Genomic DNA, 128,618 nt, shown 5'->3' on the forward strand with positions numbered 1-128,618 from the left:
TCGCTATACGAAATACGCTCATTCGATCAGGCTGAGTTCATATAGGAGTATACTATGTGAACTCCGCCTGATCGAATGAGCGTATTTCGTATAGCGATTTCAGCCTTAAGGACCTGCTGCTTGGATGGAATAGGCCTACCATATGTGGATAATACAAGAAAGAAATCGAGTGCTGTAAAATTTCCTCCCAAATCCGCCCTTTTTTGTAAATATATAAATTTCTAAAGAAGAAATTTTTAGGATTTTTTAGAGAGGTGATGATTGTTGATCATTTCTATTTTATTATTTTATGTATTTTCCTGTCATTTCCTGCAAACCTAATAAAGATATTCTGATAATTGAAAACATTCTTTATCATAAATAATAGAGGCTGAAAGTGGCAACAAGCAGCAAATATTATAATTTGCCATGGAACTTCGGTCATATTTTATCCGAAATCTGACAAGATGACAGGGTCTGCATGCATGATGTGCATGGCATGATGACATGCACACACTGACCTATCCCTAAAAGCAGTTAGCTGCAATTTGTGTATCACACCCATCCCGGGTTCAAACCCCATTGTGGTATTTTATTGTAAAGGAGCTAAATAGGATGATTCATCATTTACTTTGAATGAGCGGTCTTACACATATTTTGTTTGAGGATAGCTTGATCGACCTCCTCTTTATTACATCTTCTCTGGTTTAATCCACCCAATTGGGCACCTGTTTGGTCCATGCGGGAAACCAAATGGCCGACCAAATCCTGACCATGACTTGGCTCGTTGGATTCGTCTATAGATGAGTTGAATTCTGACTTCAAGAGGGCGCAACACTAAATCACTCCGCATTTTATGTAAGAACGAAATTCGGCTAATATAGTCAGTGAATATGAGATTGTAGTGACCATATCTACCGACATGTTCACTTAAAATCACTCAATATCGGCTCATATGAAGTCGACAAGTGTTTTTAATGATAACATGCCGAAAAAAACTGGACAATTGATCTCAAAAGCAATTCTCTGTGGCGGATTAAGAGAAAACCCGATTTTGAAATGTGAGCTCTTTTTTTTTTTGCACCGCAAAATAGCGAAAAAAGTCAATGGTCATCGATATATGCCGACAAAAGTTTTGGAATCTAGAGAAACAGAGCTTTAATTTGATACCAAATTTATTTTGCCAAGTATTGCCGAGTAGGCGCCTGCAAAGTCTAGAATTGCGTCCAAAAATCCTCAAAAAGGCTCAAAAATGGATTTTAAGGTTAATAGACATTGTTAATCTGCATGAAGCCATTTTGCTGAATTTTCAGTAGGCCTACGCAAAAAGATCGTTAAGTGGGACTTACATCTGAGCCCAATCCAAGATGGGTATGGTCCTCTGAATACTGTCCTAAAGAGTATGTCAAGACGTTTATTTGTGCCTTTGTCTTGGATGACCACAAGTTGGCCATTTCTGCCTGGACTATTCCCAACACACAGTAGCTATTGGCTTCGTCATACGTCATGGTTTCACTGAAAAACTTCGCACATCGGAATGGACTAGCGTTCTTGGTGTCCAGGGCGCTCCATCCTTCTTCGCATAGGTCACTAGTATCGCCTCTTTGTGCTGCTGCCAAAGAAATGCACGCAACGAGGAAGATAATCACGATTTTTGATGACATGTTCTTGATGTGTCAGTTGGACCTAGAAATAAATATACAAACAGAAACAGTAAACTATTTTGAAACAATGTTTTGTGTAGGAGTAATGTGGGAGGAGTGCCCCCGGGGTATAGTTTCAATTAAAATGATGCGTAGGTTTCACCCGGGAGTGTCACACTATGATGCCAATTATGAATTAGTATCTATTAGTCTAATTTAGCTCCTCTCACGTAAACTATATTATAGAAATGGTCAGAAATTTGATATAAAATCGGATTGATTGAGCCCATATTTATTGGTCGAGTCATAGCGAGACCAATAAATATTGGGCGTAAACGTCATAAGTGATATTAGAATGGTGCGTACACGCTGTAGCGTGTACGCCCAAAATCACCTCGATTAGTCGCACTGAAAGTTTCATAGAACACGTAGAAATGAGAAAACTTTCCAATTCTCATAGTTTTGTCCAATTCTCATCGCTTTTGAAAGAATTCTCATTTAAATTATGAGGGGATGCGGCAGTAAGGTGCGGGGCGGGCTTTGTTCGACGAACCCAGCTATAATATGCATGCATAAGAAAAATTTACAAAGGGACAGCAGAAGTCCATTTTTCCACCATGGTGGCCGGGATAATTCTGAATTGACACTTAATTTGGGTGTACTTTGTCTTGGGTCCAATCTCTATCATGGAAAGTTTGCTATATCTTTCTAAATATATGATTGTTTGTTCTAGATTTGGGTTTTAGCGTTTCATATTTGAAAGAACTAATGTTTAATTGCAACATTTCGAAACCACAAACCAAAACTGGGTACTATGATGCATTTTACCAAGTTAGCAATAGGTAATTGCTTCATTTTGCATATGCATGACTTTCTTTATTATACTCAAAATCGGATTTTATTATACATGTTATAAGAAAATTGTTTACGTGCATTAGGCTCCTTCACAGCCGGTTTCTGTCGTGTATGTTTGCGAGTGAGCCACAAGCAGACTGGGTTGCCAGGGACTACAGAACAAAATACCTGTTTCTGACTATAACTATTAGCAAGGTCTGGATTAGCTTTGCTCCAAAGCCAACCTATTTTCCATCCAATTGAAAGAAAAAATGAAAAAACCATGCCATATGCCCTCTGACACTATAGTAAAGACCGGCTGTGTCAGTGGACTTTAGCGGTTGGTGTGTGGGGTAGACCAATATCTCAGGTAGACAGTGATCTTTACTGCATAGTGGTCCTACTTTACTTGTTGGTGACTTGCCTATAGTGAAGCTTGCCTTCGGCAAGCTCTGTACAAATACATGTATACTAACTGCCCAGTTGCTCTACCAAAATGTATAAAACCAAAGCAACTATCTACCCCAATTACTGGTATTTAACCCCCTCCCCCCCCCCCCACTAGTGTCACTCCCAACATCAATTAGTGATGGTATAAACTAACCCTAGTTAACAGTGCACCTTATACCCAGCTTGGTTCCTGTCTGGTCAGATAATTGCTCATTATAATTGTTGAATTAGTGGTCACTTGTTGACAGCTTATCAGTAGCCTAGATCAGCAGGGGTGCATTTATATCATTTTTCATAGAGTAATTGTTCAAAATATTTAATGTCAAATGGTTCCTTAAAACCTTATTTGTGAATGGATTTTTATCGTTGAAAAAACAAAATGTATGTTTAATATATCAATTATTCCATTAACAGCAATTTCCTAAGTTTCCATCCATACATAATGACAGAGTATCATCTGTTTACAAAATAAGTGTTTATTTTCAGATTTCCAATCAACCATTATCAGTATAGCTGCCAAATCCAGACCTAGCTCTTAATCAGAGCCCTCGCAGTACCTTAGAAGATCCAGAGATCCCCAAGTAAAATAAACCCAAGCAAGTGACTAGTATTAGTAAAGAAAATGTATATAGGCCAATCCATTCTGTAAAAAATTAATACCACTCCCATGCATCACCCAGCAGTATAGTAACAATTATAATCAACACATTCAGAAAATAAAGATTGAATTGAGCCAGGGAACCCCTGGGATTGAGTAATCAGTCTTTTTGATTATAATTGTTAAAGGTCATCTGAGCCTGAGGTGGAACTGAGACCGTCTCAGGGTGGAATAAGTATATATTGTTGGATTGTCAGAATGTTCAAAGTCATGTCATAAAACGTAATCACAAAGTCGTCTGAATATAGATTGTTGGATTGATGCGAAACTCGGTGGATGTGATTTCCATTGATCCCTTTGTTTGTACAAGTATAAATTAAGTATAAATTAAATGTAGACCTATTTAACACACATTTTTCAATTTAGCTTACTATGTCATTGGTGGTATTCGTGGTAACAACATTTCCAACCCGGTTAGTTGTGCATGTGCTACACACAAAAAATTACTATAGCATTCCAAGTACTTGTCAATGTAAATTGTAAAATTATGAAACATGAATTTCATCCATGGTGTTGTCTTTTTAAAGACATTTTTTGTTAGAGTTACTACGAGCGTATATATTTATAAGCCACATATCACAAGGGAAATTGTCCAAAGTTGGCAAAATTGTCCAAAAACGCCTGACATTTCGCAACATTTTATAATGTTGCGTAAAGTTCCCCAAAGCTGCGCAACATTGTCTTGACTGCATTGAGCTGCATTGGAAATTTTTTGAAAATTTCGTGAATGATCCGCTGCGCGGCCACCTTACGCAGCTTGTGTGCAGAGTGAAGCAATTTTTTGAAAACTTTTGAGTGTCTTTTCAATAACTGTACTATATACGCAATTGTTAAGCAATTTTGTGAAACTTTGAATAACTGTACGCGATTTTGAGAAACTTTAAAGCAAGTTTGTGAAACTTGCCGTGATTTCGAGAAAGTTTTAAGCAAGTTTTTGAAACTTTGAGTAACTTTATACAATATTTTGACCACTTTGGGCAATTTCCCCTGTGACATTGGGCCTTATAAATTGTCCTTGTGGGTGGATTTTGGCACCAACCCACACAGCCCCCCGAACAAAATCCCAGCTATGCCCCTGAAAACAATTTTCTGTAGCCTTAAGGGACGGGGTATGAACGTTTGGACAGTATTTATTGTGGGACATTAGAGCACATCAGACATATCGAATCGCATTCTGAATACGAAGAATGGCCTTCTGATATCAAATAATTTTGATTTTTTGAAATTCACAATGTAATACACATTTTATGGCAAATCATTAAAAATTTATATTTTTGATATTTAACAGTACTCGAAGTAAACTTTATAAATCTGATGATTTATACTTAACGTGTATGTAGGTGGGATGAAATGCCGACGATCAATTGAAAATTTTGACATTTCGTATTGAAGATATGGATTTTTTTCCAAAAACAAAAAAAATAGGTCTTTTGGGGAAAAAATCCATATCTTCAATATGAAAGGTCAAAATTTTCAATTGATCGTCGGCTTTTCCTCCCAGCTACATACACTTTAAGAATATATCATTAGATTTATAAAATTTACTTCGAGGACTGTTATATATCAAAAATTTGAAAAAATGTAAAATTTTTATAATTTGTCATAAAATTTGTATTATATCGTGATTTTCAAAAATGAAAATTATTTGATATCAGAAAGACATTCTTCGTATTCAGAATGCAATTCGATACGTCTGTGGTGCTCTCATGTCCCATAAAAAATACTGTCGAAACGCTCTAAACGCTCATTTCAGATCCCTTAAATATCAAAATATCAATTTTTAATGATTTGCCATAAAATGTGTATTACATTGCGAATTTCAAAAATCAAAATTATTTGATATCAGAAGGACATTCTTCGTATTCAGAATGCAATTCGATAGGTCTGATGTGCTCTCATGTCGCACAATAAATACTGTCCAAACGTTCATACCCCTTCCCTTAAGTCCGTGTTACAAAATAATATGACTCAGTAGTTCTATGGTTAAGGGCGCACACCACCAATTCAGCGTCCCATTGAAACATACGTGAAAACGCGCCTTTTCTTTGCGCGATTTTAGACCTTTTCGGCAACATATTGACTATAAAAATACTACCAATAGATTGCATGAAAATAAATAGATGAAAATTTTATATATGTTGCAATGTACGGGTAGTCTTAATTAAATTTCGAAATATGTACATTTCAGCACCATCAGCAAATTAAACTATATTTTCACTTTAAAAGTGCTTTAAAATCATTACGTAACTTCTTAAGTTTTAATTCAGACCGTCAAATCAGAATCTTACACATTATCTATCCTGTTTTTGACCTGATATCTATGACAGGCCTAATTCGGGCCAATGTGCTTTATAAGGGCGCACACCACCAATTCAGCGCCCGATTCATCCAGGTGTGAAGAAGACAATCAGCCAGTCACTACAAAAGTTTCAAAACTGCCTCTACCTCCGTAGAGGGTGCCCCAAAAAAGGTATATTCAGTGAGGGCACTTGGGCCCAATAAACAGTGACGCAATATAAAAATAAAATAGGAATCTAAATGTAGGAACATTTTGAAAATAATTAGTCATCTTAGAGAAAAATCGGTCATTCGGTGAAAGCTTAGTATTTAAAAAGGGATTCATTGGGTGAGAAAAAGTCGAAAAATTGGGTGGGGTCAACGTGGTCACACCTCCCCGTCACCCATTTTCAGTGAGTATCACCCCTCCCGAGACTAATATAGGCTACTGGCCGAGATTTAGATTTTCGCTTTCATTTGTTCCTCTTTCCTTTCTTTTAGGTCTTAAGTGAACAACGTCAAAACTAATTTCGTTTTTTCACTCTAGTCTTTGACCTTGACAGCCAACATTTGGTTTTTATCCCGCAGACTTTCCATTTGGAGAAAATCATGCTGCGTTTTGACATGTTACGCCAAAGGAGAAAGTATTCTCGCTTTATAAACTTGCGTTGCGTGCTTGATGGCTTGAGTCTAGGTTTTGAGATATTTTCTCAAACTATCAAAAGCTGTCTCAAGAACCAACGAACCAATACTGGACTTGTTTGTACTCATTTTAATGCATTTTTCATGCTGATTCCAAATATGTATGCCTATACCTGCTGAAATTATTGTTGAATTAAAAAATAATTGAACTTGTCGTCCGCATTCGACATCCGTGTGTGGAGGGTTAATGGAACTAAATAAAACAACGAGTAAGCAAAATAGGCAGAAACGTTGAAGCCCTGGTGTTAAGAACGAGTGAAACAATGATCCAGATTTGGTAGCACAAAATTCTTAGGTATTCGCTTTGAACTTTTCTCAAGTTTGAGAAACGTTCTGGCATGAGGATAGGCTATGGGGTACGGGTGCGGGGTGCCTCTGAGAATTTTTAAAAAGCGGACCCATCAATAGGCTATACCAAGAAATTTGGACCAATCGATATACCAACTTTTCCCCAAATATTTTGGTAGGCCCTATATTAAGATACAATTTATTGGGCTATTTTCCGAAAATATTGAGAGAATTTGAAAAAGGACACATTCATATTATATCAAATACGTTGGCCTATATAATTTAGAAATGGGGGTCATTGATATACAAAAAAGTCGAAAATGCTACCGAAAATCGGCACGTCCGATTTTAGTCATGTACAATGATGTATGTGACCCCCCTCTCTCTCTCTCTCCTCGGCATGGGGGACAAACGAAACATTGCTTCTTCTTTTTTGCTGACTTTCATACCAAAAGGCCTGAATCTAATATTAAAATCATCATGATTATTTCTAGTATAGGTCTCCATCGATAAAATATTACATTAATACCATACGCATTATTTAGTTAGACCTATAACTTTTGTAAGACGAATATTTTTTGCAGTTGCGGTAGGCCTATTGAATAGGCCTAATCATTACGCATACTTCAAAGACGTTGGGCAATCAGGCACGTAGGCCTACACTGTTATAACACATCTGTTAAAAATTTTAACCAATACTGATTAGCAGGAGAAAGTTCTACGCAAATGTCGTTTAAAAAGTTAGCCAACAAGTTCACACGCGACGCCGGGAACACACGTTAACGTGTTGGTTAAAATGTTCACCAACAATTGCTTGCATGGTTCACCTGTTAATCCGTGTTAGTTGCATTTTTAAACGGCATGGTATCCAGGGGTGCAGTGAGTGCTATGTACCCCTCCCCTAATCGACAAAAACATTTTCACTGGGGTAACATTTTAAAGATAGGCCTATGCCCCAAAAAGGTCCCGAACAAGTTCTAAATTAGAAAGACAAACTCGGCCACTCTTTCATTTTCAACTTTTCAATAATCTCCAAAGCCCCGCGGGCAAGGAGTTAAGTCCAAATGTTTGCATGTCAGCGAATTTCTTTTTCAAAAAGTCCACCTTTTTAAAATTCCGCATCCCCGTGTAAAACCAATCCTGGCTATGCACAGGTCACGGGTGCGCTAATGAGATAAAGTTATTTGGGCGAAAATTCTATAATTAATGATAATTTCATCTTCTTTCTATAAGATTAGTAACGATTATAACTCAACTTTTTCTGTATAAACTACAATTTAGTACAAATATGTATCAATGCCGACAATGGCATTGTTTTCGTAAATAGCCCGTCGGTAAGCATATTTTGTTAATTTTAAACAAAACAGATTTATTCAAACTTTCAAAAATACAATGTCTTACCAAGTTGGAAATCGACCAAAATGTTGTCGTCACTAGCAAAACTAGATAAAATCCTCTATTCCAGATAGCTACCCCAAATCAACTCCAATGCCGAATCCTCACGCTTCCACCTTTCTATTTATACCAAAATAATTGGTCCGAATGTTGTCTGGCAAAATGTCCATTTCAAACAATTAAAAAGAAATAATATGGGTTTGTCTTAAAAGAGCGTCAAATATAAGAATGGCGCTCGGGTATTTGCGATCGTTTGGATGCTGGCTGTGCGGTTTTTGTTAGAACGCCTAGGGCGTCGCCTGCGGAGTTCTAAAGTGGTCTCTCAGGGGAGCTCATTTTTGCCAGTTTAGTTGCGCATATTTTGCAAAATTCCACGCAACAAATGTCAAGTTTAAAACTTTAATTCGACCTGGCGACTTCAACATGCTCATCTACCAACACATAGTTTCTTATTTGTTTGTACATTCACAAAATAACCTTTGAAACAGTTGGGTACAAAAACTCATGCTCACCAACTTGAGGTCTAAATTGTTAAATAAAGGTTACCATTATAACTGAACTGTGCCATTGGAATTGATGCTATTTTGGCTCATTATGTGCTTTGTAAACTTGATAACTTGTCCAAGTGTTATAATTAGGCGTGGTGTATACACGTGTAAAACCCAACATAATATTTCTCCAAAAGCTTCCAAATCAGTTTATCCCCTTCTTTGAAAATGTGAACAAACTAAAGGATAGGCTATATGAAATCAAGTTCTAAATTCTAAATACCTATAAACCCGGCCGTAAACATGCATAGTAAAGCATTATTTGAGTTAAAGTTTGCCAAGCCTCTTTGTACATGTTGCAAAGGTTTCAAACCGATTCTTTTATTTTCCTCTCGTGCATTATAGAACCCTTGATACCGGCTTTCTCGTCTTGATGGTTCTTAAAAAGAACCATAAAAGGATCTTGGGTCACTCTATATGGAACCTTTTTTAAAGAGGCTGCAGAACCTGGATGTAATGGTTCTCTAAAGTCGGAGTCTTGAATTGAATTTTCAGGAACCTTTTTGATGGTTAGGCCCGGGGTTAGGCCTCCCATATAGGAAGCTGCACGAAGACATTAGAAATAGAACACCTATTTCTAAGAGTTATAGGGGTTTTAGGTCTATAAAGTGATGCGGAAACTGTTCTCTTTCGCAATTTAGAGACCCAATTTAAGTCACAAACTGGAGGGGCACTCACAAAGATTGGCACGTGTCATGTGCCTGTCAATAGACCCCCTTTTTCATCATATACCCAATGACCCCCTTGTTTTTATAAATTTACACAAAATCTAAATAATTTTAAACTACTTAAACATTTTTGTAGCAATTTTAATAGCTTCAAAATGACAAATTTTTGCACATTTTGCCCAACATGCCCAAGAAAGTTATTTTTCATGATCAATGATACCCAATTTCAGCGTTACCACACATCATCCCACATATTCTTGGAGCCGCCCCAAGTGCCGGTCTTCGATACAGGTAAGATACTTCCATATTCAAGTGACACCCAACCCCCCGACCCAAACATCAACATGGATTCTTTGTCAGATCCGAGAATTAAACACAAGGGTTTTGATCACCCGGTTTGATCATCTGAGAGTCTAAAAACTAACCCCTAAAATAACCAATTTTCCGAAAAGAGATCGAGACACAAAATATACGATTGGTCTGTTCAAAATGGACTTTGCAAATCATTTGGACAAAATTACAGCAACTTTAATACTATGGAGAAATGTCATATATACTCTATTCAACTCTATGACCCAGATTATACTTTCCTCGCTCATCAATAATTATACCTGTTTCGAAACTGCCTGCACGTTATGGCACCGCCAACGATTTTTAAATTTAAAAAAACCGTCCCTTCGAAGGACGAGCGATGGGGGTACCCTCATGGTTCACTTGCCCGTGACTTCATCAGAGGAAAGTGCACCTTAACCATACACCGCAAGCTACTGTCAAACCTCATTCTCATGAGCTCTCATGGACTTGTGCCAATCATGGGACATTATTTCCGTAAATGAAACCACACTGATCCTAAAGATGAAACTTATACCACAACCCTCGACTCTTAATGATATGCTTTCCTAATTAGCACCTATAGCGTCAACGGGGATCTGACATCGAACCACGTAGGAAATACCAAATCCAAATATAAAGTCATAATAGTACAGCTATTAAAGGAAGGTGAACTGATATATTTGGAAAATCAAATTCTTTAAAACGGTATAACATAGAATGTTGTCCCTTTCAAGCATTCATGCAAAAAGATCATATAAATGTTCCTTGTATTGTAAATGCGACTAATTCTTTTATTTATGGAATTACTGACATTTAATACAGCGGACAAATATTCTGCGCCAATAAAGTATCCTTACACTTGGAAAAATAACCACAATTTCCAAATTGAACAATACTGGGGTAAATTTACTTTACTTCTTGAGGTCACATTGGATTCAATGTGGTGTCATGATGTGCAGAATTAGATAGTGCATCTATTAAAAAAAAAATTTACCCCAATATTGTTCAGTTTTGAAATTGTGATTATTTTACCAAGTGTAAGGATACTTTCTTGGCGCAGTATAGTAGTCTACAGTGTTTTTATTAATGATAATCATCATGATCATGTAATAAATTGATATCAAATGAAAGATCCTATTTTCCTCATTAACATACTGAAATTAGGAGTTCCAAATCGGTGTATTTTTGAAGATATCATCAAAAAACTGCTGAATTAGACTAATTCGACAGTTTTTTTGACGATTTCTTCATAAATATACTGATTTGGAACGCCTAATTTAAATATGTTAATGAGAAAACTATGAGCTTTCATCTGATACCAAAATCTGCATTTTGATAGGGTAAAGTTGGGGATGAGGCTGACAATCAGGTTACCCACCTTTAAGCTCCCAAACTGGGAGCCACTGTGCACTTTATATTAGAAGCATGAGTTTCCACACTTGAGTTACCCCCTTTGGAAGCTAACTCAATAAAGATAGGTCGTATGTAGATACTAGTATCACAAACTATGCTTTTTTAAATCTTTGTGATCAGATTTTTAAACAAAATCGAAGTATGTTCAATTTTTACCCCTGTATGACCTTTTGTGACCTTAAGAGGTCACCAGGGGTAATATTCAAAATGATCCACATCTTGAATTCTTAGTCAGTGGGAGTGGTCTAGTTCGTAAACACATTTTTGATTGGACAATCGCAAGATTTCGGGTGCCGTTTATCAGGCCGTAGACGACCCCACGTCATCATGCGTCTTGATAATGCCTTACACGCTTGTAGAGGTGCGCGTATGTATTGCGCTGTAATGCGTAGACTAGTGCGGAATACACGACGCGCTAGCAGTACGCGCAGCAGAATACGTGAAGTTGTAAACAAGTTTCGTTCATTTTATGAGGGGAGTTTTTATGACGGTAACTTAGTTTTTGCTTTAAAAAAATTGTTTACAGTTATTAAAATAATATTTAACTGACTAAGAATGAGAATAAACGATAGGAATTTTTATTTTGCCTATCCTCTACCTATGATAGACGACAGGCAGGCAAAATAAAAATTCCTATCGTTTATTCTCTAAATCAACACTGGACCTTGTGCTGCAAGTGTGGAAACTCTCATGCTTCTAACATAAAATGCACAGTGCTTCAGGACAGGTCAGGTTTAGCGGCTGTACGAACGTTTCAAAACCACTTTCGGTGGGTTTTTTTAGGGGGAGGTGCTATTTTTTTTAACCAGATTTTTTTTGGTTTATTTATATAAATAATTTCACATGTTCGAAAGTTACATAGGTTAGGCCTACACCTAATTTGAAATGCTATTGTAGCAAATCCTGCATAAGCTTCCTGGTTAACCGGTTAATAAACGGTCAAGATAATATAGTACAGCTGCTAGCTGGAAAGCTCGCTTCCAAACTTCATTGTGCACTTTCTAATAGAAGCATGAGCGTTTCAACATTTTGAAGTACAATATCCAATTCTGGTATATGATATGTATATGCCACTGAACATTGTCGGCCAATTGTACATAGTGCAAATTTGCATCTTTGCATGTCAGAGCAGTCAGAATCTCTGGTAACATCAGAAATGGTATTTCCAGGAGAGGGGGCATGGGGAAGTGAGTTTCTGGAATGGGCAAGAATTTGCCATTTTGGGCCCTAAAAGCAGAAATTTCCCACATTATGTACTTTGAATGAGGGAAAGCCCCGGCAAGCCAAAACTAATCTCCCATTCCCCTCCCCTGGTGCTGTCACTGCTGCACTGCAACAAGTAGGTACCTGATTCCAGTGGTGTAGCTAGGGGAAAAGAAAGGCCACCATCTTAGGGGGCGCTAAACCGTCAACTTCAGTGCCACTTAGATTCTGCGCCCTCTAGCAAAAATTTCAACATAATAGTCATTTGAAAGACCAATAATAATATTTGTGTACATTTTTGTGTGCAATTGTTTCAGGAATGGGGGGGGGGGTGGGCACCATTCTGCATCCTTTCCCACAGGGGTCACAATCTCTATGCCACTGTGATTTTCATTATGACAAAATATGTCATGTTTGATTAAATAATTTTCTCTACAACTCTGGATCACATTTACAAGTACCAAATATATATTTTAATATCCTATTGGTAAAATGGGTAAGCTTTTAATGGTAACTCACACATTACATTGGTCGGAGCTGACTGGTTTTGATGAATTAATTGTACATCTATCTTGGAACATAAGGCTGATTTGTTCTAGTCTCTTACTTCTGATATATTTATATTGGGTTAATTGCATTTCCAACTATGGTGGCAGTAGTGAAAAGGAAACCTTGTAATTACTGTATCAGTCCAACCCAAAGAGTTTAGACAAGGAGAGCCCAGACTCGACCATGTTTGCAGGTCACCCCTGAAAGGGAACATAGTGAACCCCAAGATTGTTTCCTCCATGTGCTCCAACAAACCTAAATTCTTAGTATTTAAGCTTATTTTTTATGTCATCGTTGGGCAGGAAAAACCTTCCATGTACTTGTGGCCCTTGAATATATTTAAAACAAAACTGCCAAGATGCTCATAGGAGGTTTTGCTTTAAACGTGTTCAGGGGCCAATGATACATAGGAGATTTTTCATGCCCAACAATGATGTGTAATATGTGACCTGCCACCAGAAACTGAGCTTGAAGTCACAATTGGTAGCTTTGAGTTCTCTCTGTCTAACCCTTTTTGGTTTGACCAGCAAGTGATATTATATTGACACTACATTTCTGAAATTGTAAAGCATGCTGTGAACATGTATTGTATCAATATCGTTCTTGATGGCATTGGCAGTATGTATCAGGACCCCGCAGGGACATGAATCTTGGTCCCCTATCCAGTTACTAACCACACAGAATAAAGCAATTCTATCGTGGTAACTGGACAGTTGTCCAAGATTCTGCTTTCTGCCAGGAACCCCTTTATATGAATGCCCCTGAATTTTTGTCATACCCAAGTCAGTAAAACAATCACGAAAATAGGGTTGCCCAACTCATGTCTTACAACTTACAGAAACTTTTTGTCATAAAAGAAACTTCTGCCAAAAATGGCACATTTAGGATTTTAAGCAAGTGGTGTACTGACCCGAGGGGTGGGGCAAGTTGCAGCCTATGCAATCATGCACAAATATGTTGGGACACTTCTTGCATTTTATGCATTCCTGCTTCCCGTTAACAATGTTAGTGCCGAATGCAGTGGTAGATGATTATCTATCACAATATTCGGCTATAAAGTCATTCTAAGGGTGGGTTGACTTGGCAATCCCCCGAAATTATGTCCTATAAGTCTCATCAGTCCCTTGTTTAACCTTGTTTTGACCAATTTTGTGTCTGGTAATTTTTATTTCAATAAATAAAAAATGTAAAACTATAAGCCTACATTTACCAATTAACCCCAACCGTAAACCGAACCCAACCCTGAATGGGATATTCCACTTGAAATCCACAATCCCCGTTTGAATTTAGGCAAAATCTTCCACAAAGGGAGTATACATTTCAAACAGAACAGGCAATTGGGTAACTTCCATTTGAAATACTCACTCCGGCTGTAGAAGATATTGGTAAAGCCATATACCAAGAGGAGTATGGGTTTCAAAATAATCAACCCGAGGCAGTTCTATTTGAAAAACATATTCCATCTGTGAAAGACTTTTCTTGCATCTTTCACATTGGTATGACTAATTTCAAACGGCATATCCCATGACCCTAAAAAATATCTCAAACAAATAAGAAATTGGACAAAACAAGGCTCTATACCCATCAGAGCCTTTATTTGCCCACAGCAGTCAAAACGCGATATCATCGATGTCATTTTACAAGAAGATACTGCAAGTTTACTTTGGCTGTTGCAAAAGCTTGTCCTAACATTACTGGTATACAAATACCAATGCAAAGTTCACATTTCATTTAGTATTTATATAAAAAACATGCTCTGTGTATGAAATAGTGAACTTTACATTCTGTAAACAGGGTAGTTACACTACACTTTAAATACTTTGGTTCTATTCATCATTATATACATAATCTTCACATCATTGTGATATGCATTATACAATGTATAATATACATTCATTAGTGGTAGTATCATTTTCATATAACATAATTACAGATACATTAATTTCTACTTCATAACATTAAAATCAAGATCTCATACCTATACTTCAAGTTCACATGGTGTACATGTTTACTCTACTTGGTGAATGCTGACTTCTGGGGTACAACACATATTAAAGGCGGTGTTTAGGTGTGCTACCGATATGATAGTATACATAATACTATTTAGAGGTTAATGGGTTGATCCATTTTTCCTCAGGTATTAGCCAATACCAAGGGGAACAATTTCCCCAATTATAATTATGTAGTGCATGTGTTTTATTACATCCCACTGGACTTTGGCTATGAGGATGAAGTTGTAGGGTCAAAACTACCACATGGGGAAAAGTCCTTGTCACCTGTGATTGACCAATAAACAGGCATGATTAGGTCATGAATATTTATGAGGAGTAATAACACAATCTACTCTAACTGCAGGCAGTTAATTGGCAGCCTCATCCCCCTTGCTTTTGACTGAAATAAAAACATTGGTCAGGGTTGCCAAACCTGTCATTTGTTAGCCCATTTGGGAGACTTTTGATGATTTCCCTTAAGTTTTTACTATTTGCCATCTCATAGAAATCCTTAAGAAAAAAATGGAGGACTTTTCAACATTGGCTCCCGTGACTTTCCTGTCCCACAGAAACCAATGATTAAGACAAAAATTGGGCGACTTTTTGATTACTTGACCCACGTTTTGGGTGGCAGCCCTGACTTTGGTATTATCAAAGTGGAAATTCTGGCACGATTAATGTTTGCACTTTACTAATTTTCAATAAATTGTTTTTAAATTTGAAATTCTAAGCTTCCTTGCAGTAACCTATACATAAGAGGAATCTATTTGCGCCTTATTTTTTCCAAGACAGCTGCTTGAAACGCGAAAAGTGCAACAAGAATTTCCACATTAACAGTATCACTGGCAGCAAAAACATACATGTGTGTTTCTCTATTTCAAACATGTGAAATATTAGGACATTAAGAAGACCTATACCAAATTACTGTTAACCTTTGACTAGTGCGTACTACTGTGATGTTGTAGTTAACAACGCGTACTGCTCAAAGTTCATTCATAAATTTCCACTCACCAACAGCAGAACGCCTCAGCATTTAATCAGAGATAAGTGCATTTCAACGCAGTAAATATGAGATGTACGCTTAAATACGCTGTCATCAAATGTTTACAGAAAAAAATTATATGGACCAATTGATTCCTCGCCTATATTGTGCTACACAAACTCAGTGTTAGAAATGGGCCATTAAGGCCCTTAGATCTGAAAATCTACAGGCCATCAACAATATGATCCAACTCAAATTTTAACAGTTCACATACAGAATTTAGTGTATCTTATGGTCACTAACAGGCAGTGTTGAAAAAATATTTCAAGGGTCATTTGGGCCCTTTTGTCTGAATATACAAGGGCTCACCTTATTTCTAGTAGTGTACATGATACAAAGCCACATACAATGCACATATTAGGCTCAGCTAAAACTTGCTATTTGGCTACAATTTAAAAAAACCTGTTCTACGGGTGGATGGGCTTGCCTAGTAGGGTCGGTGGGTCTAGATTCTTCTAAAACAAGAGGCTATAAATGACCCTAAAAAATCACCAAAAGCTTGAAAAATCTGGAAATGTTTTGCAAACATGGTTTGATTTGAACACTTTCTGATATTTATTTTTCAAAATCAATTAATTGGGTCGGCCGGCCCGTAAAACAGGGTTTTTTTCTGTCGCCTTAGTAAAATGTGATGTGTGCAGAACTTTTGATGTGCAACCAAACAAAATATTTTCTGATAAAAAAAACAGCCCAAAAAAATGAATTAGCTTACATTTTACAATGCCCTTTGATTTATAGTTTACACTTGAAGATTTCAGATGCAAAATGTGATATATTCAAAGCCTGTCTTCTGTATTTCTGTATTAATTTATTGTCATTTCATGAGATACTTTGCAATTGATACGGAGGCGGGGCACTCATTAGTATGAAGCTTGTGATCATTATTAAAAAAGAAATGAAACACCAAAGTCCCATTATCATTATCAATATTAATTTAAATATTTTTCCAAGGCAGCAACTGTGTATAACACAATTTGCACCCGAATTCTTCATTTCCCCTTAGAAACTTAAAGCACCAATATTGATTATAAATGTAAATGACCCTTCATAACCAGCAGTTGTAGCTGAAAACATTATAAATAGACAGTTGCATTTCACATTTTGGTTCCCTTCAAGTTCGGTAGCGACGACAATGGTTTTTCGCAGGTTGCGCTGCAAGCATTTCGACTACTGAATCATGAGTGTACATGATTAACTTTACGCACATGATTCTGAACTGCAACCAGTGAAATACGCAGTACGTACATACATAACTACTGCAATTTGTGGTGAACCAAAGAAGACCAATCTGATTCTGTAAAAGTGGAAATTTTCACGAAACATTAATTTTCATGCCTTTTTCGCTCAATGCCGCTACTGCGAAAATAAAAACACACAAATATATATACTTATCATTCAGTAGACATGAATAACGACATTTCATTGGTTAATAGCCAAATAATATAATTTCGTATTGTTCAGCGTTCATAAATTACCGTACAATATATAGCCGTATTATTCAGCTCTTAATCAGTACCGGCAATTAACGGGCCGCATACTCGCGTTGTATTGTACACTGTGCTGATCGCGTATGCGGTAGAGACGGCAATTACGCGCTACATCGCGTCGCGTGCTAAGTTGCGTCACGCGTTGGCAATGGCGCGCTGTATTACATGGCCTGGCGGTAGTTGCATGACAGAAAACCGTAAGCAATAAAAGCATGCATGGAAGAGTTTGGAGTAGGCCTATAACTTGATTATTTTATGATTGTGGTATTTATTTATTTATTTATTTATTTATTTATTTATTTATTTATTTGTTTGTTTGTTTGTTTGTTTGTTTGTTTGTTTGTTTGTTTGTGTTAAATTCATGTCTACTGAATGATAAATTAGTTACCCCTGTCTGTTCATATAATCTGAAAAATATCACTGAGGTTTTGAGGAAACAGTATCACACTCGGCCTGCGGCCTCGTGTGATACTGACCTCAAAACCAGTGATATTTTTCGTATTGCATATGAACAGACAGGGGATAACTAATAATATTCTATGCATAGGACTATGTACGAAACCTCAAAATTCCTGATTGGCAGAGCGTGAAAAAATTACACCCACAAAAATTACCACATTTACAGTATCTGTTTGGCTAAGATTAGCACTCTATCCAATAAAGAAAAATCTAGAAATTATAGCTACAATCAATTCAACTTAAATTAAAAGTCAGTACACAAATACTGAAGTATAACATTCTTACTAAGTAATAAGAATTAATTTTGCACAAAAACCTCAATCAAACAAAATCAAGTTCTACATAAAATCCTTGCACCATTTTGGCAGAGCATCCAGTCAGAATACCAAACACCTAACCTGATCAGAAAATTGAAATTATTCCTCTCAATTCACCTGTGTAACCTTTTCAACACCAATACCAATATTACATGTTTTCAATCCTAAAACTCTTCCAGTAACACCAAGTCACTGAAAAATCACTCAAAATATTTCAGATTTCATGGTGGGGTTATTTTGACAGTTTTCAGACAGACATAGGGGAATGATTGGATGCCCCGCCATAGGTGCAGTTCTTAATAAACATGTTTTTCTTTACTTTGTTATGATTTTGTTAGGCTGCGATCACATAGAAGTATACTGTATACGGTATTCGCTCAGGCTGAGTTCACATAGTATACTCCTATGTGAACTCGGCCTGATCGAATGAGCGTATATCATATAGCGAATACCGCATACTTCTATGTGATCACAGCCTTATGAAGTAAATGGTTTTACTATTAGTATTCTTTTAAATCACTTAATTTACTTAAATGTTATTTCCCTAAAATTCATGATACTGATTTCTGTCCATGGATGATACACCCAGCCCTACCTGTATTTGCTTGTAAGCGGAGACCATGTACTGGAATATGCAATACTCAATATCAATACCGGAAGTATCCGGTACTCAAGGTCATTTGCATCACAACCCAGCTGAAGACTGAAGGTTTCAGTCGCAACATTGGTTCGTCTGTCAAAATCAGTTATGTCTGGTTGACCAGATTTAAAATAAATCTTAATTGCAAACAATGTTTTTTCTGATTTTGTTGACCCATTTTACACAATACACAATTTTTTTTTAACCTATCAACCAGGGACTGATTTTATATCAAAAATATAGAGGACGCACTCTCAAATGCATTTTTAGGGTGTTTCCAGTCAATTGCACTATCTCAGCTAAACGGGGACCATCCATGGTTGCAGTAACACGCACAGTTGGAATATAAAGTTTCACATTACCATCCATCTTTGCCGGCAAACACATACATCCCACGGCACCCCACAAAGTTGTTAGTATAAAGTTGTGTATGTATGATCCATGTATCAGTATCATCATGAATTTTGGGGAAATCACTTTATTATATTTCCTAAACAAAATAAGTAAATTTGATGATTTAAAAAGGGTTCCATAAACTCCATACATCAGAATATCACTTAAATGGGCATGTTCCCATTTTTCATGTTCCATTTTCTATCTTAAATTGAAGATTATCATTGAAACAATATGTTTCCAAATAATTTGGAGTTGTATTGCTCAGCAGTTTTGATACAGGAAGAAAAAACATGTATCACAATGTGGTAACCGCAACTTCCAGTTGTGGTTACCACATTTCACCACATTTTTGTTCACACCATCTAAACAAAACATTATCACAGGTGTTAAATTTTATTGGGGTAATGAGAAAAATATGAGCTTTCTTTTGATTACCAAATCTCAGTTTTGATCAAGAAAAATGGGGAATGAGGCTGTCGATCGGGTCACACCCTTTAACCCCATGAGAACTACCTGACGATTGGCTAAAATGAATACTGTGTCCAAATTTGAACCAATCATGGAGGGTACTAATAAGATCATCTGCATTTATGCAAGTTTGACCATAAAAAGATTAAAGCCTAGTCATAATTGGCAATTGAAATGAGCATTTCAAGTTATCAACCAATCAGAAATGCTGTTAGATGCAGTATATTTCTCATGGGTTTTATCTGTTCGCTAGAAACTGAGCAGTTCAATATTACGGATACACATGTTTAAAACTGGACCCAACTGTTACCGCCGGAGTTGCCGCCAGATCTGGAACAAACAATTCAGAAAACGAAAAATGGTCATTGTTGTTGTTGTCATAACATAATTATGCCACATAAGGACACCAAAATGCAAGATTCCTTTTCAGAAATGTGGGTACAACTAAACATCAAGCTTTATTTTCAAAATGACCCTAAAAAATCACCTAAAGCTTAGTAAATCTAAAAAACTTTAATTTTCACAATTTTTGTCAAATCCCAATCCGCTTTGGTCAATAAACGGTTGTTTTTTTTTTTTTTCTGATAAAAAAATCTCCAAAATGCAATATCCGAGTTTATCGACCCATAGAACAGGTTTTTTCTCCTCACTTAGCCCTCTCCACGTGGGTGTCGACTGCAATTGATAAATTTCTAAATTTAATATTTGTATGTCCATACTTGGAATCAGCATGAAAAATGCATTAAAATGAGTACAAACAAGCCTAGCATTGGTTCAGTGGTTCTTGAGATAGCTCTTGATATTTTGAGAAAATATCTGAAAACTTTTAGATGTTGAAGCCTATGGCTAGCACGCAGAACATTAATTTCTAACTTACTGCGCACTAGTGAAATCTCCCCAATCTGTCCCTGTTTGTTGCTGAGCTGCTGGTTGTGATGCTGATGATGGCATTCCAAAACCTCCCAATAAATCTGCTGTTTGACCTTGTGATGATGCTTGTTGCTGTGGTGGTGGAGCACTAAATCCTCCTGAAAAAGCAATAAGAATTAAAGTACTATTAAAGTACAGATGATAACTGTGCACTGTGCAGATCAAGGATAAATACACAATATACATTTTTTTTACAATATCTTAAAAACATTTTTGTGTTTACTGGGTATAGTCTGTATACCTTCCTCGAGTCAGCAAGGTAAAATTAAATTTTGAGATTTTCAAAAACTATTAATTTTTGCAGGAATCTGTTATGCTAGTTGGATTTCTTGCATCATATCCTTTCTGAAAATGTATACTTCTCATCATTTTAGTGATACAATAATAAACAATATCTAAATTATTGACTTGAGAAAGGTATTCAGACTATAGTTAGTTCTCCCTGCCAGGCCTATTACGCAATATGCCAGTCTCATTCATAAGACCCATCTGCTAGTCACAGACATTATGAGGTGGAAGTCTGCCTCCCCAAAAATATAAGACTAGTATTAATGACACTCTACCCTACCAATTATTTCTTACCAAATAAGTCCACATTACTTGTCTGTTGTGGTTGACTCGGTGCTGCTGCTGCTGATGATGATGCAAACCCACCAAATTGATTATTTATCTGTTGCTCTTGTGGTGGAATGGCAGAATGACTTTGGTTTGGAGATGGTATTGTTGGTATTTTGTTTCCAGGGGGAGGAGGTAGTAAGCCTGGAACACCCCCTGTTGCTGCTGTACCCCTTGGTTTGGATCCACTTTTTTTAGTCTATCAGAAAGGGAAAAAAAAGTAATTGGTTAATATAAGTGGCAATAAATAATGAAGAAAATACTGGCTACACACATGCCTAGTTAGGATCACCGATGAATTACTACCAATATTAAAGGTAGGCGACTTCACCCCATCAAAATGCAAATAAGATCTTTCATTTGATACCAAGTTATTACATGATTATCATTTCATAATTAATCTGTAGACTACCAGTATCATGCTTTAAAAATGTCAGTAATTCCATAAGGAATTAGTTACATCTACATGTTCTTTTTGCATGAATGCTTAAAACGGATGATACATAATTACGTAAATTTTAAAGAATTTCATTTTTTAAATATATTGGACCACCTTCCTTTAAGTCCGTCTCTCTTTGAATCAGACTGCAACAATTCTTTAGCTTGACCGATTGGACAGGCGAGTAGAAAATAGCTTGCCCGAAAATTACTATTATTCCCAGCCCAATTAGCACGTGCAAGACTATGCCTGACTGCCTGTCAATTATCGCTATATACATTTTTACCAAGTAATGAAAAGATTTACATAATTTCAGAAGAGGAACCTCCCAAATTTACTAGCTGGGGCATTAAATTAATGCAAAAAGCTATGAGTCCCTAAAAAAATCCTAAAAATGCATGCCAAATACGGCGTATCACACAGTAAGCAAAAATCACTAGTTAGTGAAAATAACTGTCACACACTTTCGATCATCGAATCTTTGCTTGCAAATCAAGTAACAGATCAGGATTAAGAATGCTCTCTGTGCTTTAGTTCTTGGATTATTTATTTGTGACAGTTTTGCTGAAGTGAAAGTAAGTTTGTCAGTTGCATGACGAATCAATTGTAATTTTTTTATAATGAAACTTTTACCATTAAGCTGAAAGGACTTGCCTGAAACAGGCAGTTATCCAAAATTTAAATTGCCTGAAAAATAAATCACTTGCCCCAGGCAATTTATCATGGCCTGCTTTTAATCTCTAGTCCAGCTTTGGATTAGGGATATAATTCAAGACCAAATTAAAGATTAGTTTGCATCTGATGTCAGAGCAAAAGCGTGGCGTGATTGTTTGCTGAGTGATCTGAACAGTAGAGCATTTTGGTCTGGCTGACAGGACGTCATACGCAAACTAGTCTTTTGAATTTGGTCTTAAATCATAGGGGGACTTACTCCAATATTTAATGTAATAGTTTGTCCTTCTTTGAATCCCAAATCCAGCTTTGGTCCTGTGTCTACTTTTCCTGATTTGGTTTCCTCCTCTATCTCTTTGGATTGCTTCACCCATCTGAAACAGACACAACGGGCCATTACATTTGAAATCCATACACCCCCTATGAAAGATTTTACCAGAATCTTCCACACAGGGAGTGTGAATTCCAAATTGGGTTATCTGAATGAGTGACTCCATTTGAAATCTACACCCCCTGTGTGGGAGGTTAAGGTCATGTCTTCCATGGGGGTGTATGGATTTCAACTGCAATACCCCAATATCAAAACCAATGGACAAAATGGTTAATAGACCATGAGGTTGCACGATTAATCAGTTTATATAGTAAAGCATAATTCTCAAAAAGCAATATTTTCAAGTGCAGTTCTATCAAGACTCACCTGTATTTTGTTTGCCATAAGAAGCAGAGTTAAAGTTTTGAGGAAATTGAAACTCACACCTGCATTTTTGTTATTGCCAAACAATCATATTGAAAATCTGCTATACCATTTTTCACCCTGATGTGGCAGTGATGTCAGTGTGCATTTCAAAGGGCGCAACTTCAAATCGCTAGTGTTAGCTCTAAGCGCTGGTGTACACATGCACACGCTTAAAAACGCTGCATAGATACGATGACGTGATGACGTCATTGCCACATTATGGTGAAAAATAGTTTAGGCCAGCGGATTTCCATGTAGAATCATGAGTAGGGCAAGTTGCAGATAACATCCCTTTAAAGTATTATAAGAAATGTCCCATACATAACAGGTTACGGCAGCTTTTAGCACAAGAATTTCAGCTAAGAAATAATAGAGAGCTTGCGATTTCCAAACTTATCATACGCTGTCATGCATCTATTCAAAATCCTGTCATATGAGATTGATTGTGAATGGATGCTCAGGCGTATGATATGTACGTTTGGAAATCACAAGCTCTCTAATATGCTCTTATATGAAATGTCCCATACATAACAGGAACCTGCAGCTTTCTGCATAAGAACTTCAGCTAAGAAATAATAGAGAGCTTTCTAATATGCTCTTATTGTTAATAAAGGAAATGGTTTTTATAATTATTTTCAAAAAAAGGTTCCTGCAAGATATGACAGTAAACAATGATTTATACTGTTTGTCAGACTCATTTCTGGAATATATTTATTTATTCTTTCTTTATCCAGGGTAACCTCTTCAGTATCTTGTACTGATCTCCAAGAAGGCCCTGCACTTAATTACAAAATATACAATACTTAATAAATAACATAATTATGATAATCAAAACAAAGCTTAAACTTTCTTATACATAAATAATGGAAACAAGGAAAACATTTAAGAAAACCATGTTAAATAGAACATTGAGTAAATACATTTTTAAACATATGAAGGTTCATTGAATCATAATCACTTCGTACATCAGGTGCAAGTTGGATCAGCATAAAGCAGCATGAATTACAAACAGTATTAACATTTTGCAAATTTTGCAAAACAATAGAAATTCAAATATGAAAAAAAAAGGAATTGCAACCCAAGATTTTCCAATTTTTGGTCAAAAGTGCTGAATCCTGGTTCACTTACTTAAAATGGTCCTGTAGTGCAACATTAAAATCAAATGAGTCGCCTCTGTCTGTGAAGCCAAGACCTATGAATGCATGCCGACCTACAGGAGTAAAATGGGTAAAACAAAATACATTAGAAAATACATTCTTTAATTAAAAGGGACATGTAGACATTTTCTGTAAAAACAATTATTTGTCTTACCGATCTATAAATTTAATTAAGCATAATTTGTCAATTTGGTCATAATAGCTACATGCTTGGGCCTTGAAAAAAAAATGTGCATTTTCCCTGGAAGATTAAATAGCCAGATTTTAAAAAATATAATACATTTCCCACAATTTTTATGTATTTCTCTGTGAGGGAATTCACCAAAATTTCCCTTAAATACCAATATTTTCCAGGAATCCCTGGATGGAGCTTCCTGCTTTTTTTTTAACGTACCATATGACTTCAAAATCACCTGTTTGAAAGTTAAACACTCTAACAGAATATCGGGCTAAATGTTCTCTGATATGTTTCAAATTTGAGATTCCGGTAGAAAGGTTATTTGGACCCAACTGCACAGAATCAGTTCCCCAGACTCTGGTGGGCAAATCCTATACAAAATTTCATGTATTCGTTTGGAGAATAAATGCGCCGGCATCCACTACTCAAAATATTGGACCTGCCTGTCATCTATCACACGGTAGAGGATAGTAAAGACAAAAATCGTTTATTCTCATTCTTAGTTAGTTAAATATCATTTAATATCTGTAAACTATTTTTTAAGCAAAAACTTAGTTACCGTCATAAAAATTCCCCTTATTATAAAATGAACAAAACTTGTTATAAGTTCACATATTCTGTTGAGAGTACTGCTAGCGTGTGTGTATTCCGCACTAGTCTACGCATACAACGCGATACATACACGCACCTCTACAAGCGTGTTACGTGTTATCAACACTCATGATGACGTAGACAACTCCCATTGACTAAGAATTTTCCCCTGCCCAATTTTGTGCCTATTTTTGCATTTTTCTCAAAAATTATAGCGCATTGGTGACAAGTAAGATATCTATATTATAGGGGCAAGGACTAAAACTACTGCACTGGAAATTTTATTTCAACACAGACAACAGTTGTGGAGTTAGAGTCAAAAATGAGGGAAAACCAATATTTGATCAATAAATCAATAACTACTTGCCTTGAGTTGCTGAATTTTCAGTGCAGTAGTTGTAGTCCTTGCCCCTATAATATAGATATCTTACTTGTCACCAATGCGCTATAATTGTTTATATTTATTCAAAAATAAGCACAAATTTGGCCTGGGGTGTAGTACACCCTTAACATTTTTATAACCAACTGAGTGCATCAGTCTAGTGACTTACCACTTTCATTTTGTATCCTGATGCAGAAATACCTACTGGAATCAATTACTGCTTCTACTGCAATGCCTGGGTAGGAGTCAACTGGTGCCTGTGCAAAAAGTTCGCCTATGTGAAAACAAAGACTCTGATATATCAATTATTGCTCTGAATTTATAATGCTTGGATTACATAGTCTACCTATGTGTAGTGATAAACAAAGAATCTGATGATCAAGAATTGCTTTGAATTGCCTTGGTAGGAGTCTACGAGTGCTTGGACAAATAGTTCAGCAATTTAAGTGAAAAACAGAGAATCTGATAAATCAAGTATTGCTTCAATCATAAAACCTGGGTATGAAACTCAAGGTGCTTAGGCAAATAGTTCACCAAAGTGAAGTGACAAACACATAATCTGACCATCAATAATTACTTTGAATGCCTGGGTAGGAGTCTACTGGTGCTTGGACAAAATAAATCGTTCAAAAAGGCACCCCTAAAATTACAAGATATTTGCATTGATGTTCTTAAGAGCCAAGGAATATGTAATGAGCATTTTCAATCCTCTTCCTCCCTGCCAAACCTACAATCAAGGAAAAAAGTCTTGGAACGCTTGCGTGTGAATAACGGAAAACTGTCACCCCTCTCCCCCGTGCAATGTTGAGAAATGCCAATGTCTTCAGCGGTTCCCCAATGTGTTCCAACATTGCTTGATGGGGAGAGGGAAGGTAAATCATTGTTGTAGATGTCATGTTTCTTCCCAAACACAATATAGGTAATTTCCATGAACATAAGAAATTCTGCACGGAATTTCGACAGAGTGTGCCAGCGTTCCAAGGACTTTTTTCCTTGATTGTCTCTACCGAATGCAAAATATTTCATCTAAATTTCGTTTTTGTCTCATAACTCAAAAACGGAATGTCGTATGAGCTTCAAATTTCACACGATTTGAGAGTGGATTATATACTTTGCAATCGTAATAAAATTGTTGATAACGAATTTGGTTTATTTAGGATGTGGTCACCCAAAACACCCCATATGCTAAATTACACACGTTTCATAATTATGGCTCTAAACTGCTCTAAAATGTCGTTTTTGTCCATAACTCAAAAACAGAATGTTGTATGAGCTTCATATTGCACACGATTTGAGAGGGGATTATATGCTTTGCAATCATAATAAAATTGTTGATAAAGAATTTGGTTTATTTAGAGAGTGGTCACTGAAAACACCCCATATGCTAAATTACACACTTTTCATAATTATGGCTCTAAACTGCTCTAAAATGTCGATTTTGTCCATAACTCAAAAACAGAATGTTGTATGAGCTTCATATTGCACACGATTAGAGAGTAGATAATATCCTTTTGAATCATAATAAAATTGTTGATAAAAATGTTGATTTATTTAGGGAGTGGTCACTGACAACACCTCCTATGCTAAATGACACAAGTTTTGTAATTATGGCCCTCTTCTGTATGATACTGAGTCAATTTTCGTTTTTGTCTCATAACTCAAAGACACTACAAATGCATTTTTCGTACAATATCATAATGTTTTGCAGCATGTTTTCCAAAATCTTTTTTTGAATGTTATTAAAACGTTATGTACCCTTAACCTGTAAAATGTATGTTTTCTCTCAAACTTGTGTTTGCTGAGTATAGGCACATCCGAGCGAATCAGAAAGATTATTATGATGTAACAATTTGAAACAACTCATTTCTGAATATTATTTATAACAAAATATGCTTTTGCGATGAGAAAAAAGAAAGAAAAAAGAAGCAACAATTTAATACACTTAAAAAAAAATATAGACCACCATTGGGACTCGAACCATGCACATCAGTCAATAGCCAAAAGATTAACAGTCGGAGGACTAATCCGCTCGCCACGCTGCCATTGCAAAGCGAAGTAACAAGTTTTGTTCTTTTATAGTAGTCAGGTATCAGGGAAAGTGTAAACTTGTATAGTAGAAATGGCAAAGTGTATCAGTTTACCATAATGACAAAATGGTCCAAAATCGACATTTTATGTTTTTGAGGCAAATCTCATGAAAGCGTCACGTTCGTTTACATTTGCTATACCAATTGAGAATGTTTTAAAACATAAAATATCGAATGACCACTTTGTCATTATGGAAATTTGTTAACACTTTACCATTTTATTGAAATAAATACAACTTTACACTTTCTTTCGATACCTGACTACTATAAAAGAACACCACTTGTTACTCGATTTATAAATGGCAGCGTATGAGCGGATTAGTCCTCAGACTGATAACCTTTTGACTATTGACCGATGTGGTTCGAGTCTCATTGGTGGTCTTTTTTAAAAGTATATTCAATTGTTGTTTTTTTTTTTCTTTTCTTTTTTTTCTCATCGTAAAAGCGTATTTTAATATAAATAATATTCAGAAATGAGTTGTTTAGGCGTCTTTATTTCAATTTAAATTGGTAATATACTTCACTGTTAACAAATTTAATATATGAAACAAATGTTTTATTCCTTTTGCAATAAAACATTTTCAATTGGTATAGCAAATGTAAACGAACGTGACGCTTCGTGAGATGCGGCCTAAAAACATAAAATGTCGATTTTGCACCATTTTGTCATTATGGTAAACTGATACATTTTGAGGTTTCTACTATAGGGTGCTTGCATGGAAGATCACAAAGTTCAAACCATCCTAAAGACACGCTCCAGAGGACATGCAAATGCACGGAGTACAATACCAATCACCTGTTTAACTGGTTTTGATCAAAGTAATTCTTTGTACTCCATGCATTAGCATATCTTATGGAGCGTGTCTGGAGGATGATTTGAACTCATGACCTTTCGTGCAAGTACTCTATACAACTTTACACTTTCCCGATACCTGACTACTATAAAAGAACAAAACTTGTTACTTCGATTGCGAAATGGCAGCGTGGCGTAGCGGATTAGTCCTCAGACTGATAACCTTTTGACTATTGACCGATGTGAATGGTTCGAGTCCCAGTGGTGGTCTTTTTTTTAAATGTATATTCAATTGTGGTTTTTTTTCGTGTTTTTTCTCATCGCAAAAGCGTGTCTTAATAGAAATAATATTCAGGAATGAGTTGTTTCAAATTGTTACATCATCTTTGTGATTCGCTCGGATATGCCTATACTCAGCATACACAAGTTTTCCAGAAAACATTTATATATGCCTATACTCAGCAAACACAAGTTTTAGACAAAACATTTACATGTTGGGTTATATCATAAAGGGTACAAAATGTTTGAAGTTTTAATAACATTGAAAATATTTTGGAAACATGCTGCAAAACATTGTGATATTGTAAAAAAATGTATTTGTAGTGTTTTTGAGTTACGAGACAAAAACGAAATTTGACTACAGTTGAGGGCATTATTACGAAACTTGTGTAATTTAGCATATGAGGTGTTTTCAGTGACCACTCCCTGAATAACCCAACATTTTTATCAACAATTTTATTATGATTCAAAAGGATATTATCTACTCTCAAATCTGGTGCAATATGAAACCAATACAACATTCTGTTTTTGAGTTATGGACAAAAACGACATTTTAGAGCATTTTAGAGCCATGATTATTAACGTGAGTAATTTAGCATAGGGGGGTGTTTCCAATGACCACTCCCTAAATAAACCAAATTCTTTAGCAACAATTTTATTATGATTACAAAGCATATAATCCACTCTCAAATCGTGTGCAATTTGAAGCTCATACGACATTCCGTTTGTGAGTTATGAAACAAAAACGTAATTTAGATGAAATATTTTGCATTCGGTAGAGACAATCAAGGAAAAAAGTCTTGGGAACGCTATGCGTGTGAATAACGGAAAACTGTCACCCCTCTCCCCGTGCAATGTTGAGAAATGCCAATGTCTTCAGCGGTTCCCCAATGTGTTCCAACATTGCTTGATGGGGAGAGGGAAGGTAAATCATTGTTGTAGATGTCATGTTTCTTCCCAAACACAATATAGGTAATTTCCATGAACATAAGAAATTCTGCACGGAATTTCGACAGAGTGTGCCAAGCGTTCCAAGGACTTTTTTCCTTGATTGTCTCTACCGAATGCAAAATATTTCATCTAAATTTCGTTTTTGTCTCATAACTCAAAAACGGAATGTCGTATGAGCTTCAAATTTCACACGATTTGAGAGTGGATTATATACTTTGCAATCATAATAAAATTGTTGATAACGAATTTGGTTTATTTAGGATGTGGTCACCCAAAACACCCCATATGCTAAATTACACACGTTTCATAATTATGGCTCTAAACTGCTCTAAAATGTCGTTTTTGTCCATAACTCAAAAACAGAATGTTGTATGAGCTTCATATTGCACACGATTTGAGAGGGGATTATATGCTTTGCAATCATAATAAAATTGTTGATAAAGAATTTGGTTTATTTAGAGAGTGGTCACTGAAAACACCCCATATGCTAAATTACACACTTTTCATAATTATGGCTCTAAACTGCTCTAAAATGTCGATTTTGTCCATAACTCAAAAACAGAATATTGTATGAGCTTCATATTGCACACGATTAGAGAGTAGATAATATCCTTTTGAATCATAATAAAATTGTTGATAAAAATGTTGATTTATTTAGGGAGTGGTCACTGACAACACCTCCTATGCTAAATGACACAAGTTTTGTAATTATGGCCCTCTTCTGTATGATACTGAGTCAATTTTCGTTTTTGTCTCATAACTCAAAGACACTACAAATGCATTTTTCGTACAATATCATAATGTTTTGCAGCATGTTTTCCAAAATCTTTTTTTGAATGTTATTAAAACGTTATGTACCCTTAACCTGTAAAATGTATGTTTTCTCTCAAACTTGTGTTTGCTGAGTATAGGCACATCCGAGCGAATCAGAAAGATTATTATGATGTAACAATTTGAAACAACTCATTTCTGAATATTATTTATAACAAAATACGCTTTTGCGATGAGAAAAAAAAGAAAAAAAAGCAACAATTTAATACACTTAAAGAAAAATATAGACCACCATTGGGACTCGAACCATGCACATCAGTCAATAGCCAAAAGATTAACAGTCGGAGGACTAATCCGCTACGCCACGCTGCCATTGCAAAACGAAGTAACAAGTTTTGTTCTTTTATAGTTATAAAGGTATCATCTCTTATAAATTTGTTAAACTTGAATTATATAGTATTTCTTTCAATTCAAAATGGTAAAGTGGCATATATGAAATCATGTTTCATTCCATTTTGCATTCCAAAAACATTCTCAATTGGTATAGCAAATGTAAACGAACGTGACGTTCGTGAGATGCGGCCTCAAAAACATAAAATATCGATTTTGGACCATTTTGTCATTATGGTAAACTGATACACTTTGCCATTTCTACTATACAACTTTACACTTTCCCGATACCTGACTATTATAAAAGAACACCACTTGTTACTTCGATTATGTAAATGGCAGCGTGGCGTAGCGGATTAGTCCTCAGACTGATAACCTTTGACTATTGACCGATGTGGTTCGAGTCTCATTGGTGGTCTTTTTTAAAAGTATATTCAATTGTTGTTTTCTTTTTTCTTTTTTTTCTCATCGCAAAAGCGTATTTTAATATAAATAATATTCAGAAATGAGTTGTTTATGCGTATTTATTTCAATTCAAATTGGTAAACTTCACTGTTAACAAATTTAATATATGAAACAAATGTTTTATTCCTTTTGCAATAAAACATTTTCAATTGGTATAGCAAATGTAAACGAACGTGACGCTTCGTGAGATGCGGCCTAAAAACATAAAATGTCGATTTTGCACCATTTTGTCATTATGGTAAACTGATACATTTTGAGGTTTCTACTATAGGGTGCTTGCATGGAAGATCACAAAGTTCAAACCATCCTAAAGACACGCTCCAGAGGACATGCAAATGCACGGAGTACAATACCAATCACCTGTTTAACTGGTTTTGATCAAAGTAATTCTTTGTACTCCATGCATTAGCATATCTTATGGAGCGTGTCTGGAGGATGATTTGAACTCATGACCTTTCGTGCAAGTACTCTATACTAACTTTACACTTTCCCGATACCTGACTACTATAAAAGAACAAAACTTGTTACTTCGATTGCGAAATGGCAGCGTGGCGTAGCGGATTAGTCCTCAGACTGATAACCTTTTGACTATTGACCGATGTGAATGGTTCGAGTCCCAGTGGTGGTCTTTTTTTAAATGTATATTCAATTGTGGTTTTTTTTCGTGTTTTTCTCATCGCAAAAGCGTGTCTTAATAGAAATAATATTCAGGAATGAGTTGTTTCAAATTGTTACATCATCTTTGTGATTCGCTCGGATATGCCTATACTCAGCATACACAAGTTTTCCAGAAAACATTTATATATGCCTATACTCAGCAAACACAAGTTTTAGACAAAACATTTACATGTTGGGTTATATCATAAAGGGTACAAAATGTTTGAAGTTTTAATAACATTGAAAATATTTTGGAAACATGCTGCAAAACACTGTGATATTGTAAAAAAATGTATTAGTAGTGTTTTTTAGTTACGAGACAAAAACGAAATTTGACTACAGTTGAGGGCATTATTATTAGAAACTTGTGTAATTTAGCATATGAGGTGTTTTCAGTGACCACTCCCTGAATAACCCAACATTTTATCAACAATTTTATTATGATTCAAAAGGATATTATCTACTCTCAAATCTGGTGCAATATGAAACCAATACAACATTCTGTTTTTGAGTTATGGACAAAAACGACATTTTAGAGCATTTTAGAGCCATGATTATTAGCGTGAGTAATTTAGCATAGGGGTGTTTCAATGACCACTCCTAAATAAACCAAATTCTTTAGCAACAATTTTATTATGATTACAAAGCATATAATCCACTCTCAAATCGTGTGCAATTTGAAGCTCATACGACATTCCGTTTGTGAGTTATGAGACAAAAACGCAATTTAGATGAAATATTTTGCATTCGGTAGAGACAATCAAGGAAAAAGTCTTGGGAACGCTTGCGTGTGAATAACGGAAAACTGTCACCCCTCTCCCCGTGCAATGTTGAGAAATGCCAATGTCTTCAGCGGTTCCCCAATGTGTTCCAACATTGCTTGATGGGGAGAGGGAAGGGTAAATCATTGTTGTAGATGTCATGTTTCTTCCCAAACACAATATAGGTAATTTCCATGAACATAAGAAATTCTGCACGGAATTTCGACAGAGTGTGCCTAAGCGTTCCAAGGACTTTTTTTCCTTGATTGTCTCTACCGAATGCAAAATATTTCATCTAAATTTCGTTTTGTCTCATAACTCAAAAACGGAATGTCGTATGAGCTTCAAATTTCACACGATTTGAGAGTGGATTATATACTTTGCAATCATAATAAAATTGTTGATAACGAATTTGGTTTATTTAGGATGTGGTCACCCAAAACACCCCATATGCTAAATTACACACGTTTCATAATTATGGCTCTAAACTGCTCTAAAATGTCGTTTTTGTCCATAACTCAAAAACAGAATGTTGTATGAGCTTCATATTGCACACGATTTGAGAGGGGATTATATGCTTTGCAATCATAATAAAATTGTTGATAAAGAATTTGGTTTATTTAGAGAGTGGTCACTGAAAACACCCCATATGCTAAATTACACACTTTTCATAATTATGGCTCTAAACTGCTCTAAAATGTCGATTTTGTCCATAACTCAAAAACAGAATGTTGTATGAGCTTCATATTGCACACGATTAGAGAGTAGATAATATCCTTTTGAATCATAATAAAATTGTTGATAAAAATGTTGATTTATTTAGGGAGAGGTCACTGACAACACCTCCTATGCTAAATGACACAAGTTTTGTAATTATGGCCCTCTTCTGTATGATACTGAGTCAATTTTCGTTTTTGTCTCATAACTCAAAGACACTACAAATGCATTTTTCGTACAATATCATAATGTTTTGCAGCATGTTTTCCAAAATCTTTTTTGAATGTTATTAAAACGTTATGTACCCTTAACCTGTAAAATGTATGTTTTCTCTCAAACTTGTGTTTGCTGAGTATAGGCACATCCGAGCGAATCAGAAAGATTATTATGATGTAACAATTTGAAACAACTCATTTCTGAAAATTATTTATAACAAAATACGCTTTTGCGATGAGAAAAAAAGAAGAAAAAAGAAGCAACAATTTAATACACTTAAAGAAAAAATATAGACCACCATTGGGACTCGAACCATGCACATCAGTCAATAGCCAAAAGATTAACAGTCGGAGGACTAATCCGCTTCATACGCTGCCATTGCACAAACGAAATAACAAGTTTTGTTCTTTTATATAGTCAGGTATGGGAAAGTGTTAAAAATTGTATATAGAAATGGCAAATGTATCATTTACCATAATGACAAAATGGTCCAAAATCGACATTTCAATTTATAGCGCATGTCATTAAAGCGAACGTTTACGCTTACCAGCGTGAGATGCCTCAAAACATAAAATATCGATTTTGACCATTTTGTCATTATGGTAAACTGATACACTTTGAATTTCTACTATACAACTTTACACTTTCCCGATACCTGACTACTATAAAAGAACACCACTTGTTCCTTCGATTGCGAAATGGCAGCGTGGCGTAGCGGATTAGTCCTCAGACTGATAACCTTTTGACTATTGACCGATGTGGTTCGAGTCTCATTGGTGGTCTTTTTTAAAAGTATATTCAATTGTTGTTTTTTTTCTTTTTTTTTTTCTCATCGCAAAAGCGTATTTTAATATAAATAATATTCAGAAATGAGTTGTTTATGCGTATTTATTTCAATTCAAATTGGTAAACTTCACTGTTAACAAATTTAATATATGAAACAAATGTTTTATTCCTTTTGCAATAAAACATTTTCAATTGGTATAGCAAATGTAAACGAACGTGACGCTTCGTGAGATGCGGCCTAAAAACATAAAATGTCGATTTTGCACCATTTTGTCATTATGGTAAACTGATACATTTTGAGGTTTCTACTATAGGGTGCTTGCATGGAAGATCACAAAGTTCAAACCATCCTAAAGACACGCTCCAGAGGACATGCAAATGCACGGAGTACAATACCAATCACCTGTTTAACTGGTTTTGATCAAAGTAATTCTTTGTACTCCATGCATTAGCATATCTTATGGAGCGTGTCTGGAGGATGATTTGAACTCATGACCTTCGTGCAAGTACTCTATACAACTTTACACTTTCCCGATACCTGACTACTATAAAAGAACAAAACTTGTTACTTCGATTGCGAAATGGCAGCGTGGCGTAGCGGATTAGTCCTCAGACTGATAACCTTTTGACTATTGACCGATGTGAATGGTTCGAGTCCCAGTGGTGGTCTTTTTTTAAATGTATATTCAATTGTGGTTTTTTTTCGTGTTTTTCTCATCGCAAAAGCGTGTCTTAATAGAAATAATATTCAGGAATGAGTTGTTTCAAATTGTTACATCATCTTTGTGATTCGCTCGGATATGCCTATACTCAGCATACACAAGTTTTCCAGAAAACATTTATATATGCCTATACTCAGCAAACACAAGTTTTAGACAAAACATTTACATGTTGGGTTATATCATAAAGGGTACAAAATGTTTGAAGTTTTAATAACATTGAAAATATTTTGGAAACATGCTGCAAAACATTGTGATATTATACAAGAATGTATTTGTAGTGGTTTTGAGTTAAGAGACAAAAACGAAATTTGACTACAGTTGAGGGCATTATTACGAAACTTGTGTAATTTAGCATATGAGGTGTTTTCAGTGACCACTCCCTGAATAACCCAACATTTTTATCAACAATTTTATTATGATTCAAAAGGATATTATCTACTCTCAAATCTGGTGCAATATGAAACCAATACAACATTCTGTTTTTGAGTTATGGACAAAACGACATTTTAGAAACATTTTAGAGCCATGATTATTAACGTGAGTAATTTAGCATAGGGGTGTTTCCAATGACCACTCCTAAATAAACCAAATTCTTTAGCAACAATTTTATTATGATTACAAAGCATATAATCCACTCTCAAATCGTGTGCAATTTGAAGCTCATACGACATTCCGTTTGTGAGTTATGAGACAAAAACGCAATTTAGATGAAATATTTTGCATTCGGTAGAGACAATCAAGGAAAAAAGTCTTGGAACGCTTGCGTGTGAATAACGGAAAACTGTCACCCCTCTCCCCGTGCAATGTTGAGAAATGCCAATGTCTTCAGCGGTTCCCCAATGTGTTCCAACATTGCTTGATGGGGAGAGGGAAGGGTAAATCATTGTTGTAGATGTCATGTTTCTTCCCAAACACAATATAGGTAATTTCCATGAACATAAGAAATTCTGCACGGAATTTCGACAGAGTGTGTAAGCGTTCCAAGGACTTTTTTTTCCTTGATTGTCTCTACCGAATGCAAAATATTTCATCTAAATTTCGTTTTTGTCTCATAACTCAAAAACGGAATGTCGTATGAGCTTCAAATTTCACACGATTTGAGAGTGGATTATATACTTTGCAATCATAATAAAATTGTTGATAACGAATTTGGTTTATTTAGGATGTGGTCACCCAAAACACCCCATATGCTAAATTACACACGTTTCATAATTATGGCTCTAAACTGCTCTAAAATGTCGTTTTGTCCATAACTCAAAAACAGAATGTTGTATGAGCTTCATATTGCACACGATTTGAGAGGGGATTATATGCTTTGCAATCATAATAAAATTGTTGATAAAGAATTTGGTTTATTTAGAGAGTGGTCACTGAAAACACCCCATATGCTAAATTACACACTTTTCATAATTATGGCTCTAAACTGCTCTAAAATGTCGATTTTGTCCATAACTCAAAAACAGAATGTTGTATGAGCTTCATATTGCACACGATTAGAGAGTAGATAATATCCTTTTGAATCATAATAAAATTGTTGATAAAAATGTTGAGTTATTTAGGGAGTGGTCACTGACAACACATCCTATGCTAAATGACACAAGTTTTGTAATTATGGCCCTCTTCTGTATGATACTGAGTCAATTTTCGTTTTTGTCTCATAACTCAAAGACACTACAAATGCATTTTTCGTACAATATCATAATGTTTTGCAGCATGTTTTCCAAAATCTTTTTTTGAATGTTATTAAAACGTTATGTACCCTTAACCTGTAAAATGTATGTTTTCTCTCAAACTTGTGTTTGCTGAGTATAGAGCACATCCGAGCGAATCAGAAAGATTATTATGATGTAACAATTTGAAACAACTCATTTCTGAATATTATTTATAACAAAATACGCTTTTGCGATGAAAAAAAAGAAAAAAAAAAGAAGCAACAATTTAATACACTTAAAGAAAAAATATAGACCACCATTGGGACTCGAACCATGCACATCAGTCAATAGCCAAAAGATTAACAGTCGGAGGACTAATCCGCTACGCCACGCTGCCATTGCACAAGCGAAGTAACAAGTTTTGTTCTTTTATAGTAGTCAGGTATCAGGAAAGTGTAAACTTGTATAGTAGAAATGGCAAAGTGTATCAGTTTACCATAATGACAAAATGGTCCAAAATCGACATTTTATGTTTTTGAGGCCGCATCTCATGAAGCGTCACGTTCGTTTACATTTGCTATACCAATTGAGAATGTTTTAATGCAAAAGGAATGACACTTTGATCTCTTATATGAAATTTGTTAACACTTTACCATTTTGAATTGAAATAAATATATATGCGTATTTCTTTCAATTCAAAATGGTAAAGTGTTAACAAATTCCATATATGAAATCAATGTTTCATTCCTTTTGCATTAAAACATTCTCAATTGGTATAGCAAATGTAAACGAACGTGACGCTTCGTGAGATGCGACCTCAAAAACATAAAATATCGATATTGGACCATTTTGTCATTATGGTAAACTGATACACTTTGCCATTTCTACTATACAAGTTTACACTTTCCCCGATACCTGACTCCTATACAAGAACACCACTTGTTACTTCGATTGCGAAATGGCAGCGTGGCGTAGCGGATTAGTCCTCAGACTGATAACCTTTTGACTATTGACCGATGTGGTTCGAGTCTCATTGGTGGTCTTTTTTAAAAGTATATTCAATTGTTGTTTTCTTTTTTCTTTTCTTTTTTTTTCTCATCGCAAAAGCGTATTTTAATATAAATAATATTCAGAAATGAGTTGTTTATGCGTATTTATTTCAATTCAAATTGGTAAACTTCACTGTTAACAAATTTAATATATGAAACAAATGTTTTATTCCTTTTGCAATAAAACATTTTCAATTGGTATAGCAAATGTAAACGAACGTGACGCTTCGTGAGATGCGGCCTAAAAACATAAAATGTCGATTTTGCACCATTTTGTCATTATGGTAAACTGATACATTTTGAGGTTTCTACTATAGGGTGCTTGCATGGAAGATCACAAAGTTCAAACCATCCTAAAGACACGCTCCAGAGGACATGCAAATGCACGGAGTACAATACCAATCACCTGTTTAACTGGTTTTGATCAAAGTAATTCTTTGTACTCCATGCATTAGCATATCTTATGGAGCGTGTCTGGAGGATGATTTGAACTCATGACCTTTCGTGCAAGTACTCTATCTAACTTACACTTTCCCGATACCTGACTACTATAAAAGAACAAAACTTGTTACTTCGATTGCGAAATGGCAGCGTGGCGTAGCGGATTAGTCCTCAGACTGATAACCTTTTGACTATTGACCGATGTGAATGGTTCGAGTCCCAGTGGTGGTCTTTTTTTTAAATGTATATTCAATTGTGGTTTTTTTTTCGTGTTTTTTCTCATCGCAAAAGCGTGTCTTAATAGAAATAATATTCAGGAATGAGTTGTTTCAAATTGTTACATCATCTTTGTGATTCGCTCGGATATGCCTATACTCAGCATACACAAGTTTTCCAGAAAACATTTATATATGCCTATACTCAGCAAACACAAGTTTTAGACAAAACATTTACATGTTGGGTTATATCATAAAGGGTACAAAATGTTTGAAGTTTTAATAACATTGAAAATATTTTGGAAACATGCTGCAAAACATTGTGATATTGTAAAAAAATGTATTTGTAGTGTTTTTGAGTTACGAGACAAAAACGAAATTTGACTACAGTTGAGGGCATTATTACGAAACTTGTGTAATCTAGCATCTGCGGTGTTTTCAGTGACCCCTCCCTGAATAACCCAACATTTTTATCAACAATTTTATTATGATTCAAAAGGATATTATCTACTCTCAAATCTGGTGCAATATGAAACCAATACAACATTCTGTTTTTGAGTTATGGACAAAAACGACATTTTAGAGCATTTTAGAGCCATGATTATTAACGTGAGTAATTTAGCATAGGGGTGTTTCCAATGACCACTCCTAAATAAACCAAATTCTTTAGCAACAATTTTATTATGATTACAAAGCATATAATCCACTCTCAAATCGTGTGCAATTTGAAGCTCATACGACATTCCGTTTGTGAGTTATGAGACAAAACGCAATTTAGATGAAATATTTTGCATTCGGTAGAGACAATCAAGGAAAAAAAAGTCTTGGAACGCTTGCGTGTGAATAACGGAAAACTGTCACCCCTCTCCCCGTGCAATGTTGAGAAATGCCAATGTCTTCAGCGGTTCCCCAATGTGTTCCAACATTGCTTGATGGGGAGAGGGAAGGTAAATCATTGTTGTAGATGTCATGTTTCTTCCCAAACACAATATAGGTAATTTCCATGAACATAAGAAATTCTGCACGGAATTTCGACAGAGTGTGCCAAGCGTTCCAAGGACTTTTTCCTTGATTGTCTCTACCGAATGCAAAATATTTCATCTAAATTTCGTTTTTGTCTCATAACTCAAAAACGGAATGTCGTATGAGCTTCAAATTTCACACGATTTGAGAGTGGATTATATACTTTGCAATCATAATAAAATTGTTGATAACGAATTTGGTTTATTTAGGATGTGGTCACCCAAAACACCCCATATGCTAAATTACACACGTTTCATAATTATGGCTCTAAACTGCTCTAAAATGTCGTTTTTGTCCATAACTCAAAAACAGAATGTTGTATGAGCTTCATATTGCACACGATTTGAGAGGGGATTATATGCTTTGCAATCATAATAAAATTGTTGATAAAGAATTTGGTTTATTTAGAGAGTGGTCACTGAAAACACCCCATATGCTAAATTACACACTTTTCATAATTATGGCTCTAAACTGCTCTAAAATGTCGATTTTGTCCATAACTCAAAAACAGAATGTTGTATGAGCTTCATATTGCACACGATTAGAGAGTAGATAATATCCTTTTGAATCATAATAAAATTGTTGATAAAAATGTTGAGTTATTTAGGGAGTGGTCACTGACAACACCTCCTATGCTAAATGACACAAGTTTTGTAATTATGGCCCTCTTCTGTATGATACTGAGTCAATTTTCGTTTTTGTCTCATAACTCAAAGACACTACAAATGCATTTTTCGTACAATATCATAATGTTTTGCAGCATGTTTTCCAAAATCTTTTTTTGAATGTTATTAAAACGTTATGTACCCTTAACCTGTAAAATGTATGTTTTCTCTCAAACTTGTGTTTGCTGAGTATAGGCACATCCGAGCGAATCAGAAAGATTATTATGATGTAACAATTTGAAACAACTCATTTCTGAATATTATTTATAACAAAATACGCTTTTGCGATGAAAAAAAAAGAAAAAAAAGAAGCAACAATTTAATACACTTAAAGAAAAATATAGACCACCATTGGGACTTGAACCATGCACATCAGTCAATAGCCAAAAGATTAACAGTCGGAGGACTAATCCGCTACAGTTTTGTTCTTTATACGCTGCCATTGCACAAACAGTTTAAGTAAAAATCAAAAATCGAAGTTTTGTTCTTTTATAGTAGTCAGGTTTCAATGAAAGGAATAACTTTGATCTTTATATGAAATTTGTTAAACCATTTGAATTGAAATAAATATAGTATTTCTTTCAATTCAAAATGGTAAAGTGTTAACAAATTCCATATATGAAATCAATGTTTCATTCCTTTTGCATTAAAACATTCTCAATTGGTATAGCAAATGTAAACTAACGTGAAGCTTCTTGAGATGCGGCCTCAAAAACATAAAATATCGATTTTGGACCATTTTGTCATTATGGTAAACTGATACACTTTGCCATTTCTACTATACAACTTTACACTTTCCCCGATACCTGACTACTATAAAAGAACACCACTTGTTACTTCGATTGCGAAATGGCAGCGTGGCGTAGCGGATTAGTCCTCAGACTGATAACCTTTTGACTATTGACCGATGTGGTTCGAGTCTCATTGGTGGTCTTTTTAAAAGTATATTCAATTGTTGTTTTCTTTTTTCTTTTCTTTTTTTTTCTCATCGCAAAAGCGTATTTTAATATAAATAATATTCAGAAATGAGTTGTTTATGCGTATTTATTTCAATTCAAATTGGTAAACTTCACTGTTAACAAATTTAATATATGAAACAAATGTTTTATTCCTTTTGCAATAAAACATTTTCAATTGGTATAGCAAATGTAAACGAACGTGACGCTTCGTGAGATGCGGCCTAAAAACATAAAATGTCGATTTTGCACCATTTTGTCATTATGGTAAACTGATACATTTTGAGGTTTCTACTATAGGGTGCTTGCATGGAAGATCACAAAGTTCAAACCATCCTAAAGACACGCTCCAGAGGACATGCAAATGCACGGAGTACAATACCAATCACCTGTTTAACTGGTTTTGATCAAAGTAATTCTTTGTACTCCATGCATTAGCATATCTTATGGAGCGTGTCTGGAGGATGATTTGAACTCATGACCTTCGTGCAAGTACTCTCTCTAACTTTACACTTTCCCGATACCTGACTACTATAAAAGAACAAAACTTGTTACTTGATTGCGAAATGGCAGCGTGGCGTAGCGGATTAGTCCTCAGACTGATAACCTTTTGACTATTGACCGATGTGAATGGTTCGAGTCCCAGTGGTGGTCTTTTTTTAAAATGTATATTCAATTGTGGTTTTTTTTTCGTGTTTTTTCTCATCGCAAAGCGTGTCTTAATAGAAATAATATTCAGGAATGAGTTGTTTCAAATTGTTACATCATCTTTGTGATTCGCTCGGATATGCCTATACTCAGCATACATAAGTTTTCCAGAAAACATTTATATATGCCTATACTCAGCAAACACAAGTTTTAGACAAAACATTTACATGTTGGGTTATATCATAAAGGGTACAAAATGTTTGAAGTTTTAATAACATTGAAAATATTTTGGAAACATGCTGCAAAACATTGTGATATTGTAAAAAATGTATTTGTAGTGTTTTTGAGTTACTGAGACAAAAACGAAATTTGACTACAGTTGAGGGCATTATTGAAACTTGTGTAATTTAGCATATGAGGTGTTTTCAGTGACCACTCCTGAATAACCCAACATTTTTATCAACAATTTTATTATGATTCAAAAGGATATTATCTACTCTCAAATCTGGTGCAATATGAAACCAATACAACATTCTGTTTTTGAGTTATGGACAAAAACGACATTTTAGAGCATTTTAGAGCCATGATTATTAACGTGAGTAATTTAGCATAGGGGTGTTTCCAATGACCACTCCTAAATAAACCAAATTCTTTAGCAACAATTTTATTATGATTACAAAGCATATAATCCACTCTCAAATCGTGTGCAATTTGAAGCTCATACGACATTCCGTTTGTGAGTTATGAGACAAAAACGCAATTTAGATGAAATATTTTGCATTCGGTAGAGACAATCAAGGAAAAAAGTCTTGGAACGCTTGCGTGTGAATAACGGAAAACTGTCACCCCTCTCCCCGTGCAATGTTGAGAAATGCCAATGTCTTCAGCGGTTCCCCAATGTGTTCCAACATTGCTTGATGGGGAGAGGGAAGGGTAAATCATTGTTGTAGATGTCATGTTTCTTCCCAAACACAATATAGGTAATTTCCATGAACATAAGAAATTCTGCACGGAATTTCGACAGAGTGTGCCAAGCGTTCCAAGGACTTTTTTCCTTGATTGTCTCTACCGAATGCAAAATATTTCATCTAAATTTCGTTTTTGTCTCATAACTCAAAAACGGAATGTCGTATGAGCTTCAAATTTCACACGATTTGAGAGTGGATTATATACTTTGCAATCATAATAAAATTGTTGATAACGAATTTGGTTTATTTAGGATGTGGTCACCCAAAACACCCCATATGCTAAATTACACACGTTTCATAATTATGGCTCTAAACTGCTCTAAAATGTCGTTTTTGTCCATAACTCAAAAACAGAATGTTGTATGAGCTTCATATTGCACACGATTTGAGAGGGGATTATATGCTTTGCAATCATAATAAAATTGTTGATAAAGAATTTGGTTTATTTAGAGAGTGGTCACTGAAAACACCCCATATGCTAAATTACACACTTTTCATAATTATGGCTCTAAACTGCTCTAAAATGTCGATTTTGTCCATAACTCAAAAACAGAATGTTGTATGAGCTTCATATTGCACACGATTAGAGAGTAGATAATATCCTTTTGAATCATAATAAAATTGTTGATAAAAATGTTGAGTTATTTAGGAGTGGTCACTGACAACACCTCCTATGCTAAATGACACAAGTTTTGTAATTATGGCCCTCTTCTGTATGATACTGAGTCAATTTTCGTTTTTGTCTCATAACTCAAAGACACTACAAATGCATTTTTCGTACAATATCATAATGTTTTGCAGCATGTTTTCCAAAATCTTTTTTTGAATGTTATTAAAACGCTATGTACCCTTAACCTGTAAAATGTATGTTTTCTCTCAAACTTGTGTTTGCTGAGTATAGGCACATCCGAGCGAATCAGAAAGATTATTATGATGTAACAATTTGAAACAACTCATTTCTGAATATTATTTATAACAAAATACGCTTTTGCGATGAGAAAAAAAGAAGAAAAAAGAAGCAACAATTTAATACACTTAAAGAAAAAATATAGACCACCATTGGGACTTGAACCATGCACATCAGTCAATAGCCAAAAGATTAACAGTCGGAGGACTAATCCGCTACGCCACGCTGCCATTGCACAAGCGGAGTAACAGGTTTTGGTCTTTTATAGTAGGCAGGTTTCGGGGTAAGTGTAAACTTGTATAGTAGAAATGGCAAAGTGTATCAGTTTACCATAATGACAAAATGGTCAAAATCGACATTTTATGTTTTGAGGCCGCATCTCATGAAGCGTCACGTTCGTTTAATTTGCTATACCAATTGAAATGTTTTAATGCAAAAGGAATGACACTTTGATCTCTTATATGAAATTTGTTAACACTTTACCATTTTGAATTGAAATAAATATATATGCGTATTTCTTTCAATTCAAAATGGTAAAGTGTTAACAAATTCCATATATGAAATCAATGTTTCATTCCTTTTGCATTAAAACATTCTCAATTGGTATAGCAAATGTAAACGAACGTGACGCTTCGTGAGATGCGGCCTCAAAAACATAAAATATCGATTTTGGACCATTTTGTCATTATGGTAAACTGATACACTTTGCCATTTCTACTATACAACTTTACACTTTCCCCGATACCTGACTACTATAAAAGAACACCACTTGTTACTTCGATTGCGAAATGGCAGCGTGGCGTAGCGGATTAGTCCTCAGACTGATAACCTTTTGACTATTGACCGATGTGGTTCGAGTCTCATTAGTGGTCTTTTTAAAAGTATATTCAATTGTTGTTTTTTTTTCTTTTCTTTTTTTTTTCTCATCGCATAAAAGCGTATTTTAATATAAATAATATTCAGAAATGAGTTGTTTATGCGTATTTATTTCAATTCAAATTGGTAAACTTCACTGTTAACAAATTTAATATATGAAACAAATGTTTTATTCCTTTTGCAATAAAACATTTTCAATTGGTATAGCAAATGTAAACGAACGTGACGCTTCGTGAGATGCGGCCTAAAAACATAAAATGTCGATTTTGCACCATTTTGTCATTATGGTAAACTGATACATTTTGAGGTTTCTACTATAGGGTGCTTGCATGGAAGATCACAAAGTTCAAACCATCCTAAAGACACGCTCCAGAGGACATGCAAATGCACGGAGTACAATACCAATCACCTGTTTAACTGGTTTTGATCAAAGTAATTCTTTGTACTCCATGCATTAGCATATCTTATGGAGCGTGTCTGGAGGATGATTTGAACTCATGACCTTCGTGCAAGTACTCTATACAACTTACACTTTCCCGATACCTGACTACTATAAAAGAACAAAACTTGTTACTTCGATTGCGAAATGGCAGCGTGGCGTAGCGGATTAGTCCTCAGACTGATAACCTTTTGACTATTGACCGATGTGAATGGTTCGAGTCCCAGTGGTGGTCTTTTTTTAAAATGTATATTCAATTGTGGTTTTTTTTTCGTGTTTTTTCTCATCGCAAAAGCGTGTCTTAATAGAAATAATATTCAGGAATGAGTTGTTTCAAATTGTTACATCATCTTTGTGATTCGCTCGGATATGCCTATACTCAGCATACACAAGTTTTCCAGAAAACATTTATATATGCCTATACTCAGCAAACACAAGTTTTAGACAAAACATTTACATGTTGGGTTATATCATAAAGGGTACAAAATGTTTGAAGTTTTAATAACATTGAAAATATTTTGGAAACATGCTGCAAAACATTGTGATATTGTAAAAAATGTATTTGTAGTGTTTTTGAGTTACTGAGACAAAAACGAAATTTGACTACAGTTGAGGGCATTATTACGAAACTTGTGTAATTTAGCATATGAGGTGTTTTCAGTGACCACTCCCTGAATAACCCAACATTTTTATCAACAATTTTATTATGATTCAAAAGGATATTATCTACTCTCAAATCTGGTGCAATATGAAACCAATACAACATTCTGTTTTTGAGTTATGGACAAAAACGACATTTTAGAGCATTTAGAGCCATGATTATTAACGTGAGTAATTTAGCATAGGGGTGTTTCCAATGACCACTCCCTAAATAAACCAAATTCTTTAGCAACAATTTTATTATGATTACAAAGCATATAATCCACTCTCAAATCGTGTGCAATTTGAAGCTCATACGACATTCCGTTTGTGAGTTATGAGACAAAAAGCATAATTTAGATGAAATATTTTGCATTCGGTAGAGACAATCAAGGAAAAAGTCTTGGGCGCTATGCGTGTGAATAACGGAAAACTGTCACCCCTCTCCCCGTGCAATGTTGAGAAATGCCAATGTCTTCAGCGGTTCCCCAATGTGTTCCAACATTGCTTGATGGGGAGAGGGAAGGGTAAATCATTGTTGTAGATGTCATGTTTCTTCCCAAACACAATATAGGTAATTTCCATGAACATAAGAAATTCTGCACGGAATTTCGACAGAGTGTGCCAAGCGTTCCAAGGACTTTTTTCCTTGATTGTAGCTTTATTCACAGGACATCATCAATCTTTTGGTTTGATCCCTTAGCTTATTCTAAAGGTAATTTAAGGGTAGACGAAGTGTTGTTGGTCGAAGCAATAAAAAAAAATCGATTTTCATTCTCTAGATCAATAAATTATTGACAAATAACACCTTGATGTTTTGCAAAAGTTCATTCTACAAATTATATAATTTGAAAACTTGCTTAATTTATTGTTGTTAATGAGTTATGTACATTTTACAAAAGTGTTGTTGTTTCAGCCCTCTTTACAAGCGTAACTCAAGAACCACAGGACCTACAAAATTATTTCTGTGATATTTGAATTCTTCTACACGCTCGCAAGGAAATGAGCAATGCAATTTTTGCCAAAGCTCATTACCATTCGCAAGATGTTGTGAACTACCAAATCGCAACACTTTAAAATAGTGTATTACCTTAAGCAATTAAATTTGTTGTTGGGCAGGAAAAATCTCCTATGTGTCATTGGCCCCTAAACATGTTCAAAGCAAAACCTCCTTTGTAACCTGTTGGCAGTTTTGTTTTAAACATTTTCAGGGGCCACAAGCACATACATGTTGGAGGTTTTTCCTGTCCAACAACGAAATATTAAAACCAAAGGAGAAAATAATATTGTGTCCCCGGATTGTGTCATTTAAAAGCAAAATGTTACAAGTTTATGATTTTCTCCCAAGATTACCTTTATTATCCTCTAATTTGACAAAACATTCGTTTCCCTTGGCAACAACCTTCAACCTTCCAGTCCAATCTGGCTGATCTAACTTCCAGTCTGCCGCTCTGGAAAACAAATTAAATTTGGGAAAAAATGGAAGTGGCAACCATATCATTTAGGCGAGGTTAAATTGAAAACAAAAATGACATTATAACAACATGGGCATGTGCACTACTACCCTTCTTACACTGTATACCGATAATAGGTGTGTTTAGATGGTAAGCCTACTTAAGTACGGTACTTGCTTTCGAACCAGCAATTAAATTACACTACTTGTAAGCATGTGTTAACACTAACTTGTAAGTAGGGCTCTCAACTAACAGGTAATTGTGTACTCGTGGACCCGATTGAATTTTCGGGCAGGAATCCAGGTACTCGAAAATAAAAAAAAATAAACAGTTATAATATAGGCCCTAAATTACTTGTTTGTTATTCAAGGCGGGAAACCAGAGAAATATACTTCTACAAAAAAATTGCTTTTTTTTTTTCAAAGTTGGATAAAGTTGTACATTTTAATTACTTTTGTTTCTATTGAATAGGCAGGGACACATTGACTTAGTATGCATTGCTAGCTGTTCAATAGAATTAGAAGCAAAAGTAATGTACTCTGGTACAATGTAACTTTATCCAACTTTGAAAAAAAAAATTGGTAATTTTTTTGAAGCAGCAGTATTTTCTGTTTTCCAACCTTGAATAACAAGTAATTTCTAAGGCCTATAACTTTTTTTCTTTCAAATTTCAGGTATTTTGACCCGTGAATTTTGACCCGGGTAGGCCAAGGACGGGTAGGACTGAAAGTACCTTGTTACACGCATGATATTTTATATGTCACATTAAAAGTCACTTACATATGTTTTGAACATGTAGAGTGCCAGTACTCATTTAGTCATGAAAACTGGTCTTGGAAAAAAAACACTGAAAACCATGGGTTTTATTTTACATTTTCTGTGAATTTGATTCAAAAATAGGCTGAAAAACTCTGAAAACAATAGCAAAAATGCAGAAATCAATTAAAACGCTTAAAACAGAGATGCCACTTGCTTGATGTGAAAAAAATCAGGAATTCTTGGCTAAAAATTGCAAAAATCAGGAATTCCTGATAAATCAGGAAAAGTGGCATCTCTGTTAAAATTTTATACCTGTCATTACATTGTGTCATGTGACTAGTATCGTAATTTGGGTTACACCCATCGAATGTGTGTCATCGGTCCGATCATCGACCCTCATCGGTGACTGTAGGAACCCATGGATTCGATCTATGTAAATTTGGGTACCGGTTCCATATTCACATAAAATATTTGGGGGAACATGCAATATTTGGGGGGATTTTTGGATAGATCTTAATTCGGATACCGTACCCCAGGTAAACAAATTCAGTTTTCACTGACCCATATCATCATAGCCCGAGGTACTCACACCAATTAATATATACAATATCTTCTCCGCTTCAAGGTCCGAGGCTTGTGAGATATACATTGTACTGGTCACTCAGTGGTCAGGGTACACACAAATACATGTACCACTTATTCACATAAATACAAATATACCAATTCCTACCATTCCTCACATGATGAAGATGAACAAAAGTTAAACAAACATAGGAGCATGGTCATGTGTTTTATTGTGGGACCCCAAAATACCAGTGGTGACGTTACATTTTTCTCTCCTCTTTCTGATATAACTTGTTGTCACATGGCTATTTTTGGTCCAATTGTATCAAGTTTGGACTCATTATGCCCTTCGCACTTGATTATTAGTTTCCTGTTAAAGATTTTGAAAAAGGGACGAGGTGACTTTTAATTATTAATTATTAATTATCTTTTATTTTCTTTATTTAGTTTGAACTATTACAAGTAACTATTGACTCGTTTTGACTAAAGCGGGCATTTAATTATTTCACAAAAATATTTGGTTTTATAAATAAGTGAAGGTGGAGTTGTACTCTTTGTTTATTCATCATTATTGTTGACATTATTAAAGTCAGAAAATGGCAAGCAGAAGTAGTTGAAAGTTATTTTAAAGGAGAAAATTAGAAATAAAAATAAAATAATTAATTATTTTGAGATTTTCAATTTTGGACACGGGCGGTAAACAGGAAACTAATAAGCAAGTGCGAAGGGCCTTATACAGCCAGACTATTCTGGAATGCCAATTTGTTTAAGAGGGTACTACACCCCTGTGGTAAATTTGTGACTATTTTTGCATTTTTCTCAAAAACTAATCACATACTGCCACTGGTAACAAAAGTTATGTATATTATTGGGGCAAGGAATCCAGTTACTACACTGAAATTTCAGTGACTCAAGACAAGTGGTTCCGTATATATGGTAGGAAATTAGGGCGATCCTGACTTTTAGACCACCCGCGCTATATAGGGCTAAAATATTACTATTTCATCAAGGTTTAATATTCTAACAAGCTTAAACTAAAAGTTTCATCTAAGGAGTCAAGCTTTAAACTATTTAGCAAAAATATCCAACAAGCTAAAAACGATTTTTACCTGTTTTTAACAAGCTAAAACCAATTTTTGAAAAGAAGCTTAAAAGCGTCAATTTTTTCATCGTAAAATCATCTAAAAAATCTTAAAAAATACAGTGACCTACCTGATATTACTAATCTATGTTTCCGATGATATCCAAGAAGCTAAAATATTGTGAAACGGGCAGGGCTTTGAGTAATGAGGAAATTTGAGGTAAAATGTATCACGTTTTTCGAGAAATTCGCCATTTTGAATAAACAATGTAAATGCAGAATTGCGTCACGCAGTAAAAGCGATGTCAAAGCGCGCTTGAAAATGCATGATACGCTAAGCGTAAATTACCGTCAAAACGAAGCGTACATCAAGCGCTTGTGCTCGCGAAAACTTCGGAGCTGGCATCACCGGTTTTGTTACCAGCTCTTTACGTCAAAAATAGCATAAAAGCGTGAATTTTGGAACAAAATAAAGCTTGTTCGATGGAATAAAAGGTATGTCTGTACAGTTGAGAACATGTTTAACCTTGTTGCAAAAGTTTAATATGATAAATTTGCAATTTGTACCTTATATAGCTCGGGTGGTCTAAAAGTCAGGATCGCCGAAATTAGGTACATCCTAGCGGTACCTTATTTCGTATCATAAATAACGAGTCGCTTGCCTTGGGTCACTGAAATTCCAGTGTAGTAATTGGATTCCTTGCCCCAATAATATATAACTTTTGTTACCAGTGTGTGATTATTTTTTGAGAAAAATGTTAAAATAGACACAAACAGGGGTAGCGCTAGAACTAAACACTCCAGTGTCCGCAGGGACCCCTGAACTTGCAGAAAATTAAAAAGTAGGGGGTCCGGAGTAGAGTTTGGTGAGTCCAAGTTGCACAAATGCAGCATAAATAGTATGTCTGCAATAGCGCTAGATTGAAAAACTGGGGGTCTGCAGGGACCCCTGAACTTGCAGAAAATTTAAAAACAGGGGGTCCGAACTCTATTTTGGTGGGTCCGGGACCCCAAAAAGCAACCTAGTGCTACCCCTGGACACAAATTTATCGAGGGGTGTAATACCCCCTTAATTTGTGAAAAATACCAAAATGTTAACAAAGATAAACCTGGAGGATTTAAGCGGTGGAGGAGTATGTGCATTCTCTATGGGAGACATGGCATCTTTTTTAATTTTAAATTATATCATTGCCAAATTGTGTGCTATTTGCAAATCATACCTCAACGAAAGCTTGATCATTCATTATTCTTATTCAGCTATTAATTTGATCTAATCCTGTTTACAAGTATAATTGAAGTATTCACTGAGAACCGCAAGTCACAAGAACAATAACAAGTCAGAGCATGACCATATCAGAAACAGAATATAAATTATCATGATTATGGAGTTCTGCTGAGCCTGCCCTGATTTGAACTGATTATTTACAAAATTACATACAATCAACATGATCAATGATGATATTCAGCATAATTCTCCAGAAAATATAGAGCCAAGGAATGGCTTTTGTTTTATATTATTGTCTTGAACTATGTTATTGTCATGACTGTCTGGAAATACATGTAGTTTTATACTAGTATAGGCCGATACATGCTATACAACACTTACGTCGATCATGTCGATGGTCATCATGTCAATGCAATGTTTCAAGATGACAAGACAAGAAGATCATCATCATGATCATCGACATGATGGTATAAAAAGCCGCACCCAGATTTACTTTTCGATTTGGCTTATTCTTACCTATATCCCCTATTTGAACTACGCGGAGGTATTTTGTATACATGGACTTCAGGTTTCACACATAAAATACTCTCGTAGTCGGCAGACATTGTGTAAAACAGTGGTATTTTTTCTGGTCTAAAATCTCTGTTTTCTATGTGCAATGCAAATTGACCCGTCTCAGGATGTCGTGGGCGTTTCGATGTTGTCGAAGCACTGGTTATGGCTTGCCATGCATACCAAAAGAGTTCGAAAGCTGAAGATTTGGGAGGGGTGGTCAATAACAATGAGTTAGTTGGAGTGCCATGGTCGACAACTTTAGAAAGGGGCTAGACAGATTTGAGAATGTTCCTTCAATTTTTTAGGCTGATTTAGATGACTCCTAATAAAATTAATTTCTTTTCTGCTATTCATAAGATTTAAAAAATTAATCTAGGCCTATTCGATTGCAATGATCGAGGGACCAATCATTTGCTTAGATTAAAAATTCTTAGCATGGATTAAAATAAACAGTAGGCCTACCGGGTATTAATCCAAGACCCGGGGGCCGGGGGGGCACTCGAAAGCGACGTACCTGTCATAGGCGTAGATCCCGGGGGAATATTTTGCCAGGGGGATGGTCCATACAATCACCCCCAATGTTGACGCCTGTATGTGGGGTTTCTGACCAATAACCTCATATTCGACCATTTTAGCCCCCAAAGTCAGGGTCGGATTTATTTACCATAGGGCCAGATGGGCCCCAAATTTTGGGGGCCCCAAAAATTGCCCTGTGCAGTGTGCAGGGTGCATCTTCTATTTTAGCCGAAAAACAGGGTACAAAACTATTGCAGAATTTTGCGCACTTAGCGCGCACTGGTACGGTATGTTATACATGTATAGCAAAATCAGCTTCAATTTGGGCTAAAATAGTCTAAAACTGTTTGTTTCGCCCAAATGACCTATTATAAGCTAAAAATTTGGCCACTTGAGTGCACATGCCTTCCTCACGGTGGGGGCCTCCAAATTTTGGCCTGGCCCAGGGCCCCAAAAAGGTAAATCCGGCCCTGCCCAAAGTGCAAATTTTTCACGCTTCGCGCAAATTTATTCCATTTTAACCGGTACCATATTCAACAGTTTAGCTTCAAAATGGCAAAATATTTTGTGCGCTTCGCGTTCGCGCGCAAATGTACCATAAACTTATATGTCGCCAAAAGGTGCTAAATTCACTACTTCAAGAATCCCCTGTCAAAGAAATCTACGGTACGTCACTGGACTACCTGTCCTACCGGATTACAAAACTAGGGTCTATCGGTGGCGATTTTTTTTATTCGTGAGTGGGGGTTCCAAGAAAATGGGAGTCATTCAGTGGTGAATGCTAAAAATTGGGCATCATTGAGAGTGAAAAGGTAACGCTCGAAACTTTTTGCCATTTTGAGGCTAAACTGATGAAATATTGTGCAAAAGTGGAATAAATTCCCGCGTAGCGCGAAAAAATTTCACTTTGGGGGCTAAAATGGCCAAATATGAGGTTAATTTGGTCAGAAACCACATACAGGCTTCAACATTGGGGTGGATGATTGTATGGACCACCCCTGGCAAAATATTAAGCCCTTATTGAATTAATTGGTCCATCATGATGCACTTATGGTCCATGGAAAGCCCGATTCGACCTTTGTGGCATTAAACCCAGTTAACAGGAAATTAATCCAGTAAATCGATTCAATAAAGCAAATAAGCTCATGCATTCGATCACTAACGGCAACCAGCTTCGGTCGATTACCCCAGCTGCAGCGTGTGTAAACTCTAATTTGCATAGAGGCTGTACGTGAAATTATTGATTGGCTCCAAACAAAGGATTTGAACCGGTGCACGTAATCATGGCGCAGTGCAGTCCATTCAATCAAATGTTGTCATCAACCTATTTGATCGCAGTGCATTGTTATGTGTGTGAGACGAACTGTCGCGGTTGATTGCAATCAAACAAACGATGTCTTATGTATTACTTTGTTCCGTGATGAAAATCGTGATGTTTTATTTAATCACTCTCGAAAAATGTATTTCTTTTGTAGGCCTATTACTTTGTTTTGTGATGAAAATCGTGATGTTTTATTTCATCACGCTTTAAAACAAACGATTTCTTATGTATTACTTTGTTTCGTGATGAAAACCGTGATGTTTTATTTCATCATCACGCTCTAAAACAAACGATTTCTTGTGCATTATATTTGTTTTGTGATGAAAATCGTGATGTTTTATTTCATCACGCTCTAAACAATAATTATAGTTACATGCATTTCAAGAAAAAATCTTATTAAAACGGTAGGCCCTATGTTGTTTAGAAAAATGTAGAAAGTGATGATGATGATGATGTCGATGATGATGATGATGATGATGATGATGATGATGATGATGATGTCTCCAAAAGTGTCCCGGTTTTTTTTCTTGCCCTAAATCGTGCGTATCTATTAATAAGGCACTTCAATAATCAATAATCAGTCCCGTGACGGCCTCCACTAACTAGCTACTAACTTGGGTTATGGGCCCTGATTTTCATGTTCACCGTCACTTACTCATCAGCGAAGTACGACCCTTTGTCAATTACCTACAGTACCAAATTTCGGCATACTAATTTAAAAAACTCATCATGATGATCGAACAGAGAGTACTTTAAATGTAGCTTGTACCGTTTTCGTGTGGCATTCTTCAGAAGTGAGCGGTCCGTTTACCAAAATTTTCGGTCAAATCTCCATTCAATTAACACGGGATTTGGCTAGCTATGCCTTGCCCTCACTCACTGTTTTACCAAAGTACGAATATTTCTGAACATCTAACCTAGCTGTAATTTTAGGTCATGTTAGAGAAATATATTTGCTAGAAGTTTTGAGAGTACTTTTAATATTGGCCGGTTATTTTTCACACATTGACGTTAACTAGGCAAATGTCTATCCTTTTAACGTGGCACGATTTGTAGAGGTCACAGCTCAATGGTGAGAGCACTGTGTATTGTGTATAGGAAAACGGACAGTAACTGCAGTATGTAAAACTTGGGACTCAAGCATTCATATGGAAAGGTTTCAAAAACGATTCTCTTATAAACCATCTATGCACAGTTTCCACCTCGATACACCTGAGCACACATTTTCGTCCAAGAGCTTCCAAGCAAGCAGTGGATCGTCTCTGATGGTTGAGTGCATATAGCATCGTAAGCTGTGTGAGCTTTTACCCAGCAAACACAAAACGTTAAACAAGTTATATTTTGAGTTTTGGTTTAGGTAAAATCGATTTAATAACATTATAAATGTCGAGTTATATAAAAGTTATTGTAAACTATTTTTTGCAAAAAGTTTTTGCCTAATATTTTGTCAACATAAAACATTATATTAAAATATTTGCAGTAGGCCTATATGAGATCAAAAAATGTTTTTTAATGTTATGAAAACGTGTTATGCCCTTTATACCCTTTATATAACCCGACATTGTAATATTTTCTGACAACCTTTTATAACATTTTGCGAATGATATCGAAAACGTTAAATGTCGGGTTATATAAAAGGTCATGAAAACGTTTTACGTTTTTAAAATGTTATTGTAAACTATTTTTTGCAAAAAGTTTTTGCCTAATATTTTGTCAACATAAAACATTATATTAAAATATTTGCAGTATATGAGATCAAAAAATGTTTTTTAATGTTATGAAAACGCCCCCCCTCTAAGCCTGGACCTGCCAAAAAATCTCTGCCCTCCACCTTAGACAAGTGTCGTAATGCGCAATGGCCTCGATGGCTTGCCATAAAAGATAATGTAGCATTGGGCGATACACAGCCTGGTATTCAGTACCGGGTATCGGTATTCGCCCAATCCTAATTCCAATCAATTAAAAAGCGAAAATGGCGTCGAGTTGGATGAGTCGATGGAGTTGGAGGTTTTTACAGTTTTTGCTATTTTTAGTTGTTTTGGTGTACTATGTAAAAACACAGACATGTGTGTACTATGGTAAGAATTAATTTAAGTTTCGGGTTAAACTGGTTTATGAGAAATTTAGGGCCTATGCAGAATTTTATCTTCGGACTTTTTTTTGTTTTTTTGCTGTCATCAGTAGATAGCAAACATGGCAAATAAATGGTACCGGTAAGCTTATTTTAGTTTGATTATTATACAATTTTACAGTGGTATTATGGGTCGTGGTAAGAATATTTATATATTTTATGAGGTGATGGACTGTTCCATTCAATGAAACTCTGCCCATTTTAATGGAACATGTCATAATTATAAAAAATATCACATTCCAATGAAAATATTCTTTCCCATGTTCCATTGGCATCAATTGACATATCATTATGGCATTCATGATTGTAATGAACAAAAACATTTATTTCGATTATCATGATGTCTGATGAAAAACCTCCCCAGTTCCCATTGTTCATGTTGTTACTATGTTAGTGTTGACAAAGCCTTTGCAATTGCAATTTTATTGTAAATTTGTAACAAATTATTCAAATAACAAGGGCCTCCCGCAGCAAATTTTGAGGAAAAATATGATGTTATTATTTATTTTACTTCGCCTGGTTGATTTATGCCATTTTGATTTTTAAAAAAAAGGTTTGTCTCAAAAGCTCTCCAACTCTGACAAACTAATGCAACATGCTTTTGTTTTGGTTATTTTTTCTCGGGCATGGATGGGCGGATTGACTTCAGATTTTCAGGATAGGTGGGTCATCGCCCATGGTCAAAAACTCTGGCTACTTTTTTTTGGGTGAGGTTCAAGGTCATATACTGGGGTAAAAGGTTATTTGAGGTCAGGGGGCTCATTTTCCTTATTTACCTATTTTCTCGGAGACTAGGGGTCGCATGTTCCTCAAACTTGGTGGGTGGGTGTATCTTGACCCCAGGCAGAACAAGTTTGTATTGGTTAGTGGGTCAAGGTCACCTGAGGTCATGCAGGGGTCATTTAAGGTCAAATTAGCAAAAACTGTCATATGGCCATGAAACTTGGTAGGTACAGTCAACATTTAGAGCCCAATTTTTGGAAGGTCATTTTGGGGTTACCCAGGGGTCATCTGAGGTCAAATTAGTAAAAACTGTCGTATGGGAATGAAACTTGGTGGGTACAGTCAACATTTAGAGCCTAATTTTGGAAGGTCATTTTGGGGTCACCCAGGGGTCATCTGAGGTCAAATTAGTAAAAACTGTCGTATGGGCATGAAATTTGGTGGGTAGTCAATATATTGAGTCAAATTTTTGGAAGGTCATTTCGGGGTCATCCGAGGTCATCTAGGGGTCATCTGAGGTCAAATTAGTAAAAACTGTTGGATGGGCATGAAACTTGGTGGGTACTGTCAACATATAGAGCCAAATTTTTGGAAGGTCATTTTGGGGTCACCAGGGGTCATCTGAGGTCAAATTAGTAAAAACTATTATATGGGGATGAAACTTGGTGGGTACAGTCAACATTTAGAACTAAATTTTTGGGAGGTCATTTTGGGGTCACCAGGGGTCATTTGAGGTCAAACTAGTTAAAACTATCATATGGGCATGACACTTAGTGAGTACAGCCAACATTTAGAGCCAAATTTTTGGGACATCATTTGGGGTCACCCAGGGGTCATCTGAGGTCAAATTAGTAAAAACTGTTGGATGGGCATAAAACTTATTGGGTACAGTCAACATTTAGAGCCAAATTTTTGGATGGTCATTTTGGGTTCGCCAGGGGTCATCTGAGGTCAAATTAGTTTGAACTCTCATATGGGCATGAAACTTGGTGAGTACAGTCACATTTAGAGCCACATTTTTGGGAGGTCATTTTGGGGTCACCCAGGGGTCATCTGAGGTCAAATTAGTAAAAACTGTCATCACATTACATGAAACTTGGTGGGTACAGTCAACATTTAGAGCCAAATATTTGGAAGGTCATTTTGGGGTCATCCGGGGTCACCCAGCTTTGTATCAACTTGTGAGTACGTGCCACATCACTCACTTTGGTGGAGGCATCACGGTCGACGCTTATGCAAAAACCGCTTGACATCCGAGAACCATGGTCCATCTAGTTAAATTTAAAATCATTAATTGTAAAATTTGTTTGTCTTGTGCATATGATTTCAGCTAGTGCAAGAGATGCAACACCTCAAGGTGATCTACCCAACTGCACATGGTACAGAAGTAAATCATGCTGTAAGAGAACAGAGGTGTCTGCTGTCATGGATAGTATGGCCAAGATACATGAGAACACCAAGGCATGTGCCAATAGGTTACACTATATGATGTGTTATTTCTGTAGTCCAAATCAGATTGATTGGTATGATGAAGGGTAAGTTAGAGGGCTACAGTGTTCGATTTACCTGGATTAGCGTAGCAAAATGCTACTCAAAATTTTGGAATTGCTACTCAAATCTGAAAGTGAGTAGCAGTTTTTGCTACACAAAATATAGAAAATATACGAAAATCGATCACTGGCCACTGCATTTGTCTACGAACTTGCAAGAAGGGAGAAAAAAGATGATAGATACAGTTATGGTAGGAATTCCCCTGAAAGTAGGAATGTTTTGGCGATGGTAAAAGGTATACAAAAAAATCCACAAAATATGGTGAAAATAATTGCGACTCACAATTTTGGAATTGCTACTCAAATCTTAAAGTGAGTAGCAGTTTTTGCTACACAAAAAATAGATGAAAATCGAACACTGGAGGGCTATCTCCTCCAACTCTAAAATATCGATGTTAAGGATTGCAATTTACGTCATGAATGCGGGTCACGGGGTGATTTAGAAATTTTGCACCGCTTTAGTCTCAGTGGCCCCGATACCCCCTATTTAAAAAATATTTCAATATATCAAGCAAACTCCTGACACATGATGATTGGATGCTTGGCTAGCTCAAGGAGGTACTGCCATTTCTGTGTATAATTTTGCCAAAACACATTATTTTCGCCCATCGCACGGTCATCTCAAAACGTTTATACCCGCAAAGTGTGTGCTGCGTGTGCGTATGCCTGTCAAACGTGTGCTTTAATTGGCGTGTACGCTTTGCAAAAGCCTTTAGGCGCATTGCTAGAAAAGCAAGAGAAACAAAAAACATCTTTTGAGCATGCGTTTGCAGGAGAGCCTCGTTTTGGTAGCAAGATGGCGGATCCGTGGAAAGGCCAAATTACATACTAATCCTTGTTATAACTCGGAACCCTAAGACTTTTTAAAAATAATAAAGTAAAAAATGATGGGTAATTGGTAGCACATTTTTTTGACAGAACTGGTCCCATTTACAATTTTACAAATCATTGCATTCAGTCTGAATGGCTCGTTATAAAGGAAATAATATTTAATAATCGTGCTTCCAGTTTACCGCAACACAATACCTGTTGATTTTTGTCTAACTTTCTATGATAAAGTGATAGTTTTTGTTTTATAGAAAAACTTCTGAATTGTGATATATATCGCGATGTATGCAGGTAATGTTTGTGATGTACATGTATAATGTTTTTGAATGATTATTTAAATAATAAAACTTTAAACAATATCTTCTTTTTTTATTTTTGATCCAGGAAAGTGTTCATCTGCAAGGAATTCTGCGATGAAACATATGCAGAATGTGCAACTATGAAACTAGGGGAAAAGGTCTTAGGAGATGAATATGCCAGTGGCACAGAATTGTGCCAGGCGCAGAGCTTCCAAGTTGTAAACAGTGGGGATAGATGCTTTAACTTTGACTCCAGTGTATTTGATTCAGCATCACATGGAAGCCTGTCTATGGTGTTGGCTGTTATGTCTGTTGTCGCTGTTGTGGCTCTAGGAAGGTGAAAGGTTGTCGGGAACGTTCGCCACATCTTGTGTCCACATTTTGGACAATGTGCTGCACAAATTGAAATTTGTATAGCAATTTTTTTCAATGACGTGAAACAATGCTAATCGCATAAAAATATCAGCTGAATACTGAATTTGCTTTAAATTGCTAGATGCAAATGTAATGCAATCAAGGGAAGTGAGCCCGATGTCACTAATTATTATTTATTCTGTATTTGGCAAATGCTCTTTTGTACAAATCCAAATGTATTTCGGTGTAAAGACCTTAAACATACCTCAATGACGTTTCGTACTACACCGTAGTACTTTCTCAAGTCATTGAGGTATGTTTAAGATCTTTATACCGAAATACATTTGATTCGTACAAAAGAACATTTGCAAAATATGTATTATGAACAATCCTGATGAATTTATTTACGGATTATTCATTTTGAGTAAGGTCTAAAAAAATTGTTTGATTGGCTCAGAATTGCCTCCTTTGGACCACTGTAATCATGGTAATTGGATCCGATTGTGTCATAATATTTGCAATATCAAACTTTATTAAATTTCGATCTATAGTTTTAAGTATAATCTTTGGTATTTAGCAATAATTATTGCATCATGTGTATTATGTAATAATTAGGCAAGATGTTAATCCCAGGTAATGAGTTCTCAAGGCTAGAAAAAATGAAAATATCCGTGGAAGATGATCAAAATTTCCCTTCAAAAATCTAAAAAAACACCAGTAGAAAGCTTGACAAATCTGAGAAAATATCTGATCAATTTTTGCAAAAATATTTTGAAAATTGTCTGAATTTTCAGTCAGAATTAATCTACTACCGTAAACGTTCACCTAATGGCGCTATGGGCTCCCTTGACTTAAGTGGAATTTTAGGCACAACCTAAAAGTGCCCACTCGTAAAATTCCCACCAGCAAATAAGGGCTCGGAACGTTAATTCTTGTTGGGATTTCAGAGGAGGGAGCTCACTATTTGCGCATGAAATTTACCCCAAGACAAAGAAGCCCAGGTGCACCATTAGACAAACGTTTACGGTATGGCCAAAAAAACAGCTGTTTTTACTTGTTGTAACTAGACCTTTGTCTCTAGATTAGTAATGCTTGAACTTTTTTCAAAAATTGAGTTTCAAAGAGACAATCCTTATTTTGTTGGCCTTATGTTAGAACTTAGTTTCATACTTTCTGCTGCTTGCCGCTGAGTGAAGTTACTGGTATGACACTTCATCATGTCGCTTGTACTTTTCTACAAGGGGGCAGCAGCGGCATGACTATGAAAGACAATGTTGCCGCTCAGCACAAAAATTGTTTCCTGTTCTTATTTGTCAGAGCCACGCCACTCATGAGTTGACTTGAATTCAACTCCAAACAATCCGCCGCTTTGGGCAAAGCGGTGGAGTGGTCGATATATCGACTTGCCGCTGGTCACCGCTGGCATTTCTGGTGCAACTGGGCAGTGAAGCAAAATCGTCAAAGCAGCAAGCGGCAGGAAAGTATGAAACCAACATTATGCAACCAAATATGCAAGGGATGTAAAGAATCCCAACATTGTTACTGGTTATTGTTGGACAGATTAATTGTATACATTTGATAACTTTGAACAAATTTGCCTCCTTCTGTCTGGATAGATCAGATCTTGTCAAAATACTCAGTGCAATAGTTTAAGTGTGCCAAATACGTACTCAAAATATTGAAATGTGTGTGAAATGTGTCACACAAATGTGAACCATTGTAACATTCAAATTTTACAATTGAATACCTGAGTGGAAGAAGGGCCCAACTCCATCAAAACTGTTTTTGAGATATTAAGAAAAAACTTAATATTTGGAAAAGTTCAGGGGACCTTTAATACATGAACATACAATATTACATACATTCGAAATTATATATGTTTCCATGGCCACGGTACGGTCTTAATACGAGCTAGAGTTGGGCCCTTCTTCCACTAATATACTTGCAAGTGCCAGTTCCGTAAGCAGATGTGTTATAAATAGCTACAGAAATTAGGTAATTATCCATTAATTGCACAAGTAGAAGCGTGTAATATGTTAACAAGAAAGTTTATTGTAGTGAAAAAATTCCTCTTTAATCCAATATTTGTGGAAGAAGGGCCCAACTCCATGGAGTTGGGCCTTTCTTCCATGAAAACCATGATTAAGTTTACGTGGGAGACTATTTAGAGAGTGAATTTTGGCTCATCTTTCACACACAAGGAAGAACAGTCTGCTGGCAATAAAATGCTGGGTCTAACTCATTTTGTAAAAAAATTGGAGTTGGGCCCAGTCAGGTATTCAATTGTGACCTGATCTGATCCACCCAGGGCAGGCCAAAGTTGGAAATGTTGAAAAATGAGTTGCTATCATTACTAACTTGATGTTGAATCCCCAGGTCTCTTAAATGCTTGGTTGGAAAGTTATGAACCTTTTATATGTCAATTTTCTTATGTTTTTCATTGTTTTTTCTCTTATCTTTTTGCCTATATCTCAGCTTCATTATTGCCCACATCAGCCTGATTGGACCAGATCTGGTCACAATTTGAGTTCATGCCAGTGACAACTGACGAGGGCCTGTAGCTCTTGGCTATTTCAAAAACTGAATATGCATGTGTGTGTTACTTTCCTGCTTTGACTCCTGTGGCCCATTTCACAAACACTTACAATCGATCTGATAATTAATTCATTAGTAGTTTTTATGAAATGATTCTCAGGCTTTGTGAAACAGGCTCCTGGTAACCATGTATACAAAGCTTGCACAAAATTGCAATTTTAATACTGTTTGAGCCAAAATTAATATAATTATGGCCTTAAAACAGCACAAGCCAAAAGAAAGATACATGACACAAATGTGCAGTACAATTTTGTCCCAGTATTTCGAGGGAGCTATTCTTGCAGTTATACAAGAAAAGGCATAGTTTAAAAAAAATGTGTATTATGTGCTATGAAATAATTCATACAATTTGAAGGCCAATTTACTACTTGTTGTACCCTCCTAATTTTGATTTTTATTGCCCACCAACTCATGTTAAAGATGATTGTTTTTTTTCTTAAGTACTCAAAATAATGTGAATTGATGTACTAGAACAAGTTATTGTATTTTAAAGTGTACATAGGCCTATATCTAGCCATTAGGCAGCCCTACTAATAGGGCCTTGTGATCGTGGCAATCTCAAAGAAAGTTCTGCTAAACCCAGTGCCCCGCTCCCCCAGACAAAGGCCTTTTTCTCGGTTGGAGCAGGCACTGGGTGTTAGCAGTTCTCAGAGTAAAGCGTGTTTAAAAAGGCTCTATGGTTGGGGTAGCATTAGGCAGTATAGATTATTACTAGACTAAATATTTGTAAATATGGAATTTGTAATATATTTCTTGAAAGTCTATTGAATAGCTTTTATTAATGTTGAATATAATGTACCATACGAAGCCAAATACCCAATACAAGTACATACCAATAGCCATTGTGTCCTTATACCTTCCTCGAGTCAGTAAAGCAAAATCAAATTATGAGATTTTCTCAAAAACTGTTGATTTTTGCAGGAATCTGTTATGCCAGTTGCATCATTTTCTTTCTGAAAATGTATACTTTTATCTACTTCTCATTTACATTTAGAGATACAATAAAAAATAATATATGTAAATTACTGACTCGATGAAGGTATACCATAGTTATAGTCAAAATATACTCTGGTTACATACTTGGAGAGAGGGGGTATCTTGTTCCCTTATCCAACTACCTGTACAAAATCCAGCAAGGAGGAGCCAAGATTATAGTGTGCAACCTGGGCTGACCCTTGGCAACGCAATCAAATTTGCTTGATCTTGGGATCCCTGTCAATGCTACTTCAATACTTGTTGTTAATGGATTAATTCAAAATTAATGATAAAATGTTATTAGTCAATACATTAAATACAAATATTAAATGTTATCACAATTAGTGATATTCATCTAATTGATATTTCATAAGTTATAAGATTGGCCATGCAGGGACTGTCGATCAAAAGATGAAACAAATTTCATTTCATTGCCTTACCAAACTTATTTAGCCCAGGTTTCACAACTTGCACGCCATGATTTAACTGGATACTGCTGTCATCTGGCAGCATTTCTGATTGGTTGATAACTTGAAATGCTTATTTCAATTGCCAATTATGACTAGGCTTTAAACCATTTATGGTCAAACTTGCATTTGCAGATGATCTTATTAAATACCCTCCTTGATTGGTTCAAAATTGGACATAATGTTCATTTTGGCCAATCGGCAGGTAGTTCTCATAGGGTTAAGATCCAAAGTTTTCTCCAGGAAGCAAGGTGAATACAACTGGTACTGGTAGACTAATTATATTAATCTGACCAGTAGGACCTGTTGTTTTGCTACATACAAACTATTCACTGAAAATCTGAACACATGTAAGAAAGACAAAATTCCACATCTACAGCAATACTTAGCAAAATTGCCATGATTGAAGGCAATATCTGACTAAAAACATCTGAGAACATCAGTATTTAACCAAGAGTCGCTCCACCCAGTAATTTTATTGGAAGCAGGACAGCTTGTAGACTTCAGAACCTGCTGTTTCTTTGTCTTCCTTCACAATCAGAAATTTAGTGGGTCAGTGACTCAAAAAGAAACAGGTTGTTGTGACCAAACTATGTAGTAATTGAACTACTTTGTCCTTTGGCACCGCCACTTGACTATGGACTCTGATTTCTACCAAATAAGTACGATGGGTATTATTGTGCAATAGAATCCAAAAAACTTGCCAAAATATGCAATAATGTAAAAACAATTATGTACATATCATGTGTGAATGGAAAAGTAAACAAATACAAGTAGAATAGAAGATGTCTAGATTGTAAACAATTTAGATTGGTTTTATTTTAGTTTCAGTGGATAAGTGAAGATATTATACTTTTGTAAGTTGTGTACTTGATCAGTGCAATACCTGTAGAAGTGTATTTAGCTGGCCACCAGTCAGGCCCATAAGCAGGATTACAATTTGGGGCATGCAGGACTTTTCTTTTTTAAATGAAGTGTGCATGCACAGATTTTTTTGTTAAAAGTGAACTTAACCCCCTAACAATTTCCACACCTGAACATTCAAACATTAGGCGGAGGCAACATATTTAGCGTTAGCTTTGGACATTTAATTATTTTCCACCCGACTTACCCTGGTGAAAAATAATTAAATATCCAAAGCTAACGCTAAATACGGCACCTTCGCCTAATGATACAGTATCAAAATCAGAATTCTAAAATGTAAGGTACTGGTCTGGTATTAGCTAAGATACTAATGCAAGGGCACTAGACTGTATTGGCAGTTTTCAATATAATATATACCTGGGAATATATATAATGTTGACTTTCAATTCAGTGTGCAATGTGTGCATGTGACCTTTTTACATCATTACAGATATTGAGGCTGATTGTAAGGACATTTTTTGATGTATTTGTTGTATACCAAAGATGAATGTTGTGTGTAAATATTATAGATTATAGCAAGGAACATTGATTGTAGACACATGTAAGCAAAGTATTCTAGCCAAAAAGTAATGCCAGGTGAACAATAATAATAAATTGTGAAAATAATTGTTGAAAATGTAGCGTTCAGCCTGGGATGTGCTCAATTTTGGATTGGGCAGGAAAAAATATAACAAACTTGACAAAAAAGAGACCCCAAAATTTATAAGTTTCTGGACAAAATTTATGAAAATTTGCCAAATAGGTAACTTAAATAATTTCTTCATAAAAATAGAATCAAGTAAACGTAAAATGAGTACATGTATATATACTCTGTACTGTAATATCATTTTTCACCTTGATGAGAGGGTGACATCAGTGCACATTTCATTGCAGCTTCAAATTGCGAGTGTTTGCTTACAGCGCTGACGTACACACGCACATGTTAGAGGGTGCCGCATAGATGCATGCACCTATGAATCAGCTGCTTCAATGCCTTGACATCACCAACTCCCCAAGATGGAAAATGGTATAGAGCAGGGGTCCGCAAATAGCTGCGCGCGCGCCACTTGTGGCGCGCCATGGCTTCCCGAGTGGCGCGCGGCTCCCCCGGCGGTGCTAAATCACCGCGATGGCTGCAAAGCAGCCATTGAGTGGCGCTTTACAGTTTTCTTTTATTTCATGTGGCGCTTCAACAAATGTATTTGAGGAAGCCTGGTATAGAGGTAAAGCAGTGGGAGATTAAAATTTCAAATGGGGTTACCTGAATGGGTGACTCCATTTCAAATCTACACCCCCTGTGTGGGAGATTAAGGTTATGTCTTCCATAGGGGGTGTATGGATATCAACAGGAATAGCCCAGAAGAATGATAGTTTCAGAATCAATGTATTACAAGTGACTGGAACCTATTATAATATATCGAAAATTCAAGGTTAGTTGAATTTTTGTGCTGAAAGTCAGTTTAAACATTAAGAAATTATTATAATATAGTTTGATGGTACCGGTACTCATGTCGTAGTCATGGACCAGTAAGTATTTACACAGCGTGGGCAGGTTTTTTAATGAAAAATTGCACATTTTTATGGATGCTCAAATTGATTAACCTCTATTACTGCCCCTCTTCCCATATTGCCCTTCCTCTGTGTAAATATTCATCTGTTCCTTAGAATGTAAGATAATTTTGGTAACATTTTGTAGATTAAAATTGATATTTATACCTTGAGTATTATATGTATACTAGGCGGTTACCCGTATTTGGCGGTTCTCGGCTGGGTGCGATTACCTGGCTGATGGCGGGGCTGATGGTGACTGTATCCACCAAGTTTCATGCCCATCCGACAGTTTTTACTTATTTGACCTCATGTGACCCCTGGTGACCCCTAAATGACCTTCCCAAAATTTGGCTCGAAATGGTGACTGTACCCACCAAGTTTCATGCCCAGTCGACAGTTTTTACTAAATAGACCTCAGATGACCCCTGGTGACCCCAAAATGACCTTCCAAAATTTGGCTCTACATGGTGACTGTACCCACCAAGTTTCATGCCCATATAACAGTATTTACTAATTTGACCTCAGCTGACCCCTGGATGACCCCAAAATGGCTTTTCCAAAAATGTGGCTCTAAATGGTGACTGTACCCACTAAGTTTCATGCCCATCCAACAGTTTTTACTCATTTGACCTCAGATGACCCCTGGTGACCCCAAAATGACCTTCCAAAAATTTGGCTCTTAATGTTGACTGTACCCACCAAGTTTCATGCCCATATGACAGTTTTTAGTTATTTGACCTCAGATGACCCCGGATGACCCCAAAATGACCTTCAAAGAATTTGGCTCTAAATGCTTACTGTACCTACCAAGTATCATGCCCATATGACAGTTTTTGCTAATTTGACCTCAGATGACCCCTAGATGACCTTGGGTGACCTTGACCCACTAACCAATACAAACTTGTTCTGTATGGGGTCAAGCTGCACCCACCCACCAAGTTTGAGGAACGTGCGACCCCTAGTCTCTGAGAAAATAGGCGGACAGACAGACAGACAGACAGAGTCACAGACTACCAGTATTATTATATAGATTGTGCAATATGTGACAGAAATAAATATTTATAGAAATAGACCATTGATTCGACTCAAGCAACAGTTTACTAGTGTGAAATGATCCATTATAGTGTATTCTATTACCCCCATCCCCACGACCCATTATTCAAAATCGCGCACTGTGATTTGTTGGAACGTGTCACGTGACAGACCATTAATTAGCGATAAAGTGTCAGGGGCAACGAACTTCATGTTCTTCTATCATCACAGCGCACAGCACACCTGCTTATGTAGGGGAGAATGGAATGTCAGAGGTGTGTTATTGTATGTGCATACCTGCTTATAGGGGAGAATGGAATGTTAGGTTGTGTTATTGGAATGTGCATACGCTTTGGCTACGTGTAGGAGCTACACCTTGAGGTAAACAACTTAAAATATTTGGGCAAAAAATGTGATATTTTCTCTTTAAATCGCACTATTTTGTGGTAATAGAATAGAAATAAAGGGTGCAGCATTATCCTTTACACGCAAATAATGTGTCCTCGGCAGTAAAATCGTTTAATGGGTTCGGCTGCGCCTCGCCCATTATTTACGTTTTTACTGCCTCAGACACATTATTTTCGTGTAAAGGATCATGCATTACCCTTTATTTCTTAAGTGAAATTTGTTTTGGGGATGGATTGCATTTTTGGAGAGTTTATTTATCAAGAATTCCTTCATATCAGGAATTCCACATGAAGTTTTATGTGTAATTCCTCACAAATAAACTCTCCAAAAACAATCCATCCCAAAAACGAAACAAATTTCGCTACATTAGTATTATTATAGCTGATTATATTCGCCCATTGCCCCGCCATGTGCAAGGAGAGCCTCAATCTGGCAGCATACATGGAATGGGAATTGAACCAGTCATATAATATTGTGTAAAGTTAATTCTTCCTTTCAGGTCTATTGATAGTTTGGGCTCTCCTTGCATATGGCAGTGGTGAAATGGACAATAACACTTGGAGAATAAAAGATGTAGATGAGTAGTATTACAATAATAAACAAAAGACAAAATCCTATTTCAACTTTTTGTCTCAATGATTAAGGGAACTGGAATGAGCGTTTTGAGCGTTTCGACAGCATTTTTTGTGGGACACGAGAGCAAATAATTTTCATTTTATGAAATTCACGATATAATACAAATTTTATGACAAATTATTAAAATTTGATATTGTTCACATTTTGGAGATTATAACAGTCCTCGAAGTAACTTTTATAAATCTAATGATATATTCTTAAAGTGTATAAAGCTGAGAGGAAAAGTCGACGATCAATTGAAAATTTTGACCTTTCAGTATTGAAGATATGGATTTTTTCCCCAAAAAGACCCTAATTTTTTTGGTGTTTTGGGGAAAATCCATATCTTCAATAATGAAAAGGTCAAAATTTTCAATTGATCGTCGGCTTTTCATCCCACCTACATACACTGCGAATTTCAAAAAATCAAAATTATTTGATATCAGAAGGCCATTCTTCGTATTCAGAATGCAATTCGATATGTCCGATGTGCTCTAATGTCCCACAATAAATACTGTGCAAACGTTCATACCCCTTCCCTTAAGCAAACGTATAGTCTGACCTACCTGTGACATACCATTCTTGAGTTGTAAGCAAAAATATCAACAGCTGGGGTGATCAGTTGTTTTTTTTTGATACAGGGCTTAAAAATTCAATATGCTCAGATTTCAACAAAAATTGTCTCAAATTGCTCGATAAGTAAAAACAAATCTTCAAGGAATAGTTTGCAGCCTAGAATGTTTTGTTACTGACAAAATCCAGCACCCAAGGTCAACCCTCATTGACCATGACCTATTTTGTGATGTTTCCATGCGATCGCAACATTCCATTTCCATACCAATAAACAAACAAGAATGAATACAAGTTTAAATGCCAACTGTTTTAATGTCATCAAATATCAGATGTTAACTTTAAACATGTAAATTAGAAAAAATGTACATGAAAACAAAAAACTTTTCTACTTCTTATATACTACAAAAATCCTAGATGTTTTGGTGGCTCCACATTTCCAATGTGACGTATACAGGTTTTTAATATAAAACATGTTATATCATCAATACAATTTTAATAGTTTATTACCTAGAACAATAAAAACAATCCTTATAATAAATCATCTTTTAAATACATAATGTGAACAACAAATATAAAAAGTAAAATATATTTGACTGGCTCAATAAATTACTGCCAGATCAAGAGTTTTCAAGGTTTTGATCCTAAATATCTGATGTATCTTACATGGCTAGGTATTACTCTATAGCAAGACATGTTCACATGGTATATACTTGAGATCATACAAATTATTAGGTAGATCTTCAAAAATAAAACAAACTGCTTAGACCTGAGCTATTTGTGAAAAATAATATGCTAAAATTTCACTCCAGTTGTTGGTATTTGTTTAGTGGCATGCACAACATGATCCATCTTTTGCTGGTAAGTCAGGGAAATGCACCAAGTTGAGTAAAAATCACATGATTTTTCTATTGTGGGGAACGAAGCGAACGGAGACTGTGCCCCCTCCCCCCTTTGAAAACCTGTGGATGCCACCTGGGGTAGCGCTAGGTTGCTTTTTGGGGTCCCGGACCCACCAAAATAGAGTTCGGACCCCCTGTTTTTAAATTTTCTGCAAGTTCAGGGGTCCCTGCAGACCCCCCAATTTTTCAATCTAGCACTATTGCAGACATACTATTTATGCTGCATTTTTGCAACTCGGACTCACCAAACTCTACTCCGGACCCCCTACTTTTTCATTTTCTGCAAGTTCGGGGGTCCCTGCGGACACTGGAGTGTTTAGTTCTAGCGCTACCCCTGGATGCCACTGCATTGTTTCTCTGGTATGTGTGCACTCAGGCATGAGAATGATCATCCATGAAAAAACCTGAAGTGTTTGAAAAAGTGTGTGAAATTAGGCTTAAAAAAGCCCAAAACGGGGCGAATTAAAAAGAAAGTGCCAAATTTTGGACAACAAAAAAGCCTGAAGTCAGTTTTAAACCTGAAAATTCTCATGCCTGTGTGTGTGCAAATTCCACTGGAAATCTGAAAACTAATCCTCCAAATCTTACCCATAATCCTTACTACACCAATAGCTTAAAACCTAAGCCTGATTCTACAACTGGGGGGAACCTTTAGTCCAAAGTCTTCATACTACACTACTCTAAGTAATTAAAGGATTAGACTTATATTAGCATTTTGCCAAAACAGCATGAACATTGTAAATCAGATAAGTATCATTTCATTCTGTAATGTTTAGGCAACAGAACATGTGCACTACCAAGTACTGAGGTCCCATAACACTGAAAAACACATTGGTTAGCACCATAAGAACACAAAAGGAGGAAGGTAAGATCAAGATTGTCAGATTCCCATTCTACATTTTTCATTTTTTGAGTAATGCATGAAGGATATCTATTATCGAGGGTTGACAAATAGAAGGCCTTAACTCAAAAAGTGCCTTTTTGAGAAAAATGAGTAAAATAATATTTTGCATTGAGATGTGACAAAGTATTATTGTGCTATAGATGCAATAGGAAGCTGAATTGAGTTAATGCTTTATGATTTTAAGAATCTGTGGGTATTACATATTATTTTGGTACCAAAATCTCAAAACGGCCAAAAGTGAGTTAAGGCCTTCTGTTTGTCAACCCTCGTTATGAATTGTAAACCGTACAAATCTAAGCAACCACACTTCAGACTTCAATGTTCTCTGTCAAAGAAGTACCTACATTGGGGTCATCAAACAGAGTCTTCGGTGATGAGACTGCTGTAGTCAGAAATGTGGAAGCAATACAAATACAATTTTTGTAAACATTTTTTATACTGACATTATTTTTTTTGGCATGTTTGCCAGTTGGCATTCTTACATATTTTGTTAAATAACACAACCAAAACATCTAGGATTTTTTTCCTTGAAGATATTTACATAAAAGTAAAATACCCCAGCATGACTGATAATAAATACACAAACTGCTTTTTAGAATAATTTCACCAACAAAACTCCAATTCCTCCAGCTTAACACCGTCATGTCTTGCCCAACATATTTTGATGAGAGATTTTTCAAAACAAAAATACATTACTAGCAGCATACAATACCATGTTTAACCCCATGGGCACTATAACTAGTTTGATTGGTTAGAAAGAGGGTTATATCATGTATTGAGCCAATCAGAGATATGGTAAGAGAATAGTCAATAAGGCTGAAGGAATTAAGCTTAAAATTGCTGAGAGATTGTAAAAGCTATATTTTGATCTTGGTTACCCAGATGACTATATCATGTATTTAACCAATCATTGGCTCTGTACGAAAGGCAGTAGTGCCCATGGAGTTAAAGATGCCACTTCAAAATGTTATAAAATTACTGTCCTTTTCAAATCAAGGAAACATAATTTTGGAAAATTACAAACTTTGCTTTTTTTTATTTATCTACATATTGTACACTACTCTTCAACATGTTCACTATTGCATATTATAAAACACTCATTTTAAAGGTCACTTATTTAATTTTTCCTGTTTTAAAACTTTTGTTTTGAAAACTCTCTCATCGTCTTTGAAAAAACTCCCAATTCCATTAATAAGGTCAATAAAATATCTGTTTGCTTGTCCTTGGCCGGCCGACCGATCCTAATTTTGAAATTTCATCTTTTACAAGAGAATACTGACCCTGATGTTGGAAATTCCATAAAAAGATATTTTTGACATCCTGAAAAGTTTTTAAAAACAGTTTCTTCAAATGTCTAAACTGGTTTAAACATGAATGAAGTGAAATTCAGTAGAGATATATCCCATATCACACCTAGTTACGTCTTTTTTGTAAAGCCAATGATAGGCCTATAGGTCATCCCCTAACAAGACTACGACCTGGTCATGTGGGGATGCTTGCAGTGTTCAGTGACCTGAAGAGCTATGCCGTCGGGACTCTAGAACTCCTGGTAGGGCCACCAAACACGGACAGATTGACAGGTAGAGGCCAGACTAAGAGCAGCCTCCTTGCCCTCTATGGTGGGGCTTGGGAAATGGGCTAATAACCCATTCATGTAAAAAAGACATTTAATTACGGAAACCAGAAATGCTTTGAATGAAGGCCTTATGTGATACATGGCACAAAGATAGGTAAGCCAATTATAGGCCTATGCACAATTTGGCAAAAAATTCCAACCAATCGACCCCTCTTCCATTATAGAGTGTCAGGACAAGCAAACTTTTTTCTTGGCCTAGCATACAACAAACTAATTCCTTGCAATTTCGCCATAATTTGCTTCACACACGTATTATTACATTTTGTCTTTCTTGCATAATAAAACAACGAGCAGTAGACAGTTTTTATGCATGGACTTTGCTCAGCACTTTTATACAGACATTCAAAACAACGCAATACTTAGAAATCCTACAACTCACATATTTTATGGATAAATAATGCTCTTCTTGCAGGTCTAAGGGTGATCACATACTAATGGGACCCACAAAACAAGCCAATTTACCACATCCCTGCAGTTTGTTTGAGGCTATGTAAAAATAATGCTTCTCTTGTATACACGATGGCCACAAAACCTGCAACTCAGAAGGATTAGCCTTATGTTATTGGTTATACCTTAATATTTGTTCAGATATGATTAACACTGAGAGCAGTCATTTGGCTTCAATGAAATCATACCAAGGTAAAATATACGCTGTGAAATTTACATCACTGCTTTCAAAGAAATGTGTGTTGCATTTTCAACATATAATACTGAACACCTCACATAACTGCAATGGTGCTGTTTCAACTGCTCTTTAAATACATGGCAACTGCTCACTCCCCGCGCATTAAGTGGGGAGAACGGAGAACTTTTGCATGACTTTCAAGATACTTGGGCGATTATAAGAGTTGTAAACATGTTCTGTTAGAAATAAACCACAATTTTCAAAGGACATTTGGTAAAAAATATCTAACTGAAATGCTGGTGGAATAATTCTGGATAACAATATGGCATCAACAATGGTAGGCCACCAGACAAATTCATTACAAACTTTAGCTGACGTCCTGAATGTGTACATTTTGTATAAAATATTTGCTCCTCAACCAAGCACTGAGTTAAGTAAAATCATAAGGCTACACTGAGTCTTGCTTACAAATCATGCTCAAACTGTCAGTAAACAAGCAACAGTGATGCCAACGCCGCGCCTTAGGCGCACAATTGGGCTACTTGGCGATCACTTGCCGCTACTCAAAAAAGCATGCCGCTACTTGCCTAAAATTGGGCTACTTTTGACAGTGTCAGGCCGTGGCAGTAATTTGATGTATTTTCCTTTCAATTTAGCCGATTTATAAAGGTTTTGAGTCTCTAAAGCTCCAAATTGCAATTACAATGGGTTTTGTGACCATTTATTGATCGGTTAGTAACTTCCTAGTGAGTACCGGAAGTTTAAAAGTCAAGGGCTTTTCCGCCCAATTGGGTGATTTGCGTTCTAAATTTCGGTAAATCCGAAATGGACGCTTAAAAAATTGGGCTACTTGAGAATCTTTTACCGCGGCCTGGCGAGTCAATGCGCCGCGCCTTGACGCTGAAAAGTTTTGGCAACACTGACCAGCAAGTGTGCGTCAAACTACTTGTTTGAACAACTCACACAAATATATCCACAAGTTACTTTGCCCAATGTTTGTACATTTGTAAAATTTCACATATATCTCAGATACGACTACTACATGTACATATCTTATACAGGTGTTCTGGTAAAACTTTGTTAACTCACAGGCACTGTCTTTTAGAGAGGGGATAAATTTCCCCTCAAATTGCTTCCTATCTCATAACCCTGAAAACTACTGCTTTCTAACAGCAATTCTGATTGGACAATTACATATTCAACGAAGTGACCAATTAAAATACAGCTTTAAAATATTTAAGCTTAATCTTCTTCAGCCCTTTAACCATTCATATCTTGTTGGTGATTGGCTGAATAAATCATAATTAGTCTTCTTGTAACCAATCAGTAGGTGGTACTCATGGGGATAAGCCTCTTCACCCCTATCACCATTCTTACAGTGCTGCTGATTGGCTCAATAAGTTATAATAATCTTCTTGTAGCCAATCAGCAGGTAGTACCTATAGGGTTAAGCATCTTCAACCCTACCACCATTCTTACCATGCTGCTGATTGGCTCAATAAATCATAATAGTCTTCTTGTAGCCAATCAGTAGGTAGTACTCGTACAATATTGTTTACCCAACTGCTCCATAAATTGATCAAATGAGCATAAATAGTTCTTTTTGATAATAATAGCTCATGATTTTCTTACCCCATTTCTGACTGGACAATTTTATGTGATATATTCATCAAAGTGACCATTTGAAACACAGCTTCTAAATGTTCAATGGCCTACCATACGCTGTCTGCTAGCGTACATAGTTTTATTTTGAGTATGGTTTCCATATTCTTGCCTGCACATAGCTTTTTTGTCACCACGGTGTGGGGGAAAGTGTGGTTCAGCAGTGACAGATCTACAAGTATCCCTTTTACTTGTTGGCAATATGATTAAGCATACAATCTGCTGAATGCACAATACTTCCAAACTAATAAACCAAATTGATCACACCTCTTCTAAAATTGTGAGGATAGATTTCACAAAAAAGGTATGACACACCAAATGTTGTAAGTTAATTACAAAGCATCATCAAAAAGGTGTAACAAGTCAATTCCTATGTTTCAATGTATGACACATCAAAAGTATGACATGTCACATGTTGTAAACCCAAACCAATCATACGTTGTTACTTCACATAGAAGCTTCCCATTGAATTTCAGTAGCATTGTTTACAGACCTTACCCACAATAAATTTACTGCAGGAATGATACTACTCATAACTTTACGATGAGTTACTGATAATACAATTGGCCAAAACCTTTTGTGAAATCAAGCCTTTTGAGTGCTCTTTCACTCACATGATAATTATGAGGAAATCACCCTCACCGGGCTTGTAAAGACAGTGCCTGGATACCGATGATCTTCACATGAGTCTTTGGTGTCGTCAATTCAGACAATCTTCTCTATCTCTTCTGCGTCATCTGCTGCTAGTCTGTGGATTTCACGTCCTGCATGGGAAGAAATAACAAAGGTACATGTACACACATAAGGGTAAGCATTGTTAAAATCCTGGTAATTAAGGGTGAAAATTAGCAAACAAGGACTTTGTAAACTCAGAGGTAATCAATATAGCATGGTTTGGCCAGGCCTTCCCCCTTCCCTAATAGTAAATTACCGTATTCATTCCAATAAGCGCCCATACCCAAATAAGCACCCAACCAGGGTATTTTCATCAGGCCATTAATGTTGAAGTGACTGATAGACGTTAATACAGTGAAATAGCTTGAGGATTTGAAGTCCTGTGTAAACTTGCAATACATTTACTGCATCAGAAAAGCTACTAGAACATCTCGGGATCCTATTATAACGTAGGTAAATTTGTCTCTAATAAACTGCCTTTGTGAAAAAATTAGGTAAACCAGGTAAAAAATAAGCGCCCACCCAAAATGACTTTGTAAAGTGCCCTGGGCACTTATTGGAATGAATATGGTAAGTCAAGTGCCTGCCATGTTGTTTAGATGTTAATAATAGCAATCACAAGTTCTCTATAAAACAATCCAAAAAAAGGTAGGACCACATTTCCTGAAATCAACTTTCATTTCTTGCAAATAGATTGTAACCAAGACTTGGACTCCATAATTGTGCCAGAGATAGTAGAGAGAAACATGCAAGAGATTTTGATTCAACTGCACACAATGGACTATTCCAGTTGAAATCCATACACCCCTGGAAGATATAGCCTAAATCTCCCACACAGGGAGGGTGGATTTTAAATGAGGTAACCTAAATGGGTGACTCCAATTGAAATCTACACCCCCTGTGAGGAAGATTAAGATTGTGTCTTCCATAGGGGGTGTATAGATTTCAGCTGGAGTAGCCCAATTTATTGCTCTGCAAGATAAAATGGTGCAAAAGAAAAGTGGCAGGGATAGCAAAAAGATGCACAGAGACTTCCAACTCAACCATTCACAATCTACTGCTCTGAGTTGGAGTACTTACCAAAGTGTTGTTCAATTTTCTGTAAGTTTGCCATAGATCTGGGTCCATCTACAAAGTTGATAGCAAGTCCTTGTTTGCCAAATCTCCCTGTGCGTCCTATACGATGTAAGTATGTCTCACAGTCGGGTTGTCCGTACTGATCCGTGGGGAGGTCAAAGTTCACCACCACTGTCACTTGCTCAATGTCGATACCTGAAATGATTTTGAATTTCAGAAAACAAAATGTGAAATTGAACAGACAGACCGCCTAACGGGTCTTACGCTATCTTGTGTGGTTTGTATTGCATGGAGATCACTGGCTTGCATGATGCAATGTTACGAAAATTGTATTGGAAGGTGATTGGTGGCTTGAGCGACTGTTTAGCAAAAGATGATTGATGGAAGAAACATTATTTACTAGGCGGTCACCCGTTTGGCGGTTCTCTGCTGTCACAGTTACCTGGCTTATGGTGACTGTACCCAGGTGTACTGCAGCCAGGTGTCATACTCTTAAATATTTACTACATAGAATGCAGAAATTACCCAAATGTCTATGGAGCAGCTATGGTCCTAAACCCTCAACATAATTGTTTCTAGTTATTAAACATTTTGGATTTTTTGCTTTTCAAAACCAAGTGAAATTTTACCCACTACAATATTTCGTCCTACACGTCGGAGGACTTCATCAGGTATGACTGATTTTGGTCATCTGATCCACTTTCCCGGCAAACAAGTTTGAGTGGTTTCCGGTATTCCTTAGTCTCTTTTGCAGACTTCAAAAGTGGATCGTAGACATGACTCAAGAGGTAGGTGCCCTCCTCCCAAAATGTTTTATTTACTGAACAAACCTGATGAATCTATTCAACATTTCTAGTTTTCCTGACAATTGTCTTCATTTTAGTTCTTACCTCTTGCCATGACATTGGTTGTAATAAGAACCTTCTCTTTGCCTTCTCTGTATCGTTTGAGTACTGCTACTCTTTGTTCCACCTGTAATTCACCGCTAAGTAAGCCTACCGCATGACCGTCTCTTGTCATCTTCTCTGTTAACCAGTTGGCTGTTCTCTTGGTCTGTAATTACAAAACAATGTGTATGTCAGGCCTTGAAAACAAAATTCATTTCCCAGGAAGATAAACACAAATTTCTCATAAAGATATTCACATTTCTTACAACTTCTTGACACATACCGTATAATTCAATCTACAAGCATATGCCCCTGAACAAGGAATTTTTTGACAAAAGGCAGACACCTTCCACTAAAACATTATTTGGAATTTGAGCAACTATATGCAGGTGGCTGTACAAACAATCAAACATGTATTATTATTAGACCAATCTATTGTAATGTTTTTGTGGAGGGGGTCTGCCATTTGACTCTTGCTTCAAAGTAACTCTCGTTTAGAGGCATATATGCTTGAAATTGGTATTCTACAGTATTTATTTTCTTAGGAATAGCAACGCTTCCTTCCAAACATCAATTTTTTTCTGAAAGGAGCTTCCGAGACTCCCCACTTTTCCCCATCTTGATGTACATTATAGCCATTAGCCATGTGTTTTAACCTCACCAACTTTTCAGTACATACTGATTTTTGCAATTCGCGACACTCTTTCACCTTCAAATGGCTATGTTTTTCAAACTATACCCCAGCACAATAAAAGTATGCATTTTCAAAAAGGAAATTAACAAGGAATCCAACAAGTTATGGACCCAACTTCTCCTTATTCCGAAATGCTGATGTATCCTAAGTGTAAGATGATTACCAAAAGATCACAGAGTGAAGCTCATAAGCTAGCCAACTTACCCTACAGAATATAATAGCTTGGCCAATAGAAATAGCACCATAGATGTTAGCTAATGCCTCATACTTCTCTTCCTCATTGTTGCACATTACATAGTATTGTTTTATATTCTCTAGACTCTCCTCGTCTCTTCGTAACCTGATGACAATTGGATCGGGGATCACCGCCTCTGCAAACTTCATCACTGACTCCTCATAGGTGGCTGAGAACAACATCATTTGACATGTTTTGGGTAGTTTTCTGCCAAAAGAGGAAGAAAATATATAAAAATAAGTAAGTAAGCACATCAAAGAGGTAAATAAACAGATAAAGCCATTTGAAGCATTGTGCGCCAGTAATGCTACAAAAATTAAACTTTACTTGACTTACTTTTTTTTATCTTATTTGATTGTCTTGATGTCCCTGTGTACCAATCATAATGTCAGCTACATCTAGTACAAAATTTGGACCTTAGAGATATGCAGCTTTTCGTTTGAGTCCCAAATCAAGCATTGTGACACTTGTTGCCTCAGTTTTTCAGTGCAAAGGTACAGCGATTGGTCGGTTTACACGACATTAGAATGTAAATCACCCAATTGGGCGGAAAAGCATTTGACTGATACAACTTCCGGTATGTAATGGAAGTTGCAGACCAATCAATAAATAGTATAGTCACACAACCCATTGGTATTGCATTTTGGAGCTTCAGAGACTCAAAACCTTCAAAATTTGGCTAAATTCAAATGAAAATACATCAAATTACTACCGCAGCATGACAATTGTGAAAGTAGCTCAAGATTTTTCTGAGTAGCGGCAAGTGATTGCTTACAGCCCAATTCGGTGCCTAAGGCATCACTGGAGACACACACTATACACAAATGTCTTACTTTTGTATCCTAATTGATTGGTCTTGATGTCCCTGTGTAGCAATCATTACGTCAGCTTCATCCAGTACAAAGACTTGGACCTTAGATAGATCTATTGCCTTCCATTTCAGGCCCCAATCAAGTGTTGTTCCTGGTGTGCCTATTACTATCTGTTCCTTGATCCTCTCTCCTCTTGCAACTGAAAGAAGGAATTAATATTCATGTATTCATCAATTCATTAATATTCAGTCGGTGATTCAACCAGTGATGAGCCAATCTCTTTGGATTATTCCAAATTAGCTAATTAATTTGCAATTAATATTCATATATTCATATTTATCAGAGGGTGTTTCAACAGCGATGACCCAATTGGGGTAAGCAATTAATATTGATCCATTACACATTCATATCGTTCACTTATGAGCCACTCTCACTTTGGTAGCTTCTGAGTTCCGAATGGATTTTAGGAAAATGCCCACTCCCATTTTTCAATTACTTTAACCAATGATTCATGCACATTCCATTAACTTGTGATTATGTATACGCTAGGGTGCATCAAACGCCCCTTATGTCATGCAAATTTTTTCTACCTACAACCCAGGAAAAAAAGGTTGGCACAGTTTGCCTGTCTTTTGGTATATCTCTGCCCTCGCTCCCCAATTCAATGTTGGACCAAGCCATGTTGTCAACAGGTCCATGAGACCCTCCCACATTGAATGATGGGGAGTGGGGAAGGATGATATATAGGGGGGCGTCTGTACAACACATATATTGTATGCATGTTTTCCTCGCCTCCCCAATTTTAATAGGGCTCGATTTCCATTGTTTAGTGCATGTGTGCCAACTATTAATTTCCGGTTGTCCGAATCAATTCCAAAAATATGCATCTAATTTCATATTTTGGCTTGTAAAATAAAAACCGTTAAAGGTATGGCCACCAAATTTTCAGGAAATAATCCTCACATTCATATCAATATACGAAATTAATATAAACAAAAAATATTGTGAAATAAGGTATAAGTCAAACGAATATTATATAATTGCCGATTATTTTCGATAGTTTAAAGCTATGATAACTCGTCCAAAATATGCATCTAACTTCATATTTTGGTTTATAAACTAAAAACCATAAAAGGTATGAGCACCAAATTTTCAGGGAGTAATCCTCACATTCATATCAATATGTGAAGTTCATATTGATAAAAAATATTGTGAAATAAGGAATAAGTCAAAAGAATATTATATGATTGCCGATTATTTTCGTAGTTTAAAGCTATGATAATTCTTCCAAAAATGCATCTAATTTCATATTTTGGCTTATAAAATATAAAGCAATAAGCATATGGCCACCAAATGTTCATGGATTAATCCCCATATTCGTTTCAATATGCAAAAATTAAAATTAATCAAAAATATTATCGATAATCAATTATTATCGATTATCAATAATCAATAAATCCTTTTTTTTTTTTTATTTTTTAAAAATGTATAGTCCTATGCAACCAACAAAACTGTATATCTGCAGTATTTTGCAAATATGACTTTCTCCTAAGTGCTATAAAAACATCATTTTTTACCATTTATATGCTCATCATATCTCATGCAACCTGAAGGAACGAAACTTGTTTCCGGTTTGGATTGTAACACCTTAAAATTCACATTTTTCATAAAAAACGGTTCAAATATTTTTTTCTGAATTGAAAAATCTCTCATGGTATATAATGGCCATATTAGGCATTGTGATTGGCAATTTCAAACTTTTTTTAGTTCAAGCATCATGGCCGTGGAGACGTGATGCTCTGTTTTGAAAGCCATCAGAGTTTCCATTTTGACAAACAACTCGGTGCATAATTATGGTGATATTTACAGTACAGTGCCGTCAAAATAAAGGTAGAAATACAGAAAAAAAGAAGGACGGACATTGGCAAAAATTAATAGAATGATGAATATAATATGATGAAGGATATTGTAAAATAATAACAAAGAAAAGAAAAAAGAAATCTAAATATATTCAGGTGCTCGAACCCGTGTTCCAATGCGCCTGTAGCAGATCACATTTATTTCAGTTTTGAACGGGTAAAATGACTTTGGTGTAAAAAACTCAACGATGTACACGCTTGTATAAATAAAAAGAAAGTAATATTATATTAAAATTCTTTACTCTTTAAAGACGTGTATATCGTCCGATTTTGTCCCGTAGTCATTTATCCCGGACAAAAACTGAACTAAATGTGAAGCACAATGTCAGCCACACCTGCTATATGATAAATATTCAGTTAATGAAACAAATGCCGTAAAAAGTAATTTTTGGACTGTATACCGCGATGTAGAGCGATATTTATATACATGCATCTTGAATAGCATTATATTATAGTTTAAGCTCTGTTGAAGTTACACAGCTCTGTGGCGCAATTGATACGGCATCTGCCTCAGGCGCAGTGGAACACGGGGTCGAGACCCTGAATGTATTTAGATTTCTTTTTCATTTTTATTTTACAATATTTTTCATCATTTTATATTTGTCATAAGCCAATGTCCGTCTTTTTTTTTCTGTATGTCTACCTATATTTTACGGCACTGTACAAATATCATCGTAATTTCCGCGACTGATGATGTTTTTATATAAACATACATAAAATTGCCCTATGATACGGGTGCAATTATATACATTAATTTGATGTAATAATAGCTGATTGAAAATTGCTCATTCAGTTCTTTTTATTTATCATTTGAATTAGAAGCAATTCGATGTAATACTGCATTTAAAAAGCATTCTTTCTTTTTTTGTCAGTTTTCGCGTAATTCAGATCCAAGCCAAGACGCAAAACCACGCATTAGCGATGTTTTTAATGACCACTCCCTAAAGAAACAAATACATTTTTTCAATTTTTTTATTTATCGTAAAGCCCTATCACTTATATGTTTTTGTGTGAAATATGAAGATAATTCAACATTCCGTTGCAAAGTTATTGAGTAAAAACGGAAAACAGGTGCAATATTTAGGATTTGACTCGGACAACCCAGGAAAAAAGGTTGGCACAGTTTGCCTGTCTTTGGTATATCTCTGCCCCGCTCCCCCAATTCAATGTTGGACCAAGCCATGTTGTCAACAGGTCCATGAGACCCTCCAACATTGAATGATGGGGAGTGGGGAAGGATGATATATAGGGGGGAGTCTGTACAACACATATATTGTATGCATGTTTTCCTCGCCTCCCCAATTTTAATAGGGCTCGCATTTCCATTGTTTAGTGCATGTGTGCCAACTATTAATTTCCCGGGTTGTAGTCTTAAAATGTGCCATTGGGTTAGAAAACACCCTGTGTAAAATTTGAAAAAAATCGAAGGTGGTCTAGGGTGGCCTCGGTGGCGTTGAAGTTCGAGATATTGAAATTGCCTTCTTACATACGGCAGCTATTTTAACACCTTTGTTACCACAGGATAAAATAGCTGCCATTTGTTTTATTGCCTACCGTGATACTGAGTGATCATAACAGATACAAAATACAAAACAATAATCATGCATAAGCTTTAGAATCCTCACTTATCAACTTAGAAAGGAATAGCTGCCATATGTGCTATTTTCCAATAATGACTATATGTTGTTTCCTCCTAGTTCCTTGATATAAACTGTATGTTGGTTTCTTGACAATGCTGCAGGTTTAAATGATATTTGTTTCTACAAAAACACATAAATAAGGTATTCCTAAATGCTTAGAACCATTCATTTCTAACAAAGTATAAAATAACACCAATGCCTAATATTCATAGAAGTTGGGAATGCTGCAGGTTCCCTGTGCAGATCTATTTCAACATCTGAGAAATTTTGAGCTGTAATTAAATGACCTGGGGCACTGCAGAAGTCTATGGATTGCAAAAGTCTTGTATTCAAAAACGATCCGTCTCCTAGAAGAATCCTGATCACCTAGAAGCAGCAGCCAACAAAGTTGCAAGACTTTGTGACTTTCATAAATCTATAGCCCTTGGTGGATTACTTGCAGTGTAGTAGATGCTCCTTGGAATGATCTGCGGCTCTTTCATAGTCTACTGCGTCACTTGCTGTGAACCTTGATGTCTCCAGCAGCGCTGTCAAAGCCTTAAAGCAATACCTAGTACCTCTGGTACTAAAATGGTACCACTTTCCTTTTTAGCAGCAAGATGCCTGAGGATGAGTAACAATGGTTGGCGGATAGATTCCTTAAGCTTCAACCAAGTGAAGAAATACAAGCACCAAGAGACAGATTTGGCACAGGATTTGGAAAACTACAGTTCCCAGAAGATATCAATGAGTCCACTACTTTAGATGCTTTGTTGTCACAAGACTTCTGGTTTTATAACAATTCAGCATCTCCACATCAACTCCACTTGGGCCAGTTGTTAACAGTTCTGTGAGGAATTCCAGGTTGTTAACTGCTGCTTCTTGGTGATCTGTTCCTGCAGAAAGTTATTTAAGGAATTCTTCTAGGAGACAGATCTTTATTGAATACAAAACTTTTGTCATCCATCTAGATTTATGCAGTGCACAAGGTCATTTGAACTTAATTACAGCTTAAAATTTCCAGATGTTGAAATCTGCAGCATTCTGAACTTCTATGAATGATAGGCATTGGTGTTATTATACTATGTTATTATCTATTCCAAATTTGATGACATCTCTGTCACTTTCAAAGAGGTATTAGAGGAATTTGATGAGAGAGATGCCCTGTTTAATTCTAAGCAAACCAATGCTGTATTGATTTCAGATTTATTTGCTCCATTGCATCTCGGATATACTTAAATTTAAGTATTATTTTTGTGATTGCATTCACATTCACGACCCTCCTCTCACAGTGAATTGAATTTATCCAGTGTAACATCACTAGGTGTCACCATACATTTGTAGCTGGAACTTATAATATAAATGAATGGTTCTTAGCATTAGGAACACCTTATTGATGTGTTTTTGCAGAAACAAATGTATTTTTAAACCTGTAGCATTGTCAAGAAACCAACATATATTAAGGAACTAGGAGGATAAACAACATAGGCCTACAGTCATTATTGGAAAATAGCACATATGGCAGCTATTCCTTTGTAGGTTGATAAGTGAGGATTCTAAAGCTTATGCATGATTATTGTTTTCATTTTGGAACTTTTTGATATCCCATTATGATCACTTAGTATCACTGTAAGCAATAAAACAAATGGCAGCTATTTTATCCTATGGTAACAAAGGCGTCTTTAAATAGCTGCCGTATGTAGGAAGGCAATTTCAATATCTCGCAACTTCAACGCCACCGAGGCCACCCTAGACCACCTTCGATTTTTTTCAAATTTTACACAGGGTGTTTTCTAGCCCAATGGCACATTTTAAGACTAGGTAGAAAAAATCTGCATGACATGAGGGCGTTTGATGCACCCTAGTATACGCTGCTGTAAAATGTGGATTCATCACTTATAACAATGGTTGGCTCCTGTACAAAGGTATAGGTAGAGTTATCAACATCAGACAAAGACAGAAGTACTTGTGGATAGCTTCAAAACCCAACTAGTAAATGTGCCTGGTTTCTAATGTTCGGGACAATAAAACACTGTTATATTACCGGTTCTGTCAGGGTACCGGCAGTCAACAGGCAATTGGTTAAAGTCATCCCATTGTAATTTCTACTGCTTACCTCTCTGTCCCCTGACCGAGTACCTAATTTTCACATCAGTCATACATTTTCCCATCTCTTCTACAACTGCACCAATCTGTAACGCCAGCTCAAATGTAGGAGCTAAACATAAAGCCTGCAAATATGGAAATTAAAAAAATTAAAGTATGTACACTGGACAAAAACTTCTGTCTGTCTATTATTATTAAACAAATGAATGCATCTACACCTGGGGTTCTCGACTGGCGGCCTGCAGGTCAGATCTGGCCTAATGACCAGTGTGGTTGGCCCTTGAATAGCTCTGAAATGTACAGTAAACATAGCAAACCATGGTGTATTTGGACCTCAAACACAAATCTTTGAAATGAATGATTTTGGCCCTCCGCGGCCCACGATCAAATATAGTTGAGAACACCTTATCTGGGCTGAAAAAGTTATTTCCGTCTGTCTACCAGAGATGTTCGGCATGAACCACGAGATGATGTGGCTTGTTCAAGCAAATGAAGTGCTTTGTAACTTGATTCAATCAACCAATGCAGTGACTTCACAACAAGCAAACTGCAATATTAGTTCATTATCTGCCCATGCAAATCTGAATCATGGTCTGAAACATACATGTATGACACACTGATGATGACGGATGAATATTTTGGGACTTTTTTACGTATTGTCGGCTCAAACAATGTAAAATATAAGCGCCCACCCAAAATGACTTTGTTAAGCGCCCTGGGAGGTTAAGGGATCCAAAATGAGCGTTTATTATGCGTTTCGACAGTATTTTTGTGGGACATGAGAGCACCTCAGACCTATCAGAATTGCATTCTGAATCTGAAGCATGTCTTTCTGATATCAAATAATTTTCATTTTTTAAATCACAATATAATACAAATTTTATGACAAATTATAAAAAATTGATATTTTTCAAAATTTTGATATATAACAGTCCTCGAAGTAAATTATATAAATCTAATTATATATTTTAAAGTGTATGTAGTAGGGAGGAAAAGCCGACGGTCAATTGAAAATTTTGACCTTTCATATTGAAGATATGGATTTTTTCCCCAAAAGACCTAATTTTTTTGTGTTTTGGGAAAAAAATCCATATCTTCAATACTTAAAGGTCAAAATTTTCAATTGATCGTCGGCTTTTCATCCCACCTACATACACTTTAAGTATAAATCATCAGATTTATAAAGTTTACTTCAAGTACTGTTAAATATCAAAAATATCAATTTTTAATGATTTGCCATAAAATGTGTATTAAATTGCTAATTTCAAAAATCAAAATTATTTGATATCAGAATGACATTCTTCGATTCAGAATGCAATTCGATATGTCTGATGTGCTCTAATGTCCCAAAATAAATACTGTCCAAACGTTCATACCCCAGCCCTTAATGGAACGAATACGGTAGGTGAAATTTGTATTGTAAATCTTGGTATACATACCTGTGGCCATTCTTTATTACCATCTACTCTACTCAGCATAGTGAGTACAAATGCTGCTGTCTTGCCTGTACCACTCTGTGACTGTGCTATCATGTTCTTGGGCCTGGTGAGGAAATCAATGAAAAGAATTATGTAATTATTTACTCTCAATTCAAGAATGTAGGAAGGGTCACGGTAGAAATTTTCAAAATCGACCTAATTTTCTCTGTATCTTTAAAAGCAAAATCTTCAGACAAACAGCTGAGTTAGGCATAAATTCTGGTGTTAAAATGCCCAACTCAACATTTGTCACCTGTCAAAATTGCCTAACTCACCCCAAGATCTCCTTTATGATTGGTCAATGTCATTATTACAGCAGGTGCACATGCTAATAGACCTTTTCATATCGAAGTTTTATACGCAGTTCTTGGGCGCGCACATACGCCAGTTGTGCGTTGCGTCAAAGCACACAGTTGAGGAGCGTTTATGTGTATTTACGCGGGCGTGTAAAGACAATTTGAATGACAAGAGAGTTTGGCAATTATTAAAGCAGGGTGACGATGTAATACATTATTTCTGGAACATTATTTTAGGAACCTAACTAAGGGGACAACCCAAAAGTCTACAGTCTATCAAACTAGCACGAAGATGTGACCCTTCATAGCCCACCTCTACAATGTAATGTAACCCATCAAGGATATGTACTTACGGATCAGCCAATAGCAATGGTAAGGCCGTCTCTTGAATCTTGGAGGGTGCATTGAAGCCCATCAGGTAAACACCTTTCAACAATTCTTCTTTTCTGTCAACAGCAAATAATATTATAAAATATAGGTGCGGGAATTAAAACACATAGGGGCATACGGTACTCAAAGACTCCAATGTGTGCAGAACTGGGTGGCAAAGTTTATTATTGTCTAAAATCAAGGAAAATTATGTTGGAACACTCCAGATAGCACACTAAAATGCAAATTGTGTCCTCTAATCTCTCCAACATTGATTGAGGGGAAGAGGGAAAGGAATGGGAAAAGGAGTGCTGTACTTCTCATTGAACATAGTTACACTAATTTCACTGTACTGGCAGAGCGGCATCCGGCAACAAATATTTCAAACATATTGTCAAGTTTTTCCCTTGATTGCAATCATGTGTATACATGTGAAATTGTGCTAAAATACCCCCCAAATGGGCTGAAAGTCAAGACAATTGCGTAAAGTTGAGCCAAGAATCACACCACTGTATTAAATAAATCTACCCTGACTTTTGTTACTTACAATCTAAGCTCTTCAAATGACTTGACTGAGTAGAGAGGTGAATTAGGGTCCTTCTGTAATACATCCAACATAGAACTCTGCGTCACTTCTACTAATTTGTTGTGTACAAGCTTGTTGAACAATGATGCATCTGCTTTCTCTTCACCTGATAAAGAGATGCAAAGTAGGAAAACATATTAATTATATCCACTGCAGATAGAGTTGGCCGACTACCACTTTTTTCCTAGTCGACTAGTCGTCAGCAAATAGTCACGACTACGACTATAGTCGTGACTATATCTGTGGTCAGAATTGGACCAAAAAATTGGGTGAAAGTTTGGTGCAAATTTACAATAATCTGCTTTCTCTGCACCTGATAAAGAGATGTAAAGTAGGAAAACATATTATTACGGTAATTATATCCACTGCAGATAGAGTTGGGCGACTACCACTTTTTTCCTAGTCGACTAGTCATCAGCAAATAGTCACGACTACTACTATAGTCGCGACTATCTGTGGTCAGAATTGCACCAAAAAATCGGGTGAAAGTTTGGTGCAAATTTTCAACAAGACCAATTTAATGATGATTTATGGACTTTATGATAAGATTGGTAAGACAATGACTGATGTTTTTATCACATTTTCTGGTTTTGGTGCGGATATCTGGTGCTTTTAACATGATTTTGTAACATTTAGTTGCGTTTGACGACTTTTGGTTTCAAAAGTTGTAGTCACGACTACCAGTTATAGTTGTGACTAAAGACTATTGGCGACTTAGTCGCCCAACTCTAACTGTAGAGTGGATTAATGGTGTTGCTTCCACCCGGCCATACAGATGGCCGGGCGGGGGACAGCCAAACAAACATGCAGCCAACCAACCATTTGGATGATAACATAAGCCCCACACATGTATGGGGGCCAAAAATTAACTTGGTTGTTGGGTGAATGAAAAAAAATATGCTACACAATTTTTTTAATGCCAATCAAAATTCTGATTTAAATATCAACTTTGCTCATGCATATATTTTTCCCTTAGCAAGAGCCCTGTATACTAACCTAATTCCTTTTCCTCCTCTCCTTCCCCGGCTCCTTTCTGCTTCTCATTTGTGTTTCCTCCATCAGCCACTGCCGCCGATGCCGTTGATGACGAGTTACTACTGGATGGTTTCTCATCACCTTCTCCTTTCAGTTTCAGATCTTGTACCTATGAAGAAAGAAAGAAAATGGTGGGGATAAAAGAAATATTTTAGCCAATGATTCAATTTTGTTCAAAAAGTCACATTTTAATCATGCAGCAGCTTTCTGTAGAACTGCTATTGTTGCTATTAATATACCTGTACTCAAGTCTGACACAACAATGTAAGAGACCTGTAATAAACATTCCTCTTTCAAAAAAGTGATTACGTTATTTTAGCCCAAAACAGGGCGTTTTGGGGGCTTATAATTCTTCTTAGGATTTGGGGGGATAGCCCCCAATGAAAAAACTATTGTGCATTCATGGTAATTCAGCATCAAGTGGTTACGTAATTCTCTTGGTTACCGGATCACGCTACTTTGGTATGCCTTCGAAAGTGCCATATACTTTATGTGGTGATCATTTCGATCGTGGTTCATTACTCTAGCAGCGTGATCCCGTTGACATAGTAACATTACGTAACTTCGATACTGAATAAACCCAACACAAAGAAAAACAATGAAGTTAGATTTCATAAAATAAAATCGCCTTTGTTTAAAATGGATCATCGTGGTAAAAAATGATGCATTACATGCTTTTTTTGTACAGTAAGTCATTGTAAGGCATTGTCAATGATCAGAGGATGTTTAAAGACATTCCCACAACCCAATGGGGTTTCTGACCTTGTATGTCTGGCTTTTGTACACATGTATACAGTTGAGCATACCTTGCATTGGAATTGTGTGCAAATATCTGGTGTTTTCATCCTATTATTTAACATTCAAAACATCGAGACTTAGGAATAAAATTAATGCAGTGGGACAATATGAATGTTTCCTGTAAGAAAATCAAATATCATTCCTAAGTCTCAACTATTAGCTCGTTGGCTGCAGTTTTAAAATTACCATTTTGTGTGTGTGGCAATGGGGACTTTGCCTTTAAAATTAGGTTATATTGATCAAATTTCCCAATCATAGTGCATTGTAGGAATGCCTTTAAGCCTCCTCTGGTCAATGATGGTCGCAGAAAAGTGCAGTTTTTTAAAAACAGACATTTGCCCATAACTTCGCTTGTTTTTGACCTACAGACATTGTTGACCCCTCATTTTTTAAGTTAAATAATCACCTTTTTAAACAAAATAATTTCCATGTGAAATATCCTACTTGAAAATTTTGTGAACATGCCTACCCATGATTCATATTTTCAGCAAGGTTCTTCAGTGGTCTGATGATTTGGCGCTGTTTATAAACGAAATAAAACTGTGTTCTGATGATGATGATCCAAATTTAATATTGAATCATTCATTCATGCATGTCGACATTTGACATGACAAATGTTGACCGTTTACATCGGCACTTCATTCGCCGGCAGTAGCGATGTGTGACCTTGTAAAACTTCTTTTTAAGTGATAATCAGGACAGGAGAGCAGTCGTACAACCACTGAAGGACCTTGCTGAGCTGAATACAGAGGGCGAGATGGCCGAGTGGTTAAGGCGTTGCGCTGCCGGCCAGGATATACGATCGACGAGGGTTCGAGCCTTGGGCTTGCCTTAGGTGAAAATTCTCTTCCCTCCCAAAAAGTTCCTATATGGTCAGGAATCCTTCAATTCAGTTCAGAAATTTAATTGAAGAATTTAATTGAAGAATTTCCATGTTTCTTCTCGCCCCCATACACTGCTTATCACGTGCAGATATAGGTAGTGTATGTGCTTTGTCCGTGATTCGGAAGTCACATAAAGCCGTTGGTCCCGTGTACAGGAAGAGTCAAACCCTGTGCACGCGTTAAGTGTCAGAGCTATTCAAAAGAGAAGGGGACCATCCCGGTTCTGATATCTGCAATCAATCCTAGGTTTCAGGATCGTGCAGAGGTAAACTGTGCACGTAAAGCCCGTGCGTTGATACTCAACCCATGAACCATTTGAGGTAAGCACGTATATGGAAGGAAGGAGGAAGTGGTATGAACCCTTTCATGCTTTATTTCAACATGGATATAATTCGGATATATCATATGGGTTAGCCCGACACATCATGGCCCTACGTTGCTCCTTCCTCACAGTAAGGGCCATGACTTCCCTAGGCCTAGACTGTAGAAACCGGGGCACTCTGTGGGAAGAACTGTGAAAACGTATCGCGTTTTAAAAGGTTCACCCTGCATTCATATTAAAAGTACTCACGTGTTCAGTTTTGTGATATAATCCTTAAAAATAATACTATGAAGACTGTACCCTGGACCATACATGCCCAACAAACCGTTCAAACCCAAGGGAACGTCCTTTATTATTATAATACTAGTTCTTTGTTATTATTTACCTAATCCTCTTACGCCGTCTTGGCAATGGATGCCTGGATGTTTATGATGGGTTTTGATCGATTGGCTGTCACTCAATTAATATTTAGTTATAATATACGGTTATAATTGTTTACAGTTATTTTATAATTTTCAGTGGAGAAATAAGTTTGATAATATTATTAAAAATAACACGATATAAACACGATGAATGTTGGGTTTTTTTAATGTTTTTTTTGTAATCAATATTATTTTTAAATATTATTTTTTAATATTATATTACTACTATTTATTATTATTTATTATTTATTTATATTATCTATTATTGTTATTTTATTACTATTATATTATTAAATTATTATTATAAATATTAATCATTAGTTTATTATTATTAATATTATTTATTATTATTACTAGACCCAATATTATTATTACTATTTATTATTTAATATCACTATCTTATTTTTGAATTTGTAAAATTACAATTAAAAAGTAGGCCTACACTGAATTCATTTCAGATTTTTTCTTTATCTTTTTCTTTTTATAGGCCTTTTCGTTTATTTGTACAGCTAAGTATAATATATTATTTGTTTATGTTCTTATTTTTGTTAATTTCTTTAGGTAACTTTCATTTATTTATCATTCATGAATTATTGAAATTTATTTAGATGGCACTGTAGGCTAGCATAGTTAGTAGCATGATTTAAATTTTATAAGTTAGTCATGATTTATTAAAATGACGACTTTGTTTATTATTTTACATGATAAATCTCTATAGTGGTCATGTTTTTGGAGGTGGGCACCCAAAAAAGGTGGAGCTGTCACATTTTCCACAAAAAAATTTCTTCTTCTTCATATATTTTTGCTAAAATCCATCATGAAGAAATGGTTTTGGTCTCAAATTGAAGATAAATTATTAATCTAATGAAATAGTAACAAATACAGTTGAACAAATGTATTAATTAATTACAACCGCTTAATTAAGTTAATTAGCCAGGGGTGGAGCCGGTAGAGGAGGAGCCGGTAGAGGAGGAGCTCTGTGTAAATCCAATGAGAAGTTGGTGTTCAATAATAAAATTTATGAACTTGGTTGCCTAGCAGAAGTAAAAATGCATTTGCACAATGTTAATCTCATTTTTAACTTTCTATTTATAACTATAATTGCCTAGCTAATCTTAATAAACTTAGTAATTTAAGGATTTAACTAGCTTTAAATTAATGCAGGGGAATGTGTGTCATGCAATACAATGGCTTTTAAATTTTGCATGCATGAAGAAAGGAATGAAAATAAATCTCATCTGTCATAAATATATCTTTGAAATTGTTTTATCTTTGAAATATCTATCAAATAAACAGTGCTGTACGGTGCAAAAACTGATTGAGGAGCCAATGGCTCCTAACTTTATAAATTTAGGCGCCCAAATTTTGCTCCCAAGTAAGAAAACTGAGGCGTCAACGCACCGTATTCCAACTTTTCTCGAAGTCATTCTGCCACAATGTTTATATCTATGTTCAATTTTAAGGGGGTTTCCTTATCACAGCCACATGTTGCGTTGAATGAATCATAGCTGCTGTACTCAATCTACATACTCCATACACAGCATGTACAGTGTAGGCCTATAGATATGTTTTCCAGAAAGTCCCCATTGAGATGTCATGATATTCATAGCCGTACATTTGTACTATTGAACACTACATTATTTACACGTTTTGCATTTGCTGGCGAATAAAAGCTTCAACAGTTGGTCGCCATTGGCGCCAAGGATTGAAGGTTTAGTCGCATCAGAAAAAAATCTAGTCGCCAATGCGCCTAAATTGGTCGCACCGTACAGCACTGCAAATAAATCTTCTCAAAGGAGTTTATTGCAGTCAAAGGATTTAATCTGATGACATTATTGATCTCTGGTTATTGTTAAATAGTTTATTGATGTAGGCTAATTGTGCATCTATATGCCTACATGTACATGTACCATTGTTACAATTTATTCACTGTAAATTGATTTTTGAAACACCCTATATGGAATTGGATATTTAAATGTGATTTATAGCAATTCTTTAAACTATTTTGTTTCCAAATTTGAAGTGCATTTGCTTACAAATGGCACTTAAAGAAATTTTACATTAAATTAAACAATTTAAAATACGGTACAACTTTTTTCACACCCTGTATAACACAATGGGCTTAACAAATATAGTGCAAACTAAATATTTAATGAAAGGACTAATTGTGTACATTCCAAATATCAAGTTCATTTTCCAATTTAATATACTATGTAGAAATATTGGAGTGGTAAAGAAATGTAATTTTTTAGGTATTTTTCAGTGGAATCGCCCTGTATATTTTGGCACACCCTGTATATCCACTCAAACTTAACAGATTTGCAATCCTGATAATGTGTGCTTTCTAAAAATATGTACTTTTACATGGTTTGGGTGAAAACTTTTTGAAATATAATCAGAAATACAAAAAAGGAGTTGATTTTTGACAAATTGCAAGATGTGACGCAATTGGGTCCCACCTCAAAAAACATGACCTAGTACTAATAATTCCTGTATTTTTTTTTTTTTTTTTTTTAAATCATAATATCATGATTCATTTTCATTTATAATAAATGTATTTTTATTTATTTTTAAATCTGCTAAAATAATGTCAGCTGACCGTGAGTGATGGTACTCAAGTACTTGTGGCTTTTGATACCACGGAATAATCGAAGTCAAGTGGTGACTTCCATATAAGGCTCATATATAATGGACGTTCCCTTGGGTTTGAACGGTTTGTCATGCCCAGGAGTCTCAGACCTCGACGCGGAGAAGGCCAGTGGAAATCGTAGTACAGAGGTGTGAGTACCTCGGGCTACATATGGGTAAGCTTAACGAATTCTGCAACAACGACCAACAAAGTCAAAGTACACGAGAAACACCGAACAAACCTTATCCGCTAAATTATCTCCTTTCTCCTGCGCCTCGATCGCTTTATCCCAATCAAGGTCGGCCATTCTAAAATAATTTATTCACCCAAGATGCGCAACAAATACAGATTTTAGAAGTGTACAATTTCCTTAAAATTTCGGCAGTAAATTTCAATGTGTCACACGCCGGTAGGAATATTGCGTCCTCGTTCAAATTATTTATTATTTTAAAAGGAAAAAAAAAGAATTTTAGCATAGATCTTCTTTAATATTATTTATTAAACTCGCAATAAATAGTTACAATTATAATTTTTTGAAATAGATATTATCTTAATATTTTGACTGCAAGTACAATAAAAAAGAATAAAAACGTGCATGAAATTACAAAATGGCGACTTACATGCGAAATGTATTTCTCGTTTCGTCGGGTGTGTCATCTCGTAGTTTACACCGACTGATGGGGAAGAGAACGTTTAAAGAGCTTCAGTATCGTGTCATGTGTACATTGGGAACAGAAGAGCCCAGAAAATTAGGTAACTTTGGACATTTTTGAGTAGATTCCGTTTTGTTTGTCACGTCGAAAATGATGGGATCAAAATTCGTCACCCCTGTCATGCCTGTTGCTCAGACTGATATTCTCCAATGCAATGGACGTCAGGTCTGCACGTCTGAGAAGATATGTATGCAGGGTTCACAGTTTGCTCTCAAATAACCGGCTCCACTTTTTTATGCTGGGCCCATTCAGATCCCATGATTTAGTTGAAATTTGCGGGTCCCAAATTGATTTTTGTGGGTCCAAATTGTACAATGTTAAATCATGGTAGGTATTATAGTAGGAGGTTCCACAGAAATATCCTAATCCACTCAATAGGGTTAAGCCTATTACGCTATTCAACTCAAGTCATCACTTGAATTGATTTAATCAGTGCAGTCCCTCAAACACGGCCTTTGATGTTTATGATCGTTATGCGACAATATCGATCATCTATTTTAACATTTAATTTAAACAGACCCCCCCCCAGGTGACCCGTACCGGAAATGGATGGTATTAGTGCCCTTTTGCATCGGTCACATGATCTTCGATTGCGTCATTGTGTTTCCGAGTTCAAGTTGATTTACTAGCGAAAACCTGATCGAATTCCCTCATTTCCTTCCAAAGTTACGGTGAATTTATGTATTTTTTCTGATCATGATTTAATAGTAATACTGGCGGGTGTCTGCGGGACTTTTAAACCAGTGGAAATGATTTGGAAAGGTTTTCCAACACTGGAAATGTTGTTTCTATGATCCGCCAAGCTTGGCCATAAGAAATATTGGCGTTATAAAATTACCGGAAGTAAATAGTTTTCCTTTGTTTATGGTCACGCCACAATGCTTTGTGGGTAAAATGACGTCATTCTGCTTAGAAGTCGCGCTTAACGGTGGTTCATAACCGCCAAGCTCAATAGATAAGAAGCTTAGCAAATCGTTATACACCATTCATACCTGATTGCTCAGTATCGACTCATAACGATCATAGTACAAAGGGAACTGGGTTCGTGAATTCTCCTTCTATTAATACCTACCATGGTTAAATGTACGAAACTTCAGAAACACCCGGAAACGTATTTTCAGTACTGGCGCAAACAATAAATTAAAGTATGCCGAATTCGGCACCAAAGACGACTTGCCGCGATCGGCCGACTTTCTCATAAAAACTACAATTACTACCTACTAACTAGTAACATGCACTACTTTAATCATCTAATTTAGTAATTATTTTGTCGGTCGCAACACAGTCATCATAGTGGCGTAGAGTGATTTTTCACAATCATAGTGGCATACAGGTTTAGAGCTAGATATTAGTATTATCATATAATATTTAGTTATTTTTTATTTACGGTACCGTGTACAATGTAGGTATCCCAGGTAAACCTTAGTTAACACATTTGCTAGTCAGCCAAATTCGCCAAAAATGTCAATGCATATTTACATAGAAATTTAAATCAACTGGCCAAAGAAGGAAACCTACATAAATATGTTTTCTATACTTCACTTGACCCAAATATATGATTTTTATGGTGATAAGACAATCGAAATGGAATTTTAGAGGATTTTGATAGCAGTTCCATTTAAAAAGCTGCTATCATAATGAGACTAAGATCTAGAAACACCCCGAAATGCCGTTTTGGGGAATTTTGCTAGCTGAATCTTTTTGATGAAAGTCAATCTTTGACAAGATGTAACTTTGCTACGGAAAGTGCTATGAAAAAAAGGTTTTCAGTTTTGGCTTTGTTTACTCAAGGGCTTTAATTTGATATATAAAATGATGCAGTTTGATGGCAAATTTGAATTCACCTAGCATACCTATACAATGTATATAAAAGTGGTATGAACCTAATTGTGCTTAGTAATTTAAGACACGGTTGAAACAAAATTTTGCGATCAAAAACACAAAATTACAACTTTAAACATACTATTGGCAAAAGACATTATTGCCAAACAATATAGAATAGAAAATTCGACGTCAACTTCTCAAAATATTGGAGAAATATGCTCACCAAACATTGGGAAAGTAGGCCTACACAATCCAATTCCCATTCAAACGCGTGGGAAACTGAAAGTGCATAATCCCCATTAGTCGCCATAAACTTTGTATGATAAATCAAAATATTTACGAGAATCCATAGATTAGATTCTTGCAATTTTTGTTGACGAGAAATTTTTGCGAGAATGGATTCTCCCCCGAATTTCTGACCCTGCAATGTGAGAGCGAGTTGGCGCAGAAATTGTTCCAGCAGTTGTTCCCTTGCCTTGCATCACTGAGGTCCCAGGTTCAAGCCCCAAAGCGGCCCAAGGACTCATGTGCACTTAGTTTATCCCGATTCCATGCTCGCTCTCGCAGGTTTTCTCTGGGATCTTCGGTTTCCTCCTGCTTTCGAAAATCAGTGATTAGAAATCAAAAAATTTCCTTCACCCAATGGAATTTGGGGAGCTGCACAGCATAGATAATTGGTGGATGTTACAATCTAAAGTGCGGATAGGTTTGCGCCAGGTTAAGGCTGCAACCAGCCTAGTTGATGAGATCTGATTGTGATGATTCATCATGCCAGCGAAATTACAGCGCTTTGATCCCTCTGAGATCTTGATTAAATGTCATGAAGTTGCTGATGACAGGTTTTGAAATAAAGTGCTAAATAAATCTTGTTTTTTCTCAGATATTCCACAGTTTAATGATCCACAAGTCCAGGCCATTCTCAAGAGAATAACAGGTTTAGATTTGGAGAAAGTTTTCCGTCCAGCCCGTGAGAAGCATGGTCGGTCATCTTATAAGTTAGTCAGTGAAAAGAAACTAAAAGAGGTAAGAGCCTGGATGGGACGGCAATGTTGTCTAATACAGATTAAATAAATTTCGTTTGCACAAAACCAGAAATTTACTCACGATTGACGGTTTCGTCTATCATGGGCGATAGACATCTTCAGAATGATGATGGTAGATCCTCACCACTTCCGGTTTGCGGATCCCCGACCGTAGATGGTGTATCAGCCAGGAGAGGATCATATACGTGACTTTAAGAAGTGGGCGCCTCGTCTCTATTCATGACGCTGGCTCCCCTTTTCCTGATCCAGATGGATTCCTTTATGTATCTTGAATTGGGATCACACTCTTTGCAAAGGATTTTCGCATTGTCCCAATTAATGATGTGGTTTTGTTGCACGGCATGATCTGTTATGGCCGATTTTGACTGTTCACTACTTGACTGTTTACGAGTTTGATTGAGTAAAGTTTTGTTTTGTCTTGGACACCCTGGTTGTTTCTTTCTGGTGTTCCTTGAGCCGAGTTTCGAATTTGCGACCGGTTTCCCCTATATATGAATGATTACAGTTGGTGCACAGGATTTCATATACACAGTCAGTGGTGCTACTGGGGGTCGATTTTGTCTTTTGGGTGTACAAGAATCTTACTGAAGAGTATTGTTGGGTTTCATTGCCGTGGCTATGCCGTGTTTGCGGAAAATCCTGTTAGCTTTCTGTGACAGGCCCTCTACGTACGGGACTACCACGAGACCTTTTGACTTGTTATTGCTGTCCTTCTTGGTCTTCGGCTTAACCTGTTTGACTCACTTCTTAAGTCACGTATATGATCCTCTCCTGGCTGATACACCATCTACGGTCGGGATCCGGCAAACCGGAAGTGGTGAGGATCTACCATCATCATTCTGAAGATGTCTATCGCCCATGATAGACGAAACCGTCAATCGTGAGTAAATTTCTGGTTTTGTGCAAACGAAATTTATTTAATCTGTATATCTACAAACCTGATGAATCTATTCAGTGATTGTCTAATACAGTCTGTACACCCGAATGTCTCACAAGTACACCCAAATGGCTCACAAATGCACCCAAATGTCACCCAAGTGGTTCACAATACATTCAAATACACCCAAATGGCTCGTAAATACACCCAAATGGCTCACAAATACACCCTAATGGCTCAAAATATATAGAACTGTTATTTTATGTTAACCTTTTTATCTTCAGGATAGAATAATTGTAGTTCATGGCACTGTATGGCCAACTGGGAGAAATGAGATAGAAAGACACATATCTTATAATATACCCAAATGTTAAATCATACAGCTTAGGCAAAAAACAATTGTTTGATTGTCTTCCTCCAACCAACCCTACTTCTTGAGGTGAGCCAAAACATTTTTATGTTCAAATTTATTTTATTATACTTACCATTATATTAACACATTATAAATTAGGAACCCAAAATTTTCAGGAAACATAAAATATCAAAAGTTATTTTTGCATAATGCTGGGTGACCCTTACTTTCTTCAATCAATCTTGCAGTGAACAAGGGGCAGATCAAATTTTTGAAATAAATATTATTTTCTCACATGAATTCTGCTACTTTTTTAAATATACACCAAATGAATGTTGTTACACATGGTAGGTAGCATCCCAGTCAGACCCAAGGCTTTTACAATTAGGCCAAAAAGTTTTCCAGAAAAAATCGGCGAAAATCAGACTTTTTTCTCAAAATACCATGAAAAAAAGTCGGGAATAAAAAAAAAAAAAAAAAAATCGCATTTCGCATTTGTTTTTAAATTTCTCGTGAGCTTTGAGACAAACCTTTTTTTTTTTTTTTTTGGCCTTACGTGTTGAGAATTTTTTTTAATCCACAACATGATGTCTTCCACAATGTGGTCAAGGACAACCAAACAATTGCTTTTGGGGCCTTTGGAAAGACTGTGTTTGTGAATTGTGGAGTTGTACTTGCAGCCCGCCCGGGGGTAATCAAGTTTGGTTTGGGTAGGGGTGTGCCTATTATTTGGGATGTACTTATGAGATTTTTTGTTTTTGAATAAATCAGTTACATTGTACAGTCAAGTGCAGTATATTTCAAAGGGATGTGAAATAATAATGTACAAGAACTATTAAAATTTTTCAAACAATTTCTGTTACATCCCAGTTTCAAATTCTACCTTTGCTACCCCCCCCCCCATGTTGCTGTTTTTTGTTTTTTATTTTGTTTTTTTAATTTGTCTGTCAAGATGTAATTATGTATAATTAATAAGAAAAAAAGTTGTTTTGCCTCTTGCATAGAATAATTGACAAGCAAAAACAATGAAATAAAAGTCTTTTTGTGTTGTTTTCAGTTACAAATCGAAGCACAAGAAAAAGCCAAGGTACGATTAGAAATGCCACCAGTGGTAGCAGAACGGAAACCTATCCACAAAATCTTTGCTCGGAATCCTGAGTTAAGAGGATTGGATTCATCCAAATTAGTATTCACTGATATCTCATTTGGACTCAGAGACAGGGTAGGTACATCTATTGGGGTGTGTGGGGAGGGGGTGGTAATAGAATGGAAAGATATCCACAAAATCCTGGCTCGGAATCCTGAGTTAAGAGGATTGGATTCATCAGATATCTCATTTGGTCTCAGAGACAGGGTAGGTACATCTATAGATTGTAGGGTGTGTTTACATGTAGGTGTTTGCCTGCAAACAGGGACACACACAAGATTTTTCACTTTAGGACTTACCTGCAATTTGAGTGATACACTTGCTCAAAACTGCGGACCATGCATGTAAAAAATAGCGTCAGTAACTCAGTAGTTGATGGGTAATATTCTGTTTTGTATCATACACAAATAAGATTAGCCATTTTAGTCAACAGTAAGGCAATGAAAGCACCATACACATGTTCGCGGTTCGATAGCAATACACAAAGTCCACGATTGATGGCAAACACAAACGTGGATGTGTGTGGATGCTAAACACTATTTAGAGCATGTCCTCTCTTTGCGGTATACACCCCTTACCATCTCATAGTGTGTATGACTGTATGTAGATGTCAACGGTACATGTATGTCGATTCACTGCAGGAATGTGTGTCCTCGATTGGATAGTACAGTGCTCTTTTACTTTGTACGGGGGAGGCAATGATGATTGTGCATCCATAGTATAAGCACCGGGAAAATGAGCAATTTTTAGAGCAAATTTCGCGTGGCAGTTTTGGAAAATTCAAGATTTGTCCATAATATTCCCAAAATAAGCGCATTTCCCCCAAAAAGATCAAAATTGCAAGTTTTTAAATTTTTAAAATATTTTGTCTCCTTTTTTGCTTGGAAATATTTTCCCCCAGCATGCTGCATTGGTCAATTTTCTGCATGGATTGTATTGCAGATTGCCATGATTTCTTTCAATTGCAGTAAAAACTTAAGTTTTTGGAAAATGAATACTTTAAAAATGGATATTTTGGAAAATCTTAAAATTTGCGAATTCTCCCGGTGCTTACCGTAGTACCTTTCCTACCATCAGGATTGTAGTTTGTGATACTGATGGTAGTCTACATATGGCCAACTGAGAGGACAAATACTGAGTTGTTACACTGCACATGTATTTCTGCTATGCTTGTAGTGATGACTGAACAACTTACTGTTCATATCGTGCCAGACTAATTAAAATATTCTTGAGCAACTCTTGTTGTGCGCCATAGCGACAAGACTGCCCTCTGAAGTTCTAAAAGAATGTATTAAATGCGGTCAAAAGGTCAATTTGGACACAATTGTGCAGTCTCAGATCATCAGAATCTGGTGGAAAAGTCAGACACATTTTTAGCTCATACATTGTACTAGGGGGTATCCAAAAGTTTTTGACATCACCAAAAAGTGAAAGAGCTATACCGATGAAATTTTGTCAGTGTAATCACTGGTCCTTATGTACATTATGGTCCAAAAATGGTCTCATAAGTATGTTTACTTTCTTTACAGGTGGCGCTAGATGGGAAGTAGGCACATAACCTGCAAAATGGTGAAAATTGAGGCACGCAGTGTGATTAAGTTCCAGCATTTGAAGGGTTAGGCTTAGGCTACAATGCTCAGAAAATCTATGATGAAATGAAAGCAATCTACAGTGATGATTGCCCATCATATGGCACTATTGCTTTTTGAAAAAGGAATTTCCAAACTGGCCACATGTCCCTCACAGATGAGCCAAGAAGTGGGCGTCCATCACTTACGGATGATGCGGTCACAGTGAAAAAAATAAAGAAAGTGGAGGATCTTATCATGAAAAGGTTATGCGTCTACTTCCCATCTAGCGCCACCTGTAAAGAAAGTAAACATACTTATGAGACCATTTTTGGACCATAGTGTACATAAGGACCAGTGATTACACTGACAAAATTTCATCGGTATAGCTCTTTCACTTCTGGGTGATGTCAAAAACTTTTGGATACCCCCTCGTAACTTTCTCAATCATCAACCCAGGTTAACAAATCAGGGTGGCAGTCTATGCAAATTATACACCCAAATGGCTCACAAATGGATCCATGTGTCTTCCAAATACAACCAAATGACTCACTAATACACCCAAATGATTGTGGTACACAGTGCAAGATATCTGATTTTATGTTGGCCTTTTCATCTTCAGGATAGATTAATTGTAGTTCGTGACCCCGATGGCACTCTACGTATGGCCAACTGGGAGGAAAGGGATAGGATCACACAAGTGTATAAACCAAGACCACGAAGACAGATAGAAGTGCCAAAACTCTTTGAAGAGGGACAGTTACCAGTAAGAATATAAAACTTCATGTATTATTTGTGTATTTGCATAATATTTGTGTAATATAATTTGTTTATATTGTATACCTCGACTGCCTACATTATTAATTAATAGCCAGTTTTAACCACTGTTTATCAGTGGGAGCTGGTGGCCTAAGGCTGCGATCACATAGAAGTATACGGTATTCGCTATACGAAATACGCTCATTCGATCAGGCTGAGTTCACATAGGAGTATACTATGTGCCCTGGTTAGGGCATCCATCTAGTGATCGGAAGGTGGAATTCCACGCTGGCACATTCCCTTGCTTTTTCAAGTTGGGTTGTGTGGCGGTCAGGATTTGTGTTTATTTAACTTTAACTTTAAAGAATTTATAAAGCACCATCTATCTAGGCAGCCTATTCCGAGGCGCTAATTTAATTTGTCTTGCTTAAAGCCATATTATAACATTTGCTGTTGAGGACGCCCTCACTGATTTTTTAATTAAAATTCAATTTTTTACACGGTTATATTGTACTTTATTAAACCAATATACCCTGCAAATGTCAAGACTCTAGGTGGTGTAGTTTTGTCAAAATCCGAGATTTTGAATAAAGTGCCGGAACCGGCGTCTTATTATTACGATGGAATTATTAGTTGAACACATACACGATGTTCATAACACACAGTACGTACACGGCATGCGGGACGGTGATCTACACAACAAAGGGTCGTACCATAACATGACCGAAGGAGTGGTACGTATTGGCGACATCTGGCGCTGGTAGTAAATTCAATTTTCTTTGCTTTGCCGTAGTTGTTCGGCTCAAAAATAAAAGGGATATATCTGACAGTAAAACTAACATTTTATGGCAAAGAAATGCTAATCTATTTTGTATGATAATGTTGTAATATGGCTTTAATTGTAACAAATTTCTCTCAATTGACATTAGTGGTTTGATTTGTGTTTCAGGTTTTATTTTCTGAAGAGAGACATGAGATGGTGTTAGATGCTGCTTGTACACAGTTTGAACCAGATGCTGCTGATTTTATTAGGGTAAGAGAAAGTGTTATATTAAGTCTTCAAGGGGTTAGTTCACCATCTGCAATGGCTGCCAGGTGTCATATTTTAATGTGTACAATATGCAGAAATTGTCAATTGTCTATATGGCAGCTATTGCGGATCTAGGGCCTTCTTAGTGACTGTGGGGGAGGGATAGAAGCAAAGCTGGAAGCATAAGATACCCAATCAATAAATGTATCATTGCTGGGCAGGAAAATACTCCCTATGTGTTATTGTCCTCTGAACATGTTTAAAGCAAAACCTCCTATGTAACCTGTTGGCAGTTTTGTTTTAAACATGTTCATGGGCCACAAGCACATAAGAGGTTTTCCCTTCCCAATGACAGTATGGTACTTCCTATGCAAGCTACTTGTGAAAAGAAGAGAGCACAAACTACCTGCAGCTGGCTATTATTATCACCATTAAGTGGCTTCAAATATATGGAAGACATGACTTTAATCTTCCACACAGGGAGTGAATTTCAAATGGGTTAATGGGTGACTCCCATTTGAAATCTGCACCCCATGTATGGGAGATTGAAGTAATGTACTCCATAGGGAGTGTGTGGATTTCAACTGGAATAATCCATTTATACTTTGGGAACCCAAACATTTTAAGACAAGCACACAACTTAGAACCTGTCTACATCCTACTTAAAGACACAAGAGCTGAAAGCATCTTATGAGATATAGAAATCCTCATAAAGAACAAAAATGCCTGTGGAGAACTTGCTGCTGGGCAGGAAAAACCTCTTATGTGTCATTTGCCCCTGAACATGTTTAAAGCAAAACCTCCAGTGTAACCTTTTGGCAGTTTTGTTTTAAACATGTTCAAGGGCCACAAGTACATAGGTTTTCCCTGTCCAACGATGAAATTTTATTTTACATTTAATTGTGCTATTCCCGTTGAAATCCATACACCCCCTATTGAAGACATGACCTTAATCTCCCACACAGGGGTGTAGCTTTTAAATGAAGTCACCGCATTTGAAATTCACACCCATGTGTAGGAAACTAGGGTCATGTCTTCCAGGGGTGTATGGAATTCAATGGGAATAAAAAAGTAGTGATTTGTAGTGCACTATTCACAGACAAAACCCACAAAGCTCAGCACACTTTACAGGAAGTCACTGACCACTGCGGCCAAAGACACACGCATCATTAAGGGATGCAGCTCAATACAGGTGCAGAACGCTAATCAGCCTTAATGTGACCATTGCAACCAGTATCAACTCCCGGAGTTTTTGTCAAATTCTACTAGATCATCAGAGATCAAAAAAATAATGAGCAACTTGTGTTATTTTGACAATCCTGAACAGGTACACCATAGAGTATATGAGGATTTAGACCAGACTACTAAGTATGACTTGTTAAGATCTACAAGACACTTTGGCGGGATGGCTTATTACTTGGCCAAGCAAAGAAGAATAGATGGACTACTGGTAGACATCATACAAAGATACCTGTAAGTACAGTTTTCATAAGAGTTGCTCATAATTTTTGCACTTGTACTGCATAAATACGGAAGTGGGTCTTAATTGGCCAATTCAATCGCATCAGAAATATCTGTACTTCACAAGCTGCGAAGCATTGTGTGACCCTGGCATTACCTGGTTCTTTTTGTACGATAAATGGTGTGTACACTGGCAAGTGCAAAGGGAACTGAAATGCATCCCTTACCCCCTCCTTATGTGATCACATGTTTACTACAAGATTACTATTGTACACCTGACTGGTACACACAGAGTACCTACACAGTACCGATGCTGCTACTGCATAGGACCCGCCAGCAATGGCACTGCACTGATACTACACTGGTACTGCACAGTACCAGTGTGCAGGTAGCTGCAATAGGAATCTGGTAGTATAGAACTGTTCAGGGAGTCTAAAAAAAGCAGACTCCTTCAAATGTAATATGTATCTTAAAATATGTTTTAAACAGTCATTCAATGTTTGCATGTGTAAATGCCACATCTTTTAGCTATTGTTTGCAAAAACAATTGAGTTTATTTGATGAAACAGATTTAAAGATAGAATCTTGATTGTCAAAATGGCTGCAGGACCAATTTTGCAATTTTCGTGCAATTGACGTAAATCTTTTGGGGAAAAAAATTGTGCAGATTTTTCAGGTGTTCAAGGTTTCTGTGATATTTTAGGGTCACAAAACCTCTTCCACAAACAAAAATCCTGACAGACAAACTCTACTCTAGTATGTCTGGACATAAAATGGGGTTTTTTCCCATCACCTTCACCATATAATTTTATGATTTGTTTTTTCAATTTCTCCAATACAGAATTACAGATGCAGAAGATCTTATTACATTATACCATATGATGCACCCACAGTGTAAATCAGCTCAAGAAACTAAAGAGAAACAGCTAAAAGGACTGGAATTAATCAAGGTAAATTGTAGGTCGAAAGTGAAATTATGCCACACTACCTGTGTGACCATTCTCCTCTATGGTTGTGACTCATCAGTGTTGTCACAGGACATAGAAGGTAAAATCAATGCTTTTGCTACCTCCTACCAGAGGAGGAGCCTGAGAAATCTTGTGGTTGCCTTCTCCACAGCTGAAGGATGATGAGATCAATAACACTGTAGTGTAAACCAAAAACAACAGGATTTTGATGCAAGTGAACCCATCAGTGGGCTATTCCAGTTAAAATCCTATACCCCCTATGGAAGACATGACCTTAATCTTCCACACTCTGAGATTCAAATGGGTTACCTATTGCCGAGCTGCACTGCAATGCTCAGAGAGTCATAATTTACAAGAGCATGGTCAGATCAAAAATGGAGTATGCTAAGATGGCATGGAATGGAGCAACTCCTAAATCGCTGTCAAATCTAGATGCAGTCCAAAGGGGTGCTATTCACATCATAGATCTCCGTGAGGAAGAACCCTCCTCCCCCAAATTCAACTTTTGGCCTATGGTTTCATCGAATGCACTATAGTAATGCTCCAGAGCTATTGTGCCAACTACTTTCTGATCAGCTCCAGACTGACCCTCGTCTTCGCCGTTCTATAAGCTCTCATCCTTTCAGTTTAAATTCCAAGATCTATCCTTATAAGTCATGAATGGTTCTTCATTCCATCTGCAGCTCGCACATGGAATGCGCTCCTGTCTTGCATTCCAGGAATTGTGAAACAGGCCAGCTTCAAAAACAGCTATTTAGGTGCCAACCCGTCAACTTTACCGTAATGATAAAAGATGTTAATGCCCTGATATGTCTTGACATTTAAAAAAAATGGTTTTCAACTGGAATAGCCGTATAGGGAATTATCCATTGTTATTTATCCATGTCACCTCAAAGGTGAAATATACAGGGTGCCATCTCGAAGAGAAGGAAGAGATGTAAATAAATTAATAAAATAAATGTATGCAATTATATAGCACCTTAGACCCGTAAATAACACAGATATCAAAGCGCTTTACATTTATTCCGCTGACACTAATATATATATCGCACCATTTGAAAGTCAACAATAAAGTGTTTTGCCCTAGAACACAACATGTTGGCCCTGACAGTCATGAAAAGATAAGTCTCTTGGACAATTAAGATATGGATAATAAGCTTTTTTGTAAGAATATGGGCAAAGCTCATTGAAATTACATATTCTCAAGTGCTTAAAAATTACTTGCATGCATATTGGTGAATGTGATACCATATCTTTTTCTTTCTTTCTCTTCTTTTTCAGATGTACATCCAATGTGATTCCAGTCAGACTGGTAAACTTGAACTTGTGTTGCAATCATATGAAAATGAACAAGCTGATTCCACCACAGATGAAGCTACTTCTATGTCATAATAACATATCAAAATAGAGACTTTAAAAGGACAGAGGTTTACTCAGTAGAAGTCAAACTGTATTGCTCCATTTAGCCGACTGATGCCACAACAGATCAAGCGACACTACTTTGCTACAACATAACAAATTTCTCAAAGCATGGCTAGTGGTCAGGCTTTTTAGTCCCATTAGTCCTATACAAGTGCTTACTGTTTCACACCATACATCACCTAGAATAGATAGATTATTAATAGAATGGATCCACATTGGTGGGCTAGCCTACTGGCTTAGGAAGCCTGACCACTAGCCAAGCTTCAGGAAATCGGACCTAAAGGACAGGCTTTCCTAAAAGTCATATTCTATCACTCCATTTAGCTGACTTATTCTCCCATAGATCAAGCTTCTAATCGCAGTAACATGATATAATGTGACACGATTTGGTCCATGGGACCAAAGGCGGCAAATTTGACCCCCATGGAGCAGATCGTGTCACAAACAGACTCTAATAGGACAGAGGTGTACATAATAGAAATCAAAATTTGCTCCATTTGGAAAACTAGATTGTGATGCATGGGGATCAAAATAGTTTGTCAGCATTCTAGAGGAAACCTGAAATCAATTTCATCAAGTCACTAGTTTGTGAATGTATTGCTTTGCATGTTTTATCAGCAGAACGCATTACATTCAGATTGTAAACAAAAAAGAACTGGAAACCTAAGTTTGTGTGGCACATGAAATGGAGAATAACACTGTTTTCATCCCATTGAGCGACAGGCAAAGATGGCCGAGTCAGACTTCTCCACTCTCCAGTTAAATTCTATGATAAAGACAAGTTGTAGTTATTTCTGTATACTGACAATATAAGATTATAGTTTATACCATTATAGTTTGATCAGTTCGTAATCTGCGGGACTTATAACATCGCGGATTAATATAAATATATTTTATTTCCAAAAATATCTTGTGACAATTCGCCAGGAGTATCACAAGTTATTATTGAAGTCCTATACTTTGTCTATACTTTATTTAACACACACAATATATACCAGGCAAGTCAATGAACATGGTCTACTTTTTGGCGTAGTGGTAAAAGCCTAACAAACTGTTTGTGTTTACAAACCTTTGTTATTTACACACCTTTGTGTGGGGCCACCTTATTATGAACCGCGTAATTCTAGTTACCCTGTATGTCTATCTGCAATAATAAAGAAACAGTCACCTTGTTTCCTCAATTGTACTGACAAAACCTCGTATAAATACAGTGTTTATGAGGCGTGATCATTACACAGTATTGTGCAAAAACCTTGTATCTCCAAAAATCAAAACCATGTAACTCTATTTTTGTGTCTTTGTTTGTGTTCTGAGTTATTTTAATACATAGAACATACAAAACACCATTTCTTGATGAAGGACAGCAGTCATTACTCCCTATTCCAGAAAAATACAGCACTAATCTTTTAGGATTAAAAAAATATTATCAAGTTCTGCCAAATGAAACATAGCTCAATCCTAATCATTCATTTAGTACTAACTAGAGATAAAAGAAATAATTCTCAATTTTACTCATTTCCTTGAAAAAAGAGCCAACAAAATGCATTTTCAGCATATTTTCTGACACAAAAATCAAAGACTTAGAACAAGTCTAAGTATTCAATATCTTGAGTATATGCCGACATTTTGCTATAATTTTAACTTTTTTGTGTTTCTTTAATTGATTTGATTGGTTATCAGAATCAAACATGTCTTTTACAAAAATTAGACTGCATAAACTGAAATAAGCCTTGGTACAAGTCTTTGGTCTTGATTGTCACAGCATACGAAAAAACACCCTAAAAATGCATGTTTTGGCCCTTATTTCAAAAAATTGACGAAATATTAAAATCTGACTTTTATTGCCAGTTAGGACTAATTAAAGGATTAGGATTAAGCTATGTTTCATTTGGCAAAACAGGATAATATTTTTTAATACCAACAAATTAGTTCTGTATTTTTCTGTAATAGGTAGTTCTAAAATGTCAAGACAGCAGTGTTTTTTTGCTCTCCTGAACATTTCATGGGTAAACACACACTTAGGTCCTGATGGGACCAGGCCCAATATAAGCAAAATTCTCAAGCCAAACATAAAAGCTTATAGTATTTTATAAATAAATTAAAAACAATTTAAAAGTTACAAAGTTTTGTCACCCATGCAGCATTTAATTTAGTTTGTATGTATGTATGTATGTATTTATTTGTTTGTTTGTAATGGTAAACGGGTGAGTCTGAAAGAACTATACTCTCGAAAACTATTTTTGAGAACTAAAAACCCCATGTGTCCATGCAAAAAAGCTTGCTTTGACCAGCTTTTGAATGTTTTGAATTTTTCAAATTGACCTTTGCATCCCTGAACTAGTTTGATTTAAAAGCATAATGTACAATCTAATATGAAATTTTTTACTAACCTGATTTTTTAGCATAATTATTTGTAATGTTTACACATGCTCCAACTTACACCTATTTGTGCCAAAGTTTAAAACAAGTCTTCAACACTCACTTTTTTGATCCGTATATTTCGGAGAAGCCCTTCTCCATCATCAGCGAATGGTAGGTGAATGTTGACTGGTTGATCCTATCCAATCTGGACGTTGACAGTGTCCTGGGTATTTAAGAATCCATAAAAGTCTTGAGTTCATGGCCCCCGTTACGATGGGGTTAGTCTCCTTCCTCATGAGAATTTCCAGGCTTTGCCTGAATTCAGGCAGTTTTGTTGTCCAAATTTACACATTTTTATATTTTTTTCAGCCTGTTTTGGGCCATTTTAAGGCCGAATTCACACGCTTTTTCAGGCAGTTTTCAAAAAAGCCATTCTCATGCCTGCTTATGCAAATAGCCTCCCTCACTTTGCGCTGAACAAACTTGTCTTCTTTGCAGATAATAGTGACACCTCCCAGGTCATGACTTTGTCCTATATATTTGTTGTGTACTACAATACCTGAGGTGTTACTCGCTGTTTTGGCAGTATGCTCTTTGAGTCCCTCACCCAATGTCCTTTGGTGTCTCCCACATAGACTTTATCACACTCACTGCAAGGGATGCGATCCTGGTTTTTGCTATCAACTGCAGATAGCTCAAATTTAAATGTGTGTTGGCTGTCGTTTTTGAAGATCAATTTAAAATTTCAAGTGTTGCGACATTTTGTTTTGTTTAACAGTTGTTTTTTCTATCTACTGAAGATAGCATAAATGAAATGTATGTTGTCATTTTAATCTCCTGAGCGAGATAGATTGATATTTTAGAATCGAAGTAGGCCTACTGGGGCTATATCTATTGAAAATCAAATAAAAATTTCAAGCAGTGAAGACTTGCTTTAAACATGTTTATTAACTGCTTGCTTTAAAAATATTTATTTTTGACTGCCATATTGGAAATTTCTTTGTCTTTTGTAGATAGCACCACTAACACTCTTCTAAAATAATAAGCTATCTCGTTGAGGAGAAAAGATGGCAAAATGCATTTAATTTGACTTATCGTCAGTAGATGGTAAACATATACGGATTCAACATAACTATAGGCCTAGCAAAATAAACATATCGCAAAACTTAGAAACTTTCATCTTGATCCTTAGTATATAAAAACATAGTCACAATAATTCTAAAAACGTCAATCGATTTCGTTCAATAGATCAAAAAAATACATTCAATTTAAGCTATCTTCGCACTGGTGTGCTATCTTCTGAATATAAAAAAAAAATGAAAACATGATTTTGAATCTGTCCTGGCGGACTAATCGCGCAAATCATGTATCGATATAAAATCCCAAGAATTGAGTTTTCAACCGCTTAGAAATCCCGGGATGGGGTAAAAATGTCAAATTTGCAACAAAAAAACAACAAAAACTGATATTGGCGATCTATGTGCAAAAGCAAATAAACTAGCCTCATAAAGAAACTTATAATTTTTCACAAGTTCATAAATCCTCTCCATAAAAATGAATACAAATTGCACACAGGATTACTTCAATACTCTACTCTAAACACATGTCAGTAACCAAGCAGTTGTCCAACTGACACAACAGCAAAATGCACTGACATGGAACACCTTCCTGGACCAAAATTCACAGCCCAACAGACTTCTTTGGCTGGGTTCCAATTATTCGCCTGTGAATGTGGTCCCGGAATCTGTTCCGTGTCAGTGCATTTTACTGTTGTGTCAGTTGGACAACTGCTTGGTTACTGACATGTGTTTAGAGTATTGAAGTTATCCTGTGTGTAATTTTTGTTCATGTCCAGGCGAATAGTTGGAACCCAGCCAAAGAAATCTGTTGGACTGTGAATTTTGGTCCAGGAAGGTGTTCCATGTCAGTGCATTTTGCTGTTGTGTCAGTTGGACAACTGCTTGGTTACTAACATGTGTTTAGAGTAGAATATTGAAGTAATCCTGTGTGCAATTTTTGGTCATTTTTATGGAGAGGATTTTAAGATATGACCTTGTGAAAAATTATAAGTTTCTTTTTGAGGCCAGTTTATATTACAGCTTAAGGATCATCCCATAACCATGTCCAATTTCATCGCTCTATCTATTGCAGGGAAATAATTAGAAGAGATTTCCGAGAGGCCTTTTGGGAAGCGTAATGGTGATGTGCCCCTGAAGAGCAAATTAAAATTTCAAACGTTGCGATATTTTTGTTTTTGTTTATAATTTTAAATTCATGTGGGTTTTTTTTTGTATTATCTACTGAATAGGTATATATCTGAAATAAAAATAAAGGCCTATGTTGTCATTTTTTGCCTCTGGGCGAGATAGAGTGATATTTTCTAATCGAATTAGGTTTACTGGTGCTATATCTACTGAGAATCAAATTAAAATTCCAAGTGTTGCGACATTTTGTTATGGTTTAATTTTAAATTCATGTGTTTTCTTTCTTATCTACTGAAGATAGTTGAAATAAAATGCCAGGCCTACGTTGTCATTTTTGTCTCCTGAACGAGATGGATTTATATGTTAGAATGAGGCCTGCTGGTGCTATAAATATCTACTGAAGATCCAAATAAAATTTAAAGCAGTGAATACTTGCTTTAAACATGTTTATTTATTGCTTGATTTTAAAATGTTTATTTTTGACCACCATACTGGAAATTTCTTTGCCTTCAGTAGATAGCACCACTAACAGGGTTCTACAATAATAAGCTATCTCTTTGAGACAAAATGACAACATGCATTTAATTTGAGTTATATTCAGTAGATAGGTAAAACACATGAATTCAACATAATTATTAGGCCTATGCCTAGAAAAAGAAAATATCGCAACACTTCGAAATTTTGCTTTGATCTTGAATAGATAGCGCCACTATCACAATTCTAAAAACATCAATCTATTTCGTTCAAGAGATACGAGTAACAAAATGCATTAAATTTAAGCTATCTTCGGTAGATAGCAAATGCGCATGAATTCATTATAACGGGAAAAACTCATTTTAAAACACGTTTCATGAGCAGAAATATTTTGATTGAAATAAACAAAATACCGTCTTACGCAACTTTTGATAAGTAATACTATGACTGGGTAAAAGTCAGTTTGTGAATAATGGTTTTTCAGTATTAACTTGTTTCTCATGCATTTCGACAACGCACGTATTACTCATCCATGGTTTTGCTATTCTACTGAAGATGATTGACAGATCGAATGTCGCGCGGGATTGCGTACAAAACGCGATAATTTGATACTGCACGCGTTATGCGCGCATCCGTTACGCCGTATGACGTTCTCGTACTCCGTTTCAAAAAAATTGTCACAACATTCTGCAGACCTAACTGCTTGAATATTTTAATTAAATCTTCAGTAGATAGCACTAGGCCTACTGGAGACCAAAATTACACCCTCAATTTAATTTAAGCTATCGTCAGTTGTAATAGTTGTAATAATATAAAAACACGAATTTACCATAACTTTATAACTAAATGAAAATGTGGCGAGACATGCCGTAATTTGCTCGATTCTGGTGCCGGTGTCTATATAGCTCCTGCATTGATTTACATGGGTAATATTAAAATTAAAATATCTCAAGAACCGAATACCGTATGACGCTGAAACAAACTTTGAAACAAAGCTTTTGCATTTCTTTATCTGTTTTGTGTCATTTGGTGTTTGTTGCATTCGTGTGGTTTTGCTATCAACTGCAGATAGCTCAAATTAAAATGTCCGTTGGTTGTCGTTTTTGTCTGCTGAACGAGATAAAGCGATATTTTACAGAATCATTTTACTGGTATGCTATCTTTTGAAGGGGGCACACCACCATAAGATTCCTCGGTGAAAAAGTGCAACCCGTAAATAGTCCCTGTAAAACGTAGAAATTATCTTATTTGTTTAATTTTTCAGCCAATATTAGTCTGAAATACCTTTCTTTGATGCAATATTAAACCTGGGATGGTTTTGATGAAATTATGAGCAGAAAAAATGATTTTAAATCTGTCCTAGCGGACTAATCGCGCAAATCATGTATCGATGTAAAATCCCAAGAATTGAGTTTTCAACCGCTTAGAAATCACGGGATGGGGTAACAATGTCAAATTTGAAACAGAAACTGACATTGGTATATGGTATATCTGAAATAAAATGCAGGCCTATGTTGTCATTTTGCCCCCTGCGTGAGATAGAGTGATATTTTCGAATCGAATTAGGATTAATGGATATCTACTGAGAATCAAATTAAAATTCCAAGTGTTGCGACATTTTGTTTTGGTTTAATTCTAAATTCATGTGTTTTCTTTCTTATCTATACTGAAGATAGTTGAAATAAAATGCAGGCCTACGTTGTCATTTTTGTCTCCTGAACGAGATGGATTGATATGTTAGAATTAGGCCTGCTGGTGCTATAAATATCTACTGAAGATCAAATAAAATTTAAAGCAGTGAAGACTTGCTTTAAACATGTTTATTTATTGCTTGATTTTAAAGTGTTTATTTTTGACCACCATACTGGAAATTTCTTTGTCTTCAGTAGATAGCACCACTAACAGGGTTCTACAATATAATAAGCTATCTCTTTGAGACAAAATGACAACATGCATTTAATTTGAGTTATATTCAGTAGATAGGTAAAACACATGAATTCAACATAATTATTATGCATAGAAAAAGAAAATATCGCAACACTTCGAAATTTTGCTTTGATCTTGAATAGATAGCGCCACTATCACAATTCTAAAAACATCAATCTATTTCGTTCAAGAGATAAGAGTAACAAAATGCATTAAATTTAAGCTATCTTCGGTAGATAGCAAATGCGCATGAATTCATTTAACGGGAAAAACTCATTTTAAAACACGTTTCATGAGCAGAAATATTTTGATTGAAATAAACAAAATACCGTCTTACGCAACTTTTGATTAGTAATACTATGACTGGGTAAAAGTCAGTTTGTGAATAATGTTTTTTCAGTATTAACTTGTTTGACAACGCACGTATTACTCATCCATGGTTTTGCTATTCTACTGAAGATGATTGACAGATCGAATGTCGCGCGGGATTGCGTAAAAACGCGATAATTTGATACTGCACGCGTTATGCGCGCATCCGTTACGCCGTATGACGTTCTCGTACTCCGTTTCAAAAAAATTGTCACAACATTCTGCAGACCTAACTGCTTGAATATTTTAACTTAATCTTCAGTAGATAGCACTAGGCCTACTGGAGACCAATATTACACCCTCAATTTAATTTAAGCTATCGTCAGTTGTAATAGTTGTAATAATATAAAACACGAATTTACCATAACTTTAAACTAAATGAAAATGTGGCGAGACATGCCGTAATTTGCTCGATTCTGGTGCCGGTGTCTATATAGCTCCTGCATTGATTTACATGGGTAATATTAAAATTAAAATATCTCAAGAACCGAATACCGTATGACGCTGAAACAAACTTTGAAACAAAGCTTTTGCATTTCTTTATCTGTTTTGTGTCATTTGGTGTTTGTTGCATTCGCGTGGTTTTGCTATCAACTGCAGATAGCTCAAATTTAAATGTCCGTTGGTTGTCGTTTTTGTCTGCTGAACGAGATAAAGCGATATTGTACAGAATCATTTTACTGGTATGCTATTATTTGAAGGGGGGCACACCACCATAAGATTCCTCGGTGAAAAAGTGCAACCCGTAAATAGTCCCTGTAAAACGTAGAAATTATCTTATTTGTTTAATTTTTCAGCCAATATTAGTCTGAAATACCTTTCTTTGATGCAATATTAAACCTGGGATGGTTTTGATGAAATTATGAGCAGAAAAAATGATTTTAAATCTGTCCTAGCGGACTAATCGCGCAAATCATGTATCGATGTAAAATCCCAAGAATTGAGTTTTCAACCGCTTAGAAATCACGGGATGGTGTAAAATGTCAAATTTGAAACAGAAACTGACATTGGTATACGGTATAGCTGAAATAAAATGCAGGCCTATGTTGTCATTGTTGCCCCCTGCGTGAGATAGAGTGATATTTTCGAATCGAATTAGGATTAATGGATATCTACTGAGAATCAAATTAAAATTCCAAGTGTTGCGACATTTTGTTTTGGTTTAATTCTAAATTCATGTGTTTTCTTTCTTATCTATACTGAAGATAGTTGAAATAAAATGCAGGCCTACGTTGTCATTTTTGTCTCCTGAACGAGATGGATTGATATGTTAGAATTAGGCCTGCTGGTGCTATAAATATCTACTGAAGATCCAAATAAAATTTAAAGCAGTGAAGACTTGCTTTAAACATGTTTATTAATTGCTTGATTTTAAAATGTTTACTCGTGACCACCATACTGGAAATTTCTTTGTCTTCAGTAGATAGCACCACTAACAGGGTTCTACAATATAATAAGCTATCTCTTTGAGACAAAATGACAACATGCATTTAATTTGAGTTATATTCAGTAGATAGGTAAAACACATGAATTCAACATAATTATTATAAAAAAAAAAAGAAAATATCGCAACACTTCGAAATTTTGCTTTGATCTTGAATAGATAGCGCCACTATCACAATTCTAAAAACATCAATCTATTTCGTTCAAGAGATAAGAGTAACAAAATGCATTAAATTTAAGCTATCTTCGGTAGATAGCAAATGCGCATGAATTCATTTAACGGGAAAAACTCATTTTAAAACACGTTTCATGAGCAGAAATATTTTGATTGAAATAAACAAAATACCGTCTTACGCAACTTTTGATTAGTAATACTATGACTGGGTAAAAGTCAGTTTGTGAATAATGGTTTTCAGTATTAACTTGTTTCTCATGCACTTCGACAACGCACGTATTACTCATCCATGGTTTTGCTATTCTACTGAAGATGATTGACAGATCGAATGTCGCGCGGGATTGCGTAAAAACGCGATAATTTGATACTGCACGCGTTATGCGCGCATCCGTTACGCCGTATGACGTTCTCGTACTCCGTTTCAAAAAATTGTCACAACATTCTGCAGACCTAACTGCTTGAATATTTTAACTTAATCTTCAGTAGATAGCACTAGGCCTACTGGAGACCAATATTACACCCTCAATTTAATTTAAGCTATCGTCAGTTGTAATAGTTGTAATAATATAAAAACACGAATTTACCATAACTTTAAACTAAATGAAAATGTGGCGAGACATGCCGTAATTTGCTCGATTCTGGTGCCGGTGTCTATATAGCTCCTGCATTGATTTACATGGGTAATATTAAAATTAAAATATCTCAAGAACCGAATACCGTATGACGCTGAAACAAACTTTGAAACAAAGCTTTTGCATTTCTTTATCTGTTTTGTGTCATTTGGTGTTTGTTGCATTCGCGTGGTTTTGCTATCAACTGCAGATAGCTCAAATTTAAATGTCCGTTGGTTGTCGTTTTTGTCTGCTGAACGAGATAAAGCGATATTGTACAGAATCATTTTACTGGTATGCTATTATTTGAAGGGGGCACACCACCATAAGATTCCTCGGTGAAAAAGTGCAACCCGTAAATAGTCCCTGTAAAACGTAGAAATTATCTTATTTGTTTAATTTTTCAGCCAATATTAGTCTGAAATACCTTTCTTTGATGCCATATTAAACCTGGGATGGTTTTGATGAAATTATGAGCAGAAATAATGATTTTAAATCTGTCCTAGCGGACTAATCGCGCAAATCATGTATCGATGTAAAATCCCAAGAATTGAGTTTTCAACCGCTTAGAAATCACGGGATGGTGTAAAATGTCAAATTTGAAACAGAAACTGACATTGGTATACGGTATAGCTGAAATAAAATGCAGGCCTATGTTGTCATTTTTGCCCCTGCGTGAGATAGAGTGATATTTTCGAATCGAATTAGGATTAATGGATATCTACTGAGAATCAAATTAAAATTCCAAGTGTTGCGACATTTTGTTTTGGTTTAATTCTAAATTCATGTGTTTTCTTTCTTATCTATACTGAAGATAGTTGAAATAAAATGCAGGCCTACGTTGTCATTTTGTCTCCTGAACGAGATGGATTGATATGTTAGAATTAGGCCTGCTGGTGCTATAAATATCTACTGAAGATCCAAATAAAATTTAAAGCAGTGAAGACTTGCTTTAAACATGTTTATTTATTGCTTGATTTTAAAATGTTTATTTTTGACCACCATACTGGAAATTTCTTTGTCTTCAGTAGATAGCACCACTAACAGGGTTCTACAATATAATAAGCTATCTCTTTGAGACAAAATGACAACATGCATTTAATTTGAGTTATATTCAGTAGATAGGTAAAACACATGAATTCAACATAATTATTATGCCTAGAAAAAGAAAATATCGCAACACTTCGAAATTTTGCTTTGATCTTGAATAGATAGCGCCACTATCACAATTCTAAAAACATCAATCTATTTCGTTCAAGAGATAAGAGTAACAAAATGCATTAAATTTAAGCTATCTTCGCTAGATAGCAAATGCGCATGAATTCATTAGGGAGCGATCGTTATTTATGGCAGGGGGGAATGGGTAAATTTGGGGGGAACACGAAATTTTTTGTGGTCTTGAGGGGGAACCTGAAATTTTTAGTTGAACCAGGAGGGGGATTGTTAAATTTTAAATGGAGAAAATTGGAAAAACAAGGGGAACGCGAAAATTTTGAGCGGACGCGAGGGGGGAACGCGAAATTTTTTGTCGATATTTTTGCCAAAACACCCATTCCCCCCCCCTGCTGTAAATAACGATCGGTCCCTTATAACGGCAAAAACTCATTTTAAAACACGTTTCATGAGCAGAAATATTTTGATTGAAATAAACAAAATACCGTCTTACGCAACTTTTGATTAGTAATACTATGACTGGGTAAAAGTCAGTTTGTGAATAATGTTTTTTCAGTATTAACTTGTTTCTCATGCACTTCGACAACGCACGTATTACTCATCCATGGTTTTGCTATTCTACTGAAGATGATTGACAGATCGAATGTCGCGCGGGATTGCGTAAAAACGCGATAATTTGATACTGCACGCGTTATGCGCGCATCCGTTACGCCGTATGACGTTCTCGTACTCCGTTTCAAAAAATTGTCACAACATTCTGCAGACCTAACTGCTTGAATATTTTAACTTAATCTTCAGTAGATAGCACTAGGCCTACTGGAGACCAATATTACACCCTCAATTTAATTTAAGCTATCGTCAGTTGTAATAGTTGTAATAATATAAAAACACGAATTTACCATAACTTTAAACTAAATGAAAATGTGGCGAGACATGCCGTAATTTGCTCGATTCTGGTGCCGGTGTCTATATAGCTCCTGCATTGATTTACATGGGTAATATTAAAATTAAAATATCTCAAGAACCGAATACCGTATGACGCTGAAACAAACTTTGAAACAAAGCTTTTGCATTTCTTTATCTGTTTTGTGTCATTTGGTGTTTGTTGCATTCGCGTGGTTTTGCTATCAACTGCAGATAGCTCAAATTTAAATGTCCGTTGGTTGTCGTTTTTGTCTGCTGAACGAGATAAAGCGATATTGTACAGAATCATTTTACTGGTATGCTATTATTTGAAGGGGGCACACCACCATAAGATTCCTCGGTGAAAAAGTGCAACCCGTAAATAGTCCCTGTAAAACGTAGAATTTATCTTATTTGTTTAATTTTTCAGCCAATATTAGTCTGAAATACCTTTCTTTGATGCCATATTAAACCTGGGATGGTTTTGATGAAATTATGAGCAGAAAAATGATTTTAAATCTGTCCTAGCGGACTAATCGCGCAAATCATGTATCGATGTAAAATCCCAAGAATTGAGTTTTCAACCGCTTAGAAATCACGGGATGGTGTAAAAATGTCAAATTTGAAACAGAAACTGACATTGGTATACGGTATAGCTGAAATAAAATGCAGGCCTATGTTGTCATTTTTGCCCCCTGCGTGAGATAGAGTGATATTTTCGAATCGAATTAGGATTAATGGATATCTACTGAGAATCAAATTAAAATTCCAAGTGTTGCGACATTTTGTTTTGGTTTAATTCTAAATTCATGTGTTTTCTTTCTTATCTATACTGAAGATAGTTGAAATAAAATGCAGGCCTACGTTGTCATTTTTGTCTCCTGAACGAGATGGATTGATATGTTAGAATTAGGCCTGCTGGTGCTATAAATATCTACTGAAGATCCAAATAAAATTTAAAGCAGTGAAGACTTGCTTTAAACATGTTTATTTATTGCTTGATTTTAAAATGTTTATTTTTGACCACCATACTGGAAATTTCTTTGTCTTCAGTAGATAGCACCACTAACAGGGTTCTACAATATAATAAGCTATCTCTTTGAGACAAAATGACAACATGCATTTAATTTGAGTTATATTCAGTAGATAGGTAAAACACATGAATTCAACATAATTATTATGCCTAGAAAAAGAAAATATCGCAACACTTCGAAATTTTGCTTTGATCTTGAATAGATAGCGCCACTATCACAATTCTAAAAACATCAATCTATTTCGTTCAAGAGATAAGAGTAACAAAATGCATTAAATTTAAGCTATCTTCGGTAGATAGCAAATGCGCATGAATTCATTAGGGAGCGATCGTTATTTATGGCAGGGGGGGAATGGGTAAATTTAGGGGGAACACGAAATTTTTTGTGGTCTTGAGGGGGAACCTGGAATTTTAGTTGAACCAGGAGGGGGGATTGTTAAATTTTAAATGGAGAAAATTGGAAAAACAAGGGGAACGCGAAAATTTTGAGCGGACGCGAGGGGGAACGCGAAATTTTTGTCGATATTTTTGCCAAAACACCCATTCCCCCCCCGCTGTAAATAACGATCGGTCCCTTATAACGGGAAAAACTCATTTTAAAACACGTTTCATGAGCAGAAATATTTTGATTGAAATAAACAAAATACCGTCTTACGCAACTTTTGATTAGTAATACTATGACTGGGTAAAAGTCAGTTTGTGAATAATGTTTTTTCAGTATTAACTTGTTTCTCATGCACTTCGACAACGCACGTATTACTCATCCATGGTTTTGCTATTCTACTGAAGATGATTGACAGATCGAATGTCGCGCGGGATTGCGTAAAAACGCGATAATTTGATACTGCACGCGTTATGCGCGCATCCGTTACGCCGTATGACGTTCTCGTACTCCGTTTCAAAAAATTGTCACAACATTCTGCAGACCTAACTGCTTGAATATTTTAACTTAATCTTCAGTAGATAGCACTAGGCCTACTGGAGACCAATATTACACCCTCAATTTAATTTAAGCTATCGTCAGTTGTAATAGTTGTAATAATATAAAAACACGAATTTACCATAACTTTAAACTAAATGAAAATGTGGCGAGACATACCGTAATTTGCTCGATTCTGGTGCCGGTGTCTATATAGCTCCTGCATTGATTTACATGGGTAATATTAAAATTAAAATATCTCAAGAACCGAATACCGTATGACGCTGAAACAAACTTTGAAACAAAGCTTTTGCATTTCTTTATCTGTTTTGTGTCATTTGGTGTTTGTTGCATTCGCGTGGTTTTGCTATCAACTGCAGATAGCTCAAATTTAAATGTCCGTTGGTTGTCGTTTTTGTCTGCTGAACGAGATAAAGCGATATTGTACAGAATCATTTTACTGGTATGCTATCTTTTGAAGGGGGCACACCACCATAAGATTCCTCGGTGAAAAAGTGCAACCCGTAAATAGTCCCTGTAAAACGTAGAAATTATCTTATTTGTTTAATTTTTCAGCCAATATTAGTCTGAAATACCTTTCTTTGATGCCATATTAAACCTGGGATGGTTTTGATGAAATTATGAGCAGAAAAAATGATTTTAAATCTGTCCTAGCGGACTAATCGCGCAAATCATGTATCGATGTAAAATCCCAAGAATTGAGTTTTCAACCGCTTAGAAATCACGGGATGGTGTAAAAATGTCAAATTTGAAACAGAAACTGACATTGGTATACGGTATAGCTGAAATAAAATGCAGGCCTATGTTGTCTTTTGCCCCCTGCGTGAGATAGAGTGATATTTTCGAATCGAATTAGGATTAATGGATATCTACTGAGAATCAAATTAAAATTCCAAGTGTTGCGACATTTTGTTTTGGTTTAATTCTAAATTCATGTGTTTTCTTTCTTATCTATACTGAAGATAGTTGAAATAAAATGCAGGCCTACGTTGTCATTTTTGTCTCCTGAACAAGATGGATTGATATGTTAGAATTAGGCCTGCTGGTGCTATAAATATCTACTGAAGATCCAAATAAAATTTAAAGCAGTGAAGACTTGCTTTAAACATGTTTATTTATTGCTTGATTTTAAAATGTTTATTTTTGACCACCATACTGGAAATTTCTTTGTCTTCAGTAGATAGCACCACTAACAGGGTTCTACAATATAATAAGCTATCTCTTTGAGACAAAATGACAACATGCATTTAATTTGAGTTATATTCAGTAGATAGGTAAAACACATGAATTCAACATAATTATTATGCCTAGAAAAAGAAAATATCGCAACACTTCGAAATTTTGCTTTGATCTTGAATAGATAGCGCCACTATCACAATTCTAAAAACATCAATCTATTTCGTTCAAGAGATAAGAGTAACAAAATGCATTAAATTTAAGCTATCTTCGGTAGATAGCAAATGCGCATGAATTCATTATAACGGGAAAACTCATTTTAAAACACGTTTCATGAGCAGAAATATTTTGATTGAAATAAACAAAATACCGTCTTACGCAACTTTTGATTAGTAATACTATGACTGGGTAAAAGTCAGTTTGTGAATAATGGTTTTTCAGTATTAACTTGTTTCTCATGCACTTCGACAACGCACGTATTACTCATCCATGGTTTTGCTATTCTACTGAAGATGATTGACAGATCGAATGTCGCGCGGGATTGCGTAAAAACGCGATAATTTGATACTGCACGCGTTATGCGCGCATCCGTTACGCCGTATGACGTTCTCGTACTCCGTTTCAAAAAAATTGTCACAACATTCTGCAGACCTAACTGCTTGAATATTTGAACTTAATCTTCAGTAGATAGCACTAGGCCTACTGGAGACCAATATTACACCCTCAATTTAATTTAAGCTATCGTCAGTTGTAATAGTTGTAATAATATAAAAACACGAATTTACCATAACTTTAAACTAAATGAAAATGTGGCGAGACATGCCGTAATTTGCTCGATTCTGGTGCCGGTGTCTATATAGCTCCTGCATTGATTTACATGGGTAATATTAAAATTAAAATATCTCAAGAACCGAATACCGTATGACGCTGAAACAAACTTTGAAACAAAGCTTTTGCATTTCTTTATCTGTTTTGTGTCATTTGGTGTTTGTTGCATTCGCGTGGTTTTGCTTTCAACTGCAGATAGCTCAAATTTAAATGTCCGTTGGTTGTCGTTTTTGTCTGCTGAACGAGATAAAGCGATATTGTACAGAATCATTTTACTGGTATGCTATCTTTTGAAGGGGGCACACCACCATAAGATTCCTCGGTGAAAAAGTGCAACCCGTAAATAGTCCCTGTAAAACGTAGAAATTATCTTATTTGTTTAATTTTTCAGCTAATATGAGTTTGAGATACCTTTCTTTGATGCAATATTAAACCTGGGATGGTTTTGATGAAATTATGAGCAGAAAAAATGATTTTAAATCTGTCCTAGCGGAGTAATCGCCCAAATCATGTATCGATGTAAAATCCCAAGAATTGAGTTTTCAACCGCTTAGAAATCACGGGATGGGGTAAAATGTCAAATTTGAAACAGAAACTGACATTGGTATACGGTATAGCTGAAATAAAATGCAGGCCTATGTTGTCATTTTGCCCCCTGCGTGAGATAGAGTGATATTTTCGAATCGAATTAGGTTTAATGGTGCTATATCTACTGAGAATCAAATTAAAATTCCAAGTGTTGCGACATTTTGTTTTGGTTTAATTCTAAATTCATGTGTTTTCTTTCTTATCTATACTGAAGATAGTTGAAATAAAATGCAGGCCTACGTTGTCATTTTTGTCTCCTGAACGAGATGGATTGATATGTTAGAATTAGGCCTGCTGGTGCTATAAATATCTACTGAAGATCCAAATAAAATTTAAAGCAGTGAAGACTTGCTTTAAACATGTTTATTTATTGCTTGATTTTAAAATGTTTATTTTTGACCACCATACTGGAAATTTCTTTGTCTTCAGTAGATAGCACCACTAACAGGGTTCTACAATATAATAAGCTATCTCTTTGAGACAAAATGACAACATGCATTTAATTTGAGTTATATTCAGTAGATAGGTAAAACACATGAATTCAACATAATTATTATGCCTAGAAAAAGAAAATATCGCAACACTTCGAAATTTTGCTTTGATCTTGAAAAGATAGCGCCACTATCACAATTCTAAAAACATCAATCTATTTCGTTCAAGAGATAAGAGTAACAAAATGCATTAAATTTAAGCTATCTTCGGTAGATAGCAAATGCGCATGAATTCATTATAACGGGAAAAACTCATTTTAAAACACGTTTCATGAGCAGAAATATTTTGATTGAAATAAACAAAATACCGTCTTACGCAACTTTTGATTAGTAATACTATGACTGGGTAAAAGTCAGTTTGTGAATAATGGTTTTCAGTATTAACTTGTTTCTCATGCACTTCGACAACGCACGTATTACTCATCCATGGTTTTGCTATTCTACTGAAGATGATTGACAGATCGAATGTCGCGCGGGATTGCGTAAAAACGCGATAATTTGATACTGCACGCGTTATGCGCGCATCCGTTACGCCGTATGACGTTCTCGTACTCCGTTTCAAAAAATTGTCACAACATTCTGCAGACCTAACTGCTTGAATATTTTAACTTAATCTTCAGTAGATAGCACTAGGCCTACTGGAGACCAATATTACACCCTCAATTTAATTTAAGCTATCGTCAGTTGTAATAGTTGTAATAATATAAAAACACGAATTTACCATAACTTTAAACTAAATGAAAATGTGGCGAGACATGCCGTAATTTGCTCGATTCTGGTGTCGGTGTCTATATAGCTCCTGCATTGATTTACATGGGTAATATTAAAATTAAAATATCTCAAGAACCGAATACCGTATGACGCTGAAACAAACTTTGAAACAAAGCTTTTGCATTTCTTTATCTGTTTTGCGTCATTTGGTGTTTGTTGCATTCGCGTGGTTTTGCTATCAACTGCAGATAGCTCAAATTTAATTGTCCGTTGGTTGTCGTTTTTGTCTGCTGAACGAGATAAAGCGATATTTTACAGAATCATTTTACTGGTATGCTATCTTTTGAAGGGGGCACACCACCATAAGATTCCTCGGTGAAAAAGTGCAACCCGTAAATAGTCCCTGTAAAACGTAGAAATTATCTTATTTGTTTAATTTTTCAGCTAATATGAGTTTGAGATACCTTTCTTTGATGCAATATTAAACCTGGGATGGTTTTGATGAAATTATGAGAAAAAAAAATGATTTTAAATCTGTCCTAGCGGAGTAATCGCCCAAAGCATGTATCGATGTAAAATCCCAAGAATTGAGTTTTCAACCGCTTAGAAATCACGGGATGGGGTAAAAATGTCAAATTTGAAACAGAAACTGACATTGGTATACGGTATAGCTGAAATAAAATGCAGGCCTATGTTGTCATGTTTGCCCCCTGCGTGAGATAGAGTGATATTTTCGAATCGAATTAGGTTTAATGGTGCTATATCTACTGAGAATCAAATTAAACTTCCAAGTGTTGCGACAGTTTGTTTTGGTTTAATTCTAAATTCATGTGTTTTCTTTCTTATCTACTGAAGATAGTTGAAATAAAATGCAGGCCTACGTTGTCATTTTTGTCTCCTGAACGAGATGGATTGATATGTTAGAATTAGGCCTGCTGGTGCTATAAATATCTACTGAAGATCCAAATAAAATTTAAAGCAGTGAAGACTTGCTTTAAACATGTTTATTTATTGCTTGATTTTAAAATGTTTATTTTTGACCACCATACTGGAAATTTCTTTGTCTTCAGTAGATAGCACCACTAACAGGGTTCTACAATAATAAGCTATCTCTTTGAGACAAAATGACAACATGCATTTAATTTGAGTTATATTCAGTAGATAGGTAAAACACATGAATTCAACATAATTATTATGCCTAGAAAAAGAAAATATCGCAACACTTCGAAATTTTGCTTTGATCTTGAATAGATAGCGCCACTATCACAATTCTAAAAACATCAATCTATTTCGTTCAAGAGATAAGAGTAACAAAATGCATTAAATTTAAGCTATCTTCGGTAGATAGCAAATGCGCATGAATTCATTATAACGGGGAAAAACTCATTTTAAAACACGTTTCATGAGCAGAAATATTTTGATTGAAATAAACAAAATACCGTCTTACGCAACTTTTGATTAGTAATACTATGACTGGGTAAAAGTCAGTTTGTGAATAATGGTTTTTCAGTATTAACTTGTTTCTCATGCACTTCGACAACGCACGTATTACTCATCCATGGTTTTGCTATTCTACTGAAGATGATTGACAGATCGAATGTCGCGCGGGATTGCGTAAAAAACGCGATAATTTGATACTGCACGCGTTATGCGCGCATCCGTTACGCCGTATGACGTTCTCGTACTCCGTTTCAAAAAAATTGTCACAACATTCTGCAGACCTAACTGCTTGAATATTTTAACTTAATCTTCAGTAGATAGCACTAGGCCTACTGGAGACCAATATTACACCCTCAATTTAATTTAAGCTATCGTCAGTTGTAATAGTTGTAATAATATAAAAACACGAATTTACCAAATGAAAATGTGGCGAGACATGCCGTAATTTGCTCGATTCTGGTGCCGGTGTCTATATAGCTCCTGCATTGATTTACATGGGTAATATTAAAATTAAAATATCTCAAGAACCGAATACCGTATGACGCTGAAACAAACTTTGAAACAAAGCTTTTGCATTTCTTTATCTGTTTTGCGTCATTTGGTGTTTGTTGCATTCGCGTGGTTTTGCTATCAACTGCAGATAGCTCAAATTTAATTGTCCGTTGGTTGTCGTTTTTGTCTGCTGAACGAGATAAAGCGATATTTTACAGAATCATTTTACTGGTATGCTATCTTTTGAAGGGGGCACACCACCATAAGATTCCTCGGTGAAAAGTGCAACCCGTAAATAGTCCCTGTAAAACGTAGAAATTATCTTATTTGTTTAATTTTTCAGCTAATATGAGTTTGAGATACCTTTCTTTGATGCAATATTAAACCTGGGATGGTTTTGATGAAATTATGAGCAGAAAAAATGATTTTAAATCTGTCCTAGCGGAGTAATCGCCCAAAGCATGTATCGATGTAAAATCCCAAGAATTGAGTTTTCAACCGCTTAGAAATCACGGGATGGGGTAAAAATGTCAAATTTGAAACAGAAACTGACATTGGTATACGGTATAGCTGAAATAAAATGCAGGCCTATGTTGTCATGTTTGCCCCCTGCGTGAGATAGAGTGATATTTTCGAATCGAATTAGGTTTAATGGTGCTATATCTACTGAGAATCAAATTAAACTTCCAAGTGTTGCGACAGTTTGTTTTGGTTTAATTCTAAATTCATGTGTTTTCTTTCTTATCTACTGAAGATAGTTGAAATAAAATGCAGGCCTACGTTGTCATTTTTGTCTCCTGAACGAGATGGATTGATATGTTAGAATTAGGCCTGCTGGTGCTATAAATATCTACTGAAGATCCAAATAAAATTTAAAGCAGTGAAGACTTGCTTTAAACATGTTTATTTATTGCTTGATTTTAAAATGTTTATTTTTGACCACCATACTGGAAATTTCTTTGTCTTCAGTAGATAGCACCACTAACAGGGTTCTACAATAATAAGCTATCTCTTTGAGACAAAATGACAACATGCATTTAATTTGAGTTATATTCAGTAGATAGGTAAAACACATGAATTCAACATAATTATTATGCCTAGAAAAAAAGAAAATATCGCAACACTTCGAAATTTTGCTTTGATCTTGAATAGATAGCGCCACTATCACAATTCTAAAAACATCAATCTATTTCGTTCAAGAGATAAGAGTAACAAAATGCATTAAATTTAAGCTATCTTCGGTAGATAGCAAATGCGCATGAATTCATTATAACGGGAAAAACTCATTTTAAAACACGTTTCATGAGCAGAAATATTTTGATTGAAATAAACAAAATACCGTCTTACGCAACTTTTGATTAGTAATACTATGACTGGGTAAAAGTCAGTTTGTGAATAATGTTTTTTCAGTATTAACTTGTTTGACAACGCACGTATTACTCATCCATGGTTTTGCTATTCTACTGAAGATGATTGACAGATCGAATGTCGCGCGCGATTGCGTAAAAAGCGCGATAATTTGATACTGCACGCGTTATGCGCGCATCCGTTACGCCGTATGACGTTCTCGTACTCCGTTTCAAAAAATTGTCACAACATTCTGCAGACCTAACTGCTTGAATATTTTAACTTAATCTTCAGTAGATAGCACTAGGCCTACTGGAGACCAATATTACACCCTCAATTTAATTTAAGCTATCGTCAGTTGTAATAGTTGTAATAATATAAAAACACGAATTTACCAAATGAAAATGTGGCGAGACATGCCGTAATTTGCTCGATTCTGGTGCCGGTGTCTATATAGCTCCTGCATTGATTTACATGGGTAATATTAAAATTAAAATATCTCAAGAACCGAATACCGTATGACGCTGAAACAAACTTTGAAACAAAGCTTTTGCATTTCTTTATCTGTTTTGTGTCATTTGGTGTTTGTTGCATTCGCGTGGTTTTGCTATCAACTGCAGATAGCTCAAATTTAAATGTCCGTTGGTTGTCGTTTTTGTCTGCTGAACGAGATAAAGCGATATTTTACAGAATCATTTTACTGGTATGCTATCTTTTGAAGGGGGCACACCACCATAAGATTCCTCGGTGAAAAAGTGCAACCCGTAAATAGTCCCTGTAAAACGTAGAAATTATCTTATTTGTTTAATTTTTCAGCTAATATGAGTTTGAGATACCTTTCTTTGATGCAATATTAAACCTGGGATGGTTTTGATGAAATTATGAGCAGAAAAAATGATTTTAAATCTGTCCTAGCGGAGTAATCGCCCAAATCATGTATCGATGTAAAATCCCAAGAATTGAGTTTTCAACCGCTTAGAAATCACGGGATGGGGTAAAAATGTCAAATTTGAAACAGAAACTGACATTGGTATACGGTATAGCTGAAATAAAATGCAGGCCTATGTTGTCATGTTTGCCCCCTGCGTGAGATAGAGTGATATTTTCGAATCGAATTAGGTTTAATGGTGCTATATCTACTGAGAATCAAATTAAACTTCCAAGTGTTGCGACAGTTTGTTTTGGTTTAATTCTAAATTCATGTGTTTTCTTTCTTATCTACTGAAGATAGTTGAAATAAAATGCAGGCCTACGTTGTCATTTTTGTCTCCTGAACGAGATGGATTGATATGTTAGAATTAGGCCTGCTGGTGCTATAAATATCTACTGAAGATCCAAATAAAATTTAAAGCAGTGAAGACTTGCTTTAAACATGTTTATTTATTGCTTGATTTTAAAATGTTTATTTTTGACCACCATACTGGAAATTTCTTTGTCTTCAGTAGATAGCACCACTAACAGGGTTCTACAATAATAAGCTATCTCTTTGAGACAAAATGACAACATGCATTTAATTTGAGTTATATTCAGTAGATAGGTAAAACACATGAATTCAACATAATTATTATGCCTAGAAAAAGAAAATATCGCAACACTTCGAAATTTTGCTTTGATCTTGAATAGATAGCGCCACTATCACAATTCTAAAAACATCAATCTATTTCGTTCAAGAGATAAGAGTAACAAAATGCATTAAATTTAAGCTATCTTCGGTAGATAGCAAATGCGCATGAATTCATTATAACGGGAAAAACTCATTTTAAAACACGTTTCATGAGCAGAAATATTTTGATTGAAATAAACAAAATACCGTCTTACGCAACTTTTGATTAGTAATACTATGACTGGGTAAAAGTCAGTTTGTGAATAATGGTTTTTCAGTATTAACTTGTTTCTCATGCACTTCGACAACGCACGTATTACTCATCCATGGTTTTGCTATTCTACTGAAGATGATTGACAGATCGAATGTCGCGCGGGATTGCGTAAAAACGCGATAATTTGATACTGCACGCGTTATGCGCGCATCCGTTACGCCGTATGACGTTCTCGTACTCCGTTTCAAAAAATTGTCACAACATTCTGCAGACCTAACTGCTTGAATATTTTAACTTAATCTTCAGTAGATAGCACTAGGCCTACTGGAGACCAATATTACACCCTCAATTTAATTTAAGCTATCGTCAGTTGTAATAGTTGTAATAATAT

General features: G+C 36.0%; 4 protein-coding genes and 2 long non-coding RNA genes across 6 annotated transcripts in view; 2 read left to right on the plus strand and 4 right to left on the minus strand.

Annotated features, from left to right (window-relative positions):
* LOC140156830 (uncharacterized) overlaps nucleotides 1-8,349 on the minus strand; it is a 10,533-nt gene extending 2,184 nt beyond the window's left edge. The window contains exons 1-2 of the long non-coding RNA XR_011859596.1: nucleotides 8,233-8,349; nucleotides 1,329-1,665 (exon numbers count right to left, since the gene is read on the minus strand). This is a non-coding gene — a long non-coding RNA (uncharacterized lncRNA). The remainder of the gene's footprint in view (nucleotides 1-1,328; nucleotides 1,666-8,232) is intronic.
* Nucleotides 8,350-17,998: 9,649 nt separating this feature from the next.
* Nucleotides 17,999-51,280, minus strand: LOC140156831 (adaptin ear-binding coat-associated protein 2-like). The gene is made up of 8 exons (XM_072179826.1): nucleotides 51,113-51,280; nucleotides 46,867-46,964; nucleotides 25,610-25,714; nucleotides 24,261-24,342; nucleotides 22,656-22,770; nucleotides 21,253-21,484; nucleotides 20,618-20,768; nucleotides 17,999-20,070 (listed from the first exon to the last, which is right to left on the minus strand). Exons 1-8 carry the CDS (start codon nucleotides 51,199-51,201, stop codon nucleotides 20,028-20,030), a joined length of 915 nt encoding a protein of 304 aa, XP_072035927.1. The 5' UTR covers nucleotides 51,202-51,280; the 3' UTR covers nucleotides 17,999-20,027.
* Nucleotides 51,281-54,960: 3,680 nt separating this feature from the next.
* LOC140156290 (uncharacterized) lies at nucleotides 54,961-59,115 on the plus strand. The gene is made up of 3 exons (XM_072179272.1): nucleotides 54,961-55,066; nucleotides 57,173-57,377; nucleotides 58,605-59,115. The coding sequence occupies exons 1-3, from the start codon at nucleotides 54,961-54,963 to the stop codon at nucleotides 58,858-58,860; spliced, it is 567 nt and encodes a 188-aa protein (XP_072035373.1). The 3' UTR covers nucleotides 58,861-59,115.
* A 9,169-nt stretch (nucleotides 59,116-68,284) lies between these two features.
* LOC140156833 (uncharacterized) lies at nucleotides 68,285-70,068 on the minus strand. Its single transcript, XR_011859597.1, has 2 exons — nucleotides 69,237-70,068; nucleotides 68,285-68,964 (listed from the first exon to the last, which is right to left on the minus strand). It is a non-coding gene; the product is annotated as an uncharacterized lncRNA (long non-coding RNA).
* Nucleotides 70,069-70,108: 40 nt separating this feature from the next.
* LOC140156832 (ATP-dependent RNA helicase DDX19A-like) lies at nucleotides 70,109-92,978 on the minus strand. Its single transcript, XM_072179828.1, has 11 exons — nucleotides 92,803-92,978; nucleotides 87,468-87,615; nucleotides 86,433-86,577; nucleotides 85,870-85,962; nucleotides 85,182-85,284; nucleotides 83,753-83,867; nucleotides 78,120-78,297; nucleotides 77,256-77,493; nucleotides 76,361-76,523; nucleotides 75,474-75,665; nucleotides 70,109-74,482 (listed from the first exon to the last, which is right to left on the minus strand). Exons 1-11 carry the CDS (start codon nucleotides 92,866-92,868, stop codon nucleotides 74,424-74,426), a joined length of 1,500 nt encoding a protein of 499 aa, XP_072035929.1. The 5' UTR covers nucleotides 92,869-92,978; the 3' UTR covers nucleotides 70,109-74,423.
* Nucleotides 92,979-93,169: 191 nt separating this feature from the next.
* On the plus strand, nucleotides 93,170-107,848 carry LOC140156834 (small ribosomal subunit protein mS22-like). Its single transcript, XM_072179829.1, has 8 exons — nucleotides 93,170-93,314; nucleotides 95,979-96,121; nucleotides 98,428-98,592; nucleotides 100,708-100,851; nucleotides 101,794-101,877; nucleotides 103,202-103,347; nucleotides 104,177-104,285; nucleotides 105,585-107,848. Exons 1-8 carry the CDS (start codon nucleotides 93,170-93,172, stop codon nucleotides 105,693-105,695), a joined length of 1,047 nt encoding a protein of 348 aa, XP_072035930.1. The 3' UTR covers nucleotides 105,696-107,848.
* Nucleotides 107,849-128,618: the final 20,770 nt, after the last annotated feature.

Source organism: Amphiura filiformis, chromosome 7 (genome assembly GCF_039555335.1).
Source record: "Amphiura filiformis chromosome 7, Afil_fr2py, whole genome shotgun sequence".
Taxonomy (NCBI): Eukaryota; Metazoa; Echinodermata; class Ophiuroidea; order Amphilepidida; family Amphiuridae; genus Amphiura; species Amphiura filiformis.

What these genes read in the sequence shown, in the direction of transcription:
- LOC140156831 (XM_072179826.1), bottom strand. Translation starts at nt 51,201, where the DNA reads ATGTCTGCCGACTACGAGAGTATTTTATGTGTGAAACCTGAAGTCCAT. An exon ending in AGTTCAAATAGGGGATATAG is followed by an intron (nt 46,965 to 51,112) that starts GTAAGAATAAGC and finishes TTTGTTTTCCAG; the next exon opens with AGCGGCAGACTGGAAGTTAG. An exon ending in CAGGATACAAAATGAAAGTG is followed by an intron (nt 24,343 to 25,609) that starts GTAAGTCACTAG and finishes TTACTCCTGTAG; the next exon opens with GTCGGCATGCATTCATAGGT.
- LOC140156290 (XM_072179272.1), top strand. Translation starts at nt 54,961, where the DNA reads ATGGCGTCGAGTTGGATGAGTCGATGGAGTTGGAGGTTTTTACAGTTT. An exon ending in ACAGACATGTGTGTACTATG is followed by an intron (nt 55,067 to 57,172) that starts GTAAGAATTAAT and finishes ATATGATTTCAG; the next exon opens with CTAGTGCAAGAGATGCAACA. An exon ending in ATTGATTGGTATGATGAAGG is followed by an intron (nt 57,378 to 58,604) that starts GTAAGTTAGAGG and finishes TTTTTGATCCAG; the next exon opens with GAAAGTGTTCATCTGCAAGG.
- LOC140156832 (XM_072179828.1), bottom strand. Translation starts at nt 92,868, where the DNA reads ATGGCCGACCTTGATTGGGATAAAGCGATCGAGGCGCAGGAGAAAGGA. An exon ending in AGAGGAGGAAAAGGAATTAG is followed by an intron (nt 86,578 to 87,467) that starts GTTAGTATACAG and finishes TCTCTTTATCAG; the next exon opens with GTGAAGAGAAAGCAGATGCA. An exon ending in CCATTGCTATTGGCTGATCC is followed by an intron (nt 85,285 to 85,869) that starts GTAAGTACATAT and finishes TTTCCTCACCAG; the next exon opens with GCCCAAGAACATGATAGCAC.
- LOC140156834 (XM_072179829.1), top strand. Translation starts at nt 93,170, where the DNA reads ATGGCGACTTACATGCGAAATGTATTTCTCGTTTCGTCGGGTGTGTCA. An exon ending in AGAAGAGCCCAGAAAATTAG is followed by an intron (nt 93,315 to 95,978) that starts GTAACTTTGGAC and finishes GTTTTTTCTCAG; the next exon opens with ATATTCCACAGTTTAATGAT. An exon ending in AAGGACTGGAATTAATCAAG is followed by an intron (nt 104,286 to 105,584) that starts GTAAATTGTAGG and finishes CTTCTTTTTCAG; the next exon opens with ATGTACATCCAATGTGATTC.